Raw genomic sequence first — 121,896 nt, 5'->3', positions numbered from 1 at the left:
TTTCAGCCTTTTACCACTTTTGTCGTATTTAACTGTAAAGTGAATATTTCAGGGTTTTGTGTCTAATCTTCAGTTCTTGAAAATACCTGTCAAACAATTATATACAGTCATATTTAACAGTGCAAGATTATTGCTTGGACATTACCTAAATAATTGCCAATAAATTGAATCATCAGTTAACCAATACGTCTCCGGTATCCATGTTCACAGTGGGTGTGTTTTGGGCGATCTGGTGGTCACGTGACCACATTATGCCGGACAACACTCAAACATGTCATGGCTTCATAAACACACAATCTAGATACACACATACAAAAGATGGTACAAATAAGAAATATATGAGGCGACAAGCTGCTGAGACACTTTCAAAGACACGGTGCTGTTTGATTGTTTGGGCTGCGATGACTAAACAGACCAAACGAGTGGAACCTGTGTCGTTGATCCTGAGGAGCCGGCAGCTCATCACTCAGCTGCTTCTCCTGGTCTGATCACACAGGTCATCTGACGATGCTATGGCAACTTCCAACACAACTCAACTGTCTCAGTTCATCACACACACAGACAGACACACACACACACAAACTGAGTCGTATCCCCTACTAGCACCAAACCATGGAAAGAACAAATCATGAGAACGAGCATTTTTAAATACCTTTTTTTGTCTTTAATGTTTTTACAAGCGTTGAACCTGCTCTGTAGGTCTGGAGTATTACAAGCATGTCTTGTTTCTTGCTCAGCGAACCTGGCCATTTGCTTTTTAAAGTTGCATTTTTTCGATTGAATGTATCTGGTTTGATCGTCTGCGTTTGTTTTTCGACAGTTCTGTGGACTGACCTGCATCGCTTCATGAATGCATACCCCGACCTCTCGTGAGGTGTATGTACATATCAACGCAGAATAGGCCGAGGCTCTGTGGTTATCAGGAGGATGACCTTTGACCCCTGGCCGTCACACACGGACATCGGTGACAGTTCCTGTGCATCCATTTGATTTTTATCTTTGCGTCCCCTTCATCCCAAATAACTTTGCTTTACCCTGTTTTAAACCAAACAGTGTGGAGTCCGGGGAGGCCATTTCATTTCATTATTATTTTTGTTATTATAATTAATTATATGTTATTTCTGTTCTGTTGTCGTGAGCATCTGCAAATGTTAAATAACTTTCATATTTGCAGTCCTTAAAAAAATAATAAATTAAAGAGTCCGGAACCTATGTATCTTAAGTCTCTTCTTATAAAGTAACAAAAGAAAAGTAAGTTAAAATTTAAAACAAAAATATTTTCTATGTATAATACAGGTATTTAGTGCTTCTGCCGTTGGAATCCAAACTCAAAATGGCGGCATGTTTCAGAACCGTACCGCAGAAAAAAATTCCAGCCGTAAACATGTCGTCCTGCTCACGCACCCATTTTGAACGTTTGTTCTGCTGTAAGGATGTAGTTCTACTACGTCATGTCCCCCGGGGGTCTCCCCTCGTCAATTATCTTCCGACTCCTCCTCCGCCTCCCGCAGCCAGGTGAAGAAGGCCGTGACGGACTTAAGGGCCACGCCCTTACCCAGCTGCTCGGCCGGGTCTTTGCTCGTCTCCCACTTGTAGAACGCGTCCTCGGAGATGACGTCCTCGTCGTAGAGACAGTCGAAGAACATCCGGAGGAGGTCTGGAGAACAAATACATGTCAGTCATTGATTCAGCTGTTACGAAACTGAAATAAATCTAATTTTTCCGTGAGGTGAGACCAATTCCTAATGTTATCAATTCACTTAATGCGATTTGTATCTAGATAAGAAACAAAAAATGTATGTATTAGAAATAACTGAAGACGGCATTGTGTTTTGTAAAAGTTATTTGGAGTGATGTTCCTCAAATGAACGAATCAAGTTAATGTCAGTGGAGAAAAAATTTGAGATTCAAAGTTTTATTCCAAACTCTTCAAATGTCCTTAAAGTGCTTAAAAATTAACCGCAATATGAAAATTCCATATAACAAGGCGAAGTTCTTCTGCTGATGAGAATCATGTGACAAGGACTAAAGCTCCAGAAAAGCTACTAAATGGACCTTGTAGTGAGATTGAACTGTTGCACTGGTTTGATCACAACTGAGAACTTGTTACTAGGGTTGCAAAGGGGCGGAAAATGTCCGGTAATTTTTTTTTGAAACTTTCCGGAAACTTTCCATGGGAATATTCAGCTCGGGAATTTTGAAAAAAAATATATATACGCAAATTAAACTCTGAGCAATAAAAACATCAGTCAAATCTCTATTTTAAAAATGTATGGAATGCAACACACGCTGCACTTTGAATTTCAACCCTCCACTGTGCATTTCTCCATCACATGCACAGATAATTCCCAGGATCCTTCACACTACAGCAGGGCGATTGAGGCATGCTGTAGTGTGGAGGACTAGTCAGGTAAGTTTAGATGATATAACTGGGGGAAATATATTAACATGCTGATTGAGGATTGTTCATCTGTTCATCTAGCCTCTTTCTATTCATTTATCCATCCATTGTAAAATATTTTTACAGACGATTCCAATTGGCCAACTATTTATATCTCAGGCATTGCTTTAGTGTTTTTTTACAAGCTTTTTTTCTCATCTTATTCTACAGAACACTTCCACGTGCACGATCTCATGTCTGGAGACATTTCACCCCAGCCAATGTAGAAGGAAAGGCTGTGTGCATTTGCAAATACTGTGCCAAGACCTATGTTGAGAATGACACAAAGATGCAGAAGCATAAAGTCAAGTGCCCAACGTTTCCTCAGGGCTCAAATCAGCCTATGACAAAACAAATGTTTATATTTATGTCTATATATGACAAGGTAAATACAGTTAGTATAAATTACCCACACAATTTCCCGTTAATTCCCATGGAAAGTTTCCAACTGTGAATATTCCCGGAATTTTGCAACCCTACTTGTTACACAGTTTATTCTTAAGAAAGAAGAAAAGGGATGATGTGTGAGTTTCATTTGGAGTGAACCCTGACGCAGAACTTACTTGGAGGCTGATCGAGGGCGACGATCAACGACTGAAGTGCATAAAGTGCTTGCAGCTGTCGCTCAGTGTCTGAGTTAAGGTACTTGAGTAATACAGGCAATCTCTTCTGAATGAGGGCCGTGTCCACTCGACAGTTGGTGTTATCTACACAGTGAAGAAGGAGGCAGAGTAAATTCATTTGCTCGGCAGAGAATAAATATTGTAATCAGCGGTGCGATTTGAGCAGAGGAGTCTTTGCTCCGGCTGGTGGAGAGCTTACCTTTCACTGCTGCCTTACACACAGCCGTCATCAACGCCCTCAGGAAGTGAGACGAGCTCATCTGAGATTCATCCAGGTTCTCCTGAGAAACAGAGAGATCAGAGGAGGAGGAGGAGTAAAAACACAGGGTCTGTCAAATTCACAAGAATCAGCTCAGAAGTGATGACACTGAAGAGCAGTAAACACAAAGCCCTTTTCAGACAGGACCTGAACGCGAATTGCCCTTCCCACATGCACAACCCTGCCGGAGATTCTCTGCACAGTCGCATCAACAACAAATCCTCCGCATTATTCAGGCCAGAGGTGGAGCAGCCGGGTGCAGCAGGCAGAGGCAGGAAGTGAAGAATTAACTCCGCTGCAGAAATCACCACAAACATCTTCCTTGGTGTCTTCTACATGTGTGGCGCCGTTTTTTCAGATAGAGAGAGATATTTGTTTGTTTGTAAAATGTGTATTGTGAAAAACTGAAAATATATAGAAAATGCAAGGGTTACGGGCCAATGAAGAACGTGTGTGGACAATTTGATAAAGACATAACCAGACATATTAAGAGTACTGATTTCTATGAGTGTGTAATTTGGTGGAGACTGTTGGGCCTCAGAGGAGGTACGTGCTCTAATGGGTGCTTTTGGTTTTATTTATTATTTATATTTACCAGATATCGGTGCGAGTTCAAAGTATGTAGATGTGTAATGGACGTATTTCTGGTCTTAAACTGGAGCTTATGTTTTCATTTGTTTAGTCAGTTTGTCAGCAGGATTCATCAAAAACTACTGAAAGGATTTCCAGGAACGTTTGTGGACCCAGGGAGGAAATTTTTTGGAGCACAGGTAGATCCAGGAATTATATTGATGAGATATTATCAACAGTCGTGGACCAACATCATGCTCAAGGTCCAAAATATAAGTATATTCAGTTACTTTACAACGAGGTGTAAACTCAGCCCCACTCCGTCTGCCATTCAGGATTTTTACCACTAACTCGCAGAGACTGGTTGATTTCACTTGTCGTACCTCCACCCAATCGAAGATCTGCTCGTCACTGGCCATGTCCTCCAGCAGGAGTCTCTCCAGCTGTTGTCTCAGCTCCTCGGGAGACCAGATTCTTTCGGACAGAGTCGCCTCAGAGCTAGAGGCGTCCGACTGAAGAAACTGGAGTTTCTGTTCGAGGGGAGACAACATTGATATGGTGAGGAAGTATAGAAGAGAAGGACGGCGTGGAAACAATACAAAAAACATTAGAAAGTTCTTATTTGTCTCAATTAGTTAAAAAGTATTCAAACAGCTGATAGATGGTAACAGAGGGTTTCCCGACATTGATATTTCTTGGGCCTTGATGAGTGTTGACCTTCATCACTGACCTGTTGTGAGATGAAAGCCTGGACATCCTCTTCCTCCGGCAGAAGGTCAGTCCAGTTGAGGCCTGATTCTTCCCACAGAGAAGCCACAGTACGATGGCCCTGTGGAGACGAGACCGGACAACGTCACAAACCTATGCTCTGAAATGTCTTTTCTATTACGTCTAATTTACAGCAGGGAGAAACATTTCATTCATAAACTTACTTAATGAATTAGAAAATATTTGCTTCAAATCAAAAGAGCAAATCAGTTTAAAAGTTGATTTCATTGAGATTTTTCATTTACTGGTTTATAATAATTATAACAGAATTATAATAATAACACTGAATGAATAATACAAAAAAATGCTACAGTGAACTCCAGTGCAGTGCAACAGTAAAATATTTCAATATAGATTGTATACAAGTCAATAATCTATGTGTATTTAAATTATATCTACAGCTGAGTCACTGGTTATAATCCACCTGCTTCATAATGAGAACAGGTAACAGGAAAAAAGAGTGAAGAACAGACTGAAGTGTTTCTTACCATTTGTTTGCATAGTATGAGCAGTATTTCAGAGATCAAGATCCCAGCTTTTCCCACAGGAAGCAAAGGTTTGCTTAATTCACTGTGAACAAACAGAACATGACAGAAATTTAAATAAATCTTGAAAGTCTAAGCAGATCTTCACTTCATACACAGCTTAGTTTAGAGCAGAGTTCATCACAGTCAACACATTTGTGGTCTCGTACCTAAAGAGCTCTCTCATAGAGAAGCCCCCCTCCTTCAGCACAGGGCTGAGCAGCTCGGCCAGGTACAGCCAGATGTGGGGAACGTCGATGGCCATGTCGTCCGCTTGCTCCAGCGTGTCTGCAAACCTGGGAAAAGAAACAAGGACTTTGTGGTTAGGAAAAAGAGCCGCTCTGAAACACGGACCAGCATCGAATTATTGAGCAAAAACAAATGAGTTCTTATACTCAATTTAAATTCAATAAGTTTAGAAGCAGAAAATGTTTACATGTTCCCCAAAGAAATAAATGAATCGTTGGTAATGTTTCTTAAAGTTTGATAGTTGATAGATTTGTAAGAACATAAGGAAAACCCGAAAATACACTGGAAATTGGCCACTGTAAAGAAGACATTTTGGGTCTTTTATACTAAATAAAAAATTTGATGTAAAAACAGTCCATTCTAGAAGAGAGATATCTCTATTTCCTCGTATCAACATAATTATAGGTTTAGAAAATAATCAACAGGAAGATAAATGGCTGGACAACATAAAATAAATCTATTTACTATAGTCTTCTCCACACAGGGTTCAAATGAACTCTTAAGTAGAACTGAGCAGGGGAACTGACCCTTTGTAGAACTGGGGTTTGGGCAGGATTCCCTTCTGCGCCAGCTGGAAGAGGAGCTGGCCCAAGTGGTCCCGTGTGATCTGACTGCGCTCCAGAGTCGACTCCACCCCCACGCGTATGAAGATGTGAGACTGAGAGCCCAGATCAAGTTCCACCACACACTGAACTGCCTCCTGCAACAAAACAAAGACGCATGTTCAAGACTTATACTTTAATTCTTCCCTTTAAGAAGGTTTATTCTATGAAATTGAAAAGAAAAAAAATCAGTTATCAGTTGACTGGATCTCATCACCTTGAAATCTTTAATGTGCAGGAACTCGTCGATGATGGACTTGGACTTCCTCTCGATCTCCTCCTCAGACCGAGCAGGTTTCTCTCTCGTCTGGACAGGCTCAGGTTTCACTGTCGATGCAAATAAACAACCACAGTCACAACAGTGTGATTAATGGCAGAGAGTGAATGTGTCAGTATTATCGTCCTGTCTGTCCGGTGTTGGACAGCGGCGTGCATCTCACCAGGCTCTCGGACTCTGCTGCGCTCTGGCTCAGGTTTGTCCTCGGTGACACTCGGTCTCCGGGGTTCGGCTCCCTCACGCTCCCTGTCTCTTCGCGGCTCCTCCTGGGCTTGACTCTCCAGCAGCTCCTTTGAACTGCTTCCCCTGGTGAACGGACCAGGCCGTACAGATGGCGGTGCAGAGATCAGCGGCTTGTCGCTGCGCTCTCTGCCTGTACTGCTACGACTGGTGGGGGACGAATGAACAAAGAGTGAGGAAGGATGTCAGTGTAAATGAGAAACTCTGAGTATCAAGCTTTTCAACCAATTTGGAACCTAAAGTTAACTTGCTCCTACAAATTATTTTCACTGACCTAAACAAAAAACAAAAAAAACCCTAATAACAAAACTGATTTATTTTCAAATTCAATGAAAACTAGTTAAGCAGAGTTATAAATATAATAAACCAGGAGAGATAAATATCAGAATCACAGAGACACTCTCCTCATGTTTCAGAGAAACCTAACACCAACAGGATTCTTAAAATCAGACAGCGTTGTCATCTCATACCTTCCCAGAGTTGTCCTGGCGTCGAAGTCTGGGTTCTGTGGAGGAGTGGTGGAGGGTTGAGGTGAGGGGGTGGACTGCAGCGCTGAGAAGCGGTTGACGCCCGCTGTGCGTGAAAGTTCTGTTACAGAGATGAAATCATAAGAAAGATAAGTGAAAAATAACGATTGTGGATGATCAGAGTCAAGGTCCAGTCATTAAGAGGAAGATACGTCACCTGACCCTGTATACAGGATATATTGTAAGTTACAGTTTTATATCAGGGTTTCATCAAGTTACATTTTAAAACCTTTTTAAGAAAATAATGAAGGAAATTCTCGTTAAACGGAATAGACATGAAAGACTATCACACTCCCAGATTTCTACAGCTAAACAGAGAGGAACAGTCGTAACATTGTGAAGTGTGTGACACCCTGTCCTCGCAAACTCTAAACAGCTACAAGACTCCGGATCACAAGACAGCAGGTCATGTAGTGTGAACTGCACAGTGATCCGACATCTTTAAAAGTCATGTGGTGTGACCTCACCTGAGTCATTGGCCTTGGCTCCTCCACTGCTGCCCTTCCCCCATGTGACTTGAGCCCGGGGGCCCAGCTGGATCTTCTCGTCCATCTGAGGCTGCAGAAAGAGAAGCGATGATGATCACTTGTCACATTTCCAGAAATAAAAACTACAGATGACAATAGTAGAAAATCTGAAAGGAAAAGTCTAAAGGTTTAGACTGAAATCTACAGGTACAGATTTCCACTATTCCATGTTCTCAAAATGTCCAGCAGAGGGAGCACTAAGCTTCTTTCCAAAGCACTGTCTGAATTCTGCATTGCCCAATGTTAATCAAGGACAAGTCCCAGCTACATTACTGCATCCATACCATAAGTTGTATTTTGTAAACATGAGGTGACCCAACGGCTTAGTGAACGAGTGTGCTCCCTGTTCTACATTGAAACATGTCAGAGTGCGTCCAGCAGGTGGAGATCCCACAAAGTCTGTTCTCCTTCTATTCTGCAGTACCTCATGGATCCTTTGTGCCACCTTTGCACTGCTGAACATGTAAACTACAGTAATGTAGATCAGATGGGAGCAGGGAGAGTTTGTACAAACAGCCCGGTTGTGCCGATTCCAAGGATTAATCATAAACAGTTATGGGACCCGAGTTATCTAACCCCATGTACGGTTTTCCAGCCAGAGAACAGAAACCACGGACGAGGAAGTCTGAGACTAAAATGGAAAAACATTTAATGAACACGAGACGAACATGTCACAACACGAAGAACCAACTCACAGCTTTATCTTAATTACAAAGCTGACGATGTTCGACCGAGATGGAGTTTTCAAAACAGCCTCCAGATTCAGCACAGACCATCAGGCACAAAAAATGAGGCTCACAACTTTTCACGTTGTCTGTGGTTTCTACTCAGAGGTCACTGCTGATTTCACAAAATCTACTATTTTCAAATTCTCTTGTTTTGATAATTTTTTTACTATATTAAACTCATCATACAAATCATTATGTTTATCGTTGAATTGATTTACTCGGAATTGATGGGTGTGAAATAGTGGGATTTCACACCCTTAACTGTTTAAGTATCGACCCAAGTTGATAAGTTTAAGGAAGTTTAAGTATCGACCCAAATACCCCTGTAATGAGTCTTTTATCAGTAATAACAATGTTCAGTATAAAATCTAAGGAGCTTGTTAACCAATATCTGTATAAATCATAAAATATTATACGTTTCTGATTGTACAGCATCCTCTTAACAAGTCCTGACTCTACTTTAGGTTCCAACTTTAATTCAAATGAACATTTCAAATCTCTAAGATCAAACTATCATAATCAAAATTTTCGCTAGAGTAATTTTAATGTTTAAAGTCTGTAGCCAATTCTCCAGATTTTACCCAGAGGTCACGTCTGACAACGGCTTAAGTTTCCATGGAACACAACCAGTTACCAATAGGTTGTTGTTTGTCAATCTCCATGTGTAGAAATATGAGCAACTGAACTATGGGGGACCGAAAGTAAATAGCAGCTTCATGTCTCCTGTGTGAAGTGCTTGTACAAACCTCACAGTAGAAGGCAAGAAAAAGGTAGAATGGTAAGATCTGCGTCGATCCTCGGAAAGCTCATCTCACCTTGGAGATCTTTGGGATCTTGTTGGGGTCGATGGTCCTGCTGTTCTTCGTCATGGGCACAGTGTTCCAGGTCTCCTCTCTCTGTACTCGCTGATCTCTCTGCTCTCTCTGCTCCCTTGGATCTGTGGAGACACACCCACACAAAAAAACAAGAAACAAAACAGGGAAATACAGGTTTACGATTAGTTCACAGTAAATACAGTGGAGTCAAACGGCTGTGAAAGTGGCAGACAGAGTGACATTTCTGACTGTTTTAGTGGCATGCTGCGTTACAAGATGAAATATTATAGGTCAGCTAGCAGATGGGAGGGAGCTAGGGGGCTTCCTGTCTGCTGTTGGGCACAATAGCATCTCTGCAGGCTATAGGGACAGGAAGTCTACAGCCTGGCTTCCTGAGTCACTATAGCTGTGCCGATGTGATTCTAAGCTTTAAAGAGGATTTAGACTGCAGGCCTGACCTGGCCGTCTCTTGGTGTCCTTGGAGAGCAGTGCCTGCTGTACTTTTCTCTGCTCCTCCTGCTCTTCAATCTTTGCCTCCTTGTGGATCTGCTCGATGGTTTTCGGACCCTGGTCGGCTCTTCTTGACACCCAGTTGTGCTGAAGAAAAAAAATATGTACAGAACCACAATGACTTCAAACTTGAATCAGATAGATGTGTTAAACAGATTTCTTTGCTCTTTATCTTTGACGATTCAAAGAATTTAGTAGCATGTGTTGGTTTTATCACACAGTGCTGATACATTTTAGCATAAACAGAGGAATCAGTCAATCACAGAGGAATATTCTAATGACTGGGGACACACTGATGAATTAATTAAAGATCATTAGTGATCACGTCTTCCTCAGGTTTCTTCCATTTTTCCCTGTTCAATGTTTCTATGAAAATGTTCCCTTTCCGTACTGAGGGCCTATGGATAGAGGCTGTTGTGTGATGTACATTTCATGCAATAGAAATGAAAGTTAAAAGCCGCCTAATTTTGCAGTAATTATGTTCCGTACATCGATGTGAGGAAAAGACTACACATTCATCTGAGTTTGCTGTGTTTGATGATATTTTTCTCAAGATGAAAATCCATCAGAAAGGACTCATTTACTGGTGGTAAGAGCTTTTTAATCACCATCTCAGGATCATATCGAGCTTGCAAGTACCTAATTGGGATTTTTCGTCCTTTGCGAGGAAGAAGAAGTAAAAGTGAGATGGCAAAAAAATGGCAAAGACCCACTCACCAATCTCAGGTCTATAATATCCTGTAACATGAACCGTATCCGAGAAGACGTCTTCCTCTCTTTGACGATTTTTTCCATCTGGTTAAAATACTGATCCATCCGAGGCTGGTGAGACACAGAGGGAGAGAGACGGTTAATTTGAGACATGAAGGTCATGTTCAGTATGTTTCCATTCAATCTAACAGACAGCAAACTGCAGATATTATTATTCTACAGAGTTGACAAATAATCCAGTTTGAGGACTCCGGCTGAGTCCAGCTTGGAGTCACTGATTGAGGCAGAGCCGAGTCGGGACACTGAGGGGATATTCCCGTTTCCTCATAACCTACATGTAAGCAGCTGCTGTGGGATTGAATCACATCGGAACTTTTTTCTTTTATGTCTTGGAAACTGTGTCAGAATCACCTCCTAAATCACTTATTTGACACGTGCAGAAGAATACATCTTGGTGGGATGACAGCAGAGACATGAACTGATCTTCGACTGCACTTATGTCAAAAACACTGCTGACAAAAAGTTCTCATCACATCTTCATCCCTGCAAACAACGCATCGCTCTTAATATTTTATTTTGAAAGGGAAACCAGCCGCATATTATCCTGTAGAAGCTTTCAATCTGTAGCCCTTCAGACCTTTCTAAAACCGTTATAAAATAAATTTAAGATTTATGTAAATTTTACTACCACCAACTCACCTTGGCCTTCTCAAAGTCAAGGTCCTTGCCGATGGTGGTGAACAGCCTGCACAGACACTCTAAAGATTCTTGGTCATGGTTCTTCAGCAGCTTCACCACGCAGTCATGCATGATGGCCTCCGTTAGCATCTTTAGCTTGAAGAGTTCACCAATGAACTTTATGTTGCCGATGGATCGCCGCCGGGCAATGTCCTTGGCCTGCTGCAGCTCTACCTGAAGTCGGTCACGATCCGTCTAATGGGACCAAGGAAACAAACCTCTTGAACAGAGTTGAAACAGAAACTAAAAGATGTTTCGGTAAAGATCCGGCGTCACACTTACCGATGCAGCAGAGTCCAGCTCCTTCTGCTTCCTCTCAAACACCACATCATCCACCTTGTCTTTCTCAAACTCCTTCTGACAGCGGTTTAGCAGCAGTTTGCGAAAGTTCACTGTGTTGTTGGGTTTGTCAGTGGTGGGCACTTTGAGCTGCACATGAACAGTAAATGGAATGAATTCAGTAGTGAACATAAGCATTAAGACAAAAATAAATAATGAACTAACCCTGCAGGTTTAACTTTTTTTATATATCAACCTATTAACATTTTCGTACCTGGATTATTTTGATGTTAATGACTAATATATGTATGATTATGGTTATCAAATGATGGAAGACAGAAAATTCAATAGTTTCTCTAGAACTGTAGTAAATAGAGTCTATAATTAAGGATATGCACGTTGAATGAATTGTTTTTTAAAGGATTATTTCTGACTCCACAATAAATAGTGTCTGTCGTCTGGTATAGACTCTAGAGACATCAAAACAATAGAACTACATCATCCCACTGTACTGGATTGTGTTGCTTTTCAGAGCATTATTCTGCATCAAGGCAGAGCTGAATATGAACCAATCTAAACAATTACATTGCAAACACAAGACTCTCTCATTATAAGGTCGACACACTTCTCTGCTCAACTAAGCGACCTGCTTACCGTGACGAGGCAGCGGCACATGTTCCCGTAGGCCACCGAGAAGCTGGGCTCGTCGATGGCCTTTTCAAACACCAGGTCGATGACTCCTTTGAGCCGCTCCTCAGTGTCGATGGTCAGGTCCGTCACCTGCTTCATCAGCTGGTTGAACTTCTGAGGTGTCAGCTTGTTCAGGATGCTGCGGACCTTCTTGAACAGGTCCTGAGGGAGTAGGTCATAACAGGTACTTAAACTCTGAGGTCATCGATCACAAACACCAATCTCTCACTCCACCGGAAAAACTAGTCCTGTTGTAAAGCTGGTATTGATGATAAAGGCACGTTTCTCAACACAAGTTGGGAGATGAAATTATGTCAGGTCATTTTATACTGTGCAACATTAAATCATTATGAAGTAATACGGTAACTAAATACTCTATACAATGATTTTCCTATATTTACTAGGGCTGCAACTAACGACTATTCTGATAGTCGATTAGTCGTCGATTATTGAAACGATTAATCTACTAATCGGATTAAGAATGACACAAATTCTCAATTGCTCTTATTTAGCAAACAGCTTTTAAATTTAGATTGAGGTTGTTTGAGGCATGTGATGACTGAACATAAAGACAATAAAGATCGATACTAAAAAAATTATTATTTTAATAAACTTTGCTGCATATAACAGTACTGTTGACACAAATGCATATAAAAATCAACTTTTGTCCATTTAAAACCAAGGACAGGCAAAGTGCTCATAAAAAAAAAATCGTTACACCCCTAGTATTTACAGATTTAAACAATATCTTTACTAGAATTTACAATACTTTGAAAATCTTCAATCACATACACTAACATAAATTATCAAAATGTTTCTGTATATGTCATTTCTATATATGCCCATGGCTTTGTGGATTTCAGATTGTGTATATTTGGTCGTACCTGTGTTTGGTTGGACTCTGGTTCGGCTGGGAGGCTTTCCCTCTTCATGCCTGGTTTCCAGGCATTCTCTGATTTCTTCAGCTGAACATCGTCGTGCACAGACAGGGTCATGATGATCTTCCTGGGTGGTGGTCGCCGCGCCCCAAGGTTTATAAGCTTTACACAGGAAGAAAGGGAAAAACAGTATTACCATGACTCAATATCTTTTATATTAGCCAAAATAATGGATTTTCAATTCCAGTGTTTATGTTTGTGTAAGTTTTGGAAGTAAGGTAACAAAAATATAATTTAGGTGACACTCGCTAACACTGCCATGCTGAAGGTTAGGAGCAGCTGGTCTAAGGGGTAAGAAGTCATCCTGGCTCTCACTAAGTTCAAAAGTTTGGCCTTCCTGTAACTGCATCCATTCTTTGAACCCAGCAAAGCTCTCGCCTTGTATTTGACAAAAATAAAAATGCTGTATAAGTCTATTCAATCTTCTCGCCTGATTCCTGTGAAGAAAATGAATAAGCCAATTTCCCCCAAAATATTGTTTCTGATCAACCAGATTTTGACCCATGCAAAAGCAAAACCCTACTTCAATATCTCAAGAGTTTTTCTGTGTTGAATTAACCATCATAAGAAACTCAAATCCTCCAGAGATCACCGACCTCTAACAGAATTTTCTAAATTAGGAAAACATCCTCTTCTTAAAAGCGGGATGTTATCAAGTGTTGACCGAAACAGAAGCTAGAAAGTGGTGGAGTGTGTGTGTTTGTTTCTTAGTTACTTACTGGAGCGCCTCGTCCTCCCATCATCTGTCTGCCAAAATCTGCAAAGGCAGGTGTGAAATCAGGTCCTCTGGAAATCACCCGAGATTCCGGGACTCGGGATGGCAACTTGTTTTGGTTCATCTGCAACACACACACACACACACACACACTCACAATGAACTGGACAGCAGGGGGAGCAATGAACCCCCAAATAGTAGTGGGCAAAAAGAGTCTGGTCTGAGAATGTGTGTGTGTGTGCCCGCACGTTCTAACTCAGTGGACCCTTAAAGGTGACCCTTGCTGAATGACAGTCATATAGCAAATTACCAGCTCTTGCTTTATGTATTTTTACTCTACTGGCAATAAATTAAACTGGTTTAGTTCAGCGAGCTGCTCAGGGAGAGAAGTCAGAACCAGATGTTTAAGAGAGGGAGGGAGGGAAGGAAGAAAGGAACGCGGGAGAGAGTGAGATAGTTGTGGGGGAGGAGGGAGAAGAACAAATCCAGCTCTTTGTCCTTCAGCCGTCTTTGACTTCCTCTAAACTCCTTCCCAGTGAGATTTCACCATCTCCCACAGAGAATATGAGATGGTGGCATTGTACCAATCAAGTGTTCGCCAGACTGGTTGTTCTTCTGAGAGAGGTGGGGGAGGGGCCCATACTCTCAACACTGCCAAGTGTGACATAATGGCAATGGGATTTTAATCAAAACAGCATTTACTGGGCTATATGCTCCACCCATACATATGTGGGGATCAGAGCAATGGACCTAACTCTCTGTGGTGCATCTTTTGTCCAGTGCATGTAAAGAGAGGAGAGTCCAACAAAGCCTTTTGCTGCAAGCCAATAACGAAGAACAATGCATACACTCTACATTAGAGGTGCAAATAACCATTACTTTCATTATTTATTCATTTTATTTATCATTTAAAAGCCAAAGTTCTCAGCCTTACTTCCGCAGAAATTACCACTACAGTTTTCCAGAGCTTAATGGTTTTCAAATTGTCCAACTATAAAGTTCAAAACCAAGTGAAATAAAAGATCAGATTATAAATAATCACATTTTAGCAACTGGAGACGCAGAATCTTTGACTTTGTTTACTTCATGACTGATCTACTCACTGTTACAGCTCCAAATAATAATCATTTCTGTTTACAGAAGCAAATAATGACACTGTGGGAAAAATAGACGACAGCAGAACTTCTACAACTCCCTGATCGATAGGATCGTGTTTAGAAACATTTTTAACAAATAGATAAATTAATCTTTGTATTTTTTAATGCGAAAAATGCCAAACGCTTACTACTTCTGACTCAAATATGAGTAAGAGATCACAAATGGAATATCTTTAGCATTCAAACTGATGGTCAGAGATAAAAACAAGACTTAAAAACATCTGGCTCAGGGAAACCGAAGAGCTTTTGCATTCATACAAAACGTCCTATCTTTATTCTAGAGCGTGGTGTTTCAGTTTGAGAGCACTCAATGATTTCATATTCAGACTTTGTGATGCTTTCATTCAAAACCCTGCATCTCACTCCATTAGCCCCTGTTTCAGCTTAGATTTCCTGCACTCCAGCTTTTGGCTCCTCTCCTCGCGCTCACACTGCTTCTGAGCATGCGAGAAATGTCTCTTCTCGGATTTCACCTCTGTTCTTGGATTTTTTTACTTCTTCTGGACTTGGATTTGTTTGGGCAACAAGTCTGTCACAATTTCCCCAACCAATAGGGTGCAGGGTGTAGTGCTGACAAATGAAACTGTCAGTGTCAAACGAATGTCCTGCTCTCAAACTGAAAGACTAAACTCTTGAATAAAGAGTTTACTGTTTAAAATATATATATATTTACAAGGTCACCAGACAATTCACTCGCCACATTCCAGTTCTATAGTCACATTCACGTTTGCCATTGGGTTATTTCCATTCATTGATTTTTTAACCCTCGGCTGCAATAGGTTTAATCACAGTGTATACTTTTGTCTAACAGCCTATGCATCTATGAGTGTGTAACATACCTTGTCTAGCACCACGTCACTGATTGGTGGGAGTCCCTCAGGCTTCTGTATGCAGGCAGGCTTGAACTGGAAGCACAACAGGAAGTCCCTGTTATACTGACGCTTCCCACTGGGATCGGCCAGGTCTGGACAAACAAGAGAGAGTGAATATAGTAGCTTTACACACTGGCAACTCCAAAAGGCAGAGATAAATTCAAGTGCTGCATTTGGTAATTGTCCAGAGAATAAGGTTTGTCTTTACCGTCTATATCCTGTGTAGCTCCTGTGGAATTCTCCTTGTCCCCAGGGGTGGCTCCGCTGTCGCAGCTCTCCGTCTCTGAGGTGTGGCCCGCTCCGTTCCTCATGGGCTCCATCTCAGCCTCACCGTTCTCCTCTGGGACGGCGACTTTCCCGTCAGCCTCTGGGCTGCTGGCGGGAGCAGGGGTGGATGTGAAGACTGTTGCTAGAGCCACAGGGCTGTTGCTCAATGGAGCTGCCTGCAGGGCCTGGTCTCCAGCAGGTTGATCCACTGACATTGGCTTGTCCTGTTGAGGAGGCAATATTCAGTTTTCAGATCCCTCATTATTTGTCAGTAAACATTTTCCTTTTAAATCAATGTGCAAGATAATAAATTACCAACAGCTCAATGGCTGTTGTCATGTAGTACTGTGTCTTGAGGGGGATTTAAAGTGCAAAGACAATTATTTCACAGTAATCCCCGTCAGGTGTCCAAAGTTTTCGTTTTCGTGTGTAAACCTAAATGTGTTTCTCTGTACAATGTGGAGGGCTACTTTTGTCATACTATATTGTTTGCACTATATTTTGTCATATGAAATATCCTTAAAATGTTAAGAATGGAAACGTGCATTTCTGCATAAACAATAGAAGTTTAGTGTAACATTAAACAAATATTTTGTTAATTACTTTCTAAGTAACCGTTTGTCTGTTCTTGTCTGTTATTACAAATGAAAAAACAACTCAAATGATGAATCATTTGAGAAAACATTGCTGATTGGTGTTTTTTCAATTGGCAAATTGACTTATTTAAACGAGAATGGCACTCATACAGCCATGGTATAACAGTCCCATTATGAAAAACACTACATCCGCATTTTTATCTACACCAAATTGCACACACTCATAAATATCAGGCACCTAAACATGCTTGATCTATGAATTATTCTCAAAGAAAATCAAAGAAAATGGTGAAAAATGCAATCACACAATGTTAAAGAAAATGAAAGGTCTCATAATTTTGGTGTAGATGACAGGACAGATCCAGGATTTTGTTTTTCATGGTTCATTCCCCATCTCTCTAAAATATATTTTTGCAATCAATTGTGTAGTTTTAGTGTAATCCTGCAAACGAACAAGCAAACGCCGACAAAAACATAAGCATCTTTGCAGCTCAGCTGTAGGTACGCTAACTTTATAGTGTTTGTTCTGTGTGGATAAGAAGCTGTGTAACAGCCTGTTAAACCTCCCATTTGTCAGTATGCAAATTCTCCCACAGCTACGAGGCCAGAACCAAACAATAAAGGAAAGGAAATGAGCACAGGACAGAGCTTGATTTAACAGACAGTGGGCCGGCCGAGGGTGAACATGATGGATAACTCCTTCGATGTCGTTCTCAGAAGATAGAAACACCACAAAGTCATTTATGTCTGCATCCCCAACCACACATGTGGAAAAATGTTTCACTTGAACTACTGCCTACATCGGTGCCCCTCCTCTTCTCTCTCAACCTCTGTCTCACTCCTTTGATTCTCAGTCTTTTATAATGAGATTTCAACAATTTGGGAAAAAAATATGGTGACGGGTGAATATCTCATTCAATTATTTAAAACACAATTTCTTGGCTGTGCATAGACAGACTTCTGACAAGAATACACATACAATTGATGATATATACTTTGAAGCTCGTATTTTCTTTCCCCCTTTTCATCCAGTCTTTTTTTTTTTTTTTTACCTCATCCTGCTTTTGAGGTGCGTCTCCAGCAGAGATCCCTTCATTTGGTTTCCTCCAGGTCTTTGGTATCGCAGAAGCCGTCTGATTTACTGCAGAAAACACAGAAGCAGGAACGAGCGGTTAGTCAGTAAACAGCAGAACCACAATGGATTTAGAAGTGAAGTTTGTGTCCCAAAGGCAGCGATGACAAGAATAATCGTTCTGTATCCTGAAACCTTAAAACCGCCTCTACACATAAAACAAATATAAAATGCTTTATGGTTAAGTTGTTAGGTCGTCATTGCCTTGATGATTTAAAACTCATTCATCTCAGACCAACGTTAAACAAACAGCTACAAGCACAAAGCGTTTAACAAGGTAGAAAAAGAGGGATAAATAGAAAAGAGTACGTTTCCCCATTGAGTTATTATTGTTATGGTTTCCAGGAGGACATACAGCTGTTATTACCGACACAAATGACACTCATTTAAAACCCATTGGTATCTTACAATAAATAAGCTCTTCAAATTCCTTACTTATGGGCCTATAAGTATTTGCTTGTTATAATTTATAACAAAAACAGAAACATGATGAAATAATAAAGCCCGTAATAATTACATTTTTAACGGTGTGTGATGCTACTGCATGGACCTGACCTAAATCTACTGATGCTGAAAACTTTCAGTTCTACCTATCACTTACTTCTCTGCAGCGGAATCTGTGCTACCCAATTTCCTACTGTGACCCTTAGTACTTTTTTACTTAACTTAACTTCGTGGAGCATTTATATACATTCATTGGTAACAGAGTTATGTGTTAATTTTACAGTTCCTGAAATGCAACAAATTAAAGTACCTGTTGTGGGGCTCTTCCTGATGAGTGCTTGATGCTGGGACTCTGTCTTGCTGTCAGTAATGCCACCTTGTGCCTCCAACCCTGCTCTGGGTACAAGGTCTTTAGTGTCTATGGATTTGCTCGGCTCGTCAGCCTCTGTTGTGGCCTGCACTAGAGGCGGAAGGCCAGGGGGAAGCATCACGGGCAAAGCTGGGGCCGGGCTCGAGCTCAGGGTAACTGGCACCACAGCCACAGGAGCCATAGGGGCCAGCGCAGCAGCAATGGGAACCTGTGGCCTCATGTCAGAAGGCAAAGTTTCAGAGGAGGCTTCTCTGTAAGCAGGACTAGAGGCTTGGGGCTGGAGTGCAGCAGGGGGCATGAGAGAAGGCTCATGGCCCGCTGTCTCCAGCTCAGTCCCGGACTCGGTAAGGCCGTTCAAAGCCGTGGGGGCTGCTACAGACAAGGCAGCCAGAGTTCTTGGGGCGTCTAAGAGAGGCTTGTCTGTGTTGGGAGGCTGAGGTGGCGCCAAAGAGGGTTTCTGCTCCTCGACTGAGGACAAGTGAGAACAGACTGACTCCCTGGCTGAGGGACGTTCACTTGAGTTGGCCGCTGTAAGTGTGAGATTGACAGGGGTGCTGAGCGAGGCGGGGAGGGGAAGCTCCGGTTCACTTGCAGGAGGAGTGGGCTCAGCTTCAGGTGTGTTGTCCTCCGGTCTCTCCACGGGGGCTTCAGGCTGCACAAGCCCAGGTGAGGAAGACTTCTGGACAACTGGCTGCAGTTTTGGCGCATCATCTGGAACAAGGAAAAATACAGATGACTACATGTCTTCAGAATTCAATCAGCAAAAGGTAATATTTGTATCACAAACTACACATAAGAGTAATTCACATATAAGTAATGTAATAAAAAAATATAAATCTGTTTAAAAGCTGTGACATTGATGACTGTGACAGTTTCAAGTTCAACAAGCCAGACAGGGACTTTTTTTTTTTTCCGTCAACATTTTTGTGGAGGTTGCGAGTGTGAAACCGCAGCAGGAAGACAGATAACATAACGCACTAGAAAGGTTCAACCTAAGTTCAAGGAGCCCTGCTGACATCACAGTGTACGTGAACCGAAAGTGAAAATGTTCAGTGTGCAGAGAGTTCAGTTGAAAAACTTTGCTGCTCCAAAGATGATATGGTCTGGCATTGGAGGCAATGACAAAGCAGTAAAATAATACTCAACTTATTCGAGAGGGTCTAATGTTACATTTTTAGAATTGGGTCATTTCATGCCAAATCATCGTACTTTTATGGCCAAACAGTTACAGATCTTAATTAAATTGAATGTGCTGATTTGGTCACATGAGACACACATGGACCTGAAATTTGACATGTAACAGATCCTAATTAATGGAGATATGGGCTATACAAGTCAATTATTTAGGGGAACTCTGACTTTGACAGATCATATCTCCTTTAACATGAGAAATGTTTCACATATCATGTTAAAAGCTCTGGGGTTAAAACTGCCTTGCTTAGATTGTTAAGAGTTGCACTCCTTCCTGTTAGGATCTGTGGAAATAGTTAAAAAGAATGGTGAGAGTGTTGGGGCAGACCTGGCCCTGGTTTGGTGTCGGAGGCTCCTTTTGTCAACGGCAGCTGATGTTGGTGCTGCTGGGGCTGTTGCTGTGGCTCTTGGAGCTGCTGTGGCTGTTGGGGTTGCTGTGGCTGTGGGGGTTGCTGTGGCTGTGGGGGTGGCTGTTGGGGCTGATGTGGCTGTTGCTGTGGCTGCTGTGGCTGTTGAGGCTGTGGGGGCTGTGGGGGCTGCTGTGGATGCTGGGACTGTTGGGAATGCTGGGGTTGCTGTTGGGGCTGCTGCTGTGGCTGTTGAGGATGCTGCTGTGGCTGCTGGGGATGCTGTGGTTGCTGTTGCTGTTGGGGCTGCTGCTGCTGTTGGGGCTGCTGGGGCTGCAGGGACTCCAAGGTGTAGCCTCCAGTGTGGGCCTGGTGTGGTTGAGGAGGCTGCGGCTCTGGAGTCTGGCTGCTGCTCAGCTGCTGCGATTTGAGGTAGAAAATGTGAGGATAAGGAGGGTGTGGCCATAAAAACTAGCAACACAGAAAACCAGAAAGACAGGCACAGAGATGAAGGCAGAGCGCATACAAACAGATAAACAAACAAGCAAGCCCAAATGACGGATTAAGCAGACAGTCCAATGGGGGTGTGGTTAAGAAAAAGACAGGGGGGAGCCAGAGAGAATGAAGAACAATGTAAGAAGGATCAATCAATGCAGAGAAAGGGGGGTTGATACAAAAATTAAAATTAAAAAGGGGCACACAAAGACAGAAAAGAGAGGAAGGACACAGTTAACATCTACAGAAGGACAAAGGGAGAAAGAAGTCACAACGCCCCTCTTCAGAATCCAGGAAGGTTGTCTCGTAGGGTCATTTCATTTATGAATGCAGTTGGCGTTTGTATAGTGGTTTTCAGCACCTGAGCCCTGCTGGCTTCCTTGGACTATGAAACCAGTGTTCAAAGATTTGCGGTGAAAACACGCATCGCTACATATTGATTAGAAGGCCAAACATTTAATTATTTGATATAAAGCTGAAATATGGAACTTTTTATAAATAAATGGATGTTTGTTACGTCCAAACTGTGGAATCAATCAATTCTGATTCAATCTCTCTGTATTTTGTGGTTTACCAGAGTTTTAAATATGGTGTCGAGATGCGTTCTACATCAACCAGCAATGATTGATTTGTTGGAAAAACCCTAGTTACAGAAATTAAGTAGAAAACAGCAACTAGGAGTTTGGACGGGCTGATGGCGAAGAGCCTAGAGGGGTTTTTGTTCTTCCAGATAAAAACATTAAGAAAAATTAAGAAACTTGGCTGAAGTCTAAGTAAGAAATAAATCAATTGGTGCAAAGGAGACATACAAAGCATATGTCGTCAGCACATGTTGCCAGTGTTTGTGTAATTACTCTCACTGCCAGGGGGAGACAAAAGAGCCACACTGCAGGTTTAAAGGAGAGAAGTGAATGGGAAAGGCGGACCTGAGTGAATTCTGTAGAAGGAGCATACACAAAGTACATAGGAAATCTACTGTAAGAGACAGCGAGTGATAAGAAACAGTGACGGGAAGGCAGAAAGTATAAAATGAAACACAGTACTTTGAATTGACTATACAGCTATAAGGAAAATAAAGCGAGAAGTGCTTTTTCACAAGTCATGGCCTCTACCCACACGTCCGAAAATAAATAGTGTGTAATGATGGTAGCAATTACTCTTTTTGGTTATTTTCCAATTTTTGTTCAGTATCAGTAAGTCTTTAATTAGATAATGTCCTGAGCGACAGCCAACAGACATGTAACAGTAGGAGTCATGGTGATCTTCTTATGAGAAAGTGAGATGTGTAAATACCACAGGCGCTGTGCCCTGTCTGTCACACACAGGGTGGAGAGCACAACGGATTAGAGTGGAGCCCTCACACTGCTACCAGGCAACACAAGACATCTCTCCGTCCCTCAGCTAAAGATCCAGGCTGATGAGCTGCCGCTAACTCTACACTACCTCTAACTACTGCGGGTGAGAGATTGGGCAAGCGTGTGAGAGAGAGAGAGAGAGCCTCACCTGGGGTGGGGTGGGGGTAGAGGAGGGGTGACCTACAGGAGGCGTTGAATTCCTGCTCCCTGAACCCCCTGCCATGATCTCCTCTGTGATGTCCCTGCCACCCTGATTGGGGTCCCGGATACGGATCTGGGAGGACAATGACACAAAAAACAAACCTCACTAAAGCACCCACGTCCTTGAAAGATAAGTAGTCTGCCACATGTGTGTGAGCCGTCAGCTGTGTTACACACTGCTAAGAACTTATACATGATGTATCAAATCCATTAACCATGGACACAAACTATAAATTGAAAGAAAACATAAATAGAAAAGAAAATGTATAGAACTTTTACATTTTTCATTCCTTAAAATTAAACCAATACTGATATGTCTATGAAAGGCTCTTACAAGCTGACATTATAAGCAAAACAATAAATTATTCTATGGCTTTGTGTAATAAAATGTAGTTTGTGCGTTATATTCATAACATATTGTAGCAACTAAATCTTAAAGTTAAACTAAATCTTTTCAACTTAACATCTGAACTCAACTGAAATGAACCATTGAGCTCAGCTGAACCATTTGACTCAACTGACCTCAATTCTAATCTATTCATCTCGACTCAACTGAACTCGACTCAACGACTGAGCTGAACTGAACTCAGGGATGTAGTTCCTGGAGCGGCCAACAGGAACTCCTAAGATACTCACTGTTTTCTTCTCACGCTTGGCTGGTGGAGGTTGCTGTGGTGTAGGCACTATGATGGGGGGTGATGGGGGGTACACAGGCTGTCCTGGGTAGTAAGGTGGGCCAGCTGTGGGTACGGGAGCAGGGACAGAGGGCGAGACAGGTGGGTGGTACCTGAGGGGATCTGAATGAGTTTCGGAGAAAATAAAATATATTTTAGGAAAACACAGACAGGCTCCCTGCTCTGGTGGCACATATGGCTGATAGCTAGTGTGTATTTCTGCTACTGTGCGGTGAACTATTTTATAAAATGTGATGTGGGAATAGTGCAGGATGTGTATCTGTGATAGATTAATGACTCACGATATGGGGCAGGGTACTCCCCTGGCCCAGGACCAGTATAGAAGGTGCCAGACCCTGGGGGCTGAACAGAATACTGCTGAGGAGCTCCCACATAGGGTTGACTGTGGCGATACTGCAAGTAAAGAGGACAAGGAGAAACCTATTATCCAAAAAAAAAAACATCAGCAAGGGAAATACAAACATTATACAAAAGTGGTGCACTTTTTCAATCTGTGGTATGATTTTATCTTTTAACATTCCAATAAAATGTTATGCATTTAGTTTTAGCACATTTCTCACACATTCAACTATTAACAAGGATATATACATAAACATGATGATTAATGACTTGCCTAGTTCCCAAACATTTCAGTTTCAAAATTGCATCCACACCCATTTTACCATATGACTGATTAATTCCTCCACAAAGGCAGTTATGTTTTCACTGTTTTACTAAGGTTTCACTCTCACTCTCAAAGGATCTTAATAGAAAATGTAAGCATGTGTAGAGCAGTAATATCTATAAACAGGTGAAATCTCATGTGGATCCAGATTTTGTGAATCAAAAAAAGTACTTTTAGGTAGGTGTTATCATTCAGTTATATCAGAAAATGGGTGCCTTTATAGTTAGCATATCAATTGTTTTAAATCCTACAGTTAACGTGATGTTCCATTCTGACTATGTGTTCCATTAAACTGTATTCACACCCTTTCACATTTTGTTGTGTTGCAGCTAAAATCCTTATCAGTCCAGACTCAATACCTCATAATGCAACATGAAACAGAAAACACTCTCATTCAGAAGGAGAATAGGGGAGTGCCTTGTTGCCACTGCAGAGCATTGTGTAAAATTGTTTCTTGTGGGTAAATTCCTACCCTGCAAGAGGAACAGTCTGCTATGACATCTGAATATGTTGTTGTGTAAAAAACTCCTTCAGGATAATATTTGTTAAGAGCTACAAAATAAGTAAAACAACCTCCCTTCGATCAAGCTCGATAAATTATATGTTCAGCATGAGGATTCTCTAATTCTGAGGAGACATAGACTGAAATTAGTTTTTCTGTTTGAGCCAGCCAGCCTACTAATGTGAGCCGCTCTTTTCCAAACAGACTCAATCAAAGACTCAGTTCCTCTCAACAAACCTGCAGGTAGTGTCGCCATTTCTATCTCCTGACATCAGAGCAGGCAGGGCCAGCCATTACATTAGAAAGGCTAGTGTGATATGTGATCAATAATTTAGCATGGCCCTTGAAGGAGGTTATAAATATTGAAATGGCCCTTGATAGGAAAAAAGGTTCCCCTACCCCTGAATGAGAGCAACCATCAACTGTAAACAGGTCAGTGTGTTTATTTCACCTGTGGGATGTAGTACTGTGCAGCCTGCGGGGAAGGGAAAGGCATGGGTGCCATGGTCATCATGATTGGCTGATTAGTGGGGTAGACGGCTGTAGGATTCTGTGAGCCAGGCCGTATGGAGGTCGTGTTTGTTGGGATGGTGGGCCTAGCAGTCTGCATCTGAGTCCTCTGGAAAAACTGTAGGTAAGATGGGAGAGAAACACAGAAGACATTAAGAACGATCCCAGAGACAGCTGACTCATTTCTGCAGGCTGCCATGCTTTAATCTAAAGTACAAACAAGTTCAGTTTTTCAGGCGACTTCACCATTTGGCCAACACATCTCTCACAGTGAGGCTCCCCTGGTGTTTAATCAGCAGCGAAAAAGAACTAAACAAAAAAGAAACCAGCACCACAGATTTCTCTGAACTCTCATTATTGCCGCAGACCATTCAGACCATCACATTTCAACCACTCGGAGGGATAAACTGCTTGATGCTTTTCAGGCAGATATGCAGCCCTTTAAACTTCCTTTTATGCTTCAATAAACAACTCATAATTACCCTGAATAACTTAACTAAACTTTACAGAAATGTGAATTTAATATTTGAATTAAAAAAACATGAATCAGATAAAAAAACATCTACAAAGTAGGGAGCACAACCCTTTTCAGATACTTTGGTGCTTTGGTTTTTATGGCCATTTATGTTTCAGGGTTTAATTCAGAGAAACTCAAATGATTTTCTGGTAAGCTCAACAAATGCTGCACCAGACTCCACAGCTGTTAAAAAAACGAAACCTGGCGAATGGCTGCAAAAACCTATTTTTGTGCCCGAGCTGCTCAGCCAACCTTTCAGTTGTACTAAAAGTGTGACACGTGACACGGCTGTGTTCATCAAGCAGCAATGTGGCCTTTTCTCGTGGATCTGTAGCTGATGTAAAGACTGCAGCTACAATAGCTTCTATAGAAAATGTTTCAATCAGTTGAGACTCTAATGTTTAATTAAGTTTAATGACAAGCTTTGTGTTTGTTGGGCAGCGCATAAAATTTAATGCATGAATCTCTTGAGTTCCATTGAGAAAGAAGAGCACAACGAACGGTGGAGTTCCAAACAACTAAGGCCCAGGTTGGGGACACCCGCCTGCAGTGAGCGTGCTCCGGTGAGGGAGAGCAGAATAAACAATGCTGTAAAACAGTCTAAAAATACCCAGGCGGGAAATCACCTTCAACATAATAAATCAGGTCCAATGGCTTACTTTACTGTGAATAGCCCTGTGGAGGTCTGGGAAATGACCAGGAAACCGTTCACTATCAGCTAGCCTGAGACGGCCTCGGTTAGGTCAATGGTGTGACAAGAAATGTGAGTCAACAGTAAGGAGGAAGTTTTTTAAGGGCTGACAACTAAAAGTGTTTGGTATGTCAGCCTTAAAACAATCATTGAAACAATTAGTGTAGCCAATGACACTGACACAATATACAAGTCTAGCTGCTTTCAGACATGTACGTGAGAACTGAAATGTCAGTGTCACTCGCTACGGACAATGTCTGGAACTTTTCTAACCGGTTCCTGAGGAAAATGTGCAGAAATATTGATGACGTTTCTAACATGCAATGGACACAAAAGTGAGAAAATATATATACATGTTAGGATGCAAAAGAGATGTAATAGACGTGGAAGACGCCAACAAAGATGTCAAGGGCCAAAGCCTGTGCTGATGTGTTAATAACAAAAAACATGCGTTTTCTGGAGCAGAATCTTCACACAATGAGCTCTACTCAGACTACCCAACGGCTTAAGAGATTTTCCTGTTGCGAATTTGTCAGACCCGAACAACCTCCTGCTGTATTCTTTATATGTTTAAGGCAAAGTTCTGATGGGCATCTATTAAATAACATTATATATATTTCCAACAAGTAGTACACACTTAAAACATTCAAATGAACTAAAAACACATATTTCAAGGAGTAATATTCTGCAAAATACTCTCATCCCTCATGCTGTTCATTAAATTGTACAAGCTCGTAAAAGATGAATCATGAAATGGAGCAAAGGATATGAACTGAGAAGTTTAGTAATGATCTACTACAGGATTAAGGACGGGACATATAGATATAACGATGATAACAAAAGGAAGGACCTCTCATCTGAGCATTCACTGCAGTGAGAATGAAGGGAGATGGACAGGGTTAGAAGTTAGGAGGGGTGGGATCATTTAAGGACGATCCTCATCATGCCATGCAGTTCTCAAGAGACTTTTAATCGGTTAAATGTTACCTGGATGGGCCTGAATCCTCCCTTGAGTATTGAAAGCAGGAAAGAGAGAAAAGCCAATGGGACACTGCACTGGTGAGACTGAAGCCTCAGTACAAACAAGCATCATTCACCCACACACATGAAGGCAGGAAACTAGCACGTCATTTTTCAGCCACTCGAAACAGTGAGTGGTCCGGAGCAATTGTCACATTGTGCAGCCTGAGCCTATGCCAAATTGCTTTTTTAGGGTCCCGACAGGACTTGGCTGTCACCTGCAGAGATGACTTAGCAGCAGATATGATGTTGAGGGCCGCGAGCCAAGTGGGATTTGATACACAGGCATCTGTCAGCATAAGGAAGCTGATAGGTGTTTGCCTCATTACCCTGGTAGTCCGGTACAGTATTTATGACAAAGGCAATAGAGTTCAAACCTTTTGTTCCAGTTTGTTTTTGCTGCATAGCACAGGAGTAGCGCACTGTGAACTCATGATTGATGCAGCTGCCAAACTAGTGATACAATTATTCCTGTCATTTAAAAATATAGCAGTTTAGGTCATAAAGCCTGCCTCCTCCACGTCAATGGACAGGTTAATTATAAAATAATTTTTCCATTACATAAAGTCATAATTAGTTATTAAATGTTATAAAATGTCCTGAGTCATCATGATTGACAGCTGATATTGACTTACAATTGCTCGAGCCATCTTGTTACAGCCGCTCCACACCACAATCACCAATTTGCATACTGTCTCCAAACGGCATCAAACCTGCAAGATGGTATCACTGGTACCTGGAATATATTTTAGTTTAGTTTTTGTACAACGGGAGGAACTGGAGACGTGTTGTCCATCTTAATTCTCAGTCTGGTGTTGACATCGTGTGACATTTCCACTATTGAAGGCAAACAAATACGACAAATTTGCGGATCAAATTGAGATTAATAAAGTAATTTACAATGTGAAGCGCTTTTGTTTTTATGTTTTATCTCCTCTGACTTTGACCTTTTGGTTCACAAACACAAAAACACAGTCACACTCATGAGCTGTGTCTAAAATCTAAATAGGTCGGTTACACCCATAAGTGGGGGATGAAAGGAAATAAAGATGATGCTTGTTTGAAGACAGACTTACAATTTGGCCAAATTAATTAATTTTCTGATCCCTCTGCACCCTTTCACTGTGCATCAAGTGTGTTTCAGGGGGACAATGGCTGTTTTCTCCATTGGTATAAAAGGCTACTGTTCAGATACATCTGCTTCCAACTCCACTTCCGTGGTGGCACAAGAGATCCCAGCGCCAGTTTGTGACAGCCAGGGCATGCACTGTGTGTGTGTGTGTGTGTGTGTGTGTGTGTGTGTGTGTGTGTGTGTGTGTGTGTGTGTGTGTGTGTGTGACACCAATGGCAGTAAACACATCCGACACACTTTGACACCATACTATTAATAGTCTGTCAAAATTGACCCACACAGAAGCATCAAGAAGGTGAGGATGTTAGAAAACAACTTAGTCAGGGTACATCTTTCTGAACAGGGGCGTGAACAACACATCAGTCTTTGGAGTGGGCAATCGTGTTAATCACTACAACATGAAAAAACGAACAACAACAGGAAGTCACATGGACTGAATGTCAGCATCTCGAAAAGTCCGAGACTCTTAGCGTCTGTGAGATAATACGTGGCCCTGATAATCTAATGACCTTGGTTCACAGAGTGTCAACTGTCCAACAGGATTCATCACACAAATGTCAGTCATGAACCCAAACACTGGGGCCACACAGCTGTTCCAGCCCTTTTCCTTGTCGACAGCGAACCTGATGACCACCGGCCGTCCCTCATATCTTTGTCTTCTGACACTGGGAAAAGATACGGTTACACGGACAAAGGGGCGGATCCAGGGAGGTTTCTTTCTTTTGACATTGTGAGATAGGATTTTTGTTTTTTGTTTCACCTATAACCAGGGAATAATTTGTGGATAAGAATGCTAAGGGCGGTCTTTGAAATTTGGTACAAACAATAAGGTTCCACTAAGTAAACAGGTTGAATGCAGTGCCTAAATGGATTTAATGGAAACCATGAACCAATGGCATCATGATAGTGTGGTCACTGCAATAAATTGGAAAGTTTTAGCAAAAAAGTCACCTTTTCTATTTTCAGTCGTTAAACGATTCAGCAAAAATACCCAGGAAGACCGGTGCTGACGGGAGATAACGTCTCTTCTACGTTTTTAATGAAACTAAAAATAAAAGGGGGAAAACAAACTTTGGTTTGCGAGCGGCGCAAGAACTGATATTTAGCCCCAATTTTCGGCTGCACATAAGGGCCCTTCATTGTGTAAAGCACAACTGGCACTAGTCAGGCTTTATTCAATGTCCAAATCAGCTAATAGAGTGTGTGGAATGGTGTCGAGATGCGACAGCAAGTCAGCTTCCAGACTCCAAAAATAAAATACAATCAGCTCACAAGGCTTTTTGCTTTCAGACACACTCTTTTGAAATACAAACCATGCAGGAAAATAAATTCAAATTTTTTGGGGTTTGCAAATGCAGACTAATGAGGCTCCTTTACTCAAGCAGAGAATATACAACTATAATCAGCTTGTGTCTGGCTGCAGACTGTCTGTGTGTGTGTTTGTGAAACTGTGTTAAATCCAATCAAGGACAAGGTTCTATTATGTTAAACTGACTTATAAACACATATAAAAATATATCATCTGTAAGACAGCTGAGAGACTCTGCTGTTATTTGTTCCACTTGGTGCCCAGGACACACACAAGCCTCATTACAATAAAACCTATAAAGACTATGTAATACCAATTCACTTTTATTTGGAATGAACCAATTTCAGTCTCATCATAGTCTCTCACAGCCAGGCCCATCTCCACAGTGCGGTGTCAGCACTGGAGAAAGGTCTGGCTGCACTTATTATCATTCTGCTACGAGGGAATAGAACAATTCTTTGTAAACCATGGCATCGTGAGTGGTGCTAACGTCAGGATGGAGAATAAAAAATAATGTTGGGGGAAAATTGTTATTAAAATGGTTCATTACCCACAAAAACACAGCAAAATAAATGTCAACAGTGCAATATTACGATCCAATCTCCATCAAAACTCATTTTCAGCGTACAGGTTGCTCGCTCTGAGGTAGAAGAGGGGTTTTTAAACAGTAGCAAGCCTGAAGCAGATGGTTAACAGTATTCTGTATGAGATGCTCTGCCAATGTCAAGCTGATACCCACAGTCTACATCTGGTGAGTCAGACAAATGTCACCATAAAAATAAACCTGGAAAAGAGCAAATTCACACCCATCCAGAAACGGCTCTGTGCACCCGCATAGCTCTCATGAGTAAGTAGCAGCACACTCAGGAAAAACAACATGACAAGTAAAACATGTTAATCTGTGTTCATCTTATTTGTAGGATTGCATGCAGGTACCAGCAAACTGATATGGTGATGGTGCAAGAAGAGAAGCAGGAGTGCACGTACAGTGGGGTAAATTACCTGATGATGGGTCGGTCGAGGGCCCGTAGCAAACTGGTGGGGGAGTGACGAGAGGTCCAGCAAGGAGAGAGAAACATTGATGGCAAAGCATGGCGAGGGGGGAAAAAGAGCATAAGAGAGACACAGAGATAAATGAGTGATGGAGGCAGATGCTTGAAAATACAGAACAAAATCACACAACAAAACTTTAAAAGACAAAGATCGAAGCCAAAGTTTTGAAATGGTAGCTTGTACATTTTGACTTGTTTTAAGCAGCAGTGAAACTAGATTTACAGGGAGCTAGGCAATAAAACGATATCAATAATTATCGTAATAAAATTCTCATCAATACCCAAATAACTAAAGTCCAATTTATATTGATGTAATGCTTATTATTGTGCAAGCACCGAGAGGAGGTATAATAATATCTACCTCAGCTCTATAAATTGTTTGTTTAAAACCCCATCCATCATTCAGGGGCAAAAATCTGTCTTTAAACTTATTAGAAAAACTAATGTGACATTTATCTTGATAATTCTTGATATATCACCCAGACCTTGGACAATGTTTAGAATTCCAAATTGTGTATAAGTGACGAACATAACGTTTAAAACAAGACTTCCTGCATGAGTGAATACACTGACTCAGGTCTGGTTAGTCTTGCTCTCTTGATGGGAAGCCACCAATCAATATTAAGTTTAATTATACATAGAATGTTGGAAAATATTTGGATACTTCTTAGTAGACTTGTTGGTTTGAAGATTTTGCACAAAAAGTCTTAATGTGCTACTACCCATATTAACGTAGACTACACTGATCAAACTATATGAATTTTACATTACATCAAATTAACTACAGCCAGCACAGAAACCCTCCATTACGGACAAACTCCCAACTCTCAACAGCGGTAATCATAACAATCACAACAGTTGGGTTGCTCTGAGGTGGGTGAGCTGTAAATGAAACACCGGAGGGATACTCACCGGGCGACTCTGTGGCTGTGCATTTATTTGCTGTGTCTGGGGAGAGTACACTAGAGAGGGGGAGCCAGCATTTTGTCCAGGGTTGTATGGAGACTGTGAAGAGAAGAGATGGACAGAGGGAGACGGCTTGTTAAACACAAACCAGGAGCTGTGCTGCAATCTGTCGCTCATTCTATACAAGTCACACTTTACAAGGAGACATAATGCACATATTCAAGTTCATAATGTTTAACTGTAAACCGTGGTGCGTTGAACACATTGTATCTATGGAAGCTAAGACTTCTTATGGAAAAGATGACCCATGACAAGGGTTTAAATATGTTTACATACATCTGATGTTAAGGTTTAAAAGGACTAACTCTAACATAGCCTAACAAAACTACTTTAGATGTTGCTAGGAAAAAAAGTTTTTCAATGTGTTGGGGTTTATGCAACAGGAGTAAATAATTGGTAGCCTGAAGGACTGCAAATCCCGTGTCCCTTTATCCTTTATCCCGTGAGCATTGGTGCCCGGCTGAGGTGGGTTTAAAACAGATATTCTGACTCTTCCTCGAGCTGCTGCTGCTACGGTTGTGATCATTTCAGTGCATGCTGGCTGTCAGGGCTATTTATAGAGGGCTGGTGAGAGACTAGAGCTGTTTTAGGAGGAGGCAGTGGGCCATTAGGCTGTAACAGTTAAGAGGAACTTCTAGATTCCTTGCGAGCGTAGTCGCATACTTCCAGAGATGCTGAGTCATGGAGTCAAGATGCCTGTTGATGAGAGCACGGTTGCCAGTTTCACAGCAGCAAAAATCTTTATGATTAATAGTTAAACTGAGAGGTCCATGTCCATTGGTTTAGGGATTTTTCCCAACTAAATGAAGGATGTAAGCCTTTCCCATAATGGCTAGCCTCGATTTACCAGCAGGTCCTCTGTATTTTGTTATTTCCCCATCCAGCCTGCATCACATATGGATGCCATTGTGGTTACAAGCAGAGGAGACAGTTGCCTTTAAACTAACCAAACCTCTACCATCTCAAATCCATATAAATCTAATTGATTCATACGGATTTGAGATCTTGTTTAAAGAGCTTCAACACTAAGAGTTTAGGTCTAACCATAAAGGGCAATGCTTAAAAATGTTAATAATGTTGATGCTTTTCTTTCAAACCTTTCCCTTAGAAGCCTTACAGTGTTTAACAGACCAATGTGATCTGATTTGAGGTTGAGCTACATCATGACCTCAGTGGGAAGAAGCTGTCGTACAGAATAGAATAGAATATACAGAATATGTTTGTTGATGCAGCAGTATTCAGAAGTTATTCTAGAAATTGACCCAATTTTTAAGAATGTAATCTGAATTTAATAAAACAACAGTCATATACACAGATTATTGCTGTGTATAAATATTAAAAGAGAGAATGACAAACAGGAAAATAAAACACTGATGTAATAAGAGACAAATAATACAGGTTAGGGGTAGGCGGTTTTTCAAACACGATAATTTTGAATTTAAAAAAGGGTCAAAATTCTTACTTTGTCAAGTTTTGGTTAAATACAAGTTGTCATTCATTCACACGTTTAAACAAGTGAAACAATATATGATTTGAGTCTATTAGGAAACATAAGATATGGTAATGAAGTGTCGCCCAGACCTAACACAGGTCAAACAAACAAAGGAGACAAACTGACAGATAGAGGATGAATATGCAGAGAGGATGACGGCGGACACAGTGATTAACTCACCCCTCCGCCTGTCTCCCAGCCCTTAGGGTAGCGATATGGGGAAGATGTGGGTATTGATACCTGAGAGAGCGCCGGGGAGTGGCCATGACCAGGCGGGGTACCCGCCAAATTAGGGTGTCCCTTTGTGATGTCGTGAGCAGTGTAAGGAGGACCAGCATGCCTGGGTACCTGCATCACATAAACAGTAAAATTATGCACATGACAAATGTGACTTCAGTCAGATTGATGACAAAAACCTGATGAAAAGGAAGAACAGCAATGGCAGGACTCCACAGGTCATTATTGCTGCCTCCTGCAGAGGAATGTAAAATAAGCACTCAAGCTCCAGGATTAGCCCTGTGTGTGTGTGCCGAGGTAAGGACCTGGATCTGTGGGTGTTGAAGCCTGCTGCGGTTGGCTAACGACAGGGATTTGGCCTCTCCTGCAGCCCACTGTGCCAAAGCATGTTGTGCAAGGATGTCTGGGCCTCATATGGCAAAACTGGGTCAAGTAAATTATATTACATTCCCACTCATTTGTGATAGAGAGAGTGCACCTGGTACAACTGAGTCGTGTTAAACAAGCCTTGTCGATGAGCCAAAGGAGGGTGGTGCCTTCCCAGAGAGCACTGTAAAAATATATGATTCGACTCCGCTCTTGTGTTACGTGGACAATAAAAAGCCATTTAAAAGTAAAACCATCCAGGTCGTGACGAACGCAGCTCTGTGTCAGACAAACCAACGCTCCTGAAACAAACCTATTACATTACCACTCATGTGCACTGGTCGTGTAAGCAGGTGTTAGGAGGAAGCCGATGTCGTCTCTGCATCGGGTTGCCAAGTTGCGGAAAATACTACTAAAGGCCAATTTATAGTCCGATTTTACGCAGTAATGCAAGCACGCAAGACACGCCCCTTGCGTGTCTTGCGTGCTCCCTCAGATCCCTCATGCGACTCCGGACGGGATCTAGTAAGCAGACCAATCACAGCTTGCGGGCTGCGTGAGGCTTGCGTGCGTCCGCCAATTTTTCTAACTATACGACAAAGCTACGCAAGCCTCACGCAGCCCGCAAGCTGTGATTGGTCTGCTTACTAGATCCCGTCCGGAGTCGCATTCCCGGTCTATGCCCCATAATACCGGCAGAAACCACGGAAGATTTAGAAGAACGGATATGGATCAAATAGAAGAGTGTTTGGCAGAAGAGATCAGAAAGTATGACCACCTGTATAACCCATCACTGACTGGTGGATTTGTCCGCCAGAAAAAGGCTATGAGGAGCAGCAGTGGCGATGTAAATAAACAGTCAACAGTGTTCTGGCGGGGAATTGCTTTGCGACACGCGCAACCCTTGGGAAACCATAAACCAAAACGAGTCCGTCGATGCAACTGCGTGGCCAGCCGCCGTTGCAGTCGCAGTACTACTATTCGGCCTTAACATGGAACAGAAGTGGTGAAAAGTAAGACTGGAGATTTCGATTTTCTTGGATCACCGACAAGGTGGAAATATTGCTGAAAGTAAGGTTGGCCAACGCTTTGCTACCTTACAACTACGTTTTTGTCATAGAAATCAGTCTGGTAATGGAATTGCAAATAAATTCACATCCATCTTCTGAAAAGAAATTTTCAGGCATACTATTATAACCATTCAATTTTTACAGAAAAAAATGTTTAATCTGCAATGTCAAAGAGAAGTGCTACGACTCAGCCTTGAACGAGGCTTGAAACTGTTTATAAAGATTTTCTGGAATGGCAAGAAAATGTATGTGAAATTAATTTCCGCAAAGGTTTTCTAAAGGTGAGTGGTCGCTGTTGCTCTATATTGCTGGTTCTGCCCTGTCCAGACTAAAACACAACCCCAGAGTTCTCAAACTTCAACAGCGCCAGCAATGCTTCCTTAACTTCCCCGTTTTAAAGGGATCACAAACTCTGGAGTAGCTTGGATGACAGACGTGAACGTAGCAGAAGTGATGCATTCAGAAACTAGAAGGCATCAGTGTGGATGTTGGCTTTGCCCGCAGTGTGTCAAGATGGACTTTGGCTGCTGCAGCTGTGGGCTGGCACCACTGCAGGTGTAGCTTGCTGTTGCAGCATGCCTGGCACCACAGGGAAAGCGAGAGGATACTGCAGGAAGAAAAGGTAGGAGGCACTGAGACGCTATGGAAAGCTTGGCAACCCTCTTCTCCTCCCACAGCCCCTTTCCCCTCTTACAGAACCTGGCCATTAGAGCTTTAAAGCCCCTTAAAGAACAACACTGGCATTTAAAAAAACGCATTCCAAACGTAGAGCATTCACATCTACCTGGTACTGAAGGGAACATTCTGTACAGCCTCTATAGTACCAAGCCGCTCTGCATTTCTCCATCTTCTCTGTGTGGCCCACTTCCCTCAGATGACCTGGGATAGAGCAACTAATCTAGCTGCTGTTGCCATGGGAGGAGCCTGCTTTGCTTCAGGCAAGTGACTGATTCTGAGGACATACAGAGTGATGGGATGGGGGAGGGGAGGCAAGCGGCTGTATAGCGGCTATGCATGAGGGGCAGAGAGCAGGGGGGGGTGGGAGCAAAGTGCTAAACCCAACCTCCACTGCACAGAAAATCAGTTTCATGCCACAGGCTCAGTTTATTTCCAGCAGTGGCATCATTGTTTTAGCCTTAACCCCCACAAATGATATGAAAAGAAAAAATTGATAAAATGTTTGCACTATTATTGTGTTACAGTAGATAAATAAGCTCGAAGCTGAATAGACAGTGTCTTTATTTGTGCAGAGTTCACATCGTGCCTGACACAGGATTGTTATCACTTCTTTGTGGTGTCAAATAATTAGGTTGGTAACACCATAGGGGTAACAAAAACATATAAGCCAATATTTCCCCACAAATGACAACTACAATGTCCATATTGAATTTATCTTTTCCTTTTGATGTAAAAGAAATCAATACAATGTGGAGTGAGACTGGAAATCAATATTCTTTTCTTGCTTTTTCCGTAGTAAATATATATTTACAAGATGCGCAACAATGAGCATAGAGGCTTCTGTGCCTTTAACGTCAGAACTGTCACAATCAGTCAATCATATTTCTGCCCCCAAGGTAAATATATATATCCTGTACTGCTCAACGGAGAAACCCAGAGCAAAGCTCAGACAAGAACATTATAAATCTGTCCGCCTGAAGCCTTTAACTCACATGTTGAAGCCCCGAGCAGGTTCAAATAAAATATAAGAACTATTGGAATTTGATAATTATCTGATACAGGAAATGTTAATTAACTCCTGAAGGAGTCAGTGAATGGCAGCGGTCCCCTGAAGTGTCGAGTTTGCACAACAGGCCTGCAGCGTTCAGATCATGTCTTCTCCTTCGCACTAATGTTTACAGTGCCTGTAAAAGCTACTCAACCAAAATGAAGAATTGCTCTATCAAAAATCTTAATTACAAATACTGTGACTGTATGATGAAATTATACATTCTGAAAACATTTTAAGGGCGAGTACAGATTTATCTTGGATGCTACCAAACTCTTCCATATAAATCGGTTTACATTTTAAAACACTTACATTAACACCTGCCATCCAAGCTACTACAGAATTTTCAGAGAAATTCGGAAACGCCGCCGGCTCTGCTTTTGTTTGAATCTGAGGTGCTGGGTTTTAGTCTTGATGGGCAGAAACAGAGGAGTTTGGATACGATGACTCATTCGAACCAGTTTCTGGGTCTCACCAGAAACTCAACTAGCAGCAGTGAGAGCGTTGCCAACACTTAGTGTCAGTAACAGTTCCACCTCGCCGTTGGTCTATGAAAAGAAAACGCTCATCCTAATTCTAACCATTGTTGTTTTTCATTCATAGTAGTTTTTGCAACTAAGCAACCATTTGCTGCATCACGTTTATGTGTATGACCATTGTGCATTAATGGTCATTTGATGTGCACTTCCAGGTGAGTCGGTAAGGATGAAAACAGCTTTAAAAAGTTGTATGCAGAGTGTAGTTATGGGTTATCGGTATCCTTACAGGTGGATATGTAAAGTATTTGAGCGTGTTTGGCTGCATGCAGCGGCTCCAGGCTGTGTGGGTAAGGATTCGATCGTCCAGTGACTGCTGAACAAGTGGGATTCTGAAAAGGTTACATTAATGAAAACTCTCAAAGTAACTAGAAACAGAAAGAAAGTTTCATTATACAGATTAGTCTGAAGACTTGACAGGTACGATTCTACAGTCGTGTCAGAGGCACTGATTTATCTACATGTTGCTGACTGAACCATTTTGAGAGTTTTCCGTACGCTAATGTAACTCTGCTGATTGTCTGATTTTACATTTGTGTTTTTGAGCAATGCGTTAGCTGATCCAGAGGGCTTTCCTAGAGACCCCAATAGCACAGCTAGATGGGTTTCAAGGATCCCCCCCCGTCCGACCCCCACCCCACCACCACCCCGCCCAAAATGCCCCATCTCTGAGAGTACACTATGTACCTTCACCATTTTGCAAGAGTTAAAGGGAAAAGCAGAAATGGATTTCTGGACTGCTTCAGGCAGGGGGACACAGAGAGCAGATTAGACAACTGCTCACGCCTTTAATGGGAAGAACAAACGGTCCATACTAATTCCCTTTAGTTTGTAAACATTAATAGGTCAAATATAACTGTCCTGTCACGACACTGAATAAACCTGTAACAATCGAGGTTTCATTAAGTCTTAAAACTAAAGACAGTTATCTTTGAGTCATAAAATATGAGTATCACATAAATCAGATGTTGTCCAAAGACGGAATGTGACATAAGGAGGCCCTGTGGTTAATAACCTGCCTGAGCAGTTGTCTGTGACCGACAGACAGACTCGCACACTGCTGGTCATATGGTTTAAGGGAAACCGAACGTCTGGCTTTCTTCCTTTCATCCAAATCAGGCCTCCCTTTCCCCTAAGTCCTCTTCTTTTACTCTGCTCTCGCCTGCGGGGGCCGTCATCTCCCTTGGCCCCCTGCCAGCACCTCTACTTGTAACCGACAACACAAGAGGGAGAGAGGGAGGGGGAGAATAAAGATTGAAAAGAATCATTTAAAAAGAGGGCCGTGATAAAAAAAAAGAAGCAGAAGCACAGCAGGAAGCATTATCTGTTTCACTGCCAGGGAATTTGGAAAAACAACACGCCTATCCCCACACACAGTAAATGTTCTACGCTGGAATTAGGAGTAATTAGAGACTCAGACTCTCACATGGAAGTCGAAGGGAGAAGGAGCACAATAACAGTGAGCTATGAGGAACATAGTGTTTACAATTTTTACTTTCATTTTGTCATGTTATGAGAGACCAAGAGAGATTTCCACACATAATGGGACTCGTCAGAAAGGCGGCATTTCCCCATAATTCACAGATTACCTGACATTGTCTGAAGGCCACAATAATGCTTATCCAAGCCACAAAGCACAAGTGAAAAGAAAAAAGTTCAGTTATAGTTATTTGCAAATATTTCACAACCCAGCCACATCTGGTGGGTGACAGACAGAGAGAGGGGAGGGCATGCGGCAGTCGGGCAACTTGATCCGTCTGCTGTGCAGAGGACTGCTAAACAGAGTGAAGGGAACAGGACGTGCACAGGTGAACCTGGGGCTAAACCTGCCAGCGCAACAGGTTCACTTCCATGTGGAGTTCAGGGGTCATCATCGACAGCAGCGAGGGCAGGAAAAGCAAACGATCAGTTACAATGAGAGACTTGGGGATTTTAGCTACCCTTGTTACGACTGCAGACAAATTGTAAAAACCTGATATTAATTAAAAAGGCTGAAAAGCAGAATGTTGATTTCTTTCATCTCAGAAGACAAACATGTGTAGTAATATATTTAGGAAAATCCTGTTTTGAAACTCAATCAATGAAGAAAATCTTTTTTTATTCCATAATATTGACATAAATAAGGCACAGTGCAGGATTGACAGCTGGCGGCGCCGCTAAAGATATCGGTGTTGTCTGATAACAGCTCCATTGCAGCGTCACAGCCAGGTGATCGCACTGAGTCAACACAATTCCTGAGGTAAAACATAATCTACGTCAGGCCGTCCGTGCTGGCGGCCAGGTGACCAGATGGTTGCTGAGACTGCAGTTAAAGTTCTTGCATCAGGCGCAAGCATGAAAGTGGCTGGCCGCACTAATTATAAATTAGTCGTTAGTTTGATCTCCGTTAATTTTCTGCTTGAGGAGAGAGGCTAGGCACATTGTCAACTGAAGGATTTACGACAGGGACACTTGCTGTCAGCACGGCCGTATCGGTAACATCAAACTGGACAGAAATACACGAGTGGTTGAAGCTCTGAGAGGAAATGCAATGTTCAGATAATGGGAAATTAATGGTTGTATAATCCTAATCCAACAAGAATGGCACATACCACCAACAAGGCCCAACAGTCCCCTTATGAAACCCCATTAAAATTCACTAGATCTGCAACAAATTGAACACTTATATCTGCACCCTAAAAATGTCTGATATATTTTTATCACGAACCATAAATTATTCTCTGAGAATTCGAGGAAAACGGAAAAAATGTGTTGACAGAAGGTCAAGCTGTTTTTTAGTGTACTGTTAACAATGTAACGTCTAATGAAACGAGCCCGGCTCTGACCCTGCTTCCCCGAGGAGATCATAAAGTAGCTTCGGCCACTCCTCCCTGTCCCCCGTCCCGTCCCCTTCCTGACCTGTAAGCCACATTTAGGAGGAAGAAGCTGCTGCGGCTTCATCATTAGCTTACTGTAAAGCCACTTAAGTTCTGAGGGGGAGAGAAAGGGGAAGACTGGAGAGGAGCTGCAGCCTTACAAGGAGCAGGGTGGGATCAAGAGGATGATACAGCTCAATAAACTAACAAAATACTGAAAAAAGTAATGGATCACAGCTGTGTGGTTAATACCCTCATCCCTGTGAGATGAGGTGAGCTGATTTAGGTGCTCTGAAGACAAATGTCACCCTCATTACACACAGGTTATTTCATAACAGCATAAAAAAATTATAATAACAATAAAAGAACGCGCTATGTCTCATTTAAATGATGCCGTCTACCTCGAAGTGTCAGTGCCAAGGGTTCAGAGGTGAGGCACAGGAAGTGAGTGGAGACGACCCAGATGGTGCAGACACAATCCCTCCTTCCTCCTGCTGGCCTGCTGGCACTCACTCCCTTACTTACTCCCTGCCCGCCTGCTGCTGCAGGGACTCAGTTGATGGTTTCAATTCTTCCAAAACAGATCTTAGGCAACAATAGTTCTGGATCTTTATAGCTTCGACTGTATTTGCTTTTGTTGTTAAATAAAAAAAGGGACAGAAATCTTGCACGCCTGAGGATATAAATGCAACAAAGTAAATAAATACCTAAATAATATCATTACCACTATGAACACGTCTCCACTTCCTGTGTGATGAATAATTGATTGAGGTGCAATATCGAGGACCTGCCGATACACATGCTTGACCAAATGAGATTCTTAGAAGTAAATCATGTTCAACCCAGTTTAGATAAATAAATGTACCAGAAAAATGTTACGCTTAAACATACATCAATGTGATAACAACCTAAAAGGACAGTCACGTTTATTTGATGTGGACATTGACTTTTTTGGTTTGGTCAATGTCCCATCTGCTCACATGGAGGAGGGGGGGGGGTAATGACCTTTACTATAGCCAACCACCAGGGAGCAATCAAGATGATTAAGCTCCACTTACTTGTCGTCCTTCCGTCCATGAGTATGACAAGTTAAATTCTCATTAAATGTATCACTTAATAGAGTTCAGGGATTAAAATCACGATAAAGAGATGATGACATGAAGAAAATAACTTTCTTAAATACTTAAAAGAATTGAATGTGGCCACACAGAAGGGGCTTCACCTGTTAAACACAAGTTTTATAATGTCATAAAGTCGAGTCTCCGGGTGACTCTTTCTTTAGCGATAGACTTTCAACAGCATGTGTTATCATGTGTTACATTAACAATCATTTCGCGAGATGCATGACTTTTTTTTAACTACAATCTTTGCTTCCTATAATTTAGTAACTTACCATGGTGGAATTTAGTTTTTTTTTTTTGCAGTGGCAGTTATCTTCTGGGAAAGTCCGTCGACACAACTGCTGGTTGAAATCTGAAGTAGTTGGGTTGTGCTGTTTAACTGTTTGTGGGTGTTAGACACAGGTGATCATTTTATTAGGAGCCAAAATTACACTGCCAGAGAAATTGAACAGAAATTATCACTAGGTTACTGGGTCATGTTTAAAGCAGCAGCGGCAATGAACTCAGCAAACAGCACCACAAGGCAGAGCAATACAAAATATGACCCAGCTGACAAAAAACACTGGCCAAAATTGCCTATAAAAGGTATTCAATTACTATCAAATACCAGGTTTCACCATGAAATACCCATTATAGTACCTGATGTATGATGGTAGCATTAAGACCAAAACAAATAACCAACTACAATGGGACTCAGTAGAGCGCACACCTCCACCAAGGACAACAGTCAAATTCAATGAAAATATACAAATGGACACGGGTGAAAACATGACCTCTGCATATGGCCAACTGACAGATGAATGCCTAAAATGACTTGCATAGCTAGCTGTCAACAGTTGTGACTTGGCAGATCTACCACACCTGCAACTGCCCTTGAACGAAACTAGACAAAATTATTGCTCTGACACAGGTTTTGGCAAAAGTTAAAGCACTATATGCTGTCAAGTGTCGAACTACACAAATACTCGGTCCTGTAAGAGGTGTTGAAAGTAAAATGTCCAATATCATCATTTACTAAGTTGATTTGACAAATGTTTCTCTCGAGAAATAAATACAGGGAATTCTAGACTGAAGTTATATATATCCACAGTCCCGGTATTAACATCACTTCAGATAAAACCACTGACAGTGTGCATGATGTCTTCTTCAACAAGCCACTCCCTCTCTGTAGAGAACAGTCCTGCATGCTGGCTCACAACAACTCAGCAGTTTATTTATAACATCCCACAGAGCGTATACTCATGAGAATATCTTCTCATGCAGGCTGCACACACCTGTCCTGGAATATACAACTACTGCGCAGTGTGACCTCCCAGCTGGGTCCACACATGACGTTGTAACACCTCAGAAGTAGCTCTGGCTGACACTGTGTTCCTGGCTAATATTGGATTTCTCTTCTCTTTACAGGCACATGCTTTCGTTCTTTTTGTCTGAGCATAAACACAAATCATGGGGGGAAGAGAAGGGGGAAACATTTGCAAGGTTGTTGGACAGAAAAAGAAGTGAGTCCATTCATAGAGTGATGAAAGTACTGTATCATGAAAGCTGATGGGTTGGAGGAGGAGGGGCACACAGAGAGGAGAAGGGGAAAGTGGGGAGAAAGCCTCCGTTTTCTCAGCTGGGCCAGCAGTGGGATGAGGTGAGCTATGGGGGGATGGAAGGAAATAAGGGAGGGCCAAAGCCGGCTGAGTGACCTGGGCCTTTGTTGGCAGATGGTGGGAAGCGCCACCTTGGCCTCTCACTCTGAATGTTAAGCAGTGCTGCCATTGTTTGGCAAGTGCAGCAGCAGACGCATGCGCTGGGCGTTTCTCTGGCAACCAGGAACGGTAACAAACTCCCTCCCCCCCCCCGTGCACTGCACACACACACGCCTCCCTCACAACCCCTTTGCATCTCAAGACGACGTCCTCCAATGGGAATCCCCATACACCAGAAGCCGCGGCCAGACAGTCAGATTCTCCCACACTCCCGACCTCTGAGGTCTAGGCAGAGTGAGAGGTCAGACAAGTGGTGACACTCAGACGGCCTGTTTTCATACAGAAATTAAAAATCAAATATTGTCTAGTCAACTGCTGAGGTAAATAGAACTGAGTGCATCAGGGTGATCTTACAAGAAAATTCCCAGGACAAAACAGACTACCGGTAGTTTAAAATGTTCATACATATTCAATCATTTGATGTAAGTATAATTTATTCTCCTGTGAACTCTCCACCTACTGAACAGATGATACAATACGCGTATAAATCACACTTCATTATACTGAAAGACATTCCACATACAATATAATCCACTGAAATAGCTCTGCAAAGCAGAAACACCAGATATGCCACATAACTCAAACTACCCTTCAACACATAACGCCAAAATCAACACTAATAATGGTTAATTTCTTAGAATGAGGACTAATTGCACGGTCACTTTGCTGGATTGAATAAAAAAGGTACATTCGACAGGTGTAACCATTATGGCGCGTTTTGTCAGCTCCACCAGGTGCGTACGGCAGGACATATATATGAACCCAACAGGGAATTAGGTATTCTGGATTGAATTTAATAGTCTTCATGATATTATCCAGATTCCGTCAAACTACGATAGAAAAAATCAGGCGAAATCCTGTCTATTAATGGCATTTAAAAGCTATAGTAACTAAAATGGCATTCAAAGAGCATTTAACTCCGCCAAAGCCTAACAGCCTCCAACATATAAATGTACCGATCAGGTTTTTTTTTTATTTTGATCAGTCCCATTTGTATGCCGGATTTCCCCCCCCATCAAGATCACCAATGTTGAAGACAGTGAAAATAAAATTCCTGGATATGCACCAATACTTAATGGGTTCTTCCTTGGTTCAAGCCCCACCCCTCCACAAAATGTCATGTATATTGGTTGAGTAGTTTCTGCATCTTCCCGCTAACTAACAAGCAAATGCAGAAAATGGCAGATGTAGAGATATTCTTATAAATTAACTTGCTACTGTGCAACATAGATGGGATTGCTGTGTGCTACAGGTGCAACATGGTCAAACCGATCACTTAAGTTAATTTTTTTAAATTTAGCCAGAGTGTTCAGAGCAAACCACAAAGCAAAGGGCTACGATTTCTCCTCCTTACAAACAGAAACATGAATTTACCATTAGTCTCTTTTATCGTCACGCATCAACGCCTTTAGTGAGACATTCGTCTGGTAAATGCAGAGGATGCTGTTATGCACTCAACTGGTAGGAACTTCCTTTAGATCACAGAGCTGAAAGTAGGTTAAGCCAATTCATACCAACAGTCATTTCAAAAAGGCTGAAGGAGTCAGCAGAGGACAAGGCACAACAAATACAGAAACCATTACCTCCGTGTTGTTTGATTTACTCATCTAAAGAGCGAGGGAGGGCTTTCATACTCCCCCGTGGCCATAACCTGCAGCTTGCTTCCCTGCACACACGTCAGGGAAGACGGGCTGGGCTGTGATCATGTGTGGCAGGAAATCAGGTTGAGACATCACCCCGCACCCCCCCCCAAAACAAAAAAGCTAAGCCACCGCGGAAGCTGTCAGACACATCTCTGTGCCACTGACAGACAGGAGACGTGGACCTAATCCTCTCCCTCACGCTGCTGCTGCTACCATGCTGTAAATAAAACAGGAGCCTAGGTGACATAACCAGTGACTTCATTCCACCGAAAGTAGGCTAGAGAGAGAGAGAGACGCCGGGTCCATCTCTGAGTCAACTCGAAAGGTGAATGAATATTCCGGGGGCAGTGACAGCACGAAGCCCTGGGAAGAAACGCTGATGTAGTCATTCCCTGCATGTGTGTGTGTGTGTGTGTGTGTGTGTGTGGGGAGGGGGGGTACAACACAGTTAGGATGCATCAGGAGGCATTTTAAACACGTTTAGGAGCGGATGATGGTTTCCTGCACGTTTTATACTAAAGCAAACGTAGCTACAGCTTATTAAACTACCCCGCTACTTCCTAATGGCTCCTCTACGTTAAGCTATGCGGGCCAGAGAGACTCTCCCCGGCCCAGGGACTGACAGGCCCGTCAAGGTGCACGGGAACACCCCCACCCCATCCCTCCAACGAGCTAATGTTGTGTGAAATGGGCGATTCCCACAAGCCGGGCCTTGTACGGGCGACCATTAGTCCCCATTAACAAGGGCCAGGTCATCACCCCAGTACGGACTGGGAGCATTCCTGCTCTGCGGTGGTGACTTGTGCACTTGCTAGCCGCACAAATGTTAGCACCGGAGAGGCTAATGTACCTTGCTAGCCCACAGCGGTAAGTGAACAAAGCCGGCAGCCGGTGTGGAGAGCCACTTAGCTTCCCGGTAATGGAGCCCACCTGTGATAAATGCTGTTTTCATGCTGGTGCTCCAGGGGCACTCGCGTTTAATTACAAATAAAACTACACGGGGAGAAGTGTAGCGACAACTACCGACACACAGGCTGACATTTCCGTTAGCTTTGACACCCGGCTCGGTAAGCTAATGCTAGCACACTTAGCTAGCTAATTGTCCCCTCCCCTCCCAGCTGCCCCCCGACCGAAACCATCATCCCCCGCATCCAGCCGCTCCGATCCCCCCGCTAATAAAAAAAAAACTAGCAAAGTGGGGATACTCACATGGGGGGAAATGTTTGAAAGCACAAGCCATGGCCGCGTGAAGGGATACTGAGGCGGCGGCACGGAGCCTGGCTGCGGAGCTTGTTGGGCTCCCGGCGGCAGAGACACGGAGGTCAGGGTAGCCCGCAGTTGGCTCGACGGAGAGGGGCCACTTCCAGGTCCGCTCACTGCGACAGCGGCTTGTTTGGGGACCACTTTCGGTGGCAAACTCATTGCAAAAAAAAAATATGAAACAAATAAAAACAATAGCTGAATAAATACGGATAGGAGCGGCGGCTAGCCTGCAGGCATGGGGCAAGCGTAGCGGTGTGTCGAAGCAGGCCGCGGATCCCTTTAACGAAGCGGGACAGCGAAGCTCGGATAGCAACACAAACGTCTCTTTTCTCATGGAAAGTCGCTGCTCGGGTCAGCGGTGCTGCTCATGGGGACGGTGGGAGGGTTCGCCTCCCTTCGTCCGTCCGGAACCTCCGCGGATCCGGCTCGGTTCGTTTCTTTCACGGGTCGGGGGGGCGGAATAATCGCCGCGGTCTTCAGCCTCCGTCGGCGATCTACCTTCTCTTCTCGACAGGTCTGTTCTCCATCATTTTCCTTCTCGCACAGATGAGAGACTTCGCCAACATGGCGTTGCGGCCGCTTCCAGCAGTCCGGGCAGGACAGGACGACTCGGGAATCCTCGGCCAGCTCCGGAATCGCTCGGCTAATCAGCCAACAGCACGGCTCGGTGGGCTCGATCCAATCGGATCCACCGCGGAGATTCAAAAACCGGGTTCACGCGCAAAATCCATTTTTTTGTGTGTTTCAGTCCGCAACGTATTTAGAAAGAATGAAAAGGTCCCGGAGGAAGGTTGAAAATTCAGAAATGATACACAATAACTTTATGAAGTGAGAATCTAAGAAATTTTTTCAATAAATATTGATATGTGATTATCAGTGTTCAGGAGATTTTACATGCTTTATTCAGTTATTTCCGAGAGGTTTGGTTAATGTCCGATTCTCTGCAGCAAACTATTCCATGGACCTGTGTGTAAATACTGCGCCACCTACTGTCTGTTTGGTTGACCTGCAGTTACCCCTGATTTGGTTAATTGATCCTTTGAGACTGGCAATTATCAGAATCTAGTTAAGACGCTTCTCCATATGAGATGAGATATGACAAGATAAATTATCCTTTATTAATTCCAGTATGAGAAATTTGCTGTATTACAGCTGCAAGATTCAAAAATAGGCATCAGTTAGTAATAAGTAACATGCATTACTTAAGTGTAAGGAAATAGATATGAATGGAATAAAAATGTATATAGTGTAAAAACAAGAGAAGTATGTGCAGTAGGAGAATATGTACATTACACATGAACCATTTAATTAATAATGAATATTGCACAGTAAAGGGAGTTTAACCATGATCCATAATGGGTGGATGTAGTATAACTGGCAGCAGATCTGCGTGTACGGTCTAACGGCTGCAGGAATGAGGCTTTGAAATGTAAAAATCTCATGAAAAGGTTTTGCATGATTGAAATTTTGTTTTGAAGCCTTAGATAATGTGTTAAAAAAAAGTTGTCGGTTTACAAAAGTACAGCACATTTTATTACAACTTTTACAATGTTGCCCCAGTGCAGTTTGTTCTCCAGGTAAATTATTTTGGTTGAATCATTATTTTGAAACTTTTCGGTCTGTTACCTCAGAGCAGAGTTTGCAGCACCCACTATTCAGATTGCCAACACATTCACACTTGTGAATCATGAGATATTTGTCATAGTTGGCCCACAGCTCTGATTTTAAACTCCAAAATGATGATGTTCTGAATAAAACTCTGGATCAGGGAGGCAGGGGCATTTGCTGCTGACCTATTGTTTGCTCTCCGGTGAAGTACAGTCCAATCACATGTACCATATATACTGTGTTATTTGTTATTCACAGACGTCATGTGAACCAAAGCTCTGTTTGTGCGTCAGAAAGACATTTCAAACAATTGAACAAACTGTAGACACGAGGCAGAGATGTTTTACGACTGGTTTTATTATACAAAATAATATTTGACTCATAAAAACATGGCTATGGCTTAGTCTACATGACCAAGTTCTGATTTAATCTCTATAAAATTTGACCAGATTATGCAACATGAAATATTACAAAGATTTAAAGACAAACTGTTGAAGCGCTGTTAAAATGTATTTAAAAACCAAAACTTAATGAACGGATTTAAATCTTTAAAAACCGGGTGTGAACCAAATTTTCATCTTCTACCAGATTTAAAAAATCTTGCAGCTTCCTGGTTCACTGTCACGTAAAGAATATCGCCATTACTAAAATACAATAACAATAAAACCGTAGCAGATCCGAGCGTAGTGACAAGTAACAAGTGAAAGAAACGTCACCTTGCTCATTCGTCACTATGTTTGTCACATAGTGACAAACAGCTTGTTTGACAGTGGTTCCCCTGCTTTCTGCGACTATCTATTTGGTTTCCAGTGTTCTAAAAGCACATTACATCCAGATCAGATTTCAGAAGTCATGGAGAGCGGTTTGCTATACAAGCAGTGCTTGAGGAGAAGCATCGAAGATTGAAATCCTCCGTACAGAGCAGGCACAGTGTGTGCAGATAAGGAGCCTCATAGTGGCAACAACAGCGGGAGTTTCAGTGGTTCTCGTGCTCCTTGTCCAGAGAGACTGTCAGTATCAAGCTATTAAAATAGCTGTTCTCCCCCACAAACGTCTGTTCACTCCTCGGTGATAAACAGCAGCAAGCGGTGAGGTATCACCAGAGCTCACACTTGTGTTTAGGGTTCATGGGAGCATTGGTTTTGCAGCCAAAGTGCTTTGAGAACTCATGTGAATTGGAGACGGTGCCGATGACTCGGAATCTTGACGGACTGTGTGGATCGGTGATCACGCCTTCGTGTGAGCTCTCCGGTGTCCTGACGGAGCACCATACCTGCAGCGTGACAACCAATAAACACATGAGAAGATTATTTTCTGTTGATTTCTATTGAGAATTATAGAGAGAGTTGAGACATTGGCCTGGTTTCCGACATTTTAATTAGAAAACTTCCTGGCAGATACATACATTTTGGCTTATTTTCTATTCTGTTACCTGACTGTGACGTTTGAGCCTCAATGTGCAGACTGATTTATGCGCAACGTTTTGACACTAGCACGCCGGTTTCACACTCGCTTGTCAACCTTAAATCCACAATTTAATATGTGTGCACAGGAGCATGAGGATTTTGCAGTTAGTTTGGAGTCATTCACAGTCCTGTGGGCGTCTTGCTCAAGACTTCAGCACAAATACACAGCGAATGGACTTTATAATGAAGTAGGAGACATTCTCTGTCCAGCAGTTAAATTCTTACAAAATAAATATATCTGCATATTCATAGATTGTTTTTTTTTGTAGGTGAGGGAAGCTGGAGGGGGGGGGGGGGGCGTAATTCTTATTCTTAATTTTTGTTGCACATCAGATATTATAGCAAAATACATTTTCATGTCTCAAAACATGTCTAGAGGGGAGCCTTAGTGATATTGTAAGTACAGTTATAGTATGAGCATGTCTACAGTAGAATAAAGTGAAAAATAAAATACCTTGATTGGTACAAACCTGTGCAAATCCTACGAAAAACAGCTGATGGTTGGTCATTCCCAGGGCGGGCAGCGTGGCCTCTTCTCCGTTCTTTTCGATCCAGTTCACATAAGCCTTCCAGGAAGCAAATGCTCATGTTACACACGTGCCATCAATCTTTTGCTCAGCACATGGAAAACTATACAGTCACATAAACCAAAGAATACATCAAAATCACTTTAGGTCCTCTACAGATTTACATGCACCATTTGATGTGCAACGTTTTTACTTGCATATGATTCGCTCATCTGCTTCCTAGCCCATGACCTTTCAATACATGGAAAGAATGTGTGCATGTGAAGAAGTAACCAGAGGCTGACAAGGCCACTCGTAACCACCTGTTGCATTTCCAGGCTTCACAGTAAACCAGACAACCTGCTTTTTCCAATACAGATCCATGTAGGCGACACACAACAGCCTTTACAAATAAACCGGAGCGATTGTTTCGTGACCTCTTAAAAATCCGACAGTTCACTTCGGTGACAAAGAGGTGACGATATAAAATGTCCATACATATCAAAAGGCTCTAGCATTTAGTTGTTTTTACACATCAGTGACAAAAAGCCATATTTTTCCTGAATGTAACAGACAACATTTGAGGGGAATTCTCGTTCCTGGACTTGTACCTTGTAGGCAGCTTTGAGTCCACCGTTGTCAGCGATGTTCTCTCCCAGGGTTTGTTTTCCATTCAGAGGCTCCTTGTTGATGGTGTAGTTTCCGTACTGCTCCACCATGCACTGAGTCTGCTTCTTGAACGCCTCCACTGAGGAGTTCTTCCACCAGGGACGCAGGTTCCCATCCTTGTCGTATTCCCTCCCTGTTTGAATGGAACAGTGGTATGTAACTCCGTTCTCTACCAAGTTTGTGTTTTAACACTATTTTATGTCATTATAATTATTTTAGAATAATATTACAAAGTACCCACCTTGGTCATCAAAAGCATGCGTCAGCTCATGTCCCATGACTACGCCTATTCCTCCGAAGTTAAGAGCCCTGGATAACAAAAGAGACACCTGTGACATCTGGTCTAAAGACTGCAAGTTTGTAAAAGCAGATGAGTGAGATAAGATAACTGATACAGACTGACACTCAATATGAAGCTGCAGCAAGTTAATTTAGCTTAGCATTGAAACTGGAAGCACAGAGCACATCTGAATCTCACATAAGCTGCTTTCAGACATGCACCGAACTTTCTGAGATTTACTTGAGGCACGTGTGAGAATGCAAATTAAGTTTTCCTTCCAGCCCCTTAGTAAAATGTCCTGAACATGTCTGAATGAACCCATGTGAATGAACCCATGTGAAAATACAGCAGGAAAATGTCCATAAAATCCACATGGACATTTGTTGATGTTTTATATCAAGACCTACTTGGGCCAGGATGGACTGTAGAACGGAGCCCGGAGAATTCCTGCAGGCAGAACCATCTCGTTCTTGGTCGGGTTGTAATATGCATTCACAGTCGGCGGGGTCATGCTCCACCTGCAGAAACGGACAGAGCCACAACATGAGGCGGACAACAAGGTCACTACAAATGAAGAATATTGATTGTGCCTGGTCTAGTGGGCCAGGCTGACAACTCATCAGTTTGGAGGGCATGGGCCCGATCTGCCCCACTCCCTCCCCCGCAGACTAACTAGAGACCAGGACCAGTTCAGCGGACAGAAGTTGGTTGTCTGGGAACATTTGTGGATGGAAGCGGCACTCTGCTGAGTCAGTACAATGAGAATGTGTCTCCCGGGCCGAGCGTGCGACCTCCTTTCTGGCAGGACGAGCCACTCACTGGTTTCTGTTGGGGGTTTTCCTCAGCTGGTCGGCTGTCACTCGGGCTGAGAAGTTGTAGTACTGCATGACATTTTGGAAGTAGAGATCTGACACAACCTCAAACTGAAAAGGGAGAGGATAGAAATAGTCAGTTTTTTTTTATTGTGAGATCAAATGAAAGTGACAGACCAAGCGGTTCCACGTTTACCTACATCATTGAACACTTTGTCCAGCTTGGTGGCGTTCATGATGAAGTCTGGATATCCCACCATGTTGTATATTGCGTCTGCCTGTGAAGAATAACGTTGGAAAAACTGTAAAAGACACATTTTCACACCAGGTGGCAGTGCTGTACTACTATTCCTTACTGGTTGTGTAAATTCTGCATGCAGGTCTTAGTTGTGTCTATTCTCTTTCTAAGAAGGTTTTGTCTTTCCTTGTCTCTATGATCTGTCGCAGCCATTCAAAATGTCAGGAATTGATATTGATCATTTAAATTGCACAAGTCACGCATTGAATAATTTTAGAATAACCCACGGTGCTGCCTTTCAGCATTTTGATTAATCTTCTATCAGGCCAATGTTTTCTTTGCTTAAAAACGAATACAAATAATAATGAAGATGAATGCTAAATAATAAAAAACTTCCATCCACGCTGTTTTGGAGCTTTTGAGTTCCTGAAACATACACATTTGGAAATGCTGGTGGCCCTGTGGCCCCAGAAATCTTTCTGTGGTATAATTGGGACAAAAACAGAAACGCTTTCTCTCTCATCCTGATTGGCTCTAATAAGTCGTGACTCGGCTGCCAGTGGTCGGCGCAGTCTTCTGGGGTTGTGTCTTGTTGCAGGTTGTCAGTGCCTGTGTGGACAATGATGATCTGGGGACGGCCAATAGAGTCTCATTGAAGCAGCTCTGACAAATGTCCAGTGCTGGAACACGTCTCTGCAAACCTCCATCAGTAACAACAACTACGCCTCTGGCTTGGCTGGCACAGTGGGTGGAGGTGTGGAGGTGTGGAGGTGGGGTAATCCTGGCCAGCAGGGAGGAGGTCTCTGCATGAGAAGAGCCAACAAACTTTCCCGAAGTGACTTTCCCAACCAGAGGCTGAGGGGTAAGAGGCCGGGGTGTGGTTGAGAGGCTCAGTCCGTGGGATGTGGGCTGAGAACAGTGGAGAGGAGCGCAGGGGGAATTAGGAGGTCTCAGGAACTGTAGCTACCTCCTGAGGCTCCTCCCTCTGCTCTCTGTGTCGTCCTGGACCCAAAGACTGGTAATCCTCCGTTACACTTGTTCCAGTTATTAAGAGGGGTCTATTAAAACAGTTCCATGCTGTCAGCTAGCTTTGGTCTATAGTTTTCTTTGTAACGATTAGAAATATTCAGGTTAAGAGACGTCCCTTAAACAGTATTTTCTACAATTAAGTGTTTTTTCTGCAGCTCAAGTATTGTCAGAGGTCATTTCTGGTGTTGCTGCTCTAAGATTACGTCCCTGTCTCTCTAACGCTCAGGTCTTAGGTTTGAAGGAAGACACACTGCAGGATCTCTCACCCACCTTTTCTTTGGCTGCTTTCTTTGTTTCCGGGTCCATCCAGCCCACATCCTTCAAGCTGTCCTCAAACGCCCATTTAATGTCTGCGACCATGTCCTCAGCCTGGAGCACAGAGGACACAGAGGGAAAGTCAGAAAAAAGAGCACATCATCTCACACAGCAGGCGGCCGATGAGAGAGAGAGACTTACAATGGCTTTACTCTCTTCAGCAAAGGTGTCTTTGACGAACATGGCTCCGAGAGCAAAGCCCAGGGCGATGTCGGTGTCGCTGACGCACAGCTTCCAGCGAGGAGTGCAGCTCTGCAACATCAGAATGAAACACATGAATACATCCTCAAGATATCCTCAATCTGATTAAAATGAGCTGTGGAGAGAACACAGGCCTCGTTCAGACCTGTATCCACGTCTGTCCTGAGCGGTCACATCACAGGTGCACAGCTTTGAGTTCGTCTGTTCACATCTGACTTTAAAAGACCTCTTGAATGTGTCTCCTGTGACCACATGTGATCTGATCTCACTTCCTGCTCTATATATGCAAATACGGACCTACGACATTTGAGTTGGACAAGAACAAACTATGTCCGTTCTGTGAAACCACTGCTCTATTGCCTCTGTTAAAGTATGATATTTTAATAGGCCTTAATCCAATGAAGACTGAGAAGTCCCAGTGATCCTTTGTTCAGTGGATTCAAGTAACAAAGAAAACAGTTGCGATCTTGAGAAATTCATGACCTCTGTGAAGCAGCAGTGAGCGGTTACCCCTCAGCAGCCTGAGAGACACGGTGTTCCTGCCGAAAGGAACAAGTGCTGTGTTTTTTTTTTGGTAGATAAAAAAGCAACAACAGGACAAGCCACAGGTCAACTCCTGGTCAATTTACACTCAAGACTGAAGCGAGGCAAGCGGGACGACCACCAGGACAGAAGACAAGAGGAGACGAATGGCGCAGGAGTGATTTCAGTCGGAAAGAGATAAAATCCTAATTTCTGAAGGGCTGTAACATATTATCGAGCGCTTCTTAGACACAGCCTTGAGCCTCAAAGACCGAAAAAGACTAACAAAGCCCTTTGATTTGATTATAAATGTGGGGAAATGTTTTGTTATTCTGCAAAAGTCAAAATCAACGATTTTTGGGATCAAATGAAACATTCTGGACATAAAGTTTTATCTGTTTTCATGAGCCTCTTCTTGTAATCTCAAACATAGAAAGATCTAAACATATAGTTAACACGTACACAAACATGACTCCATCTTATAACAACGATTTCACAACTTGAACAAATCAAAACCTCACGTTCAACCCACTCTGTCACTTTCCGTGGGTACGTAAAAGTCCCTATATGGAAAAGTCATTATCAGGTGAAGGGAAGGACAAGGACAAATAGAGCTGCATGTAAACGCAGACAAAGAGGAACAAGGAGGAAATGAGGAGTATTCTGAGCAGGCAAAGTTGTAAAGTGTGCTCGGACACATAGGCACAGATGGAAAAAGAGACAGTTTCGCACTCACGTTAAAAAGATACACAAAAGAGACACACAGCAAGTTAAGGACTTGTTATTACAGCTTGAACCCAGTGGAAAACAAGGCAGAGGAAACAGGATCTTGCTCAGATAAGAGCTGCAGTCACTGGAGCCTCCACAGTCAGGGAAATAAATCAGTTTTTCTTGCTGCAGAGTCAACACATTTCTCCCTTCTCACAGGTTTTAGTGGATAAACAACCTTGTTTGCTAATTAAAGGGTCAATTCAGCAAATGTACAAACACACTGTTTGGATTTACTGTGGATCTGAGACATCTGCCTCCTATACAACACAGCTGAGCTGAGTTTTGTGAGTGTTGCTCACCGCATTGGAAACAAAATGTAACGGTAACATCTCGAGTCGTTCCACTTAGAGCCGTTCACAGAGAAGTCGGTGAGTTATCTGAAGAAGACAGGTCACTGTTCCTGGAAAGAAGCTCCTATGTTTTCCTTTATATCTTGAATGCCAGAAAATAAAATTCCATTGCAAGCTATTTGTGGAGTATTTGCCAAAATCACTAAACCCGAGTATGTAAGGTCCAAAATATCCGCAGGGTTGAATACAATGAGAGGTAATTACTCACTAACACACATGACAAACGATTTAGTGATGTTTTATAGTTTAACCTTAAAATAATAAAAACAAAACAAACAATGATATAAAACTAAGAAAGACTTGTTTTAATCATCTTAACATGAAATATAAATCTTTTCGTCATTGTTAATTGTGTAGAAAGAGGTTTTCTGCAAATATGCTGATACCGATATGTCGGTGAAAATTTATACCTGCCAATATCATCATTACAAAATTAAAAAATGTATCATTCATTCACTAATATTATAAACTTTTGGTGGTACATGTAGTGTAATAATGTCCTTTATAGTTTCATGCACTGATATTTAAAATGTTTAATTGGACAATTTTTTTAATCACAGTACGAGGAGAGGATTTGTACAAATTCTTTTGAATTTATTAAATTCCTTGTCAGTTTGTAATGTTTCCCTCCATTCTTTCATAAAGCTGCTCTCACTGTGCCGAGTCTTTGAATTAATTCATATCAATACACCAATAAATTCGTTTTCTCTGGCTGAATTGTAGCTCTGTGAATCACACTCTCTTTGAAACCTCTGGAACCAATTTTTGGTTAATTTGTTGACACAGAGTTGAATGATTCAGGTTCCGCAGAGAACCGACAGAAAACGCTGGCCGATGATTTACAGTTCTTGTGAAATCTCGTCACAGTGGAGGGGAAAAGGCTCCGCTTCTCTTTTTGTTTTCCTTTATCTGCTCGCACCCGAAATGAATCCTCTGCCGAGTATCACACAAAAGAACAAGAGTTCAGGAGAAAAGCTGTGCAGCCCCAGCTGTTGGTCTCTGGGCCACTTCCTCCGACCATGCTGGACCTCTGAAATCCCACTGGTACCGGGGTTAAAAATGACTTTTTAAAGTAATTCAAATCATTTTCTCCGCCGTGTAGCAACTCCAATAAACATTAACCGTCGATCGTAAAACAACGACAAAGCAGCGACTGAGATACTCGCACGCAAGCAGTTCACAGACGGAAACTAAAAATACATTATCAGGATGAGAATCTGCCTGCAGGTCAAACAGGAACAGAGGATTACTTTTCGCACCGCTTAATCCCAGCCCTGTGTTTTAATCCACGTGAGTCACGTTGGATCACAGTGTTTTTAAAAAAAGGGCCTGAATCTTTTTTTACCTTTTTGGTTCCGTACATGACCTCGAGGAAGCGCTGCTCAGCATCCTGGAACTTTTGATCCAAAATGGAAACCATCTTCCTCACCACCTTCATGATCATGTAATTGTTGAGGAGGCTGCAAAGAAAATATCACGTTGGTTACTTCAATACTGCCTGAATGTTTGTAGAAGGGGTTGTACTTGTACATACACAGTTTACAGTGTAAAGTGTAGCTTCTTCATTCCGGTTTAACTGCGTCATTATAAATCAAAGTAAACACACATTTGGTAGCTTCGCTCTTTTTCACACGTCAATGGAAAAACTCTGATGCGTGGCTGATCGCCTGACCTTTTGTTTGTTGTCTCTATGAGCATAGAGACTTTCTGGAGGTACTCCTTGGCGTAAACAACCACGGGCTCCGAGTCGTTGAGCGGCACTGGAGAGAACACTTCTCTGAGGTACGGCATCCAGTTCACTGCAGGAGCCAGCGTCTACAGACAGAGACACAACACACACACACACGATGGAAAAGGTCTCAACACAAACATGTACAGCTTCCTAATACGACTTCCCACAACCCCTGTAGCGGCACTAAGCTGCCTTCAGACATGCAGAGGGGCTGTATGTGAGAATGCAGATGTCTGAGTCAGTTGCTCCCGTCATGTCCGGCTGAGCCCACGTGAGAATACTGCAGGAAAATATACAGCCAGCAAGTGGGCGTGTCGATGACAGGATGAAAAACATGTGGAAGATACCGACAAATATATCGACTTTGAAAGAAAACCGCAATCGAGAGCTTTTGACGAAAAAGAGCAGACGCCACTGTCAATGGTAAATCACCTAAAGGACGTTTTTCTGTTGTTTTGAACGCGTCTGACTCAGACAATCAACCGCTGCGTTCTCCAATGTCGATATATCAGCAAACTCCGATAAAACACCCAGAGTTCATGTCTGAAAACGGCTTAAGATTCATGATTTGTAGAAAAGCGGTGTGCCATTTCTGTTGATTCATTAAGAAACTCACCGACAGATCCTTGGCCTCCATCTTGTGGTAGATGAGCTCTTCATCGCGCCTCTCCTCCTGAGGGACTGTGATGTTGGCCAGAGATGTTTCAAAGTCCACAATCTCCATCATCACTGCCTGAGACGTTTCCCTGGTGCCTCCCAGAAGAACCCCTAACTCCACTAGGAAGCTGAGGTATGCTGTCAGATACTGGAAAGGAAGCGAGGCGGAGATGGGGGAGGTCGGGAAGACGAGGGTCGTTTCAGTGGTTTATAAAAAATGTAATTAGGTCAGTAATCCTAAACGATGCAAATACAAGAGAAACTATGCAGAGTTTTTCTTTTCTTTTTTCGCCTGAAGCTGAAATATTTAACTTTTAATATTTCCAGACTTTCTCAAAATGAGCAATGAGCCACTGGATATGATTTTCATTACAGAGAACATCTGGATTAGCTCTCCAACTCTGTCCAACTCAGTCTAACTTCTAGTTAACAATGTGCACAGTACCTTTTCATTTGCCGTTTTGTTGAGGTAGTAATCCCGTGAAGGAAGTCCCAGACTGGACTGATCCACCTGGAGTCAAGAGAAACATCCAATGACTTTTAGCTCACAAACAGCCTCTGGCTTCATCCCTGTGTTTCCAGGCCTGCAGGCTACAGGGTCTCAACAAAGATAAAACATGCCCCCGGTTGAGCCGCTCACCTGGATGATGTTACTGTTGGAGTTTTTCGAGTCGGTGCTAACAAACACAGTGAAGAAAGGCGACGTCCGGTAATTGCCTGACACCATTTGCAAAACTTCATCGAAGTTGTCCTTGTCCCAGGGTTCTGTCAGGGCCCATCCCCCAATCTAAGACAGACGGGGATTAATCAGACACTCAAAGTCACCCGCATCCAGGGAAATTAATTATTGAACTATTTTTTATAGCTTTGGGAACTGGGCATACCTGGCTGATTAGCTCCTGTAGTGGTTTAGCTCCCAATTCCTCGATCTTGGCCTCATTCATGCAGGCCTGATAGTATCGCTGGGCCTTTCCCTCAGCCTGACTCACACTTTTCATCGTCTTGTTTTCTGATTAAATAAAGATAGAAAAGAAATTGGATGTGAATGAAAAACAAGGCGTTTCCCCAGCTCTGGAAAAATAATCTTGCTACCTTTGCCTGGGGTAAAGGCGGCTGAGGACACGGTGCAGAATTCATACAAGGGCCTTTACCTAATAATTGCTTCATTACAACCATGTTGTGCTCCCAGAGGTTGCTGAAAGGTCCCCAGCGGGACTTGCCCTCGGGGAGGGGGTTGTTCTTCATCCAGCCCCCACAGGCAAAGTTGTAGAAGTCATTGCAGGGGTCCACGGATCGATCCAGGGCTCCCATCACTGTACTGGCCACAGTAACGCACGGCTCTGTTAGGCACAAGCCAGGGTGAGCTGCACAAAGTAGATTTAAACAAAATTTACCACTAACCACCACCGAGCAACCCAAGGAAAAAGTCATTAACATCCATGTCAGTCAACACAGAATAATGTACCTGCAGAGAGAAATGAAATTATTACAGGGACAATAAGAGACTTTTTGGGAAAGTTGCTAAAGTTTTTCCAGAAAGCTACAAGGTGCTTTCATTTTGTTGGAATTTAACTTCATTCAGTGAGTGGTCTTAAGGCCCTTCAGCTTTGCTCCAGCCCATAAAACAACTTTGAATTATCGGAGAATATTTCATTTTGGACATCCAAGTATTCATGCAGGTTTTCAGACCATCCACAAATTATTACCTAAAACGCGGTAAAAGCCAAGATATACAACCTGCAGGGAATATTTCTCCATGTAGAAAATTGGCTGTTGCCGACTGATAAATAAATAGAGAGCATATGAACAGATGAGGGTGAAGGAGCCTGGGAAACTTCAGGTTAATCACTTTCATCTGACCTGGCTCGCAGATAAACGTCACTGCTCCTCTTCCTGTGTCTGTTCCTGCATGTGGCTTCCAAAAACACATATTTTCCGAGAATGGATATTTAGTTTTCTGTCTAGAATCATTTTCAGAGGCGACGACCGGAGGCCTTCTGGCTGGTCTGCTATATTTTAAAGTCTAAACACAAAAGCTGAAGAACAAGAAGAGCTTTAGAAAAATGTCAGTGTTTAGAGAAGAGCCGGTCGTCACGGAGCAGACCAACGGCTCACGATTAATATTTGACTCGGTGTAACGACTTTCACCTCCTGCCCATATAAGGCGATGAGACAAAGACGGAGACACAGAAACAAGCAGTGATGAGATTAGAACCCGGAGGAGACATCATCCTTGTTCCTCTTATTATTTCAAAGTGTGATCCTGACATGTGGCTCTGAATGGGAGGAAGTGGCATTAGGTTTCCCATGGTGCATCTGAGGAAGCTCGACCGTTGATGGTAAATCCACAAGCACTTTTTCCATAATGAAAAAGCTCAGGGGAGTGATTTAGAGTTGTTTTTCGCAGGCTTAGCCAAAGGTGTGGCTTTAAAAGAAATAATACAGTGCATATACTGTATTAATTGTCTCAGTCCTGTTTGAACTTAAAAGCCTCTCAGAGCTTCCAGATCTTTTTTTAAACTTTTCTTTTGTCTTTCAGCTCAAACTACACTTGTTTTGATGGAATCAGCTTCATTACTTACTTTTTTTCCCCGATTTATAACATATTCGTATATAAAACAATAACACACAGAAACGTGGTTGTTTTCAGACACTACAAAACCGGTTCTGATGATGGAAACGTTACTAAAAATGAAAAGTCTCAGATGACATTGTAGGAAAAATCCTTATTCCTTTTCTCACAGACAGTTTAGATGAGTCGATCACTCTTCATATTTGCAAGATAAATATGAAGCTGGAGCCACCACCAGATTATCTTGGCACAAAGAGTCTGTCTGTTTAAAGATATTAAGATCCACACCTCTAATGCTCACTGAATAACAAAGGACATCCTGTTTGTTTCATCTGCACAAAGTCTACAAAGAGCAGTTCACTGGCAATTAAGTAGTCCAGCACACACCTCTTGTTAAACAGTGTGGGAGAGCCGAGGCTAACTGTTTGCCCCTGCTTCTACTGTTTCTGCTAAGCTAAGCTAACCCTCTCCTGGCTGCAGCTTCATATCATTTGTCTTATCCGACTCGGAGCTAGAAAGAAACTAAAGCTAACTTTTGTTGAACAGCTGAACTACTTTCTTTAAAACCTCCTCCGTTTAGTGTGTGGGATTTTTTTATTGTCAATTAATCTTGTTTTTGGAAAGGTGATTGAAAACATATTCAATAAATAAAAAGAAAAATCAGAACAAATAGCACAAAAGCAGTTTGATCTACAGCCCGACCGATACTGACTTTGGCCGTTGCTTCGAATTTTCACATGTTATCGGCCCAAGGAAGAAATTTGGAACCGTGATACATTCAGTATTAATACTACTTAAATCATCAGGTAATTGTGTAATTGGTCGAGCTGGAGTTCAAACAGGAGTCACCTGGTCAGCCCACCACACAGAAAATGCAGGTGTATTCCCAGTGTATTCCACAGCATCACCGATTTTGAATAGAACCTCCGACTCACTCTGTTTGTAGAAGACCCCAGTTGTGATGAGAGATATGAAAAGGCCCAGGGTCACGACGCACACTAGAAACATAACCCGCTTCTCGCTCTTGGTCCGGTGCCGACAACACATGGGGCTGCGGCCGTTCAGCAGATTCACCTGCAAAAACAAATAGAGAATAAAAAAAACTTGAAGCGTTTCATCGAAAAAGTCAAATATGAACATTTTGAAGAGATTAACAGACATAAAATGACTTAAAAATCTACTTTAAGATACACAAATATAGACACTTCATACTGTCATCGTGCTGGACTAATGCAGTTAGGAAAATACTTTGTGGATTTCAAACAGCTTCTTTCAGGATCTGATGACAGATTTGGTTTCAAAGCTCAGCGACCTTTTCAACCCTCCTACACTGAGAGGCATTTTCCTATTGTTCCCTCTCCTCTGGTTCAGCACAGAGTCATGGAGAGAAGTTTCCCTCTGCCCCAGATTGAGAAATCGACACAATAATCCTGCTGAACCGTGTCTGATGATTTTGTGGCTGACCTATAAAGTGAGCAGGAAGTCGAGCGACAGAGTCAAACGAGGACGACAAACCAAACCACCAGTCGATTCCAGAGGAAAAAGTTTTTAAAGAAACATTCCCCAGAAGAAGAATTTAGAAGTTGGAGGAACTTCCTGTCTTTGTGGTAAATTAATGGACTTTTTTTATTGTTGATGGAATGATTGGTGCAGCCGACCTCACAACAGCAAACGCCGCTCCTCCATGTTTTCTGGTGAAGGTTTCTCTTTCGACGAAAGCCACCAGGGTAATTTATTTCCTAAAGGAATGAGTCCAGCGTGGCCGCTCACAAATCCTCCCCAGGGCACCACTTACCACTTGAAGTGTAAATAAAGGACAGATCGAACCTCACATATATCTTGTGGGGGTCTATTAGCCCTTGAGGACTGAATGCTTAAGGCTCAGATTTACTGCTGTGAGCCCCAGTGGCTTCTTAATCTCTTGAGCTTGCTGTGTTTGGTTGGTTTGGAGCTAAACGTTTTGAATTTAGTGAAACCTCACTAGCCAGGTTTTCACCACTGTCCATTAGTTCGTTTGTTCTTCAGCAGGATGACGAAAAAAACTGCAGGACGGGTTTCCACGAAACTCCGAAGGATGCAACGTAGGCCAAGAAAGAACCCACTAAACTGTGCTGTGGATCCAGGATTCTTTTTTATCATTTACATTAACAAAAGTTTATTTTTTACTGATTTTCATGGATCAAACACATTGACTCAAGCATTTCATTGCCAGCGAATGCTTAATGACATTGTTGTGCATTTGATAATAAACTCTTGAATCTTTGAATTTGAATTTAGGGGATTTGGTCAAATGTCCAAGTCGGGAAGTAGATTTTCTTTCAGCTGCTGCACGTTTTCAAATAGAGCTAGAAACCGGCAACTACCACCAACGCATGGTTGAGATATGATGAAGGCAGAATCGTGGCAGTGTCTTGAATTCAAACACTTTTTCTGAGCTCTGATCCAATAAATTATCGGAGATATGAATCTGACAGCAGTTAAACATCTCCTTCATTCAACCTCATAAAACTTTAAGGCCCCTTATTGTCTATAAAAGACCATTCAATCCTTTAAAAGAGATATTTAAAGGGTGGCCAGAGAACACTGCTTAGTCATGTCATCTTTAAACCCAGAAGTAAGAAGCAGAAACTCCAGGAGTGACTCAACACTAATGATACAATATGCTTTGTGATCACAGGCCTGTGTGAACATTGCGCTGTTTGACAAAAGGGATTCAGTTCCAAAATCCTCATGATCCATTTTAGCAAATAATCTCCAATCTCAGGATTAAAATTTGATTAAATCCTCATTAAATCGTAACCGACACAAGGGTTTAAGATTAACAGGATTCAGTCAGTGTCTGTCTGCGTAAAGGCAGCTCGGTGTGACTGATCTATCTCGTTATGCTGACGTGGACATTTAATTGGTTGTCAGGCCCGTCCCTTTAAAAAGAGATCTAAATTTCAGCGAGGTTTTCTGACTGGAAAATGATCATTTACATCTCATATCCCATAACGGACATTGTGTCAATACAGAATATACAGCATCCTCAGTGCAACCCTGAAGCATGAGCTTAGCAAATGAACTCCAATTTGAAATTCAGGCCTCCAAAGAAATATGTCCTCGTCTTCCAGTCACAGGAGACAGAGGGACGAGTGAGCATCACACAACAGGCGAAACCCGGTTAAACAGGATCATCTGCAGTGAAACCATCTTCCTAAGTCGATTTTTACATTACAACACATACAGTGAGAAAGCGTCTACACTTCTTTCCTAAGTAATGTGGAATTAGAAGTTCTGTGCATTGCTTAGCACAAGGTGTTTTGTGCATGTTTACCTGCATGGGAGATGAAGGATAGATGTCGTCGGCTGTGGAGTCCACCAGGTCCTCCTCGTCCAACGTGGCTCTTTTGTACGTTGACATCTGAAAAGTCAAATGGAGAAAAGTCTCTCTCAGTGCTTCCATCCTTCAACCCCTCTCCTAACTCTCCCCCACCTGGTGTGTGTGTTTGTTTTTGAGAGAGAGAGAGAGAGAGAGAGTGTTTGCAGTTTGACGGCTACTCGTCGACAGTCTCTGAGGCTCCTGGGCAGGGCTTCCCTCCAATATCCATGGGGAGGAATCTGGTTTGTCTGGTTGGAGCTCTTCCCCCTCAAACACTTTGCAGTTTGCTTACACAGACTGCGTCGCTCCTCTCCTTTCAAAGGTATGTTTCTCCCTGCTCGCCTCAACACCATCTCTGAAATCCCTCATGGCCGATAGCCCTGGGAGGGGGGGGGGGGGCAAATGTCACAGCACGGACAACAGCCTCATCCTGAACGTCCTCCTCTGAAAAACGCTGTGTGGCTCCTCTCTATGCAGCGTTGCGTGGCTCTAACACACAAACTTCTTTCAGGACTTCCTCCTCAGCCCGGTCTGTGCAAACACGGCACGGGAGAAGACGGAACTAGTGAAAAACAGGAAGTAGCACTGACTACAGCGACTTGCACTACTGAGACTGAGAGTGTGGGAGTGATTGTGTTTTTGTGTGCGCGAGTGTGTGTGTGAGTGAGTGTGTACATTCCCCCCATTGTGGTTTCAGTTATGTTATGGGAGGGAACCCAACAGTTGTATAGTTTACACCCAGGGTCGTTTTCTATAGGTCACAACGAGAGCCGGGGGAGGAGCGTGGAGAAATGCACCTCCTCCCACGAAATGCTTGGAGTGGCTGCCCCTGGTGACGGTTACCTGATAGGCACGGCCGTCACTCCTTGTGTTGTTTAAACCCCCCCCCCCCCCACCCCACCCCCCCAGGGCCACTCGCACGTCACCCAGATCCTGCGTTTACTCCTCATTAAAGGAAGGAAGAGTCCGTCAGCTCAAGGAAGGCCACAGGAACTTACAACTTAAGAGTTAAAATATAGTAATCAAGCTCAGCTAAATTGAGATGTACCTTACTTATAATAAATGCAATAATAAACTTTATTCATGTAGCCCTTTGACCAAAGGTACAGTGTTTCACTGAAAGAAAAATAACAGATAATCAAAACAAGAGGAAGATAATCAGCTAATAAAACAGATCGGGACTCAAATTAAGTTCCATATGTGAAGTATTCATCAATGTTTTATGATAAAAAATGTTTTAAGAAGATTTAAAATGCAGTTAAGGATGTTGTGTGTCTGATCTCAGTAGGTTAATTCCTCCCCAGTCTCCGGGCCCAGTCACGCTTTGTCAGCAACTGTGATCTGCAAATAACCAGCAGAGCTCCATTCACAGGTTTAAGTGAATGTGAATGAAACCACAGCAGGTTCACAATTCTGTGATGTAGTGGGAAAGACTGGTTTTAAAAGCGATGAGTAGAATTTCTAAATGTATAATTCATTAAGACTATGTAGGGCAGACCACAGGCATACTGCATTCCTGATTTTGTTCAAGACAGCACGATTCAGAGCAAATGTAAACAAATTGCTTTATCCGCCTCAAAAAGAACTTGTTTGCCAATATCAGTTTCTCAATTGAGAGACTATGCAGCTTTTTCCCACCATTTAGTGTAGTTTATATAGGTTAACGATCACATTTGTTCTCTTAATGGTCTGCACTTATATAACTCTTCTCTTTATGACCACTCAAAGTGATTTACAGTGCATCATCTATTTACCCTTTCTCTATCACACATCACTGCCACAGCCCTCCAGGGCAGTTCAGGGCTCAGGCTCTTTCCTAAGGACACTATGGCACACTGGCTGGGGGGGGCCGCCAACCTTTTGGTTAGCAGACATCTCACTCTGTATTCTGAGCCACTGCCGCCAACATACCACAACTCATAGCCTTAACAAATTAGAGCTAAATTGAGAAAGTAATTGGTAGATTCATCGCTAAGGAAAACTCGAATGGACAGACTGTACCTCTATCAAGGACCAGCAGTCAAACATCTGGATCATTCACCAGATCCAGATGTTCATTTGGGTCTGCACCAAATTGCATTCACTCTCCTAAACGTGTGTGAATTTAAAAAAAAATCTAAATCAATGATTTACTCTCTGAGATATCAGTGAAAATGCTGAAATCCCAACGTTCAGGTAAGTGGAAAAAAATCCTGGATCCACAACAACATTTCTTGGGATCTTCCCTATGGTTGTTCCCTGACCCACACCATATCTTTCCAATCAGTTTCAGGGTGAGAAAAGCAGCAGTTTGTGTGTAATCCTGTCAACTAACAGACACACACAAAGCATGTTATTGTCTGAACACTAAACAGACTGCTCCACCTTAAACCAAAGGTCCAGCAGCTTTAAATCTGATTCTGACACTACGCCTCCAACGCAGAGAGAGGAGGGCAATAATTAACATCAGCTGCCTGTCAGCCAGACAGAAATATATACCTCACCCCAAGGTGGTTGCTCAATACACTGCACAACAAGAGAGGCAGTGGTTTTGTATCTGACGCAGAGATGAGTTCAAGGGAAAATACAGATTCTATTCAGTAGGAGTTTTACACATACATCACATGTGTAGCCAGATTCTAAAAGAGCACACGAGGACTGTCTCTGTTTTATCAGCACAATCTCAGGCTCTGTTCTTCTTCTTCTTCTTCTCCGGCCTCCATCTTATCATCCATCCCCACACAAGACGAACCAGAGACTGAACAGAGATGTTGACTTAATGGAGACGGATGAGAGTTTCTCATAAACACAACCGGGAGCCCAGTCCAGTCGCAAGATCCGCACTTTATTTTGTTTCCCACTTGTTTCACATAAACATCCCTCGGAGGAGAAAAAAAAAAATCATGTTCCTCAACACAAACATTCCAGAGAACTCCGGGCAAAGCGGGAGACTGATTCCTGTTAAATCTTGTTTTCTATCAGGACAAGATGCCACAACTCAGGGCCCAGGAGGGAACTCGACACCACAACAACGAATAAGCATTACACAAGCATCCGAACCCTGTCTGTGCTGGTGTGTTGTTAGCAGCTTATGGACGAGTGAAGTGATGAAAGATGCAGAGAGACACAGAGAGGGTGAGACGTGAGAGGACACTGATGGTTTTTAAGACGCGTTCAGGAACTCAAATGGTTTTAAATGATCTGCAGCTGAAGGCAAGAGGCCCGATATTGATGTTTGACTTGTTGTCTTTACACAAACACAAACACACACAAAAATTCACATTACTGCTGTTTCATTTACCAAAACATGACGTATTCAAACTGAATTAACTTCACAAAGGTGTAAAACTTCTCATAATTATCCCTGAACTCTTTTTTCTTCAAAATGACCCTCACCAATTGTTGAATAAATAAAACTGCGAAATGAGATGAAACCACACAAATTAAAGTCTGGACCCATTTTAAAACCAGAGAGTAAAACAGGTTTGAGTTGAGTTCTAAAAGTGTCCAAAGCTGGTGAGCTCCTGATGTTTAACTGCTCCACAGTTAGGGGGGCCACTGCAAAGGCCCAAACTCCTGTATTCTTCAATCTGGACTTTGGAACCCAGAGATCAGACCTCAAGTGATCACGTGAGTGCAAAGTTAAACAATCAGAGGCACTAAACCGATCAATGAAATCCTTAAATGAACCAGGAGCCGGGGTATGGAGGCCTGAACAGATGAAATGAGGTCTCACTTGCTTGTTAGAAAACAGAGCTGCAGTGTTTTGTACTAGTTGCAGCTGAGACGACAAAGACTGGCTGACACAACCGAGTTGAGACTGTTGCAGTCACAATGCAGAGCAGCAGATCTCAGTATCTAACCGCACAGAACCTGTTGTTGTCCTCGTCACGCACACACACTCACTGTTTCCCAACACTTCCCTGGCATTGAGCAGATGTGATTGCACAGTCCAACGCTGCCTTCCCTTTCCTGTCGGTGATACTCAATGACTAACATCAGCCGTTTCTTGGAAAAATTAGGCCCCTTGGACTTTTCTGTCTGAAGCAATGAGTCACGATCGTAAACGACGCAATCCTGAAACTTTGGAGTCACACATGAACAAACATCCACGCCACAATCCACTGCAATAGAAGCGGCCTCAAGTAACATCTGCAAAAACCGAGACTGATACCGAGGAGTTCCTGTTGATGCCCTTCTAGTTGCTGGAAGGCGCCGGCAGTGGCACCTGGGAGCCATTTGAGAATACAGTAAGACGCAGTTCTCACACGTAAGAGGCTGTGGTCAAGGTCGGTGCTGGAACCTCCTATTGTGTCTTACAGGGCGTGAGGGTGTCTTCCCACAGAGGAGCCCCTGGTATGAGGGGGTCAGTATGCCGCGGTTCCTGGAAGCGGCGTGTGGCCTGCGACCTTTGAGTGAGGCCGTAAACCACAGACATGCGTCACCGATCCTTCAAACCAGACGATTATTTGTAGCGCAAGGGTGGGGGGGGGGGGGGGGGGCATTCCTCCAGGAATAACTGGAGCATGTTTGTGTTTGGGATTGGCTGCAGCGTGTATACGTGAGGTGTACAGTTCATCTCTGAGGACAAGAATCTATAGAAGGGGCTGTCGAGGAGGAGGAGGAGGAGGAGGAGGAAGGAGACTCCTCCTGCAGATGATTTACGGCTGTGTGTTTGACGCAAGCTGGCAGTAAACACATTTTGCCTCCAAAGAAAGGCGGCTCATTACACACCACTGTGGTAATCCAGGCAGATGCTGATTCTATAGATGTGGCTTCAGACCACAGGAGGATCAGTAATTAAAGGCTGCACCAGTAAAACAATCCGAGCTTCACATTCAGCTTGACAAGTTACTCGACCTCTGTGACTGAAGGCTCGTCATCGTGCAAATACTCGTCAGTTTTTAATGTGTGTTGTGCTCATAACCTCAGACGCCATCAACCGACAGCAATGACCCAAGACAACTTGATCTGCAGGTGTAAAAACCACCATTTTTGTTAATCCCAGAGGAAGAGTGCGGCTGGGAAAAACATTCCAGAGATACCACCGTGTCATACGTAAACACAACCACATTGAGCTCCAACGACAACAAGACTTGACAGGAACGGTTCAAAGAGCTTTCGCATGACTCAGCTCTTTGGTCGGCTGAAGGTAAAGTGCACACGCTGCCCACGTGAGGTCAGGGCCGCGTTCATGCATCGACCGAAGCAAAACAAACATTCAGACGATCGCTCAACGTGCAACACTTTCATTAAATACATAAAATCACTGCAGCTCTTTTATCTTTTGGGACCAGTCCCCCCCATGTTTCTGCCTGAAGGCCGCAGATAAAGACAGAGTTGTCCCAGGCTTCGGCTCCTGACCTCTGACGTCAAGACACCACTGGAATTTTCTTTCTTTTCGCAGCTCAGGGATGTTTCCTTAGGGGAAAACACCCTGATAATAATGTCAAGTATTAACAAACCACAAGAAAACAAAGCTACTTTCCCAGGGAATCAGCTTTGAGTGGGATTGTTAGACTAAGCTGAGGGAGTTTAACCGGAATCATAACAAGTTTGGTATATTTTTAGTGGTTAGCGCTTTATTTTAAATGAAATAAAGAGCTTGCGTTTTCCCCTCACATGGTTATTAATATGCCGGCTACTGCAGCTCGGGAATTCTTCGGATTCTTGGATCGACAGAACAACCCGAGTCATTCTCCCATGGGCACGTTTCAGGTGCTTGTGCGTTTATGAGCAATAAACAAATCTCCCCCAACCAGGTGTTCTATCTCTCAGTCTAATCTATAATAAAGTTGATTAAATCTGATTTTATTTCCTAAATGTAATTTGAAGAGCTCCTCCTCGGACTTTCTTCCAGCGTGAGCTGAGCATTAATATGAGCGGCACACGGAAGCTTGTTTACAATGAGTGGTTCCAGCCCCGGGTGGAGACAGATAACAGGAGATTACCTGTTCCCACTGTTGTTATGGTGCCCCGCAGCGCACCCGCCATCACACCGAGGTAATGAATAACCGCAGAGCAAACCAATGTCCCTCCAAGTGCGACAAACCCAGAGCCCTGTAATGTTATTGAACCAATCAATCACCCGCTCGGGGAGATCATCAGCTTCTGTGATCGGTGATCTGTGTGTTCCAGGCCTGGTGCAGTGAAAAAAAAAGGAAAAAGAAGGCTGAGGCAAGCTGTTTAACAGGATTCTGCCAACCTGTTTTGAATTAGCAGCACAGGGATTGTTTAAAGCTTTAATTGCTGCATGAACAACAATTTAATTGCTTTGGAACAGCACATTAAAGGAGAACTGGTCTTCGGTTTAAAAAGGAAACGCAACGGACACACACAGGAAGCCGACATGAAATGAAAGCAACGTAATCTGGATTCTGGGAAAAGGCCTTTCACCAATATCAAGAATCAGTTCACTTAAAATGTCCATTTAAATTGCTTTAGTTTCTGTGTAACTTCTACTTGTAAGAACTATATGAATAAAGTTAGCTGGCATGCTTTTCTCCCACTGTTTCCATAAAACGATTAATAAAAATGAACTCTTGTTTGTGAATGATTTTTTGCTGGGCTAAGCATTGACAGTCGAGTTCAGAGAAACAATTCAAAAACAAAAACCTGTCACATGTGCCACTTGGAGACATTTCTAATTCAAGCATCTGCTCACTCTATCTCCCCTCCGATAGGAAAATTAATCAATTTTTAATACTTCCGCAGCCATTAAATACAAAACACAGACATGCACCAGTTTGTTGTGGCTGCTGGGTCCTTCTGGTTCTGTGGTTGCAGCCCAGAGGCTTTGAAAACGATGCACAGGGCCACTGGAAATGATTCAAACGCTGGACTGGTCATTTCATGTTGACTGTAAAAGTCAGTGGAAGCAGCCTGAGCGTCCCTGAGGCTCTGATGGGGGAAAACAAATCGAGAAACTGACTCAAATAGGAAGGACAAATGCAGATGTGTATCTGCCTGAGGGGGGGTGGATACTGCATATGATGTATTATAAAAGGAGAAATTAATGTCCCAATAGAGAAGGATGAAAACACACACTTTCACACGACTGTTTAACACTGGACTGTTAAATAATTACACACATTTTCTGTGATTTCCAGGGGAAGCAACACGTTGACGTTTCTGTAAACAACACGCCACGAGTGATGAGTCCCCGCGTGGATCTGCGCTGAAGGGGGTTCTCTCTCGCCATTAGTCGCCCATGTGTGTGCGGGGTCTCGGTGCGAGGAGCCGGGGTCTTACCCTGCTGATGCTGCCGGGGGCTCCGGTGCCGCCGCTGCTGCTGCTGCTGCTGCCGTGACTCCGGTGATCTTCTGACCGGGGAACCGTGAGCGAGCCGCGGGTTAAAGTGACCAAAGAGGCTGCGGCTGCTCCGTCAAGATGGTTCACTGAAAACACGCCCTCCGCCCACAACCCGGAAGTCATGTCCGCGCGGTCGTCTCTTTAACCCGAAACCCTCTCCCGGTCCTGTCTCCCTGTGTGGGAGAGACAGCGTGCGTCACAGCGGGAGACATCTTTCTGTCTGATTAATGGTTAAATAAAGCTAATAAATAACCTACGCGAGTGTAAATGTTTGTTTTCAACACATCATGGGAGCATTGGTCCATTTAATATGAGTTGGAGCACGTGTGTTGGTCCTTTTAAATTAAAGGTTCAGTGTGTAGACTTTAGTGATGTCTAGTGACATCTAGTGGTGAAGTGTCATATTGCAGCTGAATACCCCTCAGCTCACCCTCTCCCTCCAAACATGAACCTGTGGTATCTTCAGTTTAGTTTGTCCAGTTTGGGCTACTGTACAAAACATGGCGGCCTCCATAGAGAAATCCCACTCCTGATTTATATATATATATATATATATATATATATATATATATATATATATATATATATATATATATATAACGTTTCTAAATACTAAGGGCTCATTCTAGGGTAAAGAAAACAATTTAGATGAAACACATGAGTCAAAACATCCCTAGGATTATTTATATTCAATTGTTGGCAATAGATCTATTAAACCTAAATCTTACACATTGAACCTTTAACAACGATTCAGTTTTCAGCTTTATCTTAGACTCACTTTTATTTCTATTGTTATTTCTAAACTTGCACTAGAATTTTCTTATTTATCTTATCTATATCTTATCTTATCTTATATTGTCTTATCTTAGATCCATCAATATGAAGATACCAATAAAGTAAAAAGCTAAATACAGCACATAAATATAGTATACAATCATCACAACTCAGGCAAACAGACTTTTGCTCCAGATATTTCTTGAAAACCAAGATAAGTACCTCACTCTAGGTACTCGCCCTGAAGTTTCTGCATTTTTCCTCGTATTAATAATACATTTTCTACCCTTGTCTGGGGACAAAGGTGGAGGATGTTGCATATTGTTAAGCTCTATACAAGGCAAATTGGGTTTTGCAAAGGTGGGTTATACAAATAAACTGATTGATCTGTATTTCACGTATTGTGTATACTTTTAATCTAGCTAATTTCAGAGGGAAATGTGTACTTTTGACTTCCCTGCTTTAATTATACTGCTGTACTTATATAAAAGTATCAATATGAAATGTTATGGATGTTCTTTGTGTTTTGAAAGTTGTGTCTAAATGTACCCCTATGAATTTGATGTGCTGTTTTGCATGTATTTTGTTGTATCTTTTTATGTATTTTTATGAATTTCACGTTTTGTGCTGTTTTGAATGCATTTGTTGTGTTCTATTTCCCAAGTACATCATGGCCTTAATGTGCTGTTTAGTATTTTAAAGGCCAGATTAGAAGTGAGTACTTCCAACTAGCTCACTTGTATATATCAAAAACACAGAAAGAGCCATTCTCCTGAATGAGGACTTTTGATCTGTAATATTGTACATAACATAATATTTCTGACAATACCTCTTTACTGTTACCAATCTTTTGCTCACAATGGAGTATTTGTACATTGTGAAACTGACAATCCTGTGTGGGTGCTCTGTCCTTGAAGCAACTCTTGGGTCGCCCGACAGGCGGCGCTCTCGGTCCATCTCTCCCTCAGCAACCGCATCAGCAGCTCCGTTATTTCGAAGGGTTTTTTCTTTTTTGTCTTTTCCCCCTCGTGGGATACAGACCGCTATTCTCAGACCTTCAGAGGAGCAGTGTGGAACAATCGTGGCCTTATAAAAGGGACGTGGAAGCAGCGGTGCACATTTAATCCAGAGGAGAGTGAATGAGCTACATGTAGATTTCCTCCTGGACAAGCAGTTGCAGTAAGTAAAGTTTTCTTTTCTTTTTTTAGATTAAAACAGGTTGCGTTTGGGGGATAGATAAATAAATAAGCTCACAGGTTGTTTTCCTCAGATTTATGTCTTTGCATCTTTGCATCTTCCTCCTTGATTCACTCATTCCTGTGAGTTTGCTCCGCAGAGTCGAATCATTCAATCTGGATTTATTTTTATTTAAAGAGCTTCTTGTTGCCTGTTGCACAGACACTTGCTGTTTTTTTCTCTCCTAGTTAATTTAGTTTTGTACTCATTTAAGTGAAAACAGATTGGACCACATCATTTTGCTGACATCCTAAAAGCGATTAAGACGATTGGAGATTGTAAAAGTGGATGTGGTGGGTTTCCCTGCACCCCCTTCGGTCCCCCAACCCCCCAACCCCTTTCATATAAGAGGCTGCATGCAACTCAATGCCCAGTTGTGGGTTCTTTTTTGTTTGAAAAGCCAGATTTCCATATGTGGTGTAGACTTCCATAGACACAATTGAGCGATTTGAGGGTATGGCAAAGTTTGGGATGCTCTACTGCAGAAATGAAAACTCGTTTAATTCCTTACACAGGTTCAGTTTTATTATACAAATCTGTTTTATTATCTTTCTCTCTTTAAAAAAAAGAAGCTGATACATATTCATACATGGTGAGAGATGAGGTCTTTAGCCGAATAAGAAAAGCAGGAATAAGTAAGATGTTCCCCTCAGAGAGAGCTCCTCTCTAAATGTTAGTTATTCTGTGTGCATACAAGACTCTGGGTGATGCAGACTTTGGTGTGAGGAGCAAACCAAGTTGCTTATTTAAAAACTGGCAACTGTGATAAGAGTCCTCGCCAGTGAGAGCGAGCAGAGACTGGGGGGGGGGGGGGGGGGGGGGATGTGTCTGCTAGCCACACAGAGCACTCATCGGCTTTCCTTGTCTTTAAGTGAAGCAGTGATAAATGGTGTGATAGAATGTTTATGGAAGTCAGCTCCACGCTCGTGAAGCAGAAATGAAAGCCCGAGCCAGGCTTTGAAGCTGCCCCCTGCTGGGGAAGTAACGGGCTCCGGGGCTTCGGTAGCAGCTCAGCATGGAGCCGAGGGGAGATAGAGTCACTGAGGGGAAAATCTCACCAGACGTGACACAGGCTGCGGGCTGTCGACACCTCGGAGCAGCGGAACACTCGGGGACACGATGATCGAAGTGGGACTTCACGTGATTCTGACCACTGTCCTGTGCGGCATCCTGCTGGGAGCTGTGGTGGCTCTGCTCTGCTTTTTCACCTGCAGACTGGCCGGTGCGCTGCCTCTGGGGGGACCTGGCACCGTGTGAGGTCACTCTGGTCTGCTGCATCTGAGGAATGGTAAACAGGACCTCAACACTGCCAAGGAGGTTAAGTTGTGGCTTCGGTCCACTTGGTTGTTCGGTGGCTTGGCTGTCAGCAGGATAACACAGAAACTACCATAAGGATTGCCACAGAAGTTGGTGGAAGGATGGGACAATGGATGATTGGCACAAATCAATACAAAGGGGTTCATCCAATGATTAAATTTCCACATAAGCCTTTCTTTTTACATATTGACTGATTTCCTAGGATGTAATTCATGGATCTTGAATGTAAAAACAGGGTATTGATATCTATGAGTGTGTGTAACCTGGTCTGGTTCCTTCAGAGGTATGAGCTCTACTGAATATAATCTGTATGTTGTTATTAAATCCACTGACTTGTGTCTGCTTGGTGCAGGACATGTGTTTAACAGGTCCTGGTTCAGATACGATCTTGGTGCAGACGTGGCACAAACATTTTATAGTCAGTATGGAAGAGTGCAGTTCAGAATCAAGCTGCATGCAGGGTTGTTGACATCAGGTCGAGACTTGAGGTGGAATTGGAGTGTTAAGTGTGTTAACTACATCCAAGGAGTTGAACTTACACTGCAGTTTGTGTTGGGGGGGGGGGGGGGGGGGATTCGTATATTAGATATTTGTGTATACTCAACATAAAAAGAACCAGAAACCTTGTGTCACCACTGCACAGGTAATTCTGAGATAAAACAACTGTGCTGAGTTTCTCTCTCAGGGCCGGATGTGTCCAGTCAATCATCTGGTGCTAATCGGCTTTGTTATGGCCCCGTAAACCTCTCGGTGCTATGGAGCTCAATCCCATTAAAGTGACCTTGACTATAAGCATGGGGAAGAAAGCAGGAGGGTGTGGATAATTATAAATGAAAGCATTACTGGCCAGGACCCACAAGGGCCCCTGTTGTGACTACTTTCATTCACAGCAAGGCCCAAAGCCTCACTTTACCAAGCGTTGCTTTTTGTTTCTGCTGCGAGGCCCAGTGCTGGGCTGGGAACTGTGCTTTCTAACAAGCGAGGCCACGAATGTATAAGATAAAATTAAGAAATGAGATATTGCTTCGATGACATGAAACAATCTGCTGCTCGTGTCCTTGTGCTTTTTGGCTTCACAGTTTTTTCTTGTTTTATTCAGAAAGCCTATGTGAGGCTGCGAGGGGATGAGTAATACCACCACGTCTCTCTACTATTTCCTTTAAGGTCACACTGAGCGAAGAACTAATGCTCCAGTTGTTGCGTTGTCCTGATTGGCCCCTCTTTAAGGACTCTTAGGACTTCTTTTTTCCTCTTTTCGCTTGTGTGTCTGTGTCTAGTTTGTGTTTTTCACCTGTCTGGATCATCCCTGCCTCCTTCATCTGTTCATCTTCCCGTTGACGTCTCCTTGCCAATTGCTCAGCTCATGTGTCTTTGCATAGCCTGGGGTGCAGAGTCTAAATGTATACCTGTTTATTCAGATTAAATTACTTTAACTTTATCTGACTGCCAATGTCATGTCCACATTTTGTGCGCTTAAAATCACTGAAGTCAACAAACTCTGCAACATGCGCCTGTGGTAGAACTCGACCTGCAGGGCAACAGTGTGAGCTAAATTATTAAACCGGTGCGTAAGAGTCATGGTGTGACAAGATGACACAAACTTAACCACTACTGTGTGTGTCCCTTCTCTCCCACAGTTGTGAGGCTGTGCAGCAGACGGGCTCCCTCAGCTTCTCCAAGTGGCATGTTATGGCCGTCTAGAGAAACACGTCAGCCACGCGGAGACGAAAACATGAAGGTGACAGCCGTGCTCATCCTCTGCTCCTGTCTGATCTCGGGGAGCCTGGGGAAGCCGCAGTTCCCTGGTAAGTTACTGTGTTGTTAGTCAGCAGACGCCGCACAAACAACAACTGAGTAACGTGCGTAACTGGAGAAGAGATGTTCAGAACACACACGGTTGTTTGAGTTTGCAGGAGGATGTTAGAAAGTCTTAAAAGAAGTTTTTCTGTCTAGAGGATTTCCTGTTTTCCTAGAGGACTTTTTGTGCCGCTACAGAACATAACAGGAATTTATTGTTTCTAAAAAAGGTTCATCCCGGAAAGACCTTTTCTTGTAAATTGTTTATAGAAGCTTATCCACTGTTATGAGCCCAGATTCTGAACATGTCAAATGCTAATGTGCGATCCTTTTTTTCAATTTGACTCTACAATGATTATAGTTAGAGCAGCGACTGACACTTAATTGATGAATATTGTGGGTTTTTGAAATATCACAAAACCGTGAAACGCATTCATATGTTCCCCAGAACCTAAGATGACATCTATAGATTACTAAATTAATAATTTATATAATTTCTTGTCTTCCTTCAAATCAACTTAAACTGTAAAATTAATATCTAATACATTTATTTTCAAAATTCAATTAATTAAATAACCAAATAGATTTTAATCTCAGTTGCTGTACATGTTGTGGTAGAAAGTCATAATTTCTTTTTGCAGTTTGTGACTATTGCCGTAAATATATTTCCCCTTGTTTTAAGTAGAACACATTTCTATATTCTGACAAATCTGATCCACATTTACTGGAATAAAATGTACGTGTTGAATCCTGTAACCATCCACAGCCAACCAGACTTATTATTGTTTATTGTGATGCACAGATCAAGAAAAGGAGCCCAAGTTTTGGAATGCCTGGGCCCAGCGGACCCTGAAAAACGCCCTGAGTCTGCAAAAACTCAATACAAACAAAGCAGACAACCTCATCCTCTTCCTCGGAGATGGTAAGTCAGGACATCATTCTTTTTCTGTACTGATTTTGGAAAGAGACTGAATTAGTGACTCCCCCACCCCACCACCCCCCCACCCCAAACCCTCTGTAAAACCACTTAAAGGAGGAAATGTTCTCAGTAATCTCATCAGTAAACACCCTAGATGTCAGATTCTCTTCAGGCTTGACCACATCCCCCCCCCCCTCTAATTTTTTTCTTATAGATTAATTATAAACAACCCAGTCAAGGTAATGGTTTTATGTAAATTGAAAATTACCCAGTGGAAAATAAACAAGATTTGTTTTCTAATGGTTAACAGTAAACTAGACTGCGCCGCCACCACATCACTGGGCTTCTGTTTGTGCCGGGATGCTCATTGGTTGCATAATAACTTTTATCCTCCATCGGGCCTCTGCTCCCTCTGTTTGGACATGCACTGAGAGACATTCTTGTGCACTGCAGCATACGTGCTCATGTTAGTATAGTTACAGAATAACACGCAGCATCTTATGGTGTTGAGAGAAAAGTTGGCAGTACGCAACGGGAGATGATTGTCCAACTGGAAACTGATTCTCAGACATTTCCCAAGAAAAAATCACTGGCTCGGCTGAAAGTAATGAGTCTCAGCTGCACGTTGACCCATTGTGGCTCTGAGCCTTAGATTTAATTGTGCAGGACAGACTTTCACATAAATGTGTGTTTTATCACAGTTTGTTTTTCCTCCTGCAAGCAATACAAGGCCGTGGAGAACTTTGAATTCAACAGCTCTGCCTGGTCTGATTTCCAAAGATAGACTCACTTCTTGTGACCTAAAATGGTACAAGACACACCATGAGTGTGTGGGTGGGACTTTCAGATTGATCATAGACAACCGAACAACACAAACATTTTTTGGAAAGTTAAATCGAGAAGGTTACAGATGAACTATACAAGCTCTTTTCTTCCTGTCCCATCCAAAGTATCGGTTTTAAAAGTGGTTTCTTTCTAAGTAAATGTTTTGTCTCACAGCAGTATTCTTATCTCACTAAAGTGCCAAAAAAAACATCAGTTACATCTTTGCAAAATGAGCACAGCAGTGATTTCCCCCCCCCCTCCCCCCCAATGTTTGTCTTTATCTCCCACCCTGAGGAAAAAAGATAAAACCATCTAACAGTGTTCTTTTGGTGTTTAGGGATGGGCGTTCCAACGGTGACGGCTGCTCGAATCCTGAAGGGTCAACTGAGCGGACACAGCGGAGAGGAGACGCAGCTGGAGATGGACAAGTTCCCTTTTGTGTCTCTGGCTAAGGTCTGATTTCATTCATTATATATATAACACACTATAGGACAATGTATTGATCTTGCTTTGGCCATTGATGGTTCCCTGACAAAGGTCACTGATCGTTAACAAGGTCATTTAGTGGGTTATGTCATTCGGGCTGTGTGTTATGACACAGATTTCATATTAGTCAGACAGACATTGTAGAGTAGTTTCATTATTTACACCTTTATATCTATGTATTAGATTAAGAACAATTTTGGCAATATTTTTTAATTTTCTCACTGACAACAACTCATGAAAAAGACCAGGGGCCTGTACCAAGAAGATGTATTTTCCTAATCTGGCTTCACTAAACCTAACATTGACAAATCCCTCATATTCTAACCTATCTGGCTACAACCAAGTTAGAGGTGTAATGTACAGTTCAATTCATGCTTCTGTGTTGAAGCTACACTGTAGCCTCACCGGACCAGAAACCGGAACACACTCACCACCAGCATAGAAACTCTACCGCCAATAGCGTTTCGGCGGTGTAATTGCAGTGCGACCCTACACACACCTACGCACAACTATGAATGCTCTGCCCTGTCCATATAGGCTAAGTACTACGGTGTAGCTTTGACTCAGAAGCATGAGTCAGCCTTAAGTGACCACTGTGATTAACCCCAGTAGGAGGTCAACACACTTTGTGCCAGAAAACCCAGGGTTAAACCTGAAGTTACCTGGTTAACCACAAAAGTACTTTATCTTACCAATGAGTAACATCTCTGCGACCAAAGCCTGATATAGCTTCTCGGTGCTAAGGAGCTTAATTGTTGACCAAACCTAATTGAAAACACATAACTGAGCTGCACATTACACTGGGTGACATGTTCCTTCATTGCACGAGCATTCAGTGGCAGCTGTGGTGTATCGGTGGCATCCCAGACAAGAGCTGAAACTAAAATTTAATTAGCTTGCATTCAATCTGGTCTCAATAGAGTACACTTACGAGTGCACTACATAATCTTGACTGTGAATACTGTGAGAGAAAGAGTCTGACTACTTATACAAACCTTTTGATAAATCAACTCTATTTTGATTTGGAGGAAACAGAGTTTAAACAAAAAATTTAAACATTACGTCATTGTATAAACTTGAAAACTATATTGTACAACTCGTGAAAAATGTTTTAGTGGAAAGGCCTGGCATTTTATTGGGTTGTTTACCCCGTAGCTCTCAGAAAATTGCTACCTCAACATGGTGGACGGATTCGTGTGTCTCAGTGATCCGGAGATCAGGATTGTCAGGAGCCTTAGCCCCTGGTAGGGTCTCCCAAGGCAAATGTTGTCCCAGGGAAGAGGCCAGACGAGAGGGGTTCACAGTAACAGGGACTTTGAGACTGCATCATCGTGCCCGGATTAGGAAAACTGGGGAACCCGAGAGGGCCGTGGTAACCTTTGTGTAGGAGGAGTTCAAGGAGGCCATGGAGAAAGACTTTCAGCTGGCCTCAAGAAAGCTCACCCAATCTCAGGAAGGGGAAACAGGACTTAGCCCTAACTGTTTTCAGCTGGGGAGGATTGCTCTCTAGTAAAGGCCTTTGTGGTTGCTAAGAACTTCCTTTTGCACTGTTCGGCCACCAGAGGAATGCCGGGGTGCACTGAGGAACCTCAGATTCCTTTGAAACAACGTGGATGAAAGAGTAGAGCAACACAGTGGACCGACCCTTGCGGGGTTGCTTGAGTTTGTCCATCCAGTCTACAGATGTTTTATAAATTTAGAGAAGAACGATGACCGGTCTCTTCGGTGATCATGTGGGGAATATTGTTGGAATATTGCGGTTCCGCTGTTATGAGCCATCCTGTCCTTGTGTAAACTTGTTTCTATTCCTGGGAAGACAAACAAGTTCCCTAAGGGCAAAGGTCTCTACCAATTTATTCCCTTGCCACCTGTATTTTCATTGACAGGATTTCAAGGCGTGCGGTCAGGGAGGGTGGGGTTGTATAATTTGGATGAATTTCCTGTGGTTCTGTTATCTTTATCTGGAGATTCTGTATTTTGGTCTTGTTTATGACAGAAGGTAGAATAGAGCAGGAGATTGCTGGGTAGTGGCAGATATGAGGACGGCTCTGTAAGAGACTGTTGTGGTAAAGAAGGAGCTGAGATGCTAAACAACATTATCCATTTACCAGTTAATGTTAAAACAAAGGAGAAATGATGTATAGATATTCAATTTACAATGATTTAACATTGAAGAGCAGCAATTTAACAATCAGTAATAGACCCGTTTATTGACTAGTCATCGTGTTTTAGTCAGTGGCTGTTATTGATGGAATAGCACCTGTCAGGTTAACACAAATTAAATCAGAATGACTGTTAACAATCCGATCTGATCCCATGTTAATGCCCTGTGTCCCTGCAGACATACAACACGAATGCACAGGTGCCAGACAGCGCTGGCACAGCCACAGCCTACCTCTGCGGGGTGAAGGCCAACGAGGGCACCGTGGGCGTGAGTGCAGCTGCCGTCCGATCCAACTGTAAGACGGCAAGTGGGAACGAGGTCACCTCCATCCTCAAATGGGCTAAAGATGCAGGTAATGTGATTTAAAACCGGCCTTTTTCACTTTCCTTGAAGAATTCTACCTCAAGTCAATGCTGCTTATTCACCTTCTCAGCTGTTCATCCTTCTAACCCAATTTATTTTAAAGCTGTTTGGGACATTTATTCTGCTAAAAAGTGGATTTTCAACTATTCTACCCATCATTTCTATGAAGTTTCACAAGGTTTTCACATGTGGGTTTGAGGGTCTCTAGTTTCAATAAGAAGTTAAATGCTGTATCCATAGTGCCAGACAAAAACATAGAGCAACATCTCATACAAGTTGTTTCAGTCAAAAGCCACAAACATGGCCCATTTTATTAGAGTTTATTAGACATTTGATTTTGTCTGAGTACGAGCATTTATCTTTCAAGGATGCATCGGTTTTATTTCTTCTGTTGAACGCTTTGAAGACCAAAGGAGAAAGGCTCCACAGAAGAGGAAACAAGATGTGAAAGGAATTTGAACCTTGGATTTTTAGAGAGCAGCGGTAGTGATAACTTGGGGGTGGGTGAGGGTCATGGTGTGTGTGTGTGTGTGTGTTGAAGAGTGAGAGGGAAAGAGTGTGCGTGTGTGTGTGTGGGATCAGAAGTCACAGATAATAAGAAATCCAATCATTCCTCAGGGGACATGGCAGGCAGTGGCTGACCTCCTGCACAAAGCAAAGAGAAATGTGGTTTTCATCAGGTCATTTTACGAGACCGACCCGTTCTTGCTTTACCAGTCGTTTGTTTTTTAACCTTTTTCACCCAGAAGAGTAACCAGAGTCTGGCATAGATCATTTTTATGCCGGCTACATACCTCCAACCATTGATCATTGGTGGACATTAGGGCCGGGCGATATGTCTTCAAATCAATATCACTATTCTTTCAAAATATACCTCAATTATGGTGAATTAATAGTTTTTTTAATGCCAAATATTCAATAATTTTCAGTTAATTGCAGATCCCTAGTCAACGTAACATTGTCTTTATGGCCAGGGTTGATTGAAATATCAGAAATACTCTGGGGACCTATTGAAAACAAACTTGTAATGTGATTTGGGTTTTTTAATAGTAGTTGAGTTGAGCTCTCTAAGATGTTTTTCATGTTTTACGACGGCCTCTACATGATTAACCTCTTAAAGGATAAGTGTCTGTCTGTCTAGATGGTAATTGACTCCTCTATCTGCCTCTGGAGTGATTCCCAGAATTGGAATTTTGTGTCTGGAATTGTCTATAAAATTATTGTGAATTTTCAGAACGTCTGCTTTTGTCAGAAAATGACCGTCGCATGTGATTGTGTCCAATACAGGCAAGTCAGTGGGAATTGTGACCACGACGCGGGTCAACCACGCAACTCCCAGTGCAGCTTACGCCCACAGTGTGGACAGAGACTGGTACTCGGACAACGAGATGCCAGAGGAAGCGCTGCAGTCCGGCTGCAGGGATATCGCCAGGCAGCTCTTCGAAAACATTCCCAACATTGATGTGAGTGACAAGCATTGATTCTGACCAGAGCTGAAACAATTCACTGATGAATAAATTAGACCTAAAAAACTTTTGGATGATTTACTAGTAACTTTTGTCAGTTTTAAAGCCCAAATACCAAACTTTTTTGTTCTATGTGTGTTTTTTTACCATGCTACTTTATGGTTTTAGGCTTTATGGCTATTTGGGTCTATCACTCAGTTTAAAATAAGTATGGGATGGACTGCAATGGATTGAAATGTTCACAGGCATTCATCCCAACATCCAAAGAATTAAACCCAGTGACTCTAGTGATCCCCAAATTTGTCCTCTAGCACCACCAGTACTAGCTACTACCATTCATGCAAGTAGTTTTATTGCGAAAGATCTGAAAGAAAAAACTATTGAATGGATCGAGATTAAATCATGGTCCCCTCAGAATAAACTGTAATAACTTCCTCCAGAGCCTCCATTAGGTCATAATGTTAATTGTCTAACTTTGTTTTTAAATTGATTTCTTGCAAAATGGATGACTGCATGAAATTTGGTCTCAGCTGGACATCGAGTTTATCAGCTGTTTACATACTAGCATTCTTACATAAGATGGTGAATGTACATTTAGCTGGAAGTACTTCTGATTCTAAATAGCCCGAAAACTCCTGATCACGTGTTAGTTCTTTGGCTAGTGTTGGTCTTACAAAACAAGAAAGTTGATATTACACAACTGTGAGGCTTTTTTCTATATTTTGGGCATTTTATGAACAAAGCAATTAATATAATAATCAAGAGATTATTTGGCAAGTGAACTGAGTAGCTCTCTGAATTGTAGGTGGCATTAGGATTATGCGGGTTCCATTCAACTTAAAGGAACCCAAGTGGGCTAAAACAAACTTGAACATTTAATTGTCAGATGCTTTTGTACTGAAACAAACCAAACAGTGTACCTGGTACTTTTACAACAGCAACTTTAAATTTATTTCCTTTGTGTGTAGCTGTCATTCTCTGTGCATGCGGCCATTTGATCCAAAAATGGCTGCTATTGAGATTTTAATTGTGTCCTCTCTTCTGTTCCTTTCAGGTTATTATGGGTGGAGGCAGGAAGTACATGTTCCCCAAAAACCAGTCCGATGTGGAGTACCCCGGCGTGGGGAAGCACAGCGGCACGAGGAAAGACGGCAGAAACCTGGTCGACGAGTGGATCGACAGAACGAAGGCTAAAGTAAAATTCTCCTCCTCTTCCCTCTGTTTGCTCCCTCTGTTCTCTTCTCTCTGCTCCCTCTTTTATCTTCCAAATCACATTTGCATATTTTGGAGTTCAAAGTGACTGTGGCGTGACCGCTCACACTGTGCTGTACGTTTGTCTTTTTTTTTTTTTTCTGCAGAAAGGCCATTATGTATGGAACAAGAAGCAGCTCTTATCACTGAACCCTAACAACGTGGATTACTTATTGGGTGAGTTTTCAGCCTTAGCGTCATTATGAAACTCTCATTGAAGTGTAAATGAAGAGCCATGCTGTACGTGCATGAATTTGCTGGGGGCTTATTCTCTGCTCGTAATATTCTACTTCTCCTTGAACTGTTATTCCAGGTCTCTTTGAACCTGGGGATCTGCCCTTTGACTTGGAGAGGAACCAAGAGACTGATCCTTCACTGACAGAGATGGTGGAGGTGGCCATCAAGATCCTGAAGAGGAACCCCAGTGGATTTTACCTGCTTGTAGAAGGTGAATTTTTTTTACCTGTGTTCTGTACTGAAAATAGTTTTTGATGTACTGTTTCAAAGTTTGTCCTTACTGGGTAATATGCTTCATGCCTTTCTCTCTTGACTTAAACCAACCCTACAAATGGGTGGAGCTGCCTGTTAAGATCAAAAGGCATCCATGGTGCTGGACTCGGTTGTACACACAAAAAGCAATGGAGGTAGTTGTGTGAAAAGGGACACAAAGAGAGCTTGAGGACAATTGTTTATTCCACACCTTGGATGTTGCAGCATAAAGCTCAAAGCTCATTAGATTGTCCGAAAATAGAAGCTGTTTCTAAATTCAGGGGCCACACCCTTAGGAGGCCAAAGAGTGATGGCGCCTTCCTTCCAATGCGGCTAAGAAATATTTACAAAAAAAAAAAAAGGGATCCGGTTGATCCTCCCCGGGTCAACCTATCACAGGTTCGATTACTTCATGGTGATGAAGCTAAGTGCAGCAGCTCAAAGTGGCAAACAAGCGGGTGGCACCAACAGGAAATCCTTGACACATAGTTTCCTTTCAGTTGGCTTTGCATTCTATGAGCCACCTTCATTGACAACATTAACCAAGACACCCAAACGAGCTGGCTCCTAATTTGGGACACAGCTGTTGTCAGATCTACACTTCTCTGAATCCGACTGCAGAGGTTAATACACTCTCTGAATTGATACCGTTAAAAAGGTGCTCAACTGGCTCTTAGCTTATATTTGGAGCTTCTCTAGTTGACAGAACATATCTGCACATTTGCTCGTCTCGCCTTTTCCTTGTTGTATGTTTCCAAAATATCTCTGCAAAAAAAAGTCACAGTGCATTCTTGCCGAGATAAATTTGTAACTTCCTTTAGTTGCTGCGTGTTTGGCTTCCTATCTCAACCTTGAGTCCCACGGGTATTGCCAAGGCAAAAGGAAATTCGGGTAAAGGGAAAACGCTGCAAATAAAGGGAAAGGTAATAAAACTAAGTAAGACAAACAGGTCCCCGCCTGTGAACCCACATCCTGCCTGGGCCACATATGAATGTCCTCCCACTCAGCTGACGTCCTCTGAGCTGCTGCAGTTTCACTAAGAATCGAACAGATTTTCTCTCCTCTCATTGATTTGTTTGTGACCCCTGCCACGATATCAATACTGATCACCACAGAATGATCGATACTTTCCTTAAATTGGTCAAATCTTCCCTCAAACAGAGACACACACACACGTCAGACACACTTATGTACTCAGACTGCGTAAAACAACATAACTTAATCTTTGTGAACAGAAATGATGAACGTGTTTATTTGCATAATCACAAGATGCATGTGGGGCCAAGAGAAAGCGGGAGGACGGGGGAGGAAAACAATGTTGTAGGTACCGAATAGAAAACAGAATCTATCAAGTATGCAAACAAGTAAATGTGATAGTTTGTGGTATAAATATAGTTTAAGTAAGTATAATTTTGCTCTTGATAAGCCTCTGTACTTGGCAAACACCTGCAAGTATGAGAGCAAGAGTTCGGCTACAGGCTTAAGACGTCAGTTTGTCTATAAGATGGTGTTGATTGAAACTCCAGCACCTTTTTTATCATAGGACTTTGGTTTCTGTGGCTTTGTAAAACCGTCAGTCTAATATTGATGCCTGCTTACCCAGTGATTAGCAAGTTTCGTGGGGATGAGAACATAACAGGGTCTCTTTGAGAGTCCATTACTCTTCATTCTTCTCACAACCACCTTTGGCCGTCTCACACTTCTAGACCTATTGGCAGCTTGTTGCACTGAGCCTCTCTTGGTCAAACAGCTCAAGACAGCTGAAGTTAATTTAAAAGCATACAATGACTTCCGGTGTTTCCTCCTCTTCCAGGCGGCCGTATTGACCATGGACACCATGAGGGAAAGGCCAAGCACGCTCTGCATGAAGCTGTGGAAATGGACCGGGCCATCGGCCAGGCAGGCCTCTTGACAAGCAGCCACAATACAATGACCGTAGTTACTGCGGACCATTCACATATGTTCAACTTCGGAGGCTACACATCCAGAGGAAACACAATATTTGGTATGTAATCACGATTCAGTGCTCATAGTGATTCAAAATTATGGCCTAGTGAAAATGCTTAATGCCCCTTCTCCTTCCACAGGTCTGGCCCCCATGATGAGTGACGTGGACCAGAAGCCCTTTACCTCCATTTTATATGGGAACGGACCAGGTTACAAAATTGTCAGTGGTGTGAGGGAGAACGTGTCCCATATTGATTACGGTAAGTGAAATCATGGAGCCACCAGATTGGTGAATAACTTTTGTGGAAGATTAATATATTTGAGAGACATATCTGCCCATGTTCAGATTACACAGGGTTGTGATTGGGCACACGTACACACATGCAACAGGATGCACCTGCTGCTGTGGATGTGTGTGGGGTTGGTTTGGTCTTTGAGAGCATCAAAGTGTACGTTTATTTGCATATAGAGTGGGGGGGGGGAGATCCGATCACAAGTGGTCACTGGAGACACACATAGGGATGAATTCAAATGCCTGGTAGGAACCGATTGTGAGGTGAACTGAGGTGTGAGCTGTGACTTTTGATCGGATTCCTCAGGACAGATGTTTTTATCCACAGTAACGCAGAAAAGTAGAGTAAAATACCACAAATGATTCATTACAGGAGTTGTCGTGGTCATAAGGGATCTCAATACGTTTCTTACCTCATAAAACATTTGAAAAAGCCAACTTTATTTGAGTATTTTGAAACCATCATTTGTTTATGTCCATGTTTGCTCATTAGTCATCTTTTCCTGTGTGGCATGTGTCTCTATATCCTTTCACATGTGCACAATAACATGGGGATCCTTTGGAGTTACTAGAGGTCCAAACCTTCACAGGTACTTTTATCCATCCCTCATTTATCCATCAAGAATATTTTTAACATGTGTCTCCGTGTTGTGTCCTTACAGAGGAAAACAACTACCAGGCCCAGGCAGCTGTACCTCTAAGCATGGAGACTCACGGAGGAGAGGATGTTGCGGTGTTTGCCAAAGGTCCCCTCGCTCACCTGCTCCATGGGATCCACGAGCAGAACTACATCCCCCACGTGATGGCTTACGCCGCCTGCATCGGCCAGAACAGGGAACACTGTATGTCCTCCAGCGGGACGGCGCCCCCTCTACGCCCCGCCCTCTCCAGCATCGCAGTCCTTCTCACAGCTGCCCGACTTCTCTGCTGACTTACCTCCGACCACGACACATTTTGAAGGACAAATTTGACACTGAATCCAGAAGCAACTGAATGTATAGTTAGCGAAATAGTAAAAATAAATAAAAAAATAAGGATGTGTCCCAACCCTGTGCATAGAGAAAGCACTGAAAACCTCACATACCGCTGTGTCCAGTATAGGAAGTTGTAAACTCTCTTGACCAATAAAAATTTGTTTTTCTGATAATCTTGTCAGTTTTGTTGCAACGTTAATGCTTGACATTTTTTATTTTCTCATTTCCTAAATACATTTTCTCCTTAACCGCCATGACAAGATGTAAATGTTATTGCATTTAAAATAGTTGAGTCACATTTGTCGACATTTAACAGTTTTTAAAAAGCAAAAACTCGCAAAACTGTGAATAGAAAAAGGGTAATTACTCTGCAGAAGGTCAAAATCCTACTTGTGTATTCTTTCTTTTCCTGTAAATGTCATAAATTCACCATTCAACACACGTCTGCAGCGAAATAACCTGATTTAACAGTGAATATCTTTTTTTTTGTATGTACCACATGTTGTATGTTGTACTCTTCCATCCAGTCTGTTGTGGCCTGTGTGGAATGTGAATGGACTGAAGCCACTCATTCTGTGGCATCACGTGCTCACTGGGAAAACAGAGGACTCCTGTTGGCTGAAGCATGAAAAGGGGGAGGTTAGTGCTCAATGTGTATGAAATGAACTTCTCCTGCAGTCTCCTCTATACCCTCAGTATCACCACACACAATGGCTGCTTGGAATCCACTGGAAGCCTCAGGGGCCACTTTCTGAACTTGCTTTCCCGATTTTTCTTATGCTTCCTGGCAGCTATACAAATCCTTACCCTGTTATCTTTTATATTCTATATTTAGAGATATGCAATGATGGGTATCAGGTTGTACGTTATGAATATTCAAGTGGGCTTTCAACTCCCAACTTCATCTTCCTTCTCAGATGTATTTCTATATGACTCACGGTCATTAAAATCTCAGAATAATGAAAACGGTTGTTTTTTTCTAAAATGATGAAAGATCTGATGAAACTAGAGAAATACATTTTTTAATTCATCAATGACGAGGTAAAGTAATTAAAGGCAACAAACATTAACCGGTGAGGAAGAAACAATCAACCAATCAGAGCTTAATAGGTGGTGGTGTTTTCTCTATAGACAAATTGCATATGGAACTGTTAGGTTGAACTAAGGCCAGTTTCCCGATTTACTGATACTCAAGAGGGGAAATATTCTTCTTTAAATCCATGAAGTTGTATTTTGCCAAACATATTTTTTGTGAAGTAGAAATATTATACTGAATAACATAATCTTTTAATAGACGTAGAGCAGTATTATCTCTGTCCATGCCAAACTTCAAGATACATAATTTGCGAGACATATGTATCAGTTGCTCATCTGTGACAGAGCGTTCACTGAAAAATGCTTTTGCCGAAAATTCTGATCTTGATTGACCCACAAAAAGTTCTGACTGTGTCATCAAATCATCTCTCAAGTCTCTCATCAAACCTCAAGCTATCTGACCAGCAGCTCAGTCATTTCCATTTCTCTCTCTCTCTCTCTCTCTCTCTCTCTCTCTCTCTCTCTCTCTCTCTACCTCTACCTCTCTCTCTCTCTCTCTCTCTCTCTCTCTCTCTATCTATCTATCTTTCTATCTGTCTCTATATTAAGGACCCTGTCTCGAATCTGTGACATGATCTGCAGCCTTTTTGAGTCGTTGTCGGCCCGGCTGAAAAATTGAAAAAGAAAAGGAGTGTGTTGAGATTACAGAGCCTGAGACAGATCAAACTAAGAAAGCAACGTAGGCCTGACAGCTGTGATTCTGCTGTATAAAAGGAGCACTGAGGCTGCAAGAAGATGCAAATTCTCCCCTTTTCAAAGCAGAGATCGTTCCCTGGGCAGAAATGGAGTCATTGACCCCCTTTGCTTGGGTGATCAGCATGCACATGTTTAACCTGGATACCATGACTGTACGGCAGTTTTAATGATATGAAGATATTTCATGTGTTAGCTGGACCAAGGTTTCCAAAGGTTCATGGTGTCCATACATTCATTTCTAGTGCTGCAGATAGCAAAACATAAATTATATATTGCACTCTGATACACTGATGGCGACCTCATACAGTTCTCTTCTTCACGTTCACAACAGAAAACAAACAGAGGTTTGTGTGTTTGCTGAGTGGAGCTGGAGCTGCAGCTGAGACGCTGAGATGACTTTTCAGGGTTTAATCAGCACCAGGCAAAGAACTTTAACCACTGATCCACAACACGAGTCACTTTATTTACTTATGTTTCGTTTAGTATTTAAAATGAAATAACCTCATATCTCAATGTAATTTAGATTAAATGTTTTATATTCAAATGGATTTTTCCTAAGTTTACCTCCAGCTATTACACTTTCTATTTCTTTGGATTCAAAGTTATCTTGTCATTCCCCTTGCATATTTCTGAACCTGTTCATAATCTCTATAATCTCTTATTGTTTCCAACTGGGAAGATTTAAACATGTCCTAATCGCCTTGCTCTACACCCCCCAGCTCCCATCACCCCTCTGGGGGCAGCTAGCATGAGGGTTAATCCCTCTGCAGACAGTGAGGGCAGAGAGAATCAAGACATGGCCCTGACTTCAGCACATATTTCCATTTGGCTTCTCAAATTCTTCTCCGTGCAGTCTTAAAATCATGAATATAATAACTGAAAGTGCCCCGAGGAAATGTGCAGGGGCTTAAGTCTATAGGAGCCTGAATGAATCTGAGAATGAGACCAGCCATAAGCCGTTTTCAGACACGACCTGCGGGTAAAATCTGGAGAATAAGTTTGCAATTCACACATGCACAACACAGCGGGGGGGCCGTTCTCAGACGCCTTCACAACAGCATCAAATCCTCCACGTTTTTCAGGCGAGAGGCAGAGCGGCTGGGCGCAGCAGAAAGAGACAGGAAGTGATGCATTAACTCTGTTGTGTTGATGAAGTGATCACGTCCACACCAATCAGTTTGTCAGCTCTCACCACCAAAACTCTCCTGACATATTTGGAAGTGTCTTCAACATGTGGGTCAGATATTTTTCACCTTTAGTTAGTTTTTATCCTTTTGTTCCCCCGCCCCCCCCACACTCCTTGTGAATCCATCGAATTCTCCTGGATTTCTAAGGACTTTATATTTCAGAGGTCAGCCGGAGAAAGTCCGAAAGTTCGGTGAATGTCTGAAAGCAGCTATAGTGTCCAAATGGTGGAAATAAATCTAACTTTTATTTAACTTAACACAAGATCCTACATCATCCAATAGCCATATAATAACGAAAAAACATATTTGGTTAAATATACAGTGAGAGACAAACACAGGTGTCCTCAGTTGGGGGGTCGTTACTCTGTCGATGCATTTGGGGAAACAAAGCCTTGATTCTTCAGCTTGTTGGGAAGCAAACAATCAAGGCAGCTGCTGTGTGAGTGGTTGTGGGGCAGATTTCAACCCACTAATTGTTGAGAGTGACTTCTGCCTGAGTCTCCTCCTTTGTGTTGTCAACCAAACTCATTTCACCGGCTGCATTGGCCAACTGTTGGCCATTGATAAGGTAATCTCTTATCACGCTGTCGCACAGGATGTGCAAAGTCAACCTCCCATTTGCTTCAGAGTGGAACAGCTTCAGAGAGAGCTGATCGTTGCCGTCGCTGATTAAGAACAGCTTTCGACTCAGGAACACGCTGGTGCATATTGAAAACACAGGCACGAGGGAAATGAAAATGAAAAGTGTGTTTTTTTGCACAGTCACCTTGACCCAGAAGAACACCTTTAGATTCCCGGTGTGTTAACTGTGTAGTCGTCTCTTTCAGATAGTCTACCAGGTGGCGTTTATTGCTACGGACTGGTGTTGGGGTCAATTTGTAGAACAGTTGGTGGAGTAAATGCGCAGGTCTCCATTTTCTAATTGCAGTTTGGAAACTTTCAGGGTCGAATCATCTCTTGGAATGCAAGAGGGTTGGGGGGAGGGAGGTGCGCCGGTGAAGCCAGGGCTGTGTCTTATCACAAGAGCCTTCTGTAAATCTTTAGCAGCCTTAGACAAGTTGTTTGGTTAGCTGTGAAGTTATCACTGACAATGAGATGAGATACATCTTTGACTGTGTGGAGCACAAATCTTTGCTTGGAACTTGGCATATACAGCTCCACCTTGTACAATTCCCCTTTACTCAGCCTTTTTTTTGTATCTTGTCAGTTTTTGAGAAGTGATGCTGCCAAATATGTTGCCAAATCACTAATTTAATAAAAAACTAATTTAATCATTGGCAAATTTGACGTATTAGGTCACCAATATTGAAAGATCATGGTGGTGTTAACCTATATTACCTGAACTATGAACCAAGGTCTCAATGAAACACAATCCAAACTGAACCCAGCTGGGAGCTTTCCAGGACGAGGAGGGAAAGCCATCTTGAAACCACCCAGTTAGCATAGGGCTTCAAAACGATGAGGCCAATCCTACAGGCCCTAAAACTCCACGTGGTCTGCTGTTGAAGGACGGGTACACTGCCCCTTGTCCTTTCCCTGGTAATCCTTTAATTGCCCTAACCCTTAGAATGTGCTAGACCATCGCTTGCATTTATCATGTATCTATATATACGTTTTCCAGGGATGTGTGGAAATACCAGATTTATGTTCAGCATATACACAGAACTGACTTCTAGGAGACCTTGAGAAGTTAGTTGCTGTCATTGACAAAAAGTGTATTGAATTATGATAACCTACTCCACTGTTAAAAGATACTTCTGCACAGGTTACTGGACAAACACCCGACTTCTGAGTATATAAAGTCCAGCAGCGTTTGTTCAATACCTTTTCCCAGGGAGACTGACTCTTCAGGGAGCCGAGACACCACTGTTTCAATGCTCAGACAGCCACAGCCTCCCAGTGTCACAGAGATGGGAAGAAGAGGCTGCATAGTGAGGGAATACAGATAGAGAGAGAGAGTGATTGTGACTTTGTGTGTGACAATCTTACCGGCAGCAGAGCTTCATTGATTCAGGTCTAATGAGAAATGACTATTAAACCTGTCCTGGACACGAAGATACAAATATATGGAAACTACAATGAAACGGACCAAAGGGGTGAATGCAGGATGTGGGAGAAAACCCGAGCTGTAACCAGACTACCACAGTCTTAATGCAGTGGAGTCGACCGTTATCTTAAGCCACTGAAATACCTGTAAAGATGCCGGAGAAGTTTTGAGTCTTAAATGTGACACAAGTTCATGTGTCACCTCAGAAAAATCAGTATTCCATCAAAACATCATTTGAATCAAGATTTATACGATTCTAACGAGATGAGGGTCCTTTCGAAAACAAACATTAAATAAACTGGTCCACTTGAAGTCTATGGTTGTTGGAATGAGACAATTTTGATGGATGTGTCTGTCGTGTGGTCGAATGCTTCACGTCCGCACCAGCTTTCTCTACTAGTACCTTTCCTGAGAGCAGAGCTTTGAGATGAGGAGCCCGATCTCTTTTGTAGTCTCCTGGCTCCCACACAACCCCCTGCCCTCTCCTTTTAGTCCTTCCTCACCTCCCCCACCCAGCGTCTTGACTGTATTCCACCGCTGCATACATAAGCGGATCCACATAGTGAACATAGTACTATCACCCTCTTGTTTCCGTGGAAAACCCAGTGGGAGAGAGGACGCCAAGTCGACCTTTAATGAGCTTTTTAAGCCAGGAAGCAGTGTTGGCAATAGATCAAACGGGACACAGAGAGCTGATGAGACTTGTTGGAGTTCCCAGCATCGTAGGTCTGATGTCAGGTAAAATAAAACCAATAAATTCACAGAATTCACCAAGATTATTACTATTCTCTGTACATCGCTTTGCGTTCTTCCACCAAACACAGATACAGGTCGGACATTTGCATGAAGGCAACACAAGAAAACATTGAGGACAGTGAATGTGACACAGAGCGATGTAATCCTGACAGTCAGTTAAATTGTTGCTGGAAGCTTTTTACCCGTGACTTACCATACCTCAAACTATCACAAAGATGGAGGGAGATATGGTCACCATAAAGACATGGCCTCATTCTACACACATATATCTGAAATGACCACAATTGGGATACAAGAGTTTGGTCACGTCCATTGAATACCATGCAAAATTAATATCATACAAAATGCAAAGCTTCATTGCTTTTGCAATTAATAAAGTTTAAACTACCAAATAGAAATGTTAATTTAAAATGTACAACAGTGTCTATACCAAGCTGACACGCTCTGCGGTTAAGTCAATACGGGGAAATTCATGTTCTTTCTTCTTCAGCCCTTGTTTGACAAAACATTGATTGACTGAACTGACCATAGGTCGTGGCTTAGTGGATTTATCTTTGACCTTTGGCATCTTCCAGCTTTGCTTTAACAATCCTTTGGAGAGGAGGATCAACTCAACATCTTTTTTAATCTTGTACATGACATTTTGTGTGGCGACTGGGAGATGGAACAATCAGATCTGACAGTAGCTGGAGAGCCAAAGTCAGGAAGGTGGTTTCACCCATGATGAAGTCACAGAACGACCAGTTTTTCATCACGACACCACATAAATCTGTTCTATGAAGGGATAAAACACAATTCCCACTGGCAGGACTAGAAAAAACAATCATCCAGAACTCCCATCTGTGTTTTCCTCTTGAATTATCACACGTCACCACCGGGATCGATCGCTTCAAGATGTTTGTGCTGCGGAGCCGGCGTCAGCTGAGCGCCACACTTTGGCTGAGGTCCCACAACTGCTGTATTCCTCTGATAATCAGGGCAGAGAACAACTTGCAGAGTTCAGTTAATATCCAATTAACCCGACTGCTGAACCCAAATCCCTTCATCCACAGGCTGCTCCTGTTGATAATGCCCCCAATTTAAATACCACATTCTGGGCCTTTGCCTCGTTACATGGTAATTAATATTAGCTCCTGTTACTAGTTTGAATGCTTTAGGTTCTATATGCTCATTCAAGATGTCAGCATGTGAAAGGCTGCTGGAAATTCTGCAGAAACAAGGGCCTCTTTGTTGGGGTAACATGGTAATGAGTGACTTTTGGGCCAATGCATTACCAAACAAACATTGGGGGCTAACCATTGTATACATATACACATTCTTCATTCCCCTCAGCTGACTGGAGCCATACTATACAGTTAATAGCTCTTGTAGACATCTGCTTGTATTTTACACTGTAGCTCAATGTGGACTCTGCAACATCCTGGTTCTAAACTCATTATCAAGTCTTTGTTTCTGTCATCGTCCCCATTTGCGAAAAAAAGTTTATTTGATCTAATTTAACTCCAGTATACGCATGAGTGGACTGGAAAGTGAAAGACCATTATAAAATATGAGTTCCATACCATGCTGATAAGTAAACAGTAATCAGAAGGTAATCCCATGCTTCTGAAACCCAGACCATATCTGGCCATCTGGCCATAAATTGGGATTAACCACTGATTACTGTTGAAAAATGGGGGAGGGAAACAGGATCAAACACAGTGAGATTCATCACATATAAATCAAACAATGAAAGAAGAGGGAGACGGTTTAGAAGTAATTGATTTCTGTTTTGTAGTCGTTTCTGTTTTTTTAATCAATGATAAGAACCATTTTTAGGTTCTGGCAACAATTTGCGGCTGTCCCAGCACAAACAAGCTAAATTCTGCTGGTTGCCCATTTTGATTATTGCCTCCAGCTCGGAGGTTATGTTTTCATCCCTGTCCGTTTGTTTGCTTATTGATAGCTTTGTTTGTTTGTCTGTTAGAAAGATTATGAAAAACAGATTTGCACGAAACATGTTGGTCCGAGAAAGAACTGGAGCAGATCCAGATTACATTTTTTTGTGGCACTTTATTTAACTGCGTTATATATTAATTTTTTCGGATATCTGAGAAACTATTCATAAGTGTTGATAAAGCAAATCTGACATATTTGGGGAACAGATTTCTATAAGTATGTGGAAATTGGTGCAGATCCAAATAGAAATCTGGATATAGCGGATTTAAATCTGGTTTCAAAAGGGGACTGATTCGGCGGATGTACGTACTATAATTTTCTCAGACTTTGAAATGCTCATGAGACTTTTAAGTTTGTGTTTGGGTTAAAGATCTTTTCTTCTTCACAACATCTGGAGAAAAGGAGAAGGGGGTTTGTTGCACTGGCTGAATTTCAGAGCACATAACACAGATGATTATGTTTCCTTTCCATAAACTTGTGCGGTGGAACGTTTTGTCCAGCCAAACCAAATAAAGATCAAATGGTCGCTCATCACAGAAATTCACAGGCTAATGATTGTTTGTATGAAGGACGACTCATTTTCTAACTTAATTTATTGTCTCCAAAACATGTTGCTATTTCTGTTTACATTTTGTCATACAAACTTGGGAATTAAAGATATTGAACAAAATATTAACTTTTGTTTTTTTATTTCTCAGGTCTCTACTTCAGGAAATAAGACATGATACAGGAAAAGAAAAAGATGGTCTAAAAATGATATGCATAGTTAATTAAAAAATACAGTTCTCCAAAACAAGGTGTTTTAAAAACTTATTCTACAACATGTTGACTTTTTCAAAACAGTTAAACATGGATCAAATAGCAGCACACGTGACACAGCTCAGATGATTCACAGACAAATATCCTCTTCTGGACTGGGTTGGTGATTCTGCTGCAGCACATCCCATTGGACTGTTGAAGATGAGGGGTTTCCCAGAAGGCCAAGAGGGACACCTTCAGTGTCGACTTTAGACTTGTCAATCCCTAATGTAAAGTTAAGATGAATTTAAAACTGAATTTTTACTTATAGCCATAAATGAAACGATTAGCTAACTAGCTTGCATTCCAGATTAGCTTTTTACTTTAAACAAAATTGTTACCGAATGTATTGTTATTGTACAGGTTTCCCATAATAACCAGCTGCCAGCGCTACACACACATGAAGGGGCTGGGATATTATATCTAGGTAAATGTGGGGAGATGGGTAGTTTTTGTGTAACCCTGCAGCTGCACAACACATCATAGATATGCTCACAAGACTTTTTGAAAAACAAACAGTTATTGTTTCATTTTAATTCATTTCAATTAAATGTTATTTGTGTAGTGCCAAATTGTAATATACATTGTCTCAAGGCACTTTAAGTCAAAGTCAAAACCTTAAAATTGGACTGTTATTGCATGTGTGAGTACAACTATGGAATTGACATGTTCACAAGTTTTGTGGTATGTCTAAGGATGGCTCTCGGGAGAAAAAACATATTATTTTCTACCCTGCATTTTAAGGGTGTATTTTACGCAAGGATGAGTTGGTCACCTTACAGAAACTGGAAGGCTCAGTTTTTTCAATTAAAGCTGGACTGTTTGTTGCTTGGGATGTCTTCAAATAAATATGCAGGATTTTTACAGATGTCCTATAGACCAAGCATTTAACAAAATAATCTGTTCATTTATCAGTATTGAAATAACCCTTAGTCAAAGCCCTGCCAACATGAACCTGGAAGCTGAGGCTAGGAACCATCGTTTCACATGGATTTAGAGGCCGTATACTGCGAACACAAGGTCAATGCAATGGCAAACTTGCTGATAAAATAATGGAAACTCTTCATCACTCATTCACTGGGGGATTTTTACCGTCCCCCTCAAGTTCTGCGGAAAGCACTGTAGCCAGAAATTAGAAAAACTGGAAGGACAACGCCAAGTTTGAATCAATGACGTTAGCTTTGGAACACTGGGTATCAGGTTCAGGCCTCTGTGAAAACCCTGACAGTCCTAAAAGATCTGATGGCAAGAAAATCTGGAGAAATGTTAAATTACAGCCTTCAAATTATACCAATAAGCAAAAAAAAGGTCTGGTAATCAACCCAGACATTGTTTCAACAAGGCAAAATGAAGTATTCTAATTATTTTTACATTGAAAATACATTAAAGGATGTTTAAAAGAACAACCAGAAAACCCCTGTATACTGAAGTTGTTTTGTTTGCTTGATGTGACATTAAAACCAAATATCAGCAGTAATAACAGCTGCACTCCAGACGCTCTGTAAACCATTGACTTATTGCAGACTGTCATGTCGGGGAAAATATCATATAGTTTGAGGTGTGTAATTTGTGCTTGAGTCAGACTTGTGATGCTGAGGGAATAATTCAAGCCGGGACTTTATCCTCACAGAGCTGCAGAGGCTACATGTTCTGTGTGCTCAGGGTTTTGGGTCAAAGATTTCAGTCCGGAAAACATCCAGTGACTTTTAATGAAGCTCTGTCAGACACATGCTGTATAAATGAGGGAACTATGTGTTGAGCATTGAGATGATTACGAGTGTCACTGCCACTTAAAGCCCATGAACCCACACTGTCAACTTGTAACACTAGTTGTTGAAAGTGTGATTAAGAAATTTAAGTGAAGCATTTAATTCAAACCTCAAAGTGAATCAAAAAGTCGCTTGAATTTGACATTTCCGGACTTAAACTGTTTGTGATTTAAGAACCGTTTAAAATGTAGATGTAGGTGATTTAAATGTGGTTTTAAAAAGGAGACATTCAGCGGAGGTATGGGCTCTACTGCCATTCTAGTTTTGATCAAGCCAGTCAGTATAAAACAGTCAGGACCACAATGAGAGGGACCTAGATTCGCCAAGACAAGAGAGAGTGTTGACGAATGAGGCAGAGAGACGGACAAACTGAAGCGTTAACTTGCTCACGTGTGTCCCTCCAAGGTGAAGGGCGGTGTGCACCAGGTGTGTCTGGAATACAGAGCGACTCCGGTGAAATGCAGGATTCTTCCAAATGAACAATGAAAGAGGACGGTACACATTCCCCAGGTATGTGCAGCTTGTCCTTTACCAAAGCAGGAGACAGATGTGGCAGGCAGGGACCGGCGTATTGACCATATTGACATTTACTAAGTCCTTCCCCCAAACAGCCAGTGTCAAGTCCCAGCTGAGCTACGCTGAGCGAGTTGATACCTGGCGTTAATATGCATCTTGTGTGATCACAAGCAGACAGCTCTAAGTATGTCGGTTCACAACAGGCATTAGAGTGAACATTTATGATCAGATCTCACTTCCCCTGTTCAAGAATGTGTTGTTTGTTTTGTCCCGTCTGAATTTTGTCCTCACTGTATTTGTGTGTGAGGCTGTGTGACACCACGGAGCCAAGCACTGATGCCATGAAATTGTTTCTGGCGGCCGTAAGTGGAGCTTGATTAGCATTTTGACCTCTGCAAATCTGGGATTTCATAGCTATTTGTTTGTCTGACTTGCAGGATCACTGAAAAACCATTGAAGCCGACACGACCCCTGGAAGAACCCAATCCATCCTGGAGAAGATCCAGATATCTCCATCTTTAACTTGGTGAGATAGTGTGCTAGTCTTTCTGAGCTCCAGTCTTAAGTGCAACTCTTCGATGGCTTTTCTTGCATCAAGCAGAACATTTTGGGCAATAGTCAGTCTCTGTTTTCTCCAGTGTCACGTAACAAGGGGCCACCTTCTTGCTGAATATGGGAATACTGTATTTACCAACCTATGTCTGACACCAGCAGTTTAAATGATACACAATAACTTGAAGTGGCAGCATGATCCTTGCAAACCGCAGAGCAGTGAAAGGTGTAGCAACCGTCACTGCAGGAGGCCGAGTTTGGCAAAGAAGCAACTGAGAAATCTACAGGTGCTTCCAGCTACAAGATGAAATTGATCAAGTTTGTCTTTTTATATGGCACGAAAGGGGGAAGTGCAGGATGTTTGATCATGTGATGCAACCGCAACATGCTGAAATAAAGATTTTTAAAGCTGTGGAAATCGGTTTATGACAAACTACCTGGGATATGACTCAAACAGAAAAACAAAAGTCTTTCAACGCTGCTAAGGCTGTGAAATACCCCTTTTCACATGGTTTCCCATATATCGCCTTACAAAAACAAGTCCTTGGGTTTAAATGTGATCTGCTGGCCGGGGCTTTTCCATGTTGACACTGCTTGTTCTCTCACAGTCTAAAGACAAACATTAAACCGAACAGAAAACCCTCAATCTTCCGTGTGAATCCGATTGTTAGTATGTCCACATGTGTATTTTGGCCTTGACACAAATGTCAAAAATGACCAATTCTGCACTGTGACAGGCTCCAGCGGCTCAACCCTGAACAGGATGAGGAGAAAAGCCACAGGAGGAACTGATGCACTGTTCCCGTTAACCATATGAATCAAGCTATGAGAATGAAAAACCTCAGATTCCAGAGAAGTTACATAACGTTCAATGTGGGACACTCATGTTTCTCATTCTCATGGCGGTTTGAGACAGGAAACCGGTCCGAACTTCACACGCCTGTAGCGTCAGGGACCTCTGATGTTGTTGACTATTAAAAGGAGCCAGGTGATCGTATAGCAAACATATGGGAGGCAAATGAGGTATGGACACGTTAATATGTATTTGTTAAATCTAATTTATTGTTTACTTTCTATTCTATTCTTATTATCCCTTCAGTGGTATGGTGAAAGGTAAAATACAGTCAAGTGTGTTCCTGCGCCACTGTCGAATAATTAAAAACTTTATTTGATATAGTTAAATCATCTATTCTCATGGCAGCATTCAAATCACCAGTTGTTTCCCTTGTTTATGGTTAAGTTACAGGAATGAATGGAAGCAGAGGGTCTATGCATAATGTCACCAACACAGAAATCTGCAGCGTGTAGAAAAAATACTCTAGTGAATTGTGCCCTCTGCTGGATATCGAGAGGAATCAGCACACGGCCCACTGACCACAGCAAATAGAGACGTTAACACATCAGAGCAGAAGTTTTTAACATATAAAGCTTCTTATTTATTTCACTATTTAAATAGTGATGAGTAAAGCTTCCAAAATGGTATTTTTAAAAGACGTGCAACATTTTTTTGAGCTCAAGACAATGTGTCAAACCACTTAAACTCATTTTTGAACAGTATTTTTTAATTTAAGCACCCAAAATAAACGTGTTAATCTTCAAGTATCCCTCAGTGCGTCAACACTGCCTCACCCATGATTATGTTGTGGTCGTGTTTTTTATTTACTGTAAATAGTCTGTATTTATACAGCGCTAATGGAGTGTATTATGGTAATTAAGGTTTTTCGCATTCTATTGAACAAATACTCTTCAGCCTCCAAATTAACATTTGAAGGTAAATACACAAATACAAAAACTAAAAGAAGATCTATACAGTGTATTAATCAACCTTCTGTTCTGTTATTCATTGGTTTGAATGATCATTTCACCTGGATGCAAGTTTCAAAATCGTCCCCATGCAGATGAGAGCAGAAACACATGTGAGAGTGCAGCATGTGTAGAAACATGAAACCAGTTGAATTAATGAAGTGTTAATACACTGAATGTTTAATATTTGCAGGATAAAGGAAACGAGGATAAAAAAGTGGAGGGCTCGTCCGGGATTTGAACCCGGGACCTCTCGCACCCTAAGCGAGAATCATACCCCTAGACCAACGAGCCACGTGACAACCTAGTGTGCGTACTATGGTCTAATAACTAAATGCAAAAATGAATAGATGGAAAACAAGGCGCAGGATAAAATGCTCGTTTCAGACCTAGACACAGAAATTAACATGACAACATGTCGACTCCTGAATATGATTCACTCACCACCACAGGTTTCGGTTATTCCTTTTCAGTTTACACAGAGATCACGTGGGTCCCTTGTTTTATAGTCGCGTCACGATGCCATCTAACGGTGAGAAGAGCATCCAAACAGGAAGAACTCACTTCCTGCTTCCTCTAAGATAAAATAAGACAAGTTAAGATAAGAGCGAATAAGAAAACACACAGATACGTGTTGTTTATAATCTTAATTGTTTGTTCTTGTGTCTTTTTCTATAATTAACAAATCGAATTAATAAATCTACTTTTGTTCAAATAATCAATTATGTGATTAATGACATATTATCTCCAGTGTTTGAGCTGATGTTATTTTTCATGTTTATGTAACTTACTTCATATAACATCCCAAAAAATGACCAAATAACTAAAGCTTTAATACAGCTTTAAATAAAATTGTTGTATTTAAATTGCCATCTGTAGTGTTTCTTTATTGTCAGTCATTCATTGTTTCCCCTTTTAATATGAAGCAGCATTCTCCCTTTGTGTGTGTTTGTGTGTGTATGTGTGTTTTTTTACAGACAACAAGAAATACTTTCAATTGTGCAAAGAATAGATTCATTTTTTTATTATGAAGAGGCTGCAACAGACTCAATAAATTAAAAATTCAATATGAAAGCAATTTGAAAACTCCAGCGTACTAGAACACCTGTTAGACACTTTACAGGAAACCAAATCTACCAAAGCATTTTAAACAAAACTTTTAAAAATCCAGTATGTTGCCGTGTTTTGCCGATGGCGGCCTCAGGTCAGACACCCGAAGCAGGAGGGGTTGGCACATATCTCACAGGGATCCGAAGGCGTGATGATATACACTGGAGAGAAACAAAATGACACATCACCTGTTACACACAAGCTCTCAGGTTCCATGTCCGTCTCAGAGCAGCGACAAAGACGCCGTCTATGAGCTTTATATTGTTCCCAAGGACTGTTTACACTGCTTTTCATTGGCCTCTGGTCTGACATTATCATTCCAGAGCTGCTTTACGGTGCAGTAGTTACAGGATGTGCTGAATGTGTAAACACTGAACTCTGGGAATTAATTAAAGGTGAAGTCACTGAATCTTGTGCCTGTTGCTCGTGTCCTTAAGCTCACGTCTGACGGACAACATGGGTTGAGGGGGTTTGGACCATCCTCACACTTTACTGTACATGTCACTATATTGTTTGTATAAAGTGTGTATTACACTATATCTGTACGCCAATGGGAGGGTGGGGCCTGTTGAGCTCCTCCCTTCTAAGTCCAAGCAAGGTCAGGTTATAGATAAAGGGCCGAGCTAACAGTACATTGTAGTGTCTACACTCAGGGACTTTCATATCTCACCCAGATGCCCCAGACAGAGAGGCACCGACTTTAACTCTTTCACCGGTGGCAAGACGTAAGGACACAATGAGACTAAGGATGCTGAACACCTTCATGTAACACACAGAGTGATGGCAGCTCTAGCCTTTCATGGATGATGTGCTGATAGAATTGGTGACGCAAGTAGAGGAAGATATATGTGGATGCTGGGGAATGCATCAGGTCTATGTTAAAATCTTTTGCATAAGATATCAGCTGCTGCCTGAGTTCTCCTTTCACCACCTTCCAGGAAACCTCCAGAAGAACATGTGCCTGAGTGCTAATGGGACTGGAAGAGTCTGTGAGTGACATGAATGAAATTGACAAATGTCACTGATGCTCCTTTAATAAGTATAAAGCAGCTGGAGCTCGGGTTTTTAAACCAGTTAAGGTTTTAACGACTGATGTTTTTATCTGCTTCCCTGCTGGGAGGGAACTGGCAGGATTAAGCGGATAGAGCTGTCTAATTCATTTGTTAGCAAATGTTAGCGCTGCAATAAAAGGCAAATCAGCTGCAATGGGCTGGACAAATAAAAGTTAATATAATTTGATTCCACCAAAAGAGCAAAACCAACAATTAATAGAATCAAGTATTGTCAGTGTAGCTGCACCCTGACACAACTGAGTCTCCTCTGTTCCTCACAGCTCCAGTGTTGTCATCGTTTTATTATTTACAAAACAGCTAAACTCTACGTTTGTTTGCAATTTTTTTAATGATTTACAACTCCAATGGAAATTAAAGGATTCACGTCTGAATGTTATTGTTAGTGGGGGAAGTAGCAAATCCTGAGAAATGGAAAAAGTCAATCCTCTTTATGATTAAATGTCAACTTCTCCACTCTCAGTAATGTACTGTTGAAACCCATCAGAAGGAGGAACACGGTGTTCTTTTACTTTTGTGCCCAAATAAATCCATATATATAATATAATATAATTTCGTTATTTGATATTCCTTAATTTACAGTAGGCTCAGTCCGGTCTTACCTAGTCTGGAGAAAACAGTGCCTGCGCCCATCCCCTGGCAAACTGGCTGAAAGACCTGAGGCAGCAGAGGGTTCTCACAAGCGGCCGTGACACTTGTCTCGGCGAGGCGAGGGTTGAGGTCTTCATTTAAATCCATCAGCTCCTTCAGCTGCTTCACCGCCTCCAGGGGGAAGCTCCTGTCTCCGACCTGGAGAGGATCAGGAACAAGAGGAAAGAGAAGGTTCAGATTCAGTTCAGGGGGATAAAGATGGTCACTTTAAAGCTTAAAGAACACTATGAGTACTTCCAAGAGCGGTGGATACTCACCTTCACCTGCACACCCAGAGCTCCACTGCCCACACACAGCAACACAACACAAACGACAACCACACTGAGGGATCTCATGTTCAGATGATGCAAGTTGCCTTGTCGGTGCAGAGGAGGGTTTCTTCTGTGCTCTCTCTCTCTCTCTGTGGATCTGCGCTGCCTCTTATAAGGTGTCTGGGCAGATTAGTGAGTGATTTATTAACGAGGGCAGTTGGCGGCTGGTGGAGAGTAGGGGGGGGGGGGGGGGGGGGGGGGTCAAAGATAACCTCACTGTACTCCGAGGGCTGTGGATCCTGTTTTTAAGTTTATAACCACTATTCTCTAAATTTATTTATAACCTCTATCGCTGTTGCTTCCTCCATCAGTGCGATATCTCATTGTTTACTTTGGGTTTCATACTAACTCCCCCCCCCACCCACAGTGCCACCTAATAAATCTCATCATTCAAGTCGTCACAGAGCGGCCTGATAAGTGAGGGGCTATATACCTGCAGCACTAGGTCACTTGTTTTTTAAGATTTGAGTTGTGATATTTGCAAATGATGATGTTTTCCTGACCCACATTGTAAATCCTTCAGTTTGCTCACACGGACAAATGTGCACCATAAAATGTAATCTCCTGTGTGAGTTTGAAATATAGGATAAACACTTGATTTTAAAGGACACTTTACTCCCTTATTTCAAACTATAACGGAGAATATTAGATAAGAAAACTATTGTTCATCCAGTGCGACATTGGTCTGAGGGGGGGCCGATCCGTCCCATAGTTTATGATGTCACATCTGTGATGTCACAATGAGTCAGTCGGCAGCAGTTTGTGGTCGGAGCGTGTGAACTCAAAGTCCTTGAGTTCACATTAGTCTCAAAGTTTCTCTCAGCTTTTTATCCTACTGAGTTTGGGTTAATTTCCAATTTCCGCACTTTAAGAATAGAAATTGAGTTTCTACAATGTGATATCTCTAACACACACACACACACAGACACACACACACACACACACACACACACACACGCACAACTCTTATTGAAAAAGGTAAACTGACTGGTACTGACAGGTGTTGTTTGGGAAATCAATGAATACTGTGAGAAATGTTCATTGACTTCCAAAGGTTATCATCGAACGTTCACTATATAAGTCAGAATGTACAGTGCATCTGGTCCTGGTGGAGATTTAAACACAATATTCTCTGCAATGTAATTTGAGAGATGACAGGCATTCTCCTTTGGACAGATTCAAATAAGAAAAAAACGTTTTTTTTATTGTTATTCTTTTAAACATGTTTTATTTCAGTGACTTTCATTTAAATCCCATTTATTAAATTGTCTTTCACAATAAGCTGTCGTGTTTATTTCTTTTTGCCGAATCATATTTTTGTTCTTAATGCTTCAAAAAAAGCATTTAAGTTATGAAAGGTGTAAACAAAGTTAATAATAATCACAGAAAAACAACTCTAACTAATTTGTGATTTTTCTCGGTGATTGATTTCGCAAGGAGGAAAATGTTGAAAAGTCGATGAGTGCAAACCGGAGGGGGGTTTAGTTTTCTGTGGTCACGACAATCAAGTTTGATTCTAAATAAAATCACATGCTATCACACCTCCTCCTCCTCCTCCTCCTCCTCCTCCTCCTCCTCCTCCTCCTCCTACTCGTGTCCGCTGTGGGAACCAGGAACACAAACACCATTTATTTATATATTTGTTTATTTCACAGGGACAATGCAGAGGAACATTGTAACAGGCTGCAGGAACTTTATACCCGGGTACTACAATAGTACATAGTAGTAGTACATAGTATAGTACATAGTAGCAGTAGTAGACTTTTCTAATGTCTATTCTTTCACTTTCTCTGCATCTCAGACACCAGAAATCTTAAACTCATCAAACTAAACTACAGATTCTTCCACAGTGATTCTTCTCCTCCGAAGTGGCCTCTTTGCAGCAGCTCCTTCAGGACGACCGGATTTATGCAGTTCTCTTTGTTCTGTTGCTGTTGAGATGTGTCTGCTGCTTGAACTCTGCTGTTAATTGGGACTTAAACAAACTCTCAGAGACGGCACCTCTTGGTCTTCCCTTCGTGCGGCGGTCCCCCCTGAGAGCAGGTCTCATTATGACTGCACTCGGAGAAACATTCAGTTTTCTTAAAAATGATGAGATGAACTTTACATCTGAAATATTCATACAACACTTCTCAAAACACAGCGTTTTACATGGTTGGAACAGGATGAAACATTTCAGGACTGGAGTAAATACGATGAGAGTATAGAAACATACTGAATAAATACAGCTTTAAAACAACACGAGTAATAAAACTGGCAAGTTAGTAATAAAGCGGTGAACAGGGATTCATAAAATACGTTTGGAGGGAACATTAGTTGATCTTAAACTACACATCAGGGAAATTGCTTCTGTTTCACTGCTCAGAGAAGTTTTTGGAACAGTCACAAACATTTTTTTTAAGCTTTTTCCCCTCAAATCATATCAATTAGTTTACCTGTTTAGATATGATCCTTATTAATCTTATTTCCCTAAGTGCTGTTTCAAATATTTCCACACACAGATGCTGAGATACATTTCCAGATACTTTAAAAAAAGATATTTTAATAATCAGCTGGAATCAGCAGGCGAGGATTTGTTTGATCGAATCCCCCAGTTTCCAGATTATCCAGAGGACACAGTGGTTTCAGTTTGTAGAGTCTTATTGCTCAGTTCTGTATTTCTGTGTGTGTCTTTGACCCAATAATAAAGGAAAGGGAAACTGCAATAAATATTTTTCCATAGAAAGCAAGAAAAAATGGTGCATAGCTTGTTTTTATGATATCATCTGTAAGCGTAAATATCATTACATTAGTTATGTGCCTTTGCATTGCAGGACGGTATATCTGCAGAATGAGCCGTGTCAGATACGGTGCATAAGATACATTATTCATAGTCTTAGACAAAGACGTGTTTGAGGCAGAATTCGAAGGCAGTGCAGGGTCGAGCAGATGCTGTAAGTTGTGTTATTAGTAATGGGGCTATAGCTTGTTTAGTAGCTTGAAAATAAACATGGCACAAGTTGCTTTCAGACACGCACTGAACTCTGGGTCATTTCCTGACATTCCGGGAGTGGAGCTGTCTAATCGAGAGTCTGCTGAGTCTCTCCTGCTGTCAGAACACAACGAGATTCAAGAGCTTCTGCCAATAACGGCCGACAATGATGCGCTGTAAACAAAAAGCTATGATTTTTCACATCAGAATTGAAATGGTAGGCCGAGGAAATTAGGTCTGGATATTATCTGGAGTTCATGTGTGAAAACGACGTCAGTGATCGTTACCTAAAATCTCTGTTTCTGCTTTTCCAGACCACAACAAAACCCAGGATTTTCAAAATAAAACAAGGTCATCAGCATTTTATAGGCTTGAAAAGAGCAGAGTAGAGTAGAGTTGACTCTGGGTTTTAAAACTAAAATGTATTTAGTGTGGATGTCGACATAGTGGCAGTGTTGAGTTCTTATGTCACTTTGTTTTGACTCTTTTCTGCCCCCTATTGGCTAAAGATCAGTGCATGCAGATTGAGGTTCATACAAAGTACACACAATCTTTCAATGAAGGCTTTTTATTCAAAAGTATGACAATAAAAAAGGAGAAGAATTCAACAAGAACCTCCTTTAAATACATATATGAAGCTTGGTTGGATGTAACAAACAAAGTGTTATTGCAAATATAAAAATTCATGAGAGAGAGAACTTCCAGCAGGAAAATAAAATAGTAACTATGCTATGAAGTAACAGTTTGCCACAGCAAAACATATCAAATAAAACACAACTTTTAAATTTATAAAGTTACGGTGTGGGCCGGGGGGTCGCAACCTCAACATTGAGGATAAAGAACGTTTTATCATTGGGGGCAAAACAAATTAGAAATTCCCTGAAGTAGCTTCAAAGGAGAAAGGAAAAAATCACAAGTCTGAAGCTCGGCAAGATGTCGGTGGTTTTGCTGCGGTTGTTTAGCAGCCGGTGCAGGCGGCAAAAGCACAGATCTCACAGACGTCCAGGGGAACCATGCCTGAAATAAAAGGAGAGACGACAGGTGAGCCACAGAGATCAGACACCACTGAATCACCAGCGCTCTAATAATCACCATCTCACTAGTTCACTTGAAATTCCATCACAGACACAGGAGCTGCTCGATGTACAAAGGTCTCACCGAGTCTGGCGAGAGAGGCTGACGCTCCTCTCTGCTTGCAGAGCGGCAGGAACTCCTGAGGCAGCATGGGGTCGGCGCAGAGGGTCACGGTGCTCGCCCTGAAACGAGGGTTCAGCTGGCCTGGTGATGCCCGGCTCACCGCCAGCTCCTGAAGCCTCTTGACTGCCTCCAGCGAGAACGACAAACCATTCTCCTGGAAGAAAGAGGCAGGTTTTTGTATCAGACAACTGAAACCAAACTAAGAGGCGCACACTGTTAGTGCAGCAATGAGATAATAGATCTTGGTTTGCACATTTAACAGGGTTGCAGGTCGTCTGTCCAGTCCAAGACAACCTCATCACAAAGACAGCAGTCGTCTGAAACGCTAAATGATGCACTCACCTCGACCTGCACGGCCTCAGAGGTCCAGCCGAGAGCCAGGACCAGGAGAGCGAGGGTGGCGAGTGTGGCGAGTGTGGCCTTCATCTTGACAGCAGTTTGTCTCGTTGGTCTGTTGCTGTGTATTCGCTCAACAAGTGCTCAGCTCGGTGTCTGCGCTCCCTCCGTCCACACGCTTCCCTTTTAAACACGTCTGCCCCGCAGGCCCACAGAGTCATGTGACCAGAGCTGTCGTTCTCACGGGTTAATGAGTAGCGACGGGGGTTGTAAAGAGGAATTCATAAATCTACTTTGACCTCAGCACCTGCCTGATCGTTTTAGTGGACCCCCCCGGCACACATGTCCTGCTCTGTTCTGCAGGATTCATCCCATCGCTGGACGGAGAGTGACCATGAGCTCCACTGATGCACCCACACCAGCCTGTTGTTAGAAAGCACGGTTACATACCTCCACACATTATTTACACTTTGTTTTATATGTTGGAAAAGATCTGCCAGACCTGCTTCAAAATCATATTTAGAAGAAGTGAGGGCCCAAGGAAGGCCAGTGTTGAATTTAGTGTGATTTGGACAGCGGGGCCACAGCTTCAGGGTCCTGCAGCCGGTCTTTACCCGCAGCGACTCAATTACTTCAGGTCACTTTTATGGTTTCACAATGAAAAGCTGCAACTTGCATCACCACAATTAAATGTCAAATACTCTCCTGTCATATCTTTGCCTTTCTTATCATCTTATGGAAGTGGACGCACCCGTTTGCACCTAATAAGGCCATCCATCCACTCATTATCTACACAGCTTATCCTGGGTTCCCAGAGGAGCTGCAGGCAATCCCACTTGATGTTAGGTCACTGTGGGGGAGGCCAAGGCACAGGTTTGGGAGAAGATGGAAACTCCATGCAGTAAGCTGGGATTTGAACCGGGAACCTTCTTGCTGTGAGGCGACAGTGCTAGATATTGACGTTTCCTGCCTCAGTGTTCTCATTAGCCCCAAAGTGAAATACTCAGTATTTATTTTTCTGCTGCTGCAAGACTCTCTGCATCTGTTCCATAAAACATTAAGTTGAATTTGTGTCTTCGGCCTCTGGCTCCGAGCAGATCTGAATGAATTTTTTGGAAACGTATATAGGATGAGTTACTTTCCAGGAGGTTTTTAGGCCAACGAGACGCTGCGCATGTAAAACAAGATTCACGAAAGGTTATGGGAGATGTGCCGTCAGCTGAATAACAAGATTTAGAAACTCCATCAATACATCCGGTGGCATTTCCTTAAGACCTAAAGATTCATCATTTCTGTGGACAGAAGTCCGGCGAGAAAGGTCGACAGCCTTTCCAGCTGAGACGGACTCGTTGGCATGCTGCAGGAATCAAACCTGTGACCTTCCGACAACGGCACAAGCGCCTAATCGCTACGCCTCTCAAGGAAAAAAGACAAATCAATCGATTCGACTTGCGAGTGGCACCGAGCCGTCATGCACATACACAGCAGTGCGGGCGCGTGACGAGCCGGCGACACATGGGTGAGGTTTGTGATGAGCTCATTAAACTCAATTCTTTACGCAGAGCATGAGGGATGTGAGCGTCTACCTCACAGACACAGGAGGCACACCACAGTCTAATCACATCCATACAGGGTGTGCTGCATGTGTCACGTCTGCATCAGAGAACTATTGACCTCTCACCCACGTGTGTGACGGGGCTGGCTGCTGCCCCCCGGTGACCCCTGGCAGAAAGAGCAACTTCTCATGATGGATTGATAAAAGCCGCAGTGTTAAAGCTCAAGTTAGTCACCACTAATTACACTGTATGCATCACACAGTACATGCAGACATGGGGGAGGAGTGTTTGAGGCCGAGATAGCTGTTGTTAATCAATAATCTTCATTTCAGACAGGTAGGGCTCATGAAAGCCGGGCGGAACTGTGTGGGTGATGGAGTGTGACGCACAGCAGCCAGGAAATCATGTTAATATTTCATTGTTGTTGAAATATTCAAAACTCATCATTTTCACACCCTGATGTGATGTGAAGAAATGTTGGGCCTGAAGGTGAAAGCGTGTTCTGATGCTTCACTGCACTTTAGTAACCTCCTGATAAACCCAGACTAAAATGACGTGTCCTCGAAGAAACCTATGATCAACAACATGAAGCTAATTGACTTAATGTTGGTGTCAAGAGGGTTTCTTGATTTTCTGAGAATTAAACTGTAAGTATCAGGACTTTGAAGAATTAATCACACAGACTTGGAGGAAGTTGCCTCATGAGTAGAAAAGGAAATGATGGTGGTCGACTGTGAGGTTTTTGTTTCACTTCTTTATTCGATCATATTCAGATTTTTTGGGGGTTATATTCCGACTCCATTCCTGGAGAATGAAGACTTTTATTTCCTGGCTACATTTATTAAACTTTTTTCTAGTAGTATGACTTCATTCTTGTGTATTTATGACTTTTTCTCAAGATATCACTTATTTTCCCACAAAATCCCTGATATTTTTCTTCCCTTGAGGTGGAACTTATACTCCGTTGTGGCTTGTGAGAGGTAAGAGAGGAGCAACATAAACCCGGGATTTGTCTTTAAAAATAAAAGTTATATATAAGGGAGGTTAGATAAATAATTAACAAAATAATTAACGTAACGAGTGAATGCTGTTTAAATCGAAAGAAGTAAGTAGATCCAAAACCGGACTCTTCAAAACTAAAATGCAAACAAAAACGAATCCTTCCAAACTTCAAACTGCAAACAGCAGTCTGTTCCTAGTGTTTGTAGTTCTGCTAGTCCACAGGTATGATGCTTTAGTCCCGGCTCCGAGTCATGGGAAAGGGCAGTGGTTCAGACAGGTAAGACTAATGACGACCACTCAGGCCAGAGGGAAGTAAATCATCAGCCCGGGAGTGAATAGAAAACGAGTATTTATCTGACCCCCTCTCGCCACAGACTTTTTACAGTCAAGTGGATGAGCAAGCAGTGTTTATTTCTCTTCAGAGACGCTCCATCAAGCTCTTCTAACGTCTGGGCGTGAACCTGTGACCCGAGGAAAAGATGATCCAAATTCTTCAAACCTACGATCATTAATTCACATCAGGCAGCAAAATAAGGATTAATCACCGCGTATTAACGTCCATTAAAAATGTTCTCTAACACTCGACACGTTCAGCAGATACAGAGGATTCACGACTAGCCCTGTTTTTCTGGTCTAATATCTGCTCTCTAACTCTGTTTTGGGCTCCACCCACTCCTGAGGGAATGTTTGGCTCTGAAGCTGCTGAATGCGTCTATATGTTTAACTTATTGTTAACTTCGTGAGTCTGCATCATATTAAAAGTTATGTTTAAATAGAGTCAAAACAATTAATTGTTATCAGCTGCTGTGAGAAAAACACTTTCGTTTTTACACTTAATGTGTCGTGACGTGGAGCCGTGAGTCATCCAGATGTGTGCGACCTGGTTAAATCATTAATCTCATGCTAAAGAGATAGTTGGAGCTCCGCTTCTAGAATTGGGGAAAAAAGAGGCAATAACCTGACAGCATGTCGGTGAGAAAGGGATTGAAAAGCCTGATGATTTATTGTTTATCATCTTCAAGCCGTAGATCATTGTTGACAAGGTGCCACCATAAGCCACCACACAGTTAATTTTATGTATGGAGCAGATTTCATACACAGATGCAAGTCAAAGGGATTTGCATAAGAAAAAGATTTAAAAAAAAAGTGGACATATTCAAAAGTACATAAACATGCACGTACAAGTTTTAAGCCTGTATTTTAAAAGTATCCACATTCGCGGCACATCTGAAATCCTCTGGTGTTTGAATCCAGCTGTGAGGAGCATGATAAGTGAAACGCAGCTTCACACTGTTCTGTTTTAATTATCCAACTCTGAGCAGGTTGGTCTCTGATAACGGAGAAGTAGTTGAGGGGGTTCATTGTGTTGTCGGAGAATATTTATTATGTTGGCAAAGAGTTTGTTTTGGTAGTTTTATCCTTGAGGCAAAATGTGATAAGTGAATATGGGCCATAGAAATAAAACTTGATTGTTGATTGATTGAGTACTTTATCAGTGGTAATAAAATCTGTTGGTGGCCATCATTTGATCCACACTGCTGAGATACAGGAAGACAAAACATAACTGAATCACACATCTCTTCCCAGGAGGATAAAAGTGATTCATCAGAGTGAGAGGGACTGAAGCAGAGAAATAACTGACCTCAGATAAAACGAGCCTCGGTTCTTAAAATAAGTTGTTTTTTTCTCTTACCTCCATTGAGAAGAGTAATAATCTATATTCTCCTGTGAGGTTATTAATGTTTTTCACACTGTGCACATGCTGTCACACACAAAGGCCAAGTCTGTGCCCTCACTGATTAGGGAGAAGATTGAAACTTGTAGAAGTGACTGAAAACTTCTTTAGTAGTTCCAGTTTCCTTGGTTCTGAGCTTGGAAACCTGACAATAATAATAATTAACAAATTCAAAACAACTATACAAAGAAACCTGAAAGCTTTAGAAGTGTTAAGTTACCTCGAGACGGAGAAAAATACTGTTTCTTCTGGTTTCCAGTCGTTATGCTAAGCTATGCTAACCAGCTGTTTGTAATACATGAGAGTCTCCGATACTTATGACATAAATCAAACAATATTAAACAAAAAAGCACTTTAAAAACATTTTAACTGGAAAGCTGACATTTAAGAGAAGCAGACTTATTATCTCCGATTCGAAGAATAAACCCAGTGAGTGGCAGACACATAAACCACAGGTAGGTACATCAGATTCAGGTGTCAGAGTTATGGTGTGTGTGACCTCTTGTTATCTGACGCTGGGTCGTATCTGAAGGTGTAAACTGGAGAAATCCTCCCTGTCGATGTCATGTTACGTCACAGCACAGACAATAAAGAGATAATGATTCTCAAACATTTTCACACTGACATGGCAGAACACTTAAAAGGGCATTTTTATCCCTTTGGCTTCATTATAGAGAAGAGATGGAACATTTCAAGTAAATAGACACAAAATCAATCTGTGATTATGAGAAAAGATTAATTTCATCAGTGATCTTGGGGTAAAAGCCAATAACTGTCTAGTTTTTTTAATCTATTTGTCTTTTTGTAAATGAATGTGACATTTTCCCGTGTTTATTACTGTCTTTAATTGGAGGAGCAATATAACCTAGACCAGAAAATGAAGAGTTGCTGAGACTCTTTGCTGAATCAAGCAGAATATACATGACGATGTCACACGGCCAAGACATGTGATGATGTCACCAGACCCTTGCCTGATGTTGCCACTAACGAAGCCTTCCATAGACACTAATGAAATCCAAGAATTGCTTTAAAAGCTAAATATTTCAGAAAGTATGGAGGAGTTGATGATAGAAAAACGAGAGCAGCCAGGTCTTCGAATGTTTTAAATCAGTGGAAGTGTGCAGGAGTTGTTGGGAGAATGGAAAACGTAGAGAAGAAGAACTAAACTAAAGTTTGACTGCTGTGTAGAAACTACGGTGGGTGGAAGAGCTCAAATTTAGAGAACACATGCAAATAGAAGAACAACTTGTGAAAGTTTGGAAAACAACTTCATCATGTTTTTCTAAGTTTAATTGAGCTGTGACCTTTTGCAGCACATGTGTCGTCACATTGAGTTTTCTTAATTTGCATGTATTTTTGCTATTTGCATGTGTTTTCTATTCGCAGCATGTTGGTCTCTCTCAGCCACCGTGAGACACAAGACCAGGAACAGCACTTGACGGCTGCCTGTATGGGTGTCAATCAAACGTACTCTATCGATGCGATACTTTAAAAGTCTTGTGGTGTTACAGACGATCTCATCGCTGATCATAGGTCTCACACTCTTCACACTCACGCTTTCGTTTTTCCCACCATTTATGGGACTTGGGAGCAACAGTGGCGGCTTTACTGCGAAGTCATAAAGTGGAGATTTACAGAGGGTGTTGGATTTACTGATTTAATTCTCACCAATAAATCAGCGTAGGGTTATTTGCATTGCAGACTAGATTGTGTTCGTGTTGTGTCTGTTCCCATCACTTTGATCGCCACAGAAACACATGTGAGTAGAGACGACATCAGTAGAGGTTTGATTGTTCTTAAGAACACTGTGAAATATGATTACTGCAGGGGTCTTCAACGTTTTTCAGGCCAAGGACCCCAAAACTGGTGGAGAGATGGAGCAGGGACCCCCTACTATATATCTTGTATAAAATTGTGTTTTATATTAAGCTGGGCCTAGTGACATATATAAACATAGCTACCCTGTTATTGTGCATTCAATACTAAGCTATTCAAATATAACAAAGGCTCATATATTAATGTTTTTAATTTAAGCATGTGCTAGGTACAGGTTGGCCATGCCACTGCCATTTATAAACATACATCTTGCATACAACACTGAGCTATTAAAGTAATTCACAGATTCATGTTTTTATTTTAAACATACATGTAGAAGAGACAGTGAATCCTAAAGTCATCTGTGGATGCCACACATGCTCCCACATTAGTGAGATGTCGGACCCTGATGGGTAGCTAACAACTTATCTAATCTTGGACGGATGGAGGTTGTCAGGCAGAGCGTCATATCAGCCTCACAATATGTTGGATGCATGTTAATGTGTATTTAAAGACATTTAAATTTGTGGGAAAAAAATTGGTGAGAAAATGTATATATATATATTTTTTAATATTGAAAAAAATTCTAATCAACCAAACATTTCACGACCCCCCTGCAGTACCTCCGCGGACCCCCTAGGGGTCGCGGACCCCCTGTTGAAGACCTCTGATCTACGACTATATAAATAAGATGTGAAGTTACTGTATGCATAGATAAATGTACAAATTCAATGTTACATGTTGAGTGATCTCCCAAGAGACAAATCTGAAGAGTAAGAGATGAGGAACATGATGTACAGATCATTCAATTGATCAGACTTCCATTAAAAGGGGTTTGAATTTTTTTTTTTTTACCAAATATCCGGGACTGGGAAGCAGTGCTCCATCACTTTTAAATACATAGAAAATATAATATTCAATATCCAAACTGGTCAGGAAAACTGAACTTGTGTTTCCAATGTGTTTCACTTAAACACACACGTGAAGAATCTGACAGGTTGCAGATCCGTTTTCCATTTTCAGTGGCCATCGATGTTATCTGTCAGGGAATTAATGCAGAGCAGTGCCAGTGTTTGCCTTGCACAAAACAATCAGACAGTTCTTTATCTGAGAGAAGTCACTTATTATCTCTCTGCATTGATAAGACAAGCTGCTCAGAGGAAGCTGCACAGTCGAGGTGATTCACAGACTGCATCTGTCTTTTGTGAACTTTATGTGCAGGAACAGTTTTGGTCAATTACTAGATAATAGGATAATCAGGGCCAGGGGTAGAGTTTGTGTGGCCTTGGCTTCTGCATCTTTCACCCCCCCCCCCCCCCTGCTCATTTCTACAGTGTCTTCATCAAATCACAGTTTTATGCAATAAATCTGTTCATTGCATGTTCATCTGTTGAGGTGTTGAGGAGCCAGAGGAGGAAGAGCACTCACCGCACGGAGCAGCAGGAGGAACTGGACGTAAAATGTTACGGCTTTGCAGTTACACGTTGATTATTATTTTTCCTTTATCGTGTCCAATTATCAGTCAGTGCAAAGTTAATCTAATCGGCCCGGCGCTGATTAAAGTGAGCAACCAAAACAAGTTGTAAAACACGTTTAATATAAAGTGAAGACACAGCTGGAACAAGAGCAAAGGGTAAATATCATCAACATTAATCTGAACGTTTCAGAAGCTGTTGTGGGAGAAACATTTCCTGAGATACTGGCTTTTGAACGAACTGGGTCGGGTCCGGATCGAGTCCCAGTCACACGATGTAGTAAAGGAACAATTGAGCAACGTATCTTTAAAATGTTAGAACAGAGGACATATAGCTTTAAGCTGATGTCTCCTAACCCCTGTCTGTTCCCTTTGGTCTCTCCTCTCCTTCACAAGGTCTTTCCCCTTGCTGTCACATATCCTGGTCTTAGCAGTAACTGGATGCATTACTCAGCAGGTGGTCGGCCCCTCTTCTACAAACGTTACAAAACAGATCAATACTGCAGCCGAGGGACTCTCGATGATTTCTGAATGAATAAAGACATTTACATTATATCAATCATTTCATATTTATTGTTGATTTACAGGCAATTCATTGTTATTCTGATGTGTTTCCTTCTATTCTCTGTGTCTGAATGTTCACATGTTCTAAATCTAGGTTATGTTAAGTCAAGTGAATGGAGTGAGTGGAATTGTTTATGTGGTTAATGTGTCAGCTCATAAAAGAAAGGCCCCTGGTGTGCTACCAGTCTGTGAAGCAATGTTTCCTTTATTGTCCTGGTTACTGACCACAAACACACAATAAAAGGACAGTTACACAGACAAACGTTTCTGAGATTGTTGAGCCTTAAAAAAAAAACTAAATGACACAAGCTCTGATGTCGAGGTCAAGGTGAACTCGGCTCCGATGCAGCGGCTGCAGCGCTCTGCAGGAAACTGTGCAGCGCCCTCCTCGCACAATCAGCCTCGTTGTATTGAGGGAACAAACAATTTATGCTATTTTACATCTGCACACATATCTTATTTTTATATTCAGGCAGACAATACCGACTGCTCCTCTGTAAATCATCAACTCAAAGCAAAGAGCGCAGTCATTTTGATTGATGTCCGTATATTTCCGTCTTTTCAAGGGAACAAATATTTTCACATGATAAAGACAAGAGGAAGTGCTGCGAAGGAACCAGCGACAGATACTTTATGAAAGATGAATAACCCTCATGTATCTTCGGTGCATTATGTTAAATCAGGGCTTTTACATTTATTACTCTTTTGTTTATTCTTGACGTTTTGGTGCATTTTATTTGTGTTTGAGAAAAGTATAAAGATCAGGTCAATAAAACACATTTGGAGAACTAGTAAGTAAAAGATAATAGTGTGACCAGAGGGACACTATCGTCCAACAATTACACACACACACACACACACACACACACACAATACACCAGTTCCCTAAATGCCCCAGATGAGTCTTTTCATCGAGATACATTATTTATTCCCTGGGAAAACACTGAAAATACAAAAAAAAAGAAATCTCGCAACATTTAAAGAAAGAGACAGAGAATTCAGATCATGGGTGTACCTCAGGGTCTCCTCCTCCGTTTGGCGAGCCTGGTAAAACCTCCCAGGGAATCCTGACGTCTCCTTTTGACGTGAAGGAGCAGCGCCTCCTCTCTGAGCTCCCTTCACATGTCCAAACTCCTCACTGCAGCCATTCATACCCACAGCCTCATTATTTCAGAGCTCATGACATTTGTAGATTGATCGGTAAAGTTAATGAGTTGCAGCCGAGCTCCCTCTTCACCCTCACAGCCTGGTACAAAGCCGTTACTGCTGAGACTGCACTGATCCACCTGTCCATCACCGGCTCCATTTCCCCATCACTTGTCAACAGGACCCTGACGTACTTGAAATCCTTCTCTCGGGCAGATTTGTATGATCTTTATGAGAAGCCAATGTGAAGAACATAGGAAGGATAGATGTAGATGAGAGTGTTTTATTCACTTTGCTGGGATCTGCGAGCATGCAAATGAAAAAAACATATCGGGAGAGCTTCAAAAACGTTGAGGCTTACATGTGAATCATTAAACAAAAATAGATTTTTATGACACCAGATCAGGATACAAATTCCCTGGCTGCGATTAAGTATTATTGTTATTCATCAAGGTGTGTCAGGCCTGTGTCAACCCAACATGGCATCACCCGTTAGTTTATTGTTTTGAAAACTCGAGTTTGACATTGTGAGACCACAAATAACCATATTTGAAGAAGTGGGGGTGGAGCCTGACAGAGTGCGAGGACAAGCCCACCTACACCTGCACCCACTGGGCAGTATAGCTGTCAATCATATGCATACACATATCAACCTTTGTCGTGAATTTTACTCTGAATGGGACCATAACTTACCAAATGAACTTTATTCTCATGCTTAACGCAGTAAGAAAGTGTTTATAAATAAATCAAGTAAGAAGTTTGTCATTCCTAGACTTCTCTAGAAATGTGGAGTCTTGAGGAGTCCCCCTCTGCTGGCCATTAAACAGAATGCAGGTTTCAGGTGCTCCTGCATTGGCTTCACTTTCGGGACCTGGAGTCTACGTAAAAAATGTTTTGTACGTTCTATTATATCAGCAATTTTAGTCTATACACAACATAGACACACACACTTTTACTTCCTCCTCCACTCTTCTGGGATTTGCTTCCATTCAAGACAAAGGAGCATTAATGGGGTGGTGGAGAGGAGATGAGGGTTCGCGTCCCGGTGGGTGTTTCGTCCCGCCTCAAACATGATGGACGGGGTGAGGGTCAGGTGAGGCCCAGTCAAGTGGCTCCGCATCAAACTGGGAAACTCTTTTCTTCATGAACCTCACATGCACAGGGGTTGTGTCTGGTTGAGGCAGAGAGAGGCTTCCTCCACAAGTCGTTACTATTAATGTGTGAGCCAAAAAAAACAAATCCTATGCCGTGCAAGATGCCACCAGAGGGCAACTCAACAGGCGTGTTAGCAAGCAGATGCCATTAAGGTCCTCTGCGACATTAGCATTCATTAGGAGTCATGTTTGTGCCCAATAATCAATACAGGTCCAACATATTTACTCCTTCAGCTCTGTTCTCTCCCCACTGACTCCTGAGGGAAATACAAGTCTCTTAAGCTGTTAACTGCTCAGCTGTATTCAGCAGCTAGAGGCTGTGTCCTGCTGCTGCTGCTGCTCGGTAGAGGAGACTTATTTAAGCTTTTAGCTGAAACACCGGCCTGCTGCTGGTGGAGAGCGACACAAACCAGGGAAAAACAAAAGTAAGGTAATTTAAATAGGTGCTGACGGTTCCTGGAGCAGAAGAGTTGGGTGATAATCTCCAGGACTTCATCACTGCAGACAAGTCCTCATACAGTACATACAATATTTCCTCCATCTATCAATCTATTTCTATCTCTTTTCATCGATTTTTCTCAAACCATCTACCAAAGAGCAGCATGTGTATGTATTTACATTATTATCTCAGTTGATGGTTACTAATACAACCTTAAACTGATGCTTTATCAATACACACTAATGTCACAAACTGAACTGACTGCGCCCCCTGTTGGCAGGGGCAGCATGTGGTAAGAAAACCTGTTGTGTGTGTGTGTGTGTGTGTGTGTGTGTGTGTGTGTGTGTGTGTGTGTGTGTGTGTGAGCTGGAGCGTTCAGCTTTGAGACAAAGAAGAGAAACAGCCTGATTTCAATGAAGGAAATTAAAGTGCCTTGGTGGAGAGTTTATGAAACAAGACCTTGTTAGTACCTTTTTACAAACTGAAAAACATGGCTCGGGTTTGTGCAGAGTTAAAGGACATGATGTGACTGAACAAAAAGGGCTGTGTCTTTTCAGAGTTCTTTAAGTGATGTTTGTCTTCAGAGCAAAACTTTTCAGTTCAACACAACACCAGCAGTGACTCAGTGTTTTATCAGGTGGAAAGTGACTAACTCTCATCTTTCGTTTTGCCATTTATCTTGTTGTTCTTTTTCCATTTGAGTGTGTGTATCTGAGTGTGTGTGTGTGTGTGTGTGTTCAACATATTTTGAAGGAGTGTTTTTTTGGAGGGAGCTGATTGGTCAAGGTCGAGCAGAAATATGATCAGAAAAGCACATTTTCCAACACATCTCTGCAAATAAGGAGAACAGAGACGAGGTCAAACTTACATTGACGAGAAAATGATTCCACATTGAATGACATATGGTAAATGACGTCACCAAGATAAAAGACAAAGTCACAGCCTAGATCCTCTCAAGACACTGAATAGTATTTTTTATTTATTTAAGGGTTGTATTGATGAATGATTGTTAGTTCCTCTTCCTGTGTGATAAGCAGCTGCCATTAGATGAAGATCATCAGTGGAAAGATAACCCAGCTTTAATAAGTTCCTGGTAGTATCTTGTTCATGCAGGTTCATCCTGTATCACTGGACTTCTGTGTGTGTTTGGTGTTCTCTCATAGTTCCCTCAGGAGTTAACAGAGAAAAACGACTGTATGACCTGGATCATTAAGTCTGACATTTCTCTCTGCGTCAGCCTTCTACTAAATCTTTCACTTGCCTGCACTCTATTATTCTTTTTAAACATTCTTCATTTTAATTTTTTATATATGTTCTTAAATTTACTAACCCTATGTCTTCTCCTTTTTTTCCCGTTTCTTTTAAATGTAATTTTAACATTTTCTTGTGTTTTTCTTTTAATAAAGATTATCTTCCACAAAATGACACGTAGTATTTTCTATTGCATTTTTATGCCAGGAAAGTGTTGTTCTTCTAAATGGAAATATACTGTAGAGAAAAGGTTAACAACATATACTTTATAAAAAGATGGTGAAGAAAAATGGAGCCAAATCGTCTCAATTGCCCCCTGGTGGCCGGCTGCTGTATCGGTTATAAACCCAGCGTCCTCCGTGTTAGTAGATGGGAAATGGAGCAAACTAAAAAGCCAAAGTACACGTTAAATACATGATCAAAGATGCTTTCGTGTATATTATATAGTTCTTACCACAATGATGTCAAACTGTAAAGTTTTCTGATAAGTTTGGTTTTCGTTAGTTTACCGATGTTCTGAAAACAAGGCGAAGCATCGTGACTGACAGCTGAGACCGACTCACCTTTGGTCAAGCTCGTGCTTTAGAAGGACCACTGTACGGTCACTGCTCCGAATTTCATCAGAAGCACAAGACGACAGCGTCCGTGTCTGGAATAGTTTTTTTACACGACGGGAGAAAGTAGAGCTGCATCGTCAATATTCATCTTCAGTCTGAGCGCTGGCAAATGTCAATCATCGTTTGATTTGATTGTGTCAACGAAATGTAATCATGTATTCTGAAGTGCAGCGCGAGTCGATGGGAGCTTCTGTCCAAATACACCATTAATGTAATTTGGCATTTTCTCCTACTCCCATATATACATTTCCAATCAGGATTATGGATTATTTATGGCTTATCCAGCAACTGGCATAAAATACATGCTGCTTATATTTTCCTCTCTATTAAGTAGGTTTCAAGGGCTATAGAATAAAATATACCACATGGAGCCACATTAAATTAAATCTATAAGAAGGCACGTTTCCTCGAGTGAGCTTTCTGACAGCAACCAAACCAATTAACAAAAATGCCGCGCAGGGGTAAGGATCAGAAATCAGACAAAGTCAAGCATTTCTAATGGGGTGAACTCTGAGAAACGTAAAAGTGTCAAATGGGAAAAGGCCGAGCAGCAGCGAATACCAATGAGAATCACATCTCTGTGTGTATCACTAAGTCTTCTTGGAGAGATTGGATGTGAAGTATCTAATCAGGCCACTCGCTCTTCACGGGTGCTGAATGAATCATCACGCACCTACTTCTGTAGTTTGTCTTTTATTTTTTTCAATAGAAGATAAAATCTTAAGAGAACAGATTAAGTGGAGATTCTGCTTTTGTATGCGTCCTGCTTTTCTGTTCTAGTTTGAACGTCCATGGCCGACAGGAAGTGTCTCAGCAGCCTGTTGAGGCCAGAAGGTCAAATCCAGATCATCCATACTGTGAATATACGGCATCACACTGTGCTCTGAATTTCCCCAAAATAAATTTGCTCTGTGTATTCTCAACAATAACAACACTTAATTCGTTTTTTTCCACAAACGGAGCTTTGTTGATATATTTACAAGATGTGTGCTGCACGTTTGACTTTTCTGACCTTAAATGTCTCAATTATATTCAATGCAATCATCGGAAGATACTCACTGTTACACTTGGAGCAGGTGGGGACCCAGATGCAGACTTCACCCGATGAAAGACCCAGGAAATGATCTTCAGATTCTTAACACAGAAAGGCAAAGGTATCAGAAATACAAAAGTTAAAAGAGTAAACTTATTAGAGCTAACAGGAGGAAAATGCTGACTGGGAAACTGACTACGAGGGAAACACAGGGATCAGATACACAGACACAGGTGAAAGTATGGGGGGGGGGGGGGGGGGGGGGGGCGCAATCGACAGGGGGCGGGGACAACAGACAATGTCAGGAAATGATAGACAGATAGATAGATAGATAGATGGATACTTTATTAAATCCCGTGGGAAATTTGCTCTGAAAAAAGAAACACAGGTAAGTACAAAATAAAACAGGAAGTAATAAATACAAAATACAAAGGCTGAAGTCGATACAAACACACAAGGTTCACAAAAAAGTCGACAACAGTATTATGGAGCTAATTACACATTGATAAAAGTTTTGACTGCCCTTAATAGGCAGGCTGGATTGGGAATAATAACCGTGAGGGGAGCTGGAGTAAATCCCAGCAGACAGTGGGCGTAGGCAGGGGACACCAGTGAATCAATAACAAACCATTCACACCTACAGTCAAGTTGGAATCTTGAGTTAACCGAACAAACCTAACTTTGGACTGTGGGAGGAAGACAAAGTTTAAAACTGACACTAACATGAGGAGAACAAATCTGTGGTTAAACTTGGATTCAAACCGGGGAGCTTGAGTCAACAGTGCCGTGGCCACTGCACCACTGTTCCATGGTACCCAATGTGTCAATATGTTCCTGATAAAGTGTCTGTTTCCAGTTTTGATATTGAATCGTTAATGAACTGATATTTTATAAAGTGTGATACATAGTGATATACATGATCATACAACTGTTCAATTAGCTGCAGCATCTCATGTGTGTAACATGATTAATCTCTATTTTATTTTTTTTACAGTGTATGAAAGCTCATGCACGCTGCCCTACATAAAGAAAGCAAATGTGGGTCTCATGGGCCCCTCCTCCCTCTGTCTCTGACTCTCTCTCTTTCTTTTTCTCCTTCTCTATCTGTTTCTCATCCTCTCTTTGCGTCTCTCTCTCTCTCTCTCTCTCTCTCTCTCTCTCTCTCTCTCTATCTGTCTCTATTTCCCTCCACTCTCTCATGCCTCTCTCTCCTTCTTTCAAGCCTCTTTCTTTCTATCTGTTCCTCTTTCATGTCTCTATCTCTCTCACCCCTCTCTCTTTCTGCATCTCTCTCTCTTTCTCTAACTCATCCCTCTCTCTCTGTTCCTCTCTCATGTCTCTATTTCT

At 42.2% G+C, this 121,896-nt stretch overlaps 5 protein-coding genes, 2 long non-coding RNA genes and 1 other non-coding gene across 19 annotated transcripts; 2 read left to right on the top strand and 6 right to left on the bottom strand.

The window, feature by feature from the left end:
* Window positions 1-639: 639 nt before the first annotated feature.
* LOC128446748 (eukaryotic translation initiation factor 4 gamma 3) lies at window positions 640-45,890 on the bottom strand. Of its 11 annotated transcripts, none has more exons than XM_053429655.1 (33): window positions 45,780-45,890; window positions 32,888-33,055; window positions 31,162-31,254; window positions 30,185-30,232; window positions 24,470-24,646; window positions 23,134-23,272; window positions 22,794-22,954; window positions 22,105-22,239; window positions 20,088-20,526; window positions 18,509-19,279; window positions 17,675-17,763; window positions 15,968-16,250; window positions 15,727-15,851; window positions 13,735-13,854; window positions 12,962-13,117; window positions 12,042-12,239; window positions 11,391-11,537; window positions 11,070-11,303; window positions 10,377-10,481; window positions 9,608-9,746; window positions 9,150-9,271; window positions 7,547-7,637; window positions 7,023-7,140; window positions 6,476-6,699; window positions 6,253-6,362; window positions 5,961-6,133; window positions 5,355-5,480; window positions 5,149-5,230; window positions 4,623-4,721; window positions 4,276-4,422; window positions 3,263-3,344; window positions 3,004-3,147; window positions 640-1,657 (listed from the first exon to the last, which is right to left on the bottom strand). In XM_053429655.1, the coding sequence occupies exons 5-33, from the start codon at window positions 24,626-24,628 to the stop codon at window positions 1,476-1,478; spliced, it is 5,100 nt and encodes a 1,699-aa protein (XP_053285630.1). In that variant the 5' UTR covers window positions 24,629-24,646; window positions 30,185-30,232; window positions 31,162-31,254; window positions 32,888-33,055; window positions 45,780-45,890; the 3' UTR covers window positions 640-1,475. The 11 variants fall into 11 exon arrangements, with proteins under 11 accessions (XP_053285630.1, XP_053285622.1, XP_053285623.1 ...); XM_053429647.1 differs by having other exon boundaries at window positions 45,228-45,887; XM_053429648.1 differs by having other exon boundaries at window positions 22,105-22,230; window positions 45,228-45,887.
* A 1,338-nt stretch (window positions 45,891-47,228) lies between these two features.
* Window positions 47,229-69,798, bottom strand: ece1 (endothelin converting enzyme 1). 2 transcript variants are annotated; one of them, XM_053433111.1, is made up of 19 exons: window positions 69,601-69,798; window positions 62,326-62,412; window positions 59,945-60,083; window positions 57,589-57,801; window positions 57,322-57,446; window positions 57,078-57,224; window positions 56,883-56,948; window positions 56,397-56,585; window positions 55,721-55,863; window positions 55,394-55,508; window positions 52,346-52,456; window positions 52,160-52,258; window positions 50,823-50,900; window positions 50,630-50,733; window positions 50,218-50,328; window positions 49,772-49,839; window positions 49,473-49,663; window positions 48,826-48,921; window positions 47,229-48,162 (listed from the first exon to the last, which is right to left on the bottom strand). In XM_053433111.1, exons 1-19 carry the CDS (start codon window positions 69,781-69,783, stop codon window positions 47,986-47,988), a joined length of 2,442 nt encoding a protein of 813 aa, XP_053289086.1. In that variant the 5' UTR covers window positions 69,784-69,798; the 3' UTR covers window positions 47,229-47,985. The 2 variants fall into 2 exon arrangements, with proteins under 2 accessions (XP_053289086.1, XP_053289094.1); XM_053433119.1 differs by having other exon boundaries at window positions 57,589-57,777.
* On the top strand, window positions 62,322-69,634 carry LOC128449816 (uncharacterized). Its single transcript, XR_008339914.1, has 3 exons — window positions 62,322-62,692; window positions 65,332-65,484; window positions 69,459-69,634. It is a non-coding gene; the product is annotated as an uncharacterized LOC128449816 (long non-coding RNA).
* Window positions 69,799-71,440: 1,642 nt separating the features above from the next.
* On the top strand, window positions 71,441-86,133 carry alpl (alkaline phosphatase, biomineralization associated). Its single transcript, XM_053447453.1, has 12 exons — window positions 71,441-71,613; window positions 74,625-74,792; window positions 75,587-75,706; window positions 76,866-76,981; window positions 79,356-79,530; window positions 80,829-81,004; window positions 82,062-82,202; window positions 82,366-82,435; window positions 82,572-82,706; window positions 84,561-84,752; window positions 84,835-84,954; window positions 85,649-86,133. The coding sequence occupies exons 2-12, from the start codon at window positions 74,672-74,674 to the stop codon at window positions 85,915-85,917; spliced, it is 1,635 nt and encodes a 544-aa protein (XP_053303428.1). The 5' UTR covers window positions 71,441-71,613; window positions 74,625-74,671; the 3' UTR covers window positions 85,918-86,133.
* Window positions 86,134-86,239: 106 nt separating this feature from the next.
* On the bottom strand, window positions 86,240-99,654 carry LOC128462161 (uncharacterized). The gene is made up of 3 exons (XR_008342330.1): window positions 99,562-99,654; window positions 90,763-90,862; window positions 86,240-86,578 (listed from the first exon to the last, which is right to left on the bottom strand). It is a non-coding gene; the product is annotated as an uncharacterized LOC128462161 (long non-coding RNA).
* On the bottom strand, window positions 99,340-99,411 carry trnap-agg (transfer RNA proline (anticodon AGG)). The gene has a single exon. It is a non-coding gene; the product is annotated as a tRNA-Pro (tRNA).
* Window positions 99,655-100,255: 601 nt separating the features above from the next.
* On the bottom strand, window positions 100,256-102,325 carry LOC128460167 (guanylin). Its single transcript, XM_053445235.1, has 3 exons — window positions 102,206-102,325; window positions 101,900-102,086; window positions 100,256-100,388 (listed from the first exon to the last, which is right to left on the bottom strand). The coding sequence occupies exons 1-3, from the start codon at window positions 102,281-102,283 to the stop codon at window positions 100,318-100,320; spliced, it is 336 nt and encodes a 111-aa protein (XP_053301210.1). The 5' UTR covers window positions 102,284-102,325; the 3' UTR covers window positions 100,256-100,317.
* Window positions 102,326-106,188: 3,863 nt separating this feature from the next.
* On the bottom strand, window positions 106,189-106,853 carry LOC128459909 (guanylin-like). Its single transcript, XM_053444865.1, has 3 exons — window positions 106,770-106,853; window positions 106,389-106,581; window positions 106,189-106,247 (listed from the first exon to the last, which is right to left on the bottom strand). Exons 1-3 carry the CDS (start codon window positions 106,851-106,853, stop codon window positions 106,189-106,191), a joined length of 336 nt encoding a protein of 111 aa, XP_053300840.1.
* Window positions 106,854-121,896: the final 15,043 nt, after the last annotated feature.

The sequence above is a fragment of the Pleuronectes platessa genome, chromosome 2 (assembly GCF_947347685.1).
Source record: "Pleuronectes platessa chromosome 2, fPlePla1.1, whole genome shotgun sequence".
In the NCBI taxonomy this organism is placed as follows: Eukaryota; Metazoa; Chordata; class Actinopteri; order Pleuronectiformes; family Pleuronectidae; genus Pleuronectes; species Pleuronectes platessa.
The sequence above is the reverse complement of the archived record's forward strand: the minus strand, read 5'-3'. Positions and strand labels throughout refer to the sequence as shown.

Bases quoted from the DNA above. Each gene is read 5' to 3' on its own strand.
- ece1 (XM_053433111.1), bottom strand. From the start codon at position 69,783: ATGACTTCCGGGTTGTGGGCGGAGGGCGTGTTTTCAGTGAACCATCTT. The intron at 57,447-57,588 runs GTAAAGGCCCTT...TTATTTAATCAG, and splicing joins TGTAATGAAGCAATTATTAG to AAAACAAGACGATGAAAAGT. The intron at 55,864-56,396 runs GTGAGTTTCTTA...CTCTGTCTGTAG, and splicing joins TGGAGGCCAAGGATCTGTCG to ACGCTGGCTCCTGCAGTGAA.
- LOC128460167 (XM_053445235.1), bottom strand. From the start codon at position 102,283: ATGAGATCCCTCAGTGTGGTTGTCGTTTGTGTTGTGTTGCTGTGTGTG. The intron at 102,087-102,205 runs GTGAGTATCCAC...GATCCTCTCCAG, and splicing joins CTCTGGGTGTGCAGGTGAAG to GTCGGAGACAGGAGCTTCCC. The intron at 100,389-101,899 runs GTAAGACCGGAC...GTTTCTCTCCAG, and splicing joins CACTGTTTTCTCCAGACTAG to TGTATATCATCACGCCTTCG.
- LOC128446748 (XM_053429647.1), bottom strand. From the start codon at position 45,440: ATGAGTTTGCCACCGAAAGTGGTCCCCAAACAAGCCGCTGTCGCAGTG. The intron at 16,251-17,674 runs GTAAAAAAAAAA...CCTCCTCAACAG, and splicing joins CACCTCAAAAGCAGGATGAG to GACAAGCCAATGTCAGTGGA. The intron at 6,700-7,022 runs GTATGAGATGAC...GTCCCCCACCAG, and splicing joins GCCAGGACAACTCTGGGAAG to TCGTAGCAGTACAGGCAGAG.
- alpl (XM_053447453.1), top strand. From the start codon at position 74,672: ATGTTATGGCCGTCTAGAGAAACACGTCAGCCACGCGGAGACGAAAAC. The intron at 79,531-80,828 runs GTAATGTGATTT...TGTCCAATACAG, and splicing joins CAAATGGGCTAAAGATGCAG to GCAAGTCAGTGGGAATTGTG. The intron at 84,753-84,834 runs GTATGTAATCAC...CTCCTTCCACAG, and splicing joins CAGAGGAAACACAATATTTG to GTCTGGCCCCCATGATGAGT.
- LOC128459909 (XM_053444865.1), bottom strand. From the start codon at position 106,853: ATGAAGGCCACACTCGCCACACTCGCCACCCTCGCTCTCCTGGTCCTG. The intron at 106,582-106,769 runs GTGAGTGCATCA...TCTTTCTTCCAG, and splicing joins CTGAGGCCGTGCAGGTCGAG to GAGAATGGTTTGTCGTTCTC. The intron at 106,248-106,388 runs GTGAGACCTTTG...CTTTTATTTCAG, and splicing joins AGCCTCTCTCGCCAGACTCG to GCATGGTTCCCCTGGACGTC.